Source organism: Pinus tabuliformis, chromosome 1_2 (assembly GCF_031772625.1).
Source record: "Pinus tabuliformis cultivar Carrire ecotype Pingquan chromosome 1_2, CPIR1, whole genome shotgun sequence".
Taxonomy (NCBI): Eukaryota; Viridiplantae; Streptophyta; class Pinopsida; order Pinales; family Pinaceae; genus Pinus; species Pinus tabuliformis.
In genome coordinates, this window is record NC_142298.1 from 716,104,109 (window position 1) to 716,248,287 (window position 144,179).

Consider the following 144,179-nt stretch of genomic DNA (forward strand, 5'->3'; position numbering starts at 1 on the left):
TTATCTCTGAGAAGAGATGTGAAGGCTACATGCCTCTGAACTGTTCTGAACTGTATTACAATGAGGCTCGAAGGCCTATTTATTGTTGAGAAACAATGGAAAACCCTTCACATACCGAAACCTAACCCTAGAAGATGCAACGCCAAATTGTGGGCCCCGTTTGGGTAAATTGGTACATCAATTTCCCGGGGTCGTAACTTTGGCATACGATCTTCGTTTGACGCGTATGATAGCTCGTTAGAAAGATCTATCCGAGTACTACCACTTTGGGAGGCAACGATAGGGCTCGATCGCCCCAGAATTCCAAAAAAACGTCGTTTAGGGCCTCAAAACGGCTCCGGAAGTTCAGGACCCGAAAAACTGCTAAAAATAGTAAACTGTGCTACAATTAAGGAAACTGAAAATGCTGAGAAAGACAATGGTGGGGGTCCAGGTGGACCTGGCAGGTGGCCACCAATATCCACCTGGATCATCCGGAAGACCACGAGTAAGGCTCTCAACCTGCTCCTGCACAGCTGCAAGTATCTCAGTATCACCAAGGTCGCGAATAACAACTCTCCTAGCAGGCTCTGCTGCTGGGGCAGCAACTGGCGATCGTGGACGAACTACTGGACGAACATGACCAACATCTGCATGCACCCAAGAGTTTGATCAGTTTTGAACAGTAACATCATGAATAAAAACAATAAACAGTGATATGGTCAGAGATTTTACCAATAGCGCCCCATTGCTCGCCATCCGGAAGCACCAAGTCCGGATCACCTCGGTAGTCCATACCCACATATGGATACTCAGAAAATGCCATCTCCTGACGCTCGAACCACCTAAAGAAGGACTCAGTGAAAGTGATATGAGGTTGACCAGCATGCCGGGACATATGGTCAACCCACCTCTGCATGCGTGGCTCGGTCGGAGAAGGCAAATCAAGCATGATGTACTGAGGTTGCATCAATGGGATTTTCTCCAAGATAAAGGCAGTCAGAATAGAACCAAATCCAAAGTTCTTCAGCCCCCCGTCCTTTACCTTGGTCAATTGACTTTTCATCTGAACAAGTACTGCATCACACCAGTTAAACACTTTCGGTTGGAGACACTCCAAGGCGTGCTGCATATAAGATCTGTTGGCAACATGTAAAGCTGCGCTAACGGCCATCCTACCAATGGTAAACAGAATGGACCTGAGAGACCTGTCAGTGATGTCACGGATATTGATCTTGCCGTCTTTGTTCGGCTGTGAACCTTCCCGGCAATACTGACGAATGTAGTCCCTGGTGGAATTAGTCCCTCGGACCGTACCTGACAAAGAAATGGGGGCACCCCGCCTTGACAGCCCAGTCAAGAAGTACATGTCCTCTATGGTCAAGGGGATGGTTTTCCCCCTAATCTGGAATACTTGGTTAACAGGATCCCAAGCATCAAGCATATACTGCAGTAAAGAAATCTGTGCTCTCATGCTAGAGATACGGAAGAACTTCAGCAGGCCACAGTTCCGAAGCGCGTTCACCGTGACTAGGTCATGGAGTGCAACCATGTCCTCTGCTTCATGTTCTCGTTCTCGCCATGTAAGGGACATTTTGTTCAAAGTTCCCTACAATCAAACAAGAGAAAGAGTAAGTTCCTGATTTTGATGAAAATCTGGCGAAAAATCATCAAAAAACTCATGCAAGGTCAGCTTTTCTAGGTCCAGCGCAGGCAGAGAGTATTCCCCTTGCGCTGAGAATCAGTCTGCCTGAAATACAGCGCAAGTTTCGAAAGGGGAACCTGCGTTGATGCCAGGGCGCCCTGATGAAACCCCTGGGGCCCAGAAACCCTGAAAAACATGCATGAAACTGAAAAAGGAAACCATGAAAGTGAAGGGCTAAGGTTTAGCTCCTACCTGGTCCAAACGGCGCCGAAAATCGTCCACAGAATCTCCCGGAATCAGCTGGTGAAAATCAAGGAAGAAGAGGCACCTCCAGAGCTCCAACAAGCAAAATGCAAATGAAATGGTAAATGAGAGGTAAAAACTCCTTTTTATGACTTTTTACACAGTTTAAAGTTAAATATTAGGGTTATAATCTCGTTTTCATGCAAATATTGTCCATTTCTAACAAAGTTTGTTGCAGCAATTGAAAATGAAGTACTACATTTGAAAAGAGAAAAGCTAGTAAAAGTAAAAAATTAATTTTGACCATGAATCGAGCAGTTTTACCTCGAATTTATGCTCGTTAAAAAATAGAAAAGTGTGAGCAAAGTTTCCAGCAGAGTCCAAGCTCATTAAAAAATGAACTTATCCCGGTAAACAACCATTACGATCGTAAAGTTATCAGCCTTAAAAACCTTGGTCGTGTTTTCATCTGTCACCTCCACTGTCATTTGGCCGATCGTTCACCCCCATATGTGTGTTTACCCATTTTGAGGAACATCTGCGAAGAGTGATTTTCACCTAGCCATCCTTGCGACACTACCGTGATTGGAAAATTCCAATTTGTACCTGGAATCTGCTGCTATCCCTGTTTATCACTCGTTCCTCAAAAGACGAGTCTTCTTTGAGCTCTTTTCACTGACTCGTAAAAAATGAAAAGTTTGTCGAGTTCTGGCCTTCCAGCTCGTTAAACGACCGGAACGCTATCCCTCCTCTAGATTTTAATCTTTTTGGACCTGAGGGATTATTGCACAAAAAGATCGAGCACTTGCCTTGTTCGGCTCGTAAAAGTACCGAACAGCCATCCCTTCTGTATTGTTTTATACTTTTTCGGACTTAAGGGATTAGATGACGAAAAAGGAATTATGGAGTTAACTTTCTGTACCTTTTCAGACTCTCTAAAAATGAAAAGGACTGAGTTTTCCTTGTCGTTAGACTCGTTAAAATGATTAAATAGCGACAAACTTGTCTTTAGACGAGAACGAGTTTCCCTATCGCTAAGCTCGTTAAATCATAGCGATGGGCTTGCCCGAAGGGCAGGTTATAGAACAAGCATATGTTATCCTCCTCAAGCTTGACAAAAATAAAGAGGTACTGGTCAGAAATGACTGGGGAAAAATTGGGAGAACATCAAATTTTAATGGTAGCAAGTCACTCTTGAACATGACACTTTTCCTCCGTACCACATCGGGTTGGGTTGTTTCATTCACCGGTCTCATCACCATGGTCCTCGCCAAACCATCCACATTTGGGGTAATGCTACCGATCCATCGCATCAGTGTCGTTATATGTTCAAGAGGGGTCATTCTGAAAGTGTCAACCGTGTCCCATCCACTACCATACATTATCCTTCATCCATTCATGATCGCCACCCTGAATCATATGTCACAGTTTGTTTTCACCTCCACTAAAATCATTAGCTCCGTTCCGTGTCATTGATGTGGGATTCATTAAGGCCCTCCTTTGACGGATCGCTTCTTGTCGACTTCAGCTCATTATCCAAGAAGTTGATCTCGGAACAACCCCATCAGTACTTTGAAGCTTGCATGCCTCAATGGCAAGTTTCTCACTTCCGGCGACAGGTATACATCAATGACCTTCGACTAGGAGATTTTGCGTGGCGTTCGACGCCAAGTCCTTTATTCACGCCACGTGAATTGTACTGCAGTACCTTGAGGGTCATTATCATTATCGGTGATTCCTCTCGCACTTGTTAACGGTTTTCATCATTGACCGGTAATCAAGCGATGTCTTTCCATGTTCGACTTCAGCGAAATTCACACATGGATCGACTTGTACTTAGAGTGAAGATCGAACGAGTTTGAAGACCCCGGATCTAGTTTCATCCATCCGGGCTGCGATACATATTTAGGAAATATAAAAGCATTTGTCATGTACATCATTGCAGCAGATGATCATCCTACTCAAAGGATGATAATTTCAGCAGAGAATTATCAGTCTACTATCAGACGATCGTCTGTTCTATGTACCAAAATGTATTTATAAAGCTGAGCATGGGAATGCCCGCCTCAGCTAGATCATGAAAACAGAATGAAAAATAATGTATTGTATTGTATTGTATTACAGGGCGCCTCCTCAGCACTGGAATGAACTTCGGACCCTCTAGATAAAGCATTTCACCCGATAAACGGCCTCATACTTTAGGGGGCAACTGTTATAGACATTTTTGTGCCTCGCAACATGGAGCATGAAATGTCAATAAATACAGGGATCCTCAGTCCCTAAACATGTTGTTCTTACCCCTAAAAGAACAAGGTCATCAAACAACAGCACTTCCAATCAGTTCTCCACCTGAAAACACTTCAAAACAGGCTAATTTTGGATCATGTCAGCTGCTCCACTGAGCATCTGCGCTGGAATGCAACTGCTCCTCCTTGTACCTGCGCTGGAAGTCAAATCTAATGAAGGCTACCTGCGCTGGGCGAGATTGGCCAAGTGGCACAGTCATTCTGCAAAGTGTCAACTGCCCAGGAAGCTTCCAAACTGACACTTGGTTCATGAGATTCGCCCTGTGATGAGTAAGAGGTACTTGATCACCATGTGTAAGCAAGGATCTCCAAGTGGACTCAAGAACTGAAGATTAACTGAAGAGGGAGAGGACACTAGTCAGCTCTATGCCAGCCTCAAGCTGACTCATCCTCTCTTCTTCTCTCCTATATATAGAGCTCTTCTATGAGGTCTAAGGAGGCTGGAATTTTGTGTAAAGCAAGGAGGTGTTGTTGGTTTACAGTTAGAGCTATTGGGTGATTGTTTTACTAGAGGTGAAGAGGAGAGTTCTTGCTGCTGGGGAGGTGCTGCTGGATTGGAGCCATCAATGGTTGTAACCTTCTCAGAACCCTGTTACTTCTATCAATAAAGTTTTGCATGTTCTCCTATATACTTGTATTGCATTGATGTATTGTATTTACTTGTATATTTGATTCACTCTAATCCATGCATCAGTTATGAGTACATGTATCTTGTAGTTTCCTCTCTTGTTTTGTGCAGGATCTGTGTGTAGCTGGATCAGCAAAGAGAGCAAGGAGCTGGGAACAAGAGACAAAGAGAGAGGATAAAGATCGACTAAGCGAAAGACACCAGGTTGGTTAATCTTTTCTTCCTTCTCTCTGTACTTTCATAAAGGAAAATATCAAAGCTTTACTTTCAGTTGTTGCTAAAGACTGTCACCTTTAGAGTAGGGATAGGGTCATCCGAGTCGGATACTTTTCCCCACAACACACCTACATCTTAGACAAGTCCCACAAACAAGTATCACTACACTTATTGGCCAAAGTATCACTACACTTATTGGCCAAATAGGTGGCTCTTCCCATGTCTCAGACTATGGGTCAGATGCATAGTGAGGCCTACTCTTGTGGCACGTACTACACAAGAGGTCCCTCATCCTTAGGATATTTTTGACATCATTCCCTAATGTTGTGAGCTATGATAGGGGGGAAAGGCATCTCAACGTTCTCGATCAGCTATGACCACCTCCTGGAAGGGTCACGTCCATAATTCCAAGTTGCCCTCTAAAAACCAAGAACTTCCCTTTTGGTAAAGGCTTGGTAAGAATGTCAGCTATTTGATCATTCTAGGAGATGTGATGGAGCCACATTTCTCCTCTTTGCACCATATCCAGGATATAGTGATACTTGATCTCAATATGCTTGGACTTATCATGAAACACAAGATTTTCTACAAGACAAATCCCGCTCTTATTGTCACAATATATAATTGATGTGTCTGGAACTTGCTCAAATAGTTCATAGAAAATCTTTCTCATCCAAATTGCCTCACAGCTAACCATGCTAGCAACAATTTACTCAATTTAAATTGTACTTAGTGCAACAGACTTATGCTTTCTACTCATCCAAGAGATCATGGCAGATTCCAAGCTAAAGCAGCACCCAAAAGTGCTCTTTCTATCAGCAAATTTACCTACCCAAACAACATCGGTATATCCATGAAGTCTTACACTTTTAGCAGTATATTTCAATCCTAAATTTATAGTTCCATGAAAGTATAAGAGTACATGTGTTGCATCAATCCAATGGGCATAAAAGGGATCAATCCTATGCTAACTTAAAGTGTTTACAACAAAGAATATACTAGGCCTAGTGTTTTCCAAAAACATAAAAGCACCAATGAGTTGTCTATACGCTATGGGATTTGCTAGACAAGGTCCTACAACTTTGCCACATAATTTCTTAAAGTTCATTTCCATTGGCATATGCATGGACTTACATTTTACCATAGCAAATCTTTCAAGAAACTTAAGAACATATTTTTCTTGAGAAAGATAAATTTCACCAGGTCTTTTCCAGACCTCTAGTACAAGAAAGTAATGCATCAAACCAAGGTCTTTCATTTCAAATTTAGAAGCTAACTCCTTCTTACACTAGATGATAATAGGTTCTCCTACTGTCAAGAATAAATCATCAACATACAATACCAAAATAAAAGGTATACCTTAGATTGTCTTGAAGTATAGGTTTGGGCATGTACTGCTTCTTGTGAAACCAAGCTTTATCAAGTAGCTATCAATGCAAGCATACCAATCTCTTGGAGCTTGCTTCAACCCATATAAGGCTTTCTTCTGCCTGCATACATTAATTTCCGTGTCATGCTCTTCAAATCCTTGTGGTTGTTCCACAAATACCTCTTCCTTGAGGAAGTCGTGCAAGAAAGCAGTTTCCATGTCCATTTGGTGAAGAGTCCATCCCTAGCTAGAAACTAAGGAAACAACATATCGAATACTAGTATATCGAGCTACATGTGCAAAAATATCATCATAATCTATTCCCTCTTTCTAAGTGAATCCTCTAGCTACAAATCTAGCCTTATATTTTTCAATACTACCATCTGCACCATGTTTAATCTTAAACAACCATTTGGGAGCGACAACATATTTACCTTGAGGTCTAGGAACCATTTCCCATACATCATTTTGGATGATGGAAGCGTATTCTTCAGCCATGAAATCTTTCGAGAATTGTTCTTTTGCAACTTCCTCAAAGGTGCATGGTTATGCCTGAATGATGTTGCTCATGGCAGCAACGTACCCTTGAAACCGATTTGGATTCTTACTTTCTCTTAATGTTCCTCTTGGGGTATCATGTTTTTCAGAATCTTGAAAGGTATCTCGTAGCCATAGTGGTCTCTTTCTGGTAAGAGGATCATGTGGTGGAGGATATAGAGGATCCATGGAACCCATTGGATTATCAACAAACTCATTCTTAGGTTTTGGTTCAAACTCAGATGCAAACTTTTTTTCATTAGCAGATTGTCTTTCAGCAATGGCAGGAGAAGGAGAGTCCCTTGCTTTTCTAAGAGTTGCATCTTCATCAAATGTTACATCTCTGCTAAACTCAATATTTCTTTGACCAGGTACATAGATTCTATAACCTTTTGAATTATCACAATAACCAACAAACGTACATTTCTTACCTGAAGCTTACAGTTTGTTCATTTTATCTTTCGGTACATGGAAGTACACATGACAACCAAATATTCTCAAGTGACTCACCTCGGGCCTTTTATCAGTGAAGACTTCTTCGGGAGTCTTATTGTCTAAGTCCCGATGAGGAGTTCTGTTTTTCACATAAACAACAGTAGTTGCATCTTCTCCCCATAAAAACTCTGGTAGCTTTTGATCATGCAACATGGCTCTATCTGCTTCCATAATGGTTCTATTTTTCCTCTCAGCCACACCATTTTGTTGTGGATTATATGATACACGGGTTTCTTTCTTTATTCCAGTGTCTCCATAAATATTATTAAACTCATTGGAAGTGAATTCTCCCCCAATATCATATCGAAAATCTTTGATCAGATTTCCCATTTGATTTTTAATCAAAACCTTGAAATATCTTAACATGTCAAATGCTTCCCATATATTTTTCAAAAATAATATCCATGTCTTGCGAGAAAATCATCAACAAAAATCATGAAATACAAGTAGCCACCAAGAGAAGTAACATACATAGGTCCACATAAATCAAAATGTATGAGCTGAAGTACCTGACTAGTTTTTGTTTTGCTTGAAGGTAATGGTCCCTTTATATGCTTTCCACTTGCACATCCTACTTGCACATCCTGGGAAAACTCCTTCATAATCCATTACGATCTTAGGAATTCTAGAAACCATCTTCCTCACATGAGGTAATGATTCGTAGTGTAGGTGAGAAAATATTCCGTGACATAGCTCACACTGAAGATCAATATCATGGATCAATGCATGAATGGGTTTACCATTGACTTTGTAAATCCCTTCACATCTTGATCCAAAAGTGAAGGATTCTTTCCTACTTGAGTTCAAAGGCCAAGTTAGAAATTTTTCATTAATAAAAGAAACTTTCATTTCTTTATCTTCTAGAGAAAATATGGATACAAGATTCTCTTTCAAACCAAGTACATACAAAACTTCTTGCAGAAAAATAGATTTTCCATCATCTAATTAAAATGAAACTGAACCATAACCTTTAACTTGGTGAGTATAATTATCTCAAAGAATACCATTTAAATTAGTCTCCCTCTCAACCATATTAGAGAGTGCCTCTTTGTAACCAGTAAAATGTTTGGAAGCACCACTATCAACTAACTAGCTATCAAATGAATCTGCATAAGAAGAACTGGGAGGAGCAAAAACAAGAAAATATTATGATTGAGTTTCTGTTGCATTATTTATATATCTTGGATTTCTTGTTTTCTTAGGATGCCCTTTTCTTTGATTTTCAGAAGAGTCTTTTCTATAATCAGTTTTGCTTTTCAATATAGGAGCTCTTCTTCTTTCTTTACAGACACGAGAAAAATGACCATGTTTTTGACAGTTAAAGCATCTAACTTTTGACATGCATATATTCCCTTTACTTGATTTGAAAATAGATTTCTTTTTATTACCTTTCTTTATCTTGTCATAGGCTGAAAATGCAGTGGATTCTCCTTCTTCATGATGTGAAATTCTTCCTTTGGAAATCATTCTAGCCTCCTCTTGGATAAACTTTCCCAAGAGTTCATCAAATGTGAGAATAATGTTGATGTTGTTGATGGTGGTGATAAAAGTTTCCCAAACAAGAGAAAGGCCTCCAAGCCCAATCAACAACATTTCTTTGTCGGGTACAACTTCACCAACTGTTGACAGTTGATTCCTACTTTTAGACATTCTCAAGAAGTATGCCTGAACCGTCTCTCCTCTATTCATCTTGATATCCTTCAATTGATTCTTCAAGGCCATAATCTAGTTCAAGTTACTAATTGTAAATATGCCAATTAATTTGTCATACATTTCTTTAGCTTTCTTCAAACTAGAAACATAAGTAATGAGATGATCACTAAGAGGACCCTTTTTATATTTGTATTTGACAACAACACTTGCATTCTCTGGTGGATCAGCTATTGTGTCTTCAACATACTCCAAAACTTCGTGTTCTTCAAGAGAGATATCTACCGTTGCTTTCCATAAACCAAAGTTTGAAGGATCATTCAACTTTTCCTCTATCTTGAAGTAGGACGAAGCCATTTCAAACAGAAAACTTTAGTAGCAAATCGGGTCTCCTCAGGTGATATCTGATCTCCTTGGACTTGTCTTCACCAAGGCTGTGATACCATATTAAATTCTGGAAGTTCTATGCAGAAATTTAAAAATTATTTGCAAAAACTTGAAAGTTAAATGCAAAAAACTGAAAGTACTTGCAGAAAATTGAATGTAGTTTGTAGAAAACAAAATAGAATTGAATGTATTTTAAGAAAGTTGAATGTACTTTGTAGAAAATTGAATGTACTTTGCAGAAACTTAAATGTACTTTGCAGAAAAATGAATGTACTATGTTGTTACAATAACTTAGAATGTAGATTTCTTCTTCACAACTTTTCAGAACAACAATTGTAGATAGAACATAACCTTAAGGATCATATGAAGACAACTAAGCACAAATTTCGGGCACTGAGAGTTAGGTCCAATGACTAGGGCAAAACCCACAATTGGAAAACTCAAATGATTCTTCTTCTATTAGATTGCTTCAATTATTCAGTAGAGTACAAAGAGATAGAGAGAGAGTGAGAGTGATAATGAGTAAAGTCACCAATATTTGATCAACTTGCAGTTGAAATGCTCTTGCTCTTTGCTAGAAAATCTCGTCCTTCTCTTGATTAGATCTTGTCCTACACACTTGCTTTAACTCTTCCCTTGCTCTTACTCTTCACTTTCTCTCACACTTCTCTTACACGCATTCAACTCTAGCTCTCCTTCTTCGCAATGAACATGTTACTCTCAACTCTCACTTTCTCTTGCTTAAATAGATGAAAAAAGAGAGTTACAAAATGAATTAATTCCTTGAGCCAATAATAGAATAATTGAATTCCATGAGGGAGGAGTTGCTTGAGGATAAGTGTAACTCATCCCAAGAATAGAGAGTGAGGTACTCTTGCGTTGAGGAGTTACAATTCGAATTAGGGAGAGAGAGAGTATTTGGTGAGAGTTACAAATCAAATTGAATGAGGGAGTTACAATTGCATTTAAGGAGGTGGAGTTACACTTTTGGCATACATTGAATTAGTGAGGGAGAGTTACATTCTCTTAAGTGTGGAGATACTATTTTTTTCCAAGAGAGAGGTTCAATTTGCCAAGTAAGATATTCTTAATTTAATTTACTCATTTCATGAGAGAATTAATTTTTCTTAATCCATTAAAGGTGAATGACTTTAGACTATTTTATAAATAATAGTATCATAATAATAAATATACTTGTAAGGGTAAAAATATTAATTCTTGACTTGTATAATCGTGGTATAATCATGATTGATTTGATTTTAAAGTGGATTCCATATGTCGATATCATCCTTGATAATTTATACATGACTCTCTATTTTTGGAAAGTCACTTCTAAATTGAGATGTGACTTACTATTTTTGGAAACTCATATTAAAATTGTTAGAAATGAAATTTTATCATAGGTGGTTCAAATGGAACTGACAGATATGATTTCTCCTAGGAGAAATCTATCTTTGAGCTATCAAATTTTAATACTCCCTCTCAGCTAGGGAGGAATTTCTTTCTGCATTAAAGATCTTTGCTTCCTCTGATCTCTTTCATTCATCTCAGTTCAACTCTGCTCAGTAACATCTGTAACAATGAAGTCACAATTTAAAGAAGAATTATCCACTTGACACAAATTTGTAGAGGAAATAACCATCACATGTCATATAAACAAGGACTATACTCAACCAATTTTCATCTAAAAAGGAAGTTTATAAAACACAAACATCACATAGACAAGGCTCAAATAGGTCACACAGACAAGAATCAAACAAAACCAAGTGTCATGGTGGAACACCTACATCTTAGACAAGTCCCATAGACAAGTATCATTACACATATTGGCCAGATAGGTGGCTCTTCCCACGTCCCAGACTGTGGGTCGGATGCATACTGAGGCCTACTCTTGTGGCACCTACTACACAAGAGGTCCCTCATCCTCAAGATATTTTCGGCATCATTCCCTAATCCTGTGAGCTTTGACAAGGGGAAAGGCATCTTAGTGTTCTCAATCAGCTATGACCACCTCTCGGAAGGGTCACGTCCATAATTCCAAGTTGCTCTCTAAAAACCAAGAACTTCCCTTTCGGTAAAGGCTTCGTAAGAATGTCAGCTATTTGATCATCCGTGGAGATGTGATGGAGCCTCACTGCTCCTCTTTGCACCATATCTCAGATATAGTGATACTTGATCTCCATATTCTTGGACTTATCATGAAACACATGATTTTCTGCAAGACGAATCTCACTCTTATTGTCACATTATATAATTGTTGTTTCTGGAACTTGCTCAAATAGTTCCCCAAAAGTCTTTCTCATCCAAACTGCCTCACAACTAGCCATGCTAGCAAAAATGTACTCAATTTCAACTGTACTTAGTGCAACAGACTTATGCTTTCTACTCATCCAATATATCATGGTAGATCCCAAGCTAAAACAGCACCCAGAAGTGTTCTTTGTATCAGCAAAGTTACCTACCCAAACAACATCAGTATATCCATGAAGTCTTACATTTTTAGCAGTATATTTCAATCCTAGATTTATAGTTCCATGCAAGTATTTGAGTACATGTTTTGTAGCAATCCAATGGGCATTAAATGGATCAATCATATGCTAACTTAAATTGTTTACAACAAAGAATGTATCAGGCCTAGTGTTTACCAAAAATATCAAAGCACCAATGAGCTCTCTATACTCTGTGGGATTTGTTAGACAAGGTCCTACAACTTTGCCACATAATTTCTTAAAGGTAACTTCCATAGGAATATAAATGGACTTACATTCTACCATAGCAAATATTTCAAGAACCTTAGAAACATATTTTCCTTGAGAAAGATAAATTTTTCCAGGTCTTTTCCAGACCTCTAGTACAAGAAAGTAATGCATCAAACCAAGTTCTTTCATTTCAAATTTAGAAGCTAACTCCCTCTTACACTAGATGATAAGACAATCTCCTCCTGTCAAGAATAAATCATCAACATACAATACCAAAATCAAAGGTATACCTTGGACTGTCTTGAAGTAGAGGTTTGGGTCTGTACTGGTACTTGTGAAACCAATCTTTATCAGGGGTCTATGAATGCAAGCATACCAATCTCTTGGAGCTTTCTTCAACCCATATAAGGCTTTCTTCCGTCTGCATACATGAATTTGCCTATCATGCTCTTCAAAGCCTTGTGGTTGTTCCACAAATACCTCTTCCTTGAGGAAGCCATGCAAGAAAGCAATTTCCACGTCCATTTGGTGAAGAGTCTATCCCTGGCTAGAGGATAAGGCAAAAACATCTCTAATATTAGTATATCGAGCTACAGGTGCAAAAATATCATCATAATCTATTCCCTCTTTCTAAATGAATCCTCTAGCTACAAATCTAGTCTTATATTTTTCAATACTACCATCTGCATCATGTTTAATCTTAAACAACCATTTGGAAATGACAACATATTTACCTTGAGGTCTAGGAACCATTTCCCATACATCGTTTTGGATGATGGAATCATATTCTTCAACCATGAAATATTTCCAGACTTGTTCTTTTGCAGCTTCTTCAAAGGTGCATGGCTATTCCTTAATGATGTTGCTCATGTTAGCAACGTACCCTTGAAACCGACTTGGCTTCTTACTTTCTCTTAATGTTCCTCTTGGGGCAGCATGTTGTTCAACATCTTGCAAGGTATCTCATAGCCATAGTGGTCACTTTCTGGTAGGAGGATCATGTGGTGGAGGATCTAGAGGATCCATGTAACCCATTGGATTATCAACAAACTCATTCTTAGGTTTCAGCTCGGACTCAGATGTAGGCTCTTTTTCATTAACAGCTTGTCTTTCAGCAATGGTAGGAGAAGGAGAGTCCCTTACTTTTATAAGAGTTGCATCTTCATCAAATGTTACGCCTATGCTAAACTCAATATTTCTTTGACCAAGTACATAAATTCTATAATATTTTGAAATATCACAATAACCAACAATCGTACATTTCTTACCTGAAGCTTCTAGTTTGTTCCTTTTATCTTTCAGCACATGGAAATACACTGGACAACCAAAGATCATCAAGTGACTCACCTCAGGCCTTTTACCAATGAAGACTTATTCAGGAGTCTTATTATCTAAGGCCTGATGAGGAGTTATGTTTTGCACATAAACAACAATAGTTGCAGCTTCTCCCCACAAAAACTTCGATAGCTTTTGATCATGCAACATGGCTCTAACTGCTTCCATAATGGTTCTCTTTTTCCTCTCAGCCACACCATTTTGTTGTGGATTATATGACAGAGTAGTTTCTTTCTTTATTCCAGTGTCTCCAAAAATATCATTAAACTCATTGGAAGTGAATTCTCTCCCCATTATCAGATCGAAAAACTTTGATCATATTTCCCGTTTGATTTTTAATCAAAGCCTTGAAATCTCTGAACATGTCAAATTCTTCCCATTTCTTTTTCAAAAAGAATATCCATGTCTTGCGAGGAAATCATCAACAAAAATCATGAAATACAAGTAGCCACCAAGAGAAGTAACATGCATAGGTCCACATAAATCAAAATGTATGAGTTGAAGTACCTGACTAGTTTTTCTTCTTCTTGAAGGTAATGGTCCCTTTATATGTTTTCCACTTGCACTTCCTCGGAAAACTCCTTCGTAATCCATTATGATCCTAGGCATTCCAGAAACCATCTTCCTCACATAAGGTAAGGATTTGTAGTGTAGGTGAGAAAATCTTTTGTGACATAGCTCACACTAAAGATCAATATCATGGACCAATGCATGAATGGGTTTACGATTGACTTTGTAAATCCCTTCACATCTTGATCCAAGAGTGAAGGATTCTCTCATACTTGAGTTCAAAGGCCAAGTTATAAATTTAACATTAATAAAAGAAACTTTCATTCTTTTATCTTCTAGAGAAAATATGGATACAAGATTCTTTTTCAAACCAGGTACATACAAAACTTCTTTCAGAAAAATAGATTTGCCATCATCTAATTAAAATGAAACTGAACCATAACCTTTAACTTGGTGAATAGAATTATCTCAAAGAATAGCATTTAAATTAGTCTCCCTCTCAACTAGATTAGAGAGTGCCTCTTTGTAACCAGTAAAATGTTTGGAAGCACCACTATCAACTAACCAGCTATCAAATGAATCTACAAAAGAAGAACTGGAAAGAGCAGAAACAAGAAAATATTCTGATTGAGTTTCTGCTGCATTATTTCTATATCTTGGATTTCTTGTTTTCTTAGGATGCCCTTTTCTTTGATTTTCAGAAGAGTCTTTTATATAATTAAGTTTGCTTTTGAATCTACGAGCTCTTCTTCTTTCTTTACAGAAACGAGAAAAATGACCATGTTTTTGACAGTTAAAGCATCTGACTTTTGACATGTCTATATTCTCTTTGCTTGATTTGAAAGAATATTTCTTTTTATTACCTTTCTTTACCTTGGAATAGACTGAAAATGAAGTAGATTCTCCTTCTTCATGATGTGAAATTCTTCCTTTGGAGATCATTCTAGCCTCCTCTTGGATACACTTTCCCAAAAGTTCATCAAATTTGGGAATAATGTTGATGTTGTTGATGGTGATGATAAAAGTTTCCCAAACAAGAGAAAGGCCTCCAAGTGCAATCAACAACATTTCTTTGTCAATAAAACTTCACCAATTGTTGACAGTTGATTCCTGATTTTAATCATTTTCAAGAAGTATGCTGAACCGTCTCTCCTCCATTCATCTTAATATCCTTCAACGGATTCTTCAAGGCCATAATCTGGTTCAAGTTACTAATTGCAGACATGCCAATTAATTGTCATACATTTCTTTAGATTTTTTTAGGTCCCTATACTACTAGCGTAACCCCTTATTGTTATTAGTGAAACCCCCTTATTACATTGGTGTGCCTATGTAGTCCCCATAATGTTATTATTGTGCCGCATAGAAGCCCGCTATTGCTATTATTGTGCCCTTATGTTGGCTCTGATTATATTATGACTCCTTAGACTCCTATATATAGAAAGGAGGTCTTGTCATTTGTATCATCCAAGAATTGTTCATTTATGTAATGTAAAGGAGGTTTCCCCCTCAAATAGGCTAAATTCTAAGGCATTAATCTTTCTTTTCAATCTTTTTGTGAGCTGGTTTCATAACATTTGGTATTAGAGCTTTGGATTCTAGGGTTTCACTGCTCCAAACAGGTCATTGTGGTATTTTCGCTATACCATTTTTGCTACAATGTTTCAAAAGCTAAAATAAAAACCCATTTGATCTGAGTGCTCACTGAACCTTGGGTCCAAATTTAAGATCTTGTCACGCTATATTTTTGGAGATATGATCTGAGGAAGTTAGGGTTTTGCAAGCTCCAGAATTCCATCTCAAACAGGTCATCGTGGAATTTTCGCTATAATTTGTTTTATACAAAGGTTTAGTTTCTGAAATTAAAACCCATTTGAGTCGAAATCTTGCTGAAGCTCGGGCCCGAATTTCAGATCTTTTTTTGCTACATGTTCGGAGATACGGTCCAATACATTTAAGGTTTTTGCAGACTCCAGAATTACATCCCAAACAGATTACCTTGGGAAAATCGTCATAACTTTCCAACTGAGTGTCAAATTGAATTTTCATAAGAAGTTATAGAAATACGACGACCTGTAGATTTATGTGTATCAGTTTCAGGTCTGAAGGTTAAAATAGTGACACATGGCACTTCGTACAATTTTGCTCTTCTGAAAAGGTATATAATCAGGTCATCTTGGGAGATTGTGCATAAATCTTTCATGGAGAATCCAATTTCGATCAAACAGGTGGCATTGGAAAGAGGACGCAGAGGGCTACCGCAGATCATAATTTCATAACTAGGAGATACAAAATTGCATAGTTACACTCGTTTCAAGATCGAGCTCCTAAAATCAAGAAAAGGCAATATGAGTAAGTTTGATGGAAAGGATCCAGTAATTTGGATACTACAGATGAAGCAATATTTTGATCTACATGAGGTGAAACTATTACAAAAGCTACATCTTTATATTTAGGACCGAATCAATTTTTATGGTATGAAAGGCTTTGTTCGCATAAACCACTTGTGGCGTGGTCAATTTTCATGGAGGAAATGATAGCACATTATGAAGATACAAAGAGAAACACCTTCTTTTGCCAATTGATAAATCTCAAACAAAAGGGTTCAATGGCAGAGCACATAGAGGACTTTCAAAAATTGAATATAAGGGTAAATGATATTCCAAAGAAGTAAAGGATTGATGTTTTCATAAGGACTTTAAAGGATAACATTCAACATGAGGTTCGTCTTTGGGAACATGATTCATTGGAGAAGGCATTCAGGTTGGCAAAAAAAATTGAAAGCAAAATTATGGAAACAAGGAATCCCGCCACTCACAACTATAAATATGGAAGTGTTTTTGCTCTTAGCCTTCCACAACAATTAGTAGAAAGAAGAGAAAAAGGGCTTTGTTACATTTTTGATAGCAAATACAACTAAGGTCATAAGTGTGCTAAGAAGAAGTTATTTTACATAGATTATGAAGATGAGAAAGAAAATGATCCAGAAACATCAAAAGAAGAGGATATTCACTAGGAACCAACCCCAGAGAAAGAAGAAATGAATCCGACCATATCTTGTAAAGCATTAGCAAGAATTGATACTCCTCAAACTCTCAAGATAGAAGGACATATCAAGAAGAAAAAGGTTCAATAAGTGAAAGATCACATCGAGAAAGAAGAAATGAATCTGGCCATATCTTGTAATGCATTGGCCGGAGTTACCACTCCTCAAACTATCAAGATAGAAGGACGTACCAAGAAGAAAAATGTAATAGTGTTGATTGATTCGGGCAGTAACCATAATTTTATTCATTGTAAGATAGCCAAGGAATTGAATTGCTTCCTATATCTAGCACCAGAGTGTCAAGTGATGGTTGCAAGTGGAAGAACCATAAATTTCTCTAGAAAGTGCCATAATATCAAGCTATCCATAGGAGAATATGTATTGAATAGCCCAGTGCTTTCCATTCCAATGGATAGTGTTAATCTTGTACTAGGAGTCCAATGGCTACAATCCTTGGGCACAATAGCTTTTAATTTTCAAGAACTTTTCATGAAATTTTCTTCGAAAGGAAAAGAAGTTGAATTAAGGGGTATCACAGGGAAACTAGGAAAGATAATCATCTCTAACATAATGAAAAAGCTTCTAAAGAAAGAAAAATGACACGTAACTGCAAAATTATGTTCGCTAGAGGTTCCCACATCGAAATCATCTATTTCTCCAAAACTCCAAAAAGTCTTAGACAATCATTCCAAGGTATTTGAGACTCCCAAAGGCCTCCCACCTATTCGTAATCATGATCATTCTATTCATTTGATTCCAGGAAGTGTTCCTCCAAACATCAAGCCTTACAGATATCCCTATACCCAAAAGAGTGAAATTGAATATATGGTTGCAGAAATGTTAAAGGCAAGTATAATTCAACCTAGTCAAAATTCTTTCTCTACTCCAATAGTATTGATGCACAAGAAGCATGGGTCATGGCGCATGTGTCCGGATTCTAGAGATCTCAACAAACTCACTATTAAAAATAAATTTCCCATTCCTGTCATTGATGAATTATTGGATGAATTGCATGGATTAATTTACTTCACCAAGTTGGATCTTCGTTCAGGATATCATCAAATGAGAATGAAGATTGAACACATTCCGAAAACAACATTATTGAAGAAATATTCATTTACATGGACTCTATAAGCAATGAAGGCCTTTGAACATCTTAAAGACGAAATGTGCCAAGCACTGGTATTATCTACGCCAGACTTCACAAAAACCTTTATTGTAGAATATGATGCATCACGAAATGGAATTGGTGATATTTTAACACAAGAAGAAAGACCCATCGCTTTCGAAAGTCATCCAATCAAAGGAAAGTATTTACAAAAAGCTATTTATGAGAAGGAAATGTTGGCAAGACTACATGCACTTAAGAAATGGCAACCTTACATAATGAAAAGATCCCAGTTCAAACAATATTTCCAGAACTTAACAAGGAAGGAAAAATCATATTGGAGCCTGGAGGAGTCACAGAAACAAGAACTCGACAGCTACGAAATTGATCAATTTCAGAGTATCTCATTAGGTGGAAAACTTACCAGCTGAAGATTCCATATGGGAGGAAAAGGATTTTATACAGAAGCATCAATAACTACTCAAGTGCTGAGGACAACACTTTTTGAAGGACAGGGGCATGTTAGGTCCCTACACTACTAGTGTAACCCCTTATTGTTATTAGTGCAACCCCCAATTATATTGTTGTGCCCATGTAGTCCCCATATTGTTATTATTGTGCCCCATAGAAGCCCATTATTTCTATTATTGTGCCCTTATGTTGGCTCTAATTATATTATGACCCTTTAGACTCCTATATATAGAAAGGAGGTCTTGTCATTTGTATCATCCAAGAATTGTTCATTTGTGTAATGTAAAGGAGGTTACCCCCTCGAAGAGACTGAATTCTAAGGCGTTGATCTTTCTTTTCTATCTTTTTGTGAGTTGGTTTCATATCAACTTTATTCAAACTAGAAACATAAGTAATGAGATGATCACTAAGAGAATCAAGGATAATTTTTCTAGCTTTGATTTAGCCCTTTTTATATTTGGATTTGACATCAACACTTGCATTCTCTGGTGGATCAGCTATTGTATCTTCAACATACTCCAAAAATTTGTGTTCTTCAAGAGTGATATCTACCCTTACTTTCCATGGACCAAAGTTTGAAGTATCATTCAACTTTCCCTCTATCTTGAAGTAGGATGAAGCCATCTCAATCAGAAAAAATTTAGCAGCAAGTGGGGTCTCCTCAAGTGATCTCTGATCTCCTTGGACTTGTCTTCACCAAGGTTGTGATACCATGTTAAATTCTGAAAGTTCTATGCAGAAATTTAAAAATTATTTGCAAAAAAATTGAAAGTTCTATGCAGAAAACTGAATGTACCTGCAAAAAAGTGAATGTAGTTTGTAGAAAACAGAATGGAATTGAAGATATTTTAAGAAAGTTAAATGTAATTTGCATAAAATTGAATGTACTTTGCAGAAAGATAAAAGTACTATGTTGTTACAATTACTTAGAATGCAGATTTATTCTTCACAACTTTTCAGAACATCAATTGTAGATAGAACATAACCTTATGGATCATATGAAGACAACCAAGCACAAATATGGGGCACTGAGAGTTAGCTCCAATGACTAGGGAAAAACCCACAATTGTAAAACCAAAATGATTCTGCTTCTATTAGATTTATTAAATTGTTCAGTAGAGTACAAAGAAAGAGAGAGAGAGAGAGAATGATAATGAATAAAGTCACCAATATTTGATCAACTTGCAGCTGAAGTTATCTTGCTCTTTGCTGGAAAATCCCCTCCTTCTCTTGATTAGATATTGTCCTACACACTTGCTTTAACTCTTCCTTTTCTCTTACTCTTCACTTTCTCTCACACTTCTCTTACACACACTCAACTCTAGCTCTCCTTCTTCATAATGAACATGTTACTCTCAACTCTCACTTGATCTTGCTTAAATAGATGAGAAAAGAGAGTTACAAAATGAATTCATTCCTTGAGCCAATAATAGGAGAATTGAATTCCATGAGGGAGGAGTTTCTTGTGGAGAAATGCAACTCATCCCAAGAATAGAGAGAGAGGTGCCCTTGCCTTGAGGAGTTACAATTCAAATTAGGGAGAGAGAGTATTTGGTGAGAGTTACAAATCAAATTGAATGAGGGAGTTACAAATGCATTTAATGAGGCAGAGGTACACTTTTATTATACATTGAATTAATGAGGGAGAGTTACATTCTCTTAAGTGTGGAGCTACTATTTTATTCCAAGAGAGACGTTCAATTTTCCAAGTAAGAGATTCTCAATTTAATTTACTCATTGCATTAGAGATTTCATTTTTCTAAATCCATTAAAGGTGAATGACTTTAGACTATTTTATAAACAATAGTATCATAATAATAATAATACTAGTAAGAATAAAAATATTAATCTTGACTTGTATAATTATGATTGATTTGATTTTAAAGTGGATTCCATATGTCGAGATCATCCTTGATAATTTATACATGACTTTCTATTTTTGGAAAGTCACTTCCAAATTGAGATGTGACTTATTATTTTTGGAAAGTCATATTAGAATTGTAAGAAATGAAATTTTATCATAGGTGGTTCAAATGGAACTAAAAGATATGATTTCTTCTAGGAGAAATCCATCTTTGAGTTGTCAAATTTTAACACTCCCTCTCAGTTAGGGAGGAATTTGTTTCTACATCAAAGATCTTTGCTTCCTTTGATCTCTTTCATTCATCTCAGTTCAACTCTGCTCAGTAACATTTGTAACAATGAAGTCACAATTTAAATAGGAATCATCCACTTGACAAAAATTTGTAGAGAAAATAACCATCACATGTCACATAAACAAGGACTATACTCAACCAATTTTCACCTAAAAAAAATGGTGATAAAACACAGACATCACATAGAAAAGACTCAAACAAGTCGCATAGACAAGAATCAAACAAAACCAAGTGTCAAGTGGTGGAACACCTGCATCTTATACAAGTACCACATACAAGTATCACTACACTTATTGGCTAGATAGGTGGCTCTTCCCACATCCCAGACTGTGGGTCAGATGCATACTGAGGCCTACTCTATTGGCACATACTACACAAGAGGTCCCTCATCCTCAAGATATTTTTGACATCATTCCCTAATCTTGTGAGCTCCGACAGGGGGGGAAGGCATCTTAGTGTTCTCGATCAGCTGTGACCACCTCTCGGAAGGGTCACGTCCATAATTCCAAGATGCTCTCTAAAAAACAAGAACTTCCCTTTCAGTAAAGGCTTGGTAAGAATGTCAGATATTTGGTCATCTTTGGAGATGTGATGGAGCTTCATTACTCCTCTTTACACCATATCCCGGATATAGTGATACTTGATCTCAATATGCTTGAACTTATCATGACACAAGATTTTCTGCAAGACGAATCCCGCTCTTATTGTCACAATATATAATTGTTGTGTCTGGAACTTGATCAAATAGTTCCCCAAAAATATTTCTCATCCAAACAACCTCACAGCTAGCCATGCTAGTAGCAATGTATTCAGTTTCAACTGTACTTAGTGCAATAGATTTATGCTTTCTACTCATCCAAGAGATCATGGAAAATCCCAAGCTAAAGCAGCACCCGGAAGTGCTCTTTCTATCAGCAAAGTTACCGACCCAAACATCATCAATATATCCATGAAGTCATACATTTTTAACAGTATATTTCAATCCTAGATTTATAGTTCCATGCAAGTATCTGAGTACATGTTTTGCAGCAATCCAATGGGCATGAAAGGGATCAATCCTCTGCTAACTTAAAGTGTTTACAACAAAGAATATATTAGGCCTGGTGTTTACCAAAAACATCAAAGCACCAATGAGCTGTCTATACTCTATGGGATTTCTAGACAAGGTCCTACAACTTTCCCATATAATTTCTTAAAGTTCATTTCCATAGGAATATGCATGCACTTACATTCTACCATAGCAAATATTTGAAGACCTTAACAACATATTTTCCTTGAGATAAAGTTCATGAGGGCTTTTCTAGACCTCTAATACAAGAAAGTAATGCATCAAACCAAGGTCTTTCATTTCAAATTTAGAAGCTAACTCCCTCTTACACTAGATGATAAGAGGTTCTCCTCCTGTCAAGAATAAATCATCAACATACAATACCAAAATCAAAGGTATACCTTGGACTGTCTTGAAGTAGAGGTTTGGGTCTGTACTGTTTATTGTGAAACCAAGCATTATCAAGTAGCTATCAATGCAAGCATACCAAGCTCTTAGAGCTTGCTTCAACCCATATAAGGCTTTTTTCTGCCTGCATACATGAATTTGCCTATCATGCTCTTCAAAGCCTTGTGGTTGTTCCACAAATACCTCTTCCTTGAGGAAACCATTCAATAAATCAATTTCTGCGTCCATTTGGTGAAGAGTCCATGCCTGGCTAGAAGGTAAGACAACAACAGATCGAATACTAGTATATCGAGCTACATGTGCAAAAATATCATCATAATCTATTCCCTCTTTCTAAGTGAATCCTCTAGCTACAAATCTAGCCTTATATTTTTTAATACTAGCATCTGCACCATGTTTATTCTTAAACAACCATTTGGAAGTGACAACATATTTACCTTGAGGTCTAGGAACCATTTCCCATACATCATTTTGGATGATAGAATCATATTCTTCAATCGTGAAATCTTTCCAAACTTGTTCTTTTGCAGCGTCTTCAAAGGTGCATGGTTATGCTTGAGTGATGTTGCTCATGGCAACAACATACCCTTGAAACTGACTTGGCTTCTTAATTTCTCTTAACATTCCTCTTGGGAAAGCATGTTGTTCAACATCTTGCAAGGTATCGCGTAGCCATAGTGGTCTCTTTCTGGTAGGAGGATCATGTGGTGGAGGATCTAGAGGATCCATGAAACCAATTGGATTATCAACAAACTCATTCTTAGGTTTCGATTCAGACTCAAATGCAGGCTCTTTTTCATTAACAGTTTGTCTTTCAGCAATGACAGGAGAAGGAGAGTCCCTTACTTTTCTAAAATTTGCATCTATCAATTGTTACGTTTCTGATAAACTTAATATTTCTTTGACTAGGTACATAAATTCTATAATATTTTGAATTATCACAATAACCAACAAACATACATTTCTTACCTGAAGCTTCCAGTCTGTTCCTTTTATCTTTCGGCACATGGAAGTACACATTTGATTCCTGATTTTAGTTATTCTCAGGAAGTATGCCTGAATATCTCTCCTATTTTCATCTTGATATATTTCAACTGATTCTTTAAGGCCATAATCTGGTTCAAGTTACTAATTGCAAATATGCCAATTAATTTGTCATACATTTTTTCAGCTTTCTTCAAACTAGAAACATAAGTAATGAGATGGTCACTAAGAGAATAAAGGATAATTTTTCTAGCTTTGATTTCACCCTTTTTATATTTGGATTTGACAATAAAACTTGCATTTTCTTGTGGATCAGCTACTATTTCTTCAACATACTCCAGAAATTCGTGTTCTTCAAGAGTGATATCTACCCTTTCTTTTCATTTACCAAAGTTTGGAGCATCATTCAACTTCTCCTCTATCTTGAAGTAGGACAAAACCATATCAATCAGAAAACTTTGGCAGCAAGTGGGATCTCCTATGGTGATCTCTGATCCCCTTCGACTTGTCTTCACCAAGGCTCTGATACCATGTTAAATTATGAAAGTTCTATGTAGAAATTGAAAATTTCTTTGCAAAAACTTTTAAGTTCTATGCAGAAAACTGAATGTACTTACAAAAAATTGAATGTCTTTGCAGAAAACAGAATGGAACTGAATGTACTTTGCAGAAAGTTGAATGTACTTTGTAGAAAATTGAATATACTTTATAAAAAGTTGAATGTATTTTGTAGAAAATTGAATTTATTTTGCAGAAAACTAAATGTACTTTGTAGAAAAATGAATGTACTACGTTGTTACAATTACTTAGAATGCAGATTTCTTCTACACAAATTTTTAGAACAACAATTGTAGATAGAACATAAACTTAAGGATCATATGAAGAAAACCAAGTACAAATATGAGACACTGAGAGTTAGATCCAATGACCAGGGCAAAATCCACAAGGGGAAAACCAAAATGATTCTTCTTCTATTAGATTTATTCAATTGTTCAGTAGAGTACAGAGAGAGAAAGAATGAAAATGAATAAAGTCACCAATGTTTGATCAACTTGCAACTGAAGTGCTCTTTCTCTTTGCTGGAAAATCTCCTCATTCTCTTGATTAGATCTTGTCCTACACACTTGCTCTAGCTCTTCCCTTGCTTTTACTCTTCACTTGCTCTCACACTTCTCTTACACACATTCAACTCTAGCTCTCCTTCTTCACAATGAACATGTTACTCTCAAATCTCACTTGATCTTGCTTAAATAGATGAGAAAGAAGAGTTACAAAATGAATTCATTCCTTGAGCCAATAATAGGAGAATTGAATTCCACGAGGGAGGAGTTACTTGAGGAGAAGTGTAACTCATCCCAAGAATAGAGAGAGAGGTACACTTGTCTTGAGGAGTTACAATTCGAATTAGGGACAGAAAGAGTATTTGGTGAGAGTTACAAATCGAATTGAATGAGGTAGTTACAAATGCATTTAATGAGGAGGAGTTACACTTTTGTCATACATTGAATTAGTGAGGGAGAATTACATTCTCTTAAGTGTGGAGTTACTATTTTATTCCAAAAGAGAGGTTCAATTTGCCAAGTAAGAGATTCTCAATTTAATTTACTTATTTCATGAGAAATTTTTTTTTTATTAATCCATTAAAGGTGAATGAATTTAGACTATTTTATATTCACTGAACGAGAGCTCTACAGGCATGGCGGCGCCTCTAGGTTAGGGTTTCTGAGCACTGTTACAGACACAGAGCTGGAAGCGAATAGATCGAGGCTAGCGGTTTTACTCAGAAGGGGACAAGAACTGACCCTCCAGATGGTCAACGAGGGGTCCATTGGGACCCCTTCTTTTAAACAAATAGTCATGCAGAAGCAGAAGCTAACAGCGCAGGAAGGAGTCAGAATTTCAGGATACGAAAGGCTCAAGCAGAACAGCGGGAAAAACAAGGAGAAAAAACAAGAAGAAGTCAGAGAGCCCAGCAGCAACCCACAAGTCAAAGAAAAAGGAAATGAGGGTTTGGAGAATAATGGAAAAAATGACACTACAGGACAAAAACTTACAGTTAATAATGAGAAGCAGTCAAAGGAGAAGGGGGAACATAAGGAAGGCCCCCAGGGGAAAGAAGAAACGGAATGTGAAACCAGCTCGAACCCCAGCAACTACCCAACAGCAAACGGAACCTACAAACCTAAAAAAGCAGAGACCCTTAGAGTTGTCATAGTAGATCTGGAGATTCAAGCTTATCGAGAGCACATGGCAGAGCATGCAGTCATTTGCAAGTTTATGGGCTTATGGCCAACTGAAAGAGCACTATGTCAATGGATACGACAACACTGGAAACCCAAGGGCGATGTGAAACTACACTTAGGAGCAAAAGGCTTCTTCACTGTAGTTTTCACCAACCTAGAAGACAAGGACAGAATTTTTGATGGAGGCCCGTATTTCTTAGCTTCAGCAGGTCTCTACATGCGGCCATGGAAACCAAATTTTGTTCCAGAAAGAGAAACTTTCACTCAGGTACCAGTATGGATCCGTCTGTTTTCTCTTCCCATAGACTATTGGGGTCTATCAGCTCTGAAACAAATTGGGGATCAGCTGGGTACTTTTATCAAAGCCTCAGAAGCGACCATACAAAGAAAATACACCTCGTGTGCAAGAATCTGCGTGGAAATGGATGTATCTGGTGCTCTACATGAGGGTTTATGGCTAGAGTACAGGGATGAGGATTACTTCCAAGCAATAGACTATGAACAAATTCCTTTTCGCTGTCGAAGATGTCATGAGCATGGACATCTAATGAGGGAATGCCCTCTGAAAAAACAAGAAGAAGGTATTAAAACAGAGCAAGCAGATAGAGGCAGAGATAACTTTGTAAAACCAAAGATAAGACAAAGAGCCAACCGAAGAAGAACAAACAGAATAGAAACAGAACGAGGGTACCATAGGAACACTTTTGAAATCTTAGAGTTAGACACAGACTCAGAGGATTTGAATAAAGCTCTTACCTCCAATGGAGGGCCAACAGATAAAACTGGGCAAACCACAAAAGAAACAGAAGAAACCATTATTAGCACAGAAGTCCAAATGAAGGAACAAACAGAAGAGCCAGAGGAGGATGCAGACATGCTTACCAGCGATGGAGGAAGCGATGATTTAGAGCTGGAGGAGGCTCTAGCAAAGGAAGGGATGAACCTACCAGTCATGGTAGAGAACTGGAAAGCTCGAGGCATAGAAAACGTGCCAGAAGAAGAAATCAGGAAAGTCAATGAGCTATTTATAGCAAGGCAGAAAGCAGAGTTAGAAAGGCAAAGTAGAAAGTTAGGTATAGCAAGAGGAGCTGGGAACCACCCAAAGAGTCTTCTCTGCAACTCAACAAGTTCAAAGCAAAAGAAGAAGAGAGGACGGAGAACAAGTGGTGAAGCTTTGCAGGAGCTTGGGATAATAATGATAAACTCAGGGAAGATGAAGGCTCTAAATGCCTTCCCATCTTACCAATAATTCTTCTAGTTAATCATGAAAATCATATCATGGAATGCAAGAGGGCTAAACAGCCAAGCAAAGCAGAGAGTTCTGAAAAGAAAATTTTAGAAAGAAAAACCGGATATCATTTTCATTCAGGAAACTAAAAGCAGCAATACAAGCATGGCTAACATCAGTAAGAAGCTTGGCAATCACATAAATTATATGGAAGTAGAAAGTCAGGGACGAGAAGGAGGTTTAGTCACAATGTGGGACTCAAGAATGTTTCAAGTCCTCTCAGCAGAAGCAACCAGAGCATTTATTGCTGTGGAAGCCCAACCCAGAGGTAACTTTGAATCCTTCTTATGCATAAATGTTTATGGACCGCAGAAGTTAGAGGATAAAATAACCTTTTTAAGCTCTCTGTTAAGTTTGATTTCTAGGCATCCATATTCCAAATGCATTATGGGGGGTGACTTTAACATGATAACCACCCTTCTGGAGAAGAAAGGGGGAATAAGAAAACTCAGTAAGGATGCGGAATTATTCACAAATTTCATTGATAATGCTAAACTGGTGGATATTCCACCTAAGAGTGGCACTTTTACATGGAATAACAGACGAGGGGGCGATAGGCTGATTGCCTCTCGTCTGGATAGATTCATCATCTCTGAGAGCATCATTATGGATGGTATTCTAGTTGAGTCAGATATCCTTCCAAGTGGAGGATCTGACCACTGGCCAATATCTTTAATAGCAGCTATCCATGGTACACCAAGGAATAAACCTTTCAGATTCGAAAAATTTTGGTTGGAACACCCCAACTTCCTCAATCTGGTGGAGAAATGGTGGTCTGAACCTGTGATTGAAAGGGGATCCAAAATGTTTAACCTTCAGAAGAAACTAAGATACACTAAAGCAAAAGTTAAAGAATGGAATATTACAGAGTTTGGAGATATTTTTAAGGAGGAAACCTTGATAGAAGATAAACTGGAACAGATTCACAAAGCTTGGGCTTAAGGGCACAACAGTGAGGAGTCTGTAGAGCAGGAAAAAGCTATAACTAATCAGTGGCATACACGCTGTCAGCAGGAAGAAACTCTTTGGAAGCAGAAATCCAGAATTCGGTGGCTAAAAGAGGGTGATTAGAATACCAATTTTTTTCACAGATCTACTCTAGATTACAGAAGTGCGAATAGAATACTAGAACTCAAGGATGAGAATGGTGAAACTTGTTGGCATTATGATTCTGGTATGGCTCTATGTTACAGGTATTGTACTTGATGGCAACTCACTCTAGTGGAAATGTTTTGTACAGGCTCTCAAAATGTTGGAAATTAAGAGGTTCGCAGGTGAATGGTTCAAAAGGTGCGGACCCGCAGGCACGCCGTGCAGGAAATGCAGTCATACCCGCAAGTTACCCGTTCAGAAGGTGCGGTCCCCCAGTTCACTCACTTCAAGGCAGAGAAGCACGCTCACGTGGGTTTTCTTATGTTTGGCCCGTGGTATTTGGCCTGTTGTTCATGATCCTATGGTTTTGGCCCGTGGTATAGGATCTAATTTAGCCCCGGTTTGGATCCCTTGTTTTGGTTATTTGATGGTTTTGCCCCATGGTGTGAATGAGGGCTTGACTATAAATAGGGAAGGAGATCACTTGGCCAAGGTATCTTTGCAAATTGAATATCTTAAGATCTGAAATATTGGGTTATCGGTTTAAAAAGCTTGATCTATATAAAAGTGAAGTTGAAAGTGAATCTATGAAGTGTGATCTCTCGGGCGCATGATCAGATCTGGGCATCTGACTGTCAGTGGCTCTTCGGAGGTTTGTTAATTCGGTTCAAATCAAAGGTTCGCAGGTATTTCACGGTTCAGGTGCGGAGGACCGCAGCTCGGTGAAAGGTCCAGTGCGGTGGTACGCGGTTAACAGAAAGGCACAGTGCGGGGGATCGCAGTGCGATCAAAGACGCAGTGCGTAGATACAGTAGAGGTACGCGGCGTAACAAAAGGGCACAGCGCGGACGCACGCAGCAAGACAGAAGAAGAAGTGCGGAACAAGATCAGAGGTACGCGGCGCGATAGAAGGAAAGCCTGCGGAGGTACATAGAAGTACGCGGCGCGATAGAAGGAACAGGTGCGTTGGCACAGTAAATGTACGCAGAAAGGCAGAAGGTGATTTGCGGTGATACGCAGTGAAGCAGAAGTCGCTCTGCGTGGATACGCAGGGAAACAGAAGGCGGGGTGCGGAGTCACGCAGTCCAGATAAGGAAAAACTGCGGATCTATCTTAAAACATTTGTTGGTTATCTTTTATCTATTGCTGCAGAGTTCTGGGTTTATATTTCTGGTACTATCTTTCTGTTTACAGCATTCTGAGAAGTTGGGTGATTGTATAAGAAGTTGGGTGATTGTATAAGGAGTTTGGGTGATTTGCATGTACTTGATGATTATTTGATATTCTTGGATCCAGTTTGAAAATTTATGAAAAGTGGTCCTTGAAAGAAAAGAAGTAGGGGGTTGTAGCTCCCTTCCAAGAGAGACTGGAGAGAGTTGTAGCTCTCTGCAGGTTGTAGCCTGCGTATTGGTAAAGGACTGCACCAGTACAAAATCATTGTAAAAGGAGTTTCTAATTGAAAGAAGATAGAGACATATTGCAGCAGGTGGTTTTCACCCACATTGGGTTTCCACCTTATATCTGGTGTTCTTTTGTGTGACTATTTGCTTTTCTTGTTCATGCTCATTATTTTATGATACTGACATACAAAGTAATGATCAATATTTGAAGAATTATTCAAAGTATAAATAAGGAAGATATATTGAAAATAATTTGATAATACTGATTCACCCCCCTCTCAGTATTATTTCCAACAATTGGTATCAGAGTAGGTCCTTCTGAAGAAGCTTGATCGCTTGAAGGAAGATCTAACATCATGAGCAACTACGAGAGGGAAGCATCAATCAGGCCACCGATTTTTGATGGGACAAACTTTGTATATTGGAAGGTAAGAGTTACTGCCTATCTTCAATCTTTGGGTACAGAAGTATGGGACATTATAGAAATAGGGTATACTTTTCCATCAGCTACTCCTACAGATCCAGCTGAGAAGAAGAAATATGAAACAAATGCAAAGGCGGTTAATACTCTTCTAGGATGTCTATCTCAATCTGAATTCGTGAAGGTTATGCAATATAAATCCGCAAAAGAAATATGGGACAATATTGTTTTGAGCTACGAAGGAGATGAACAGGTAAAACGTGCAAAACTTCAAACCCACAGGATTCAGTATGAGAATCTCAGAATGTATAATGATGAAAGTGTGGCTAACTATTTCCTTCGGGTAGATGAGATTGTTAATTGCATGAAAAACTTGGGTGAAGAAATAAAAGAGGCTGTTGTGGTTGAAAAAGTCCTAAGATCATTGTCCCCCAAGTTTGAATCTAAAGTGTCTGCAATAGAATAAAAAGAAAATCTACGAACTCTTACTATGTCTCAGCTACACGGAATTCTAACTGCTTATGAAATGAGAAAAGGAGGTCCATCAGACAGGAGAGAAGCTGCTTTTAAGGCTTCAGGCAAAGGAGACTACTATGAATCAAGTCATGTGCCAGAAGAAGAAGAAGAATCAAATTTTGTCAGAAATCTTCAACGGGGTACTGGAAGGTTCAGAGGTAAGCTACCTTTTAAATGTTTTGCTTGTGGAAGAGTAGGTCATTATGCTACCAAATGTCCTCATAAGGATAAGATTGACAAAGGAAAGGAACCTGCTAGATGGAACAAGAAACAGAATGCAAATAAGAAAAGCTACTACACTCATGAAGACAGTGATGGTCTATCAAATAGTGATGAAGATGAACGAGGTAATGACTATAAACTTTTAATGGCATTTGAAGATGATGATTACATGGATGCTATAGATGTGGATAGTTTTTATGAAGAGATTTCTAGACTCAAGACATGCATAGAAGAAAAGAATATGATCATTGATACTCTACAATTTCAAATTGATGAAAAAGAAAAATATCTTGAAAAGTTAGAAGGTGAAATTGTTGGCCTTAGAAAAGAAATTGAGAAAACAAAGGTTATTAATCTTAAGTTTGTCAAAGGATCTGAAACTCTGGATGAGATCATCAATGTACAGCGTTCTCCGCTAAACAAGACAGGTCTAGGGTATAATGGAGAAACATCTCAAGCATCCACCTCAAAGAGTTATCTTGATGCAGCAAGAAGGAATGAGCAAAAGCACAATGGAGATCACCAGGTAAAGTAGGGACGAATTACATCAAGAATGAACAAAGACTATCGGGTAAACCAGGGGCAATCTGTCTTAAGGGTGAACAAAAGCTACAACCAGCCACAGGTAAAATCTTCTCAATTTGCTTCAAGAATGGATGACAATAGAAATTACAATCATTTGGCTGGTAGATTTGATAATCGCAGAAGTTTCTTCAATGGGAAATGTTTCTCTTGCCATAACTTTGGTCACAAAGCAGCTCAATGTGTTGCATATAAAACAATCATGACTAGAGAAGCTCAAAAACAAAGAAGTATGATCGGGATTACAAAAAGGACCTATAACAACTTTTCGGCTCTTGAAAATGAAGTTGAATGTTCTATTTGCAATAACTTTGGTCATGAAGATTCTGAATGCAGGAGCAGGTTTCAGCAGACAAAGGAACAAGCCTCAAGCACCAGAACATGGAGAATAAAGGAACCACAAACAGAAAGATGTGGGATAGCATTTTATGCAGAGGGACAAGAAAATCTATGGTACATTGACAGTGGATGTTCGAAACATATGACAGGTGATAAAGAAAAACTTGAATCATATTCTGCTTTAGAAAAGGGAAAGAAATTTTCTTTTGGAAATGATACTCCTGCAGCTATAAAAGGAAAAGGCACTGCTCAGTTAAAAGAAAAGGTCAAAGCTGGAAATGTTTTGTATGCTGATGGATTGAAGCATAATCTTCTAAGTGTCAGCCAGATGTGTGATCAAGGAACCGAGGTGATATTTAGATCAAATGGATGTCGTGTTCGTGATCTTGATACAGGTGAAACAGTGATCAAAGGTAGAAGAACTCCAAATAATCTATACATATTTGAAGAAGGACAACAACAATACTATTTGAGCAAGGATGATGAACACTGGTTATGGCACCGGAGGTTGGGGCATCTAAGCTTTTCACAAATAAGGAAAGCATGCAAATATCAGGCAGTTCGTGGTCTTCCAGATATCAAAATTCCAGACAACACCATATGCAAATCATGTCAGTTTGGAAAGCAAACCAGAACTAACTTTCCGGAGAAGGATCAGCTAGCATGCCTCTTGAGCTAGTCCATACAGATGTATGTGGTCCATTTAGGAAAAGGACACCTCGAGGAGAAGAATACTTGATATTATTCATTGACGATTTCTCCAAGTTTGTTTGGTTAGGACTTATGAAGCACAAAGATGAAGCATTCGAGAAATTCAAATCCTTCAAAGCCTTGGTTGAAAATGAATCAGGTTACAAAATTAAGTGCCTCAGGTCTAACAGAGGTGGGGAGTTTACCTCAAATGAATTTTTCGATTTCTGTGAAGAACATGGGATAAGAAGAGAATTCTCTACAGCTAGAACTCCTCAGCAAAATGGAGTGGTGGAAAGGATGAACAGAACAGTCCAACAAATGGCTCGTGCTATGCTGGATGAGTCTGGAACTCCTGCAAATTTCTGGGGTGAAGCTGCATATGCTGCGGTTGTTATTCTCAACAAAACAAATGTCCGAGTGAACAGCACTCAAACTCCTCATGAGCTCTGGTATGGTGAGACTCCTTCGGTAAAGCACTTCAAAATCTTTGGGAGCAAATGCTATATTAAGAATACTGATGAGCAACTTGGCAAACTTGAACCTAGAGCAGATGAAGGCATTCTTCTTGGTTATTCTCCACACAGCAAAGCATATAAGTGCTACAATAAAAGACTTGGAAGAATTGTTGACAGCATTGATGTAGTGGTTGATGAAAAGGGATACATTCCTAGGCAAGTAAATCATGAAAATATCGAAGAAGATGAAGACTACCCTCAAAGACAGAATGATGAAGAAGAAGAACCTCAAGAAGCACCAGAGGAACAGATAAGGATAGAAGAGAAGACTCCATCCCGATACGTTCAGAAGAATCATCCAGAATCTCAGATTTTGGGGCAGAAAGAAGCAGGTGTACAAACAAGAAGAACAATTGCAGAAGCTTCAAGCTATTTGGCATTACTCTCCTCCACTGAACCACAAAATGTAAAAGAGGCATGCAAAGATGAATGTTGGGTCAAAGCAATGGATGAAGAACTTGAGCAGATGGAAAAGAACAACACTTGGGAGTTGGTTCCTAGACCAAAGGATAAGAATATTATAGGGACATAATGGGTCTTCAAAAATAAGTTGAATGAAAACGGGGAAGTAATTAGAAACAAGGCAAGACTTGTTTGTAAAGGGTATGCGCAGCAAGAAGGAATAGATTTTGAGGAAACTTTTGCTCCTATTGCAAGACTTGAGGCCATCCGAATGTTCCTTGCTCTCTCAAGCTTTCAAAAGTTCAAAGTATTTCAAATGGACGTGAAATCAGCCTTTTTGAATGGAGACTTAGAAGAAGAAGTATACATTGAGCAGCCAGATGGTTTCATTCTTGGAAACGATCCAAATCTTGTATGCAGACTGAAAAAGGCTCTCTATGGTCTTAAACAAGCTCCAAGGGCTTGGTACTATCGTTTGGACAAATATCTTCATCAACAAGGTTTTTCAAAAGGATCAGCAGATAGCAATCTTTATATAAAAATTGAAAATGACAAATTGCTAATACTTGTTGTGTATGTAGATGACATTATCTTTGGCAGCAATGAAGAATCTATGAGTCAAAGCTTTGCCTTGGTGATGCAGAAAGAATTCGAAATGTCCTTGCTTGGAGAAGTGACATATTTTCTTGGCCTGCAAATCCAACAAAAGGAAGGAGGGATCTTCTTGTCTCAAACCAAGTATCTCAAGCATATCTTGAAGAAATATGGCATGGAAGATGCAAAACCAGTATGTACACCCATGGTCACAGGATGTAGCCTCAGTGCAAATGATGAATCAGCAGCAGTACATCAACCAACCTACATATCTATGATTGGAAGTCTACTTTATTTGACAGGTACCCGACCATACATCATGCATGCAGTGGGAATAGTTGGAAGATTTTAGGCAAATCCAAAGGAAACTCATCTTCAGGCAGTAAAGAGAATCTTCAAATATCTTCAAGGGACTCAAAATTATGGCTTATGGTATCCTAGAGATACAGATCTCACACTTCATGCTTATACTGATGCAGATTGGGCCGGAAGCATCGATGACAGGAAGAGCACAAGTGGTGGTGCTTTATTTATGGGTTCTAGATTAGTATCATGTTTCAGCAAGAAACAGAGTTCGATTGCCTTGTCTACAGCTGAAGCAGAATATGTTGCTGTTGCATCTTGCTGCACTCAACTCCTTTGGATGATGCAGACCTTGCAGGATTTTCAAATCACTTGTACACCACCTATCTCCATCTTATGTGATAATACAAGTGCAATCAGCATTTCAAAGAACCCAGTCATGCATTCAAAAACCAAGCACATACCAATCAAGTATCACTTTCTCCGGGAACAAGTGCTTGAACAAAAGGTCAAGTTGGAGTATGTTCCTTCTAAGGAATAGGTTGCTGATATACTCACCAAACCATTGCCTACGGAGACCTTTGAATACCTCAGGCAAAAGCTGGGGGTTGTTGATGCATCATCTTGTTGTTGAATCTCTTCTGATTGTTGGTTGTACGCAAGGTTCATCTGGAGTATATGCGTACTTGTGCTGGGTTGCGGATTGGTCGAAGATCGAATGGCGCAGGTTCAGGGGGAGCATATCATGCATTGTTGGCATTATGGAGGAAAGTACATAAGGAGATCATGGATGCTGGTCTGAATATTGTTGCAATATGTCTCTATCTCTTTCATGGTCATTTATGGTGTTTGGTGGATTATGGTTCTTCTTTGCAGATCTGGTTTATAGTCAGGGGGAGCATGTTCTTAGGGGGAGCATAACCCTTTGCCCTTGATGTCAAAGGGGGAGAATGATGTTGAGGATCTTGAGGTTGCCATCAAGTCCAAAGGGGGAGATTGTTGGCATTATGATTCTGGTATGGCTCTATGTTACAGGTGTTGTACTTGATGGCAACTCACTCTAGTGGAAATGTTTTGTTCAGGCTCTCAAAATGTTGGAAATTAAGAGGTTCGCAGGTGAATGGTTCAAAAGGTGCGGACCCGCAGGCACGCCGTGCAGGAAATGCGGTCATACCCGCAGGTTACCCGTTCAGAAGGTGCGGTCCCCCAGTTCACTCACTTCAAGGCAGAGAAGCGCGCTCACGTGGGTTTTCTTATGTTTGGCCCGTGGTATTTGGCCCGTCGTTCATGATCCTATGGTTTTGGCCCATGGTATAGGATCTAATTTAGCCCCGGTTTGGATCCCTTGTTTTGGTTATTTGATGGTTTTGCCCCATGGTGTGAATGAGGGCTTGACTATAAATAGGGAAGGAGATCACTTGGCCAAGGTATCTTTGCAAATTGAATATCTTAAGATCTGAAATATTGGGTTATCGGTTTAAAAAGCTTGATCTATATAAAAGTGAAGTTGAAAGTGAATCTATGAAGTGTGATCTCTCGGGCGCATGATCAGATCTGGGCATCTGACTGTCAGTGGCTCTTCGGAGGTTTGTTAATTCGGTTCAAATCAAAGGTTCGCAGGTATTTCACGGTTTAGGTACGGAGGACCGCAGCTCGGTGAAAGGTCCAGTGTGGTGGTACGCGGTTAACAGAAAGGCACAGTGTGGGGGATCGCAGTGCGATCAAAGACGCAGTGCGTAGATACAGTAGAGGTATGCGGCATAACAAAAGGGCACAGCACGGACGCACGCAGCAAGACAGAAGAAGAAGTGCGGAACAAGATCAGAGGTACGCAGCGCGATAGAAGGAAAGCCTACGGAGGTACATAGAAGTACACAGCGCGATAGAAGGAACAGGTGCGTTGGCACAGTAAATGTACGCAGAAAGGCAGAAGGTGATTTGCGGTGATACGCAGTGAAGCAGAAGTCGCTCTGCGTGGATACGCAGGGAAATGGAAAGCGAGGTGCGGAGTCACACAGTCCAGATAAGGAAAAACTGCGGATTTATCTTAAAACATTTGTTGGTTATCTTTTATCTATTGCTGCAGAGTTATGGGTTTATATTTCTGGTACTATCTTTCTGTTTACAGCATTCTGAGAAGTTGGTTGATTTTATAAGAAGTTGGGTGATTGTATAAGGAGTTTGGGTGATTTGCATGTACTTGATGATATTCTTGGATCCAGTTTGAAAATTTATGAAAAGTGGTCCTTGAAAGAAAAGAAGTAGGGGGTTGTAGCTCCCTTCCAGGAGAGACTGGAAAACGAGAGAGAGTTGTAGCTCTCTGCAGGTTGTAGCCTGCGTACTCGTAAAGGACTGCACCAGTACAAAATCATTGTAAAAGGAGTTTCTAATTGAAAGAAGATAGAGACATATTTCAGCAGGTGGTTTTCACCCACATTGGGTTTCCACCTTATATCTGGTGTTCTTTTGTGTGACTATTTTCTTTTCTTGTTCATGCTCATTATTTTATGATACTGACATACAAAGTAATGATCAATATTTGAAGAATTATTCAAAGTATAAATAAGGAAGATATATTGAAAAGAATTTGATAATACTGATTCACCCCCCCTCTCAGTATTATTTCCAACAAAACTTTAAAGAATCACCAAGACATAGCGGCTTTACTAACTATGCATTTCAGCAGTATTGCCCATGAACCGCAAGAAAACAGAGAGAATGCCATAAAGGAGCTCATTACGGCCATCCCCAAAACTATTACCAACGAACAGAACTCAGCTCTAAGCAGAGAAATAACCCTAGAGGAAGTGGAGGAAGCAGTCAGAAGTATGCCTAGTGATAAGGCCCCTGGACCGGATGGTTTCACCATTAATTTTTACAAAGCCTGCTGGAACCTAGTGAAACATGAGATATGGGAAGTTGTTGAGGACTCTAGGCGATCTGGTTCCATCCTCAAATCTCTCAACTCCACCTTCATAGCGCTTATCCCAAAGATGGAAGAAGCAAACTCTCCTGAGAAGTTTAGACCAATTGCTCTGTGTAATGTCATTTATAAAATCATATCGAAAGTTATAGCTAATAGACTAAAGCCAATTCTTCCTGGTCTCATATCAGAAGAGCAGTCGGGGTATGTCGAAGGGAGACAGATCTTAGACAATATTCTTCTAGCTCAAGAAATGATTCACACCCTTCAAACTAGAAAATTAGCAGGGATGTTAATGCAGCTTGATCTATCGAAAGCTTATGATAAAGTTAGTTGGCAATATCTAGAAGCCATTCTAAAAGCCTTCAGTTTTTGCAAGCAATGGATCAATTGGATTCTAGCCCTTATTAAGTCCTCCAGATTCTCGATCCTTGTCAATGGATCCCCCTCTGAACCCTTTTCACCCACTCGTGGAATCAGACAAGGAGACCCTCTCTCCCCCTTCCTGTTCGTAATTCTCATGGAAGGACTCAGCAGACTCATAGCCAAAGCAAAAAGAGAAGGGAAGATCAAGGGCCTTCAGCCTCTCCAATCTATTCCAGCAACAACACACCAACAATTTGTGGATGATACGATGTTACATGGAACCCCCACAGTGAAAGAGGCTCTGGATTTTAAGAAAATCCTTGATCTTTTCAACAAGGCGTCGGGAATGGAAATTAATTTTTCCAAATCCACGATTTTTTTCTTTCACACCCATCCAGCTATTCAGAAGCACCTCTCTAACTTACTTGGATTCAGAAAAGGATGTCTACCTTCAAGATATTTGGGAGCACCTCTAACACTCAAACCCTGGCAAAAAGTGCATTGGGAGAAAATCTTGGCTAACCTGGAGAAAAGGTGTAAGCACTGGACGCACAGGGCACTTAATTTTGCGGGGAGATTAGTTCTCACAAAGGCAGTTCTGCAAGCTATCCCTCAGTACTTACTTTCCATGCTGCCGTCCCCCAAGGGCATCCTCCAACAAATTAGAACAATCCAAAGATCCTTTTTATGGAATGGTAATGGGGAAAAGAAAAAATGGGCGCTTGTGGCATGGCACAAACTCTGCAAACCAAAAATTTTGGGAGGCCTAAATCTGGTGGATCCTTCAATCATCAACATGACTTGTGGTGCTAAACTCTGGTGGCGATGGATAAAAGAGCCCCATCTCCCCTGGGCAAGACATTGGAAAGAGAAATATACCCCCGAATGCAATAATCAGGATCTTATTAGGCTTCAGGAGGTTCCTGAGGGATCACCCATATGGAATCTTGCCAGGAAAAATCGCAACTTGGTGCAGGAAAACAGTTTCTGGGAAATCCGGAATGGGCGTTCAGCTCTCTTTTGGGAAGATGCTTGGCAGCAACTCCCAAAACTGGAAAAGCCTGAACTCGATCTTCTCAAGCAGAAATGCCAACAAGAGGGCCGACACAAAGTCCATCATTACTGGAACTGGAACAGCAGGGATCCCATCTGGAGAGAATGGATAAACTTCGACTTTGACAACAGCAATGGGGAAAACGATAGCACAAAGCATCTAATTGACCAACTACTCAAAAGGAAGATAAGGAATACGGAAGAAAAGGACCAGCTTAGATGGGGAATGAAAGGCAGCGGAAATTTCTCACTCAAGGAAGCCAGGGAACTGATAGAAAATGCAGAGCAGAGGGAGGTCTTTCCTTGGAGTCATAACGTGTGGGACACCCTGTTTTGGCCAAAAATCAAAACATTCCTCTGGCTTTTAATGAGGAAAAAAACCTTGACATGGGAAAATCTACGCAATAAAGGCTTTCATGGGCCGTCCAGATGCCCAATGTGCCTGGTAGAGGAAGAAACAATAAATCATTTATTTAATTCCTGTGACTGGGCTTGTCATTTATGGAATTGGGCGGAGGGTATTATGCTAAACTCTAACAGGAATAGGGAGTCCATCCAGGATACTATACAAAATTGGCAAAAAAATTACTCAAAAAATCCCAGAGTCAACAGCATTTGGAAAGTTATGCCAGGTTTCTTAACATGGACCATATGGAAGGAGCGTAACAGGAGGATATTCCAAGATGAATACAGAAACACAGAGCATGCCATTGATACTCTTATGAGAAATATTAGACAGTTAATTCAAGTAAAAGTCAAAGCGGAAACTAATGAGAAGCCTTCGTCTGGTGACTTACGGATTTTAAAACTCTTCCAGCTGCACATCAACCAGAGCATGGCTACGTCGAGAGGCCAGCAAAACCCGCAGTCTGAGTCCAATAGTTGGAAATACCCGCCGGTTGGTTGGCTGAAGTTGAATTTTGATGGCGCGTCCAGAGGAAACCATGGGATGGCGGGTATCGGAGGCATCATAAGAGACCATAAAGGAGACATTCTTCATATTTACTGCAAAGCACTGGGAGAAGGGACGAACAATGAAATGGAGTTTGCAGCTTTAGAACAGGGACTACGGATTCTAAAAGACATGCAGAATTATACAGCGGTGGTGGAAGGTGACTCGGCCCTGGTAATTGCTGTGGCAAAGAGAATCTATGGCGGAACCAAAGCGAGCAAAGCAACGAAGCATTGGAGATTAGCAAAGGTGACGGAAAACATAGCCGAGTTAATCAGCGGCATGAGAGGGTTAGTCTTCCAGGCGGTGAGACGCAAGGCGAATGCGATAGCGGACCACCTAGCAAATCATGGCATCGACAACCAAAATAGGGAATGGGACAGCTGTTGGCAGCAGGTGAACTGCCCAGACCTAAAAAAGAAATGCATCCAGCTGGCCAAACAAGACAAGGATAATGCCAACCGGGCTTAACCGGAAGGCGTTCGGACTCCACGTTTTTCTATGATAAAGCACACAGGAGTGGATACGGGTATTAAAAGTTGGCAGAAGACAAAAGGACAGGTAATTCCGGTGCGTTTATGGCAACAGAAGGGGAATAAAGGAAACAAATCTAAAATGATGTGCCGCAACGATCACCGCCGTCACCACAGCAAGTTGGAGGACACTTGGCAATTTCTGATTAGAGAGGGAAGAGGCAACATTGATGTCAAAGGTTGGATACATCACTCGAAAAACACAGTTCAATGCTGTAACAATTATGTTAGTACATCCACGTCGTTTCGGGAGGATCGGTTAGTCATGAGCAATATCCTCCAGAACAACTATTTAACAGCGAGTAGAGGCATAGGCATGAACAGAATTTTGCAGTGCATCGTTCTGGTTCATTTTCTTTCGGCTCTCAGCGCCTGTTCTCACGTTGCAAGCGTTAAGCTAAGTATGGAAGGTGACGGCTATCGCAGTGCCACTGCGAATATGGAGCTCAAGACAGCGAGGGAAATGTATGAGACCAGAACCGCGTCGAAGAACAAACGCAAATTGTCTGAGCTGGAGGCCTCTGTGAAGGAAGAAGAGTGAAAGCGGTCGGAGGAGGATATAGCGCAGGAGGTTGATTGGCTTCAAGATCCTGGAACAGTAACTAAACGCGCAACTCAGTTTGTGCGCACTCAGGCGGAAAGCTGGAGAGTAAAAACCCTGCTGGCGCGTGCTCTGGATTCAAAGGAAGATAGTAAGAGGCTGGCTCAGAGTGACCAGGTCATCCCTGAGGCCCAGATGAAAAGTTTATATGACATTTATGAAGCTCTGGATTTCAAAGTCACTGCAGTGCATGAGGTAGTAGATTCTCTGTCCAAGAAGGTGACGGTGCTTATTAAGCTCCTCAGGCAGACGCTCAGTCCAGAAACACGGCAAACTGGAGGACCACAGCAAGAAAAGCAGGCGGAATGCCGCAGCTATCAATCCCTGCAAGCGAGAGCGGACAGCCATGTTCTGGAACAGGCCTTGGACACAGCGAGCAGGTTCGGGAAGTCCCCTTAGTATTTGTGTTCTGATGTTAATTCTCATCCATCTTGACCGGATGTTCATATGTCTTGACCGGTGTTTTCTTGGTCTCCCCAAGATCTGGGGTTTTGTCATTACCATAGTCTCTGCGGGTTGAAGGGCTACGGTCCTCGTTTTAATCTTTCTTTTTCTCAGGCGATGTTAGATAGTAGGATCAGCCACCCTGCGTGGTGTGCAGTTGACAGTTTTTTGGTTATTATGGATGGAAATCATGGTGTCTGGCTTGTTTTCTTCAGGCCTCGATCTGCTATGGCAGATTTTTTGTACTATATTTTTACTCTTTTAATATAATCCTCTGACTTACACAAAAAAAAAAAATTAGACTATTTTATAAATAATAGTATCATAATAATAATAATAATAATACTAGTAAGGATAAAAATATTAATTCTTGAATTGTATAATCATGATTGATTTGATTTTAAAGTGGATTCCATATGTCGAGATCATCCTTGATCATTTACACATGACTTCCAAATTGAGATGTGACTTCCTATTTTTGGAAAGTCTTATTAGATTTGTTAGAAATGAAATTTTATCATAGGTGGTTCAAACGGAATTGAAATATATGATTTCTTCTAGGATAAATTCATCCCTAAGATCTCAAATTTGAACAGCTTCTCATCTGACGCTCTCATTTTTCCTCTCTCCTTATTTTATATTTTGGTTTGCTTAACCACCTCTTGGTCCTTCTTTTCTGTGGGTTTTCCTCTCCACCTTCCTTTCCTTTCCTTTTCCCTCTCTTTCCTCATTTTTATCCAAACATTATCATCATGATTATTAATTAAACTTTTTATTTCTATCATCACTATCATTATTATCACCAATTTACCCATTCCTAAAAAAAAAAAAAAACTTTAAAACTAAATAATTAATTGAATATTAGTCATAAGTCAAATTTACATTATTAAGTGAATCTAGAATCCCTAGTCAAATTAGTTTTTCCCACATTCTCAATTTCTTTCTCATTTTATTAATTTTTAAAATTATAGTAAAAACCTTTAACATAAATTTATAATTAGTAAATAATTTCTGTTAATTTTAAAACTTTTAATAAATATAATTTTAATGAACATATTTTAATAAATCCAATGTTTTTCTTTTGTCAAAATCCTATTAATAAATAAGTATATTAATTTAATTTAATCTATTTTAAATTGTGGTCAAAACCTTGTTATTTATATGTTGTAATAATTATTTTTAATTCATTTTAAATAGTTGTTAAAATATTTTTAATAAGTATCTCTTATAATAACATGTATGTTTCTACAATCAGTAACATAATGTTGTTGAGAACTTCTCGAATCGTGTGTGTATTTTTTGAAGAGCCCAATAGCCCAACGTTTCGGGTGAACAATTCACCCATCTTCAAGGGTAGGAAGCTTAAATAATGATGGGAAGAGTGTTGGACCAGAATAAATAGAGAAGGGGGAAGAATTAAGCGTTAGGGATAGTGAGATTAAAGGAACGTTGCATAAATGATCATTTTTACTAAAACTATAGAGAGAGAGATATAATTGATTTAAAATTAAAATTAAATTATAATTTATTATAATCGAGAGATTTGTTAGTTAAATTAAAATCTTTGAAAAAGGAAATATATATAAATAAACAAATAGGATTAAAATGAATAAATTAAAGTTAATAGATTAAAAATTCTTAATTGGTCAAAATTAATCAAAATTCAAAAAAAGGGGTCAAACATTATAATTAAAAAGTATTATTATTTTATTAATTATATCAAAGGCATAGTTAATTAATTATATGATTTAAGGTTATATTACTATTAAAATAAAAAATATATATAGAAATAAATCAAATTGGAAAGAATTGGATTATAATATATATATGTTAAAATTATGATCGAAGATAGTAAAAGTCAAAAGATCAACATTTGGAATGAAATATTATTTAATCTATTAAATACCCTAATTTTATTAATTATATCAAATATGGTTAAATTGGAAGGGTAATTTAATAAGTATATTAAATTAATTAAATATTACACTGAGAAATATTAATCATAATCAGAAATCTATAATGAAGGGAAAGGGGAGGAGAAAACTTATACCAGAGAGAATCCGAGGGAAGAAGGGATTAGGAAGGGTCGGAATTTAAATTGGAGGGAAAGGGTTTAGATGATAAGAGATGGATTGTGGATTTCCAGGATTAGCTTAACTGGTATCCATCGTATCGGTTAAAATTATTAGGATGTTTTTCAATTTCAAGGGCTTTCCTAATGACCCGATTGGAATGATATGGGGCAAAAGCTAAGATTTTGGTTTTGTTAAAACAAATAAGGTGTTTGGTAGAATGAGAGTGCTCAACAATGGCAGATTTTGCAATGTGGTTGTGGAAGGTGTCATCCATGTGTTCTTTCAACCGAGCTTTGAAGGATATTCTGGTTTGTCCCATGTAAGACATTCCATAGGAACAGGGAATCTCATACACCCCAGGACCTAACATAGGGTCATTTTTATCCTTGGATGATCTGAAGAGTTGGATGAGGGTTTTTTGGGGCTTGAAGAAGGTTTTAATGTTATTTTAGAGAGGATCTTGGATAAATGATCGGTAACCCCTTGAATGTAAGGAAGGGTTACTTTGGCTAAGGGAGGGGTGTTGGGACGATTTTTAGGATGGGGATGGAAACCAAAGAGGAAGGCTTTGTTTATCTGGGAAGTTGAGTAACCATTGGAATTTAGAGCTTTAGATAGATGGGCTTTTTCTTTGGGAAAGGATTGGGAGGAGGAGATTTGAATGGCTTGGGTGACAAGGGTCTTGAGAATGACATATTTTTGAGTAGGATGGTGGTGGGATTTAGCATGAAGGTACCTATTAATTTGAGTCTTCTGCCCCATATCATTCCAACCGGGTCATTAGGGAGGCCCTTGAAATTGAAAAACATCCTAATAATTTTAACCGAGATGATGGATACCAGTTAAGCCAATCCTAGAAACCCACCATCCATCTCTTATCATCTAAACCCTTTCCCTCTAATTTAAATTCTCACCCTTCCTAACCCCTTCTTCCCTCTAATTCTCTCCTTTATAAGTTTTCTCCTCCCCTTTCCCTTCCTTATAGATTTCTTCTTATGATTAATATTTCTCATTGTAATATTTAATTAATTTAATTTGCTTATTAAATTACCTTTCCAATTTAACCATCTTTGATATAATTAATAAAATTAGGGTATTTAATAATTTAAATAATATTTCATTCCAAATGTTGACCTTTTGACTTTTGACTATCTCCAATCATAATTTTAACATTTATATATTGTAATCCAATTTCATTCCAATTTGATTTATTTCTATATTTTTTCATTTTAATAGTAATATAACCTTAAATCATATAATTAATTAAGTACGTCTTTGATATAATTAATAAAATAATAATACTTTTTAATTCTAATGTTTGCCCCTCTTTTTGAATTTTGATTAATTTTGACCAATTAAAAAATTTAAATCTCTTAAGTTTAATTTATTCATTTTAATCCTTTTTATTAATTTATATATATTTATTTTTTGAAGGATTTTAATTTAGCTAACAAATCTTTGGATTATAATAAATTATAATTTAATTACAATTTTGAATCAATTATTTCTCTCTCTATAGTTCTAGTCAAAATTATCATATATGCAGCTTTCTTTCAAGCACTCTTCCTATCATCAGTTAAGCTTCCTGCCCCTGAAGATGGGTGAAGTGTTCACCCGAAAAGTTTGACTCTTCAAAAAATACACACAGGATTCCAGAGGTTCTCAACAACGTTAAGTATATCTTATTTTATTGTATTGTAATCAAATTTTTTAAAGTATAATCAGATCTTTTTAATTAATTTAATTTGTTGTCAAAACATTATCATTTATTTATATTTTAATAATTTGTTTTAATTCATTTTAAAATGTGGTTAAAATCTTTTTAATAAATATACTTATTTTTTTGAAAATCTTTTGGTAAAAAATTACATTTAGACAATGAACTACGTTGGGTGGTTTCAAACGTGTCAACACAATAATTTTGAATATGATTTTTTATCAAAATATTTTCAAAGGAGTTGTCTTTAGTGCGAATTTTGAGGTGAAATCTTGATTTGTGTTATTTAAATTGGTTTTTGACTATATATATGGATTCAAAACCTGAATAACCCCTAGGGGACTTCAATTGTGCAAGGGTTACCCATCAAACTTGTGATTTCAATAAATTCCTTGTGGATTTTACAGAAATTAGACCAAAAAAACCCACCGGAAAAATTTCCAAAAAGAAGACAAGTTTTCAAAATACACAATCTTATTATTTTTTATATTTTAATAATACCTTTTAATTTATTTTAAACTGTGATCAAAATATTTCAAATATATTTTTAATAAATATATTTTATTTTATCTTTTTAATAAACATATTTTATTTCCTAAAATTATATTTTAAAGGTCATATTAATGATTATTGGTTGATTCTTTGTTTGCAAATACCTCAACACTATTTTTCTATCAAGTCCTTGATGACGAACATCAATTTACTCTCACACAACATATCCAAAAATATATATCAAAAAGAGTTTTTGATGTTTACTCGTCATTTAATTTATATGGTTACACTAATTTAATTTTATAACATATTATCTCTATTCTTTATTATTTAAAATTAAAACCACCTATAATTTTTATTATTTAAAATTAAATTCATATTATTTGAAACTTGATCAAACTATTTATATTGTATTTATGACCAAAATATTTTCTCATACTTTCTCATACTTAGTTTGTGTTTTAGAACACATGACCTCATTTCCTTCTTACCTGAGAATACCATACATCTAAATAAAGGATACCACTTGAAAATATGAACCTGTAACATCCCTACAAGAAAAGCTCTAGTAAATTCATAGATTCACAAAATAATTAAAGTATTAATGTAATATATGATTAACATTTAGTAAGGTGTACCTGGTTGTAACTATCGATAGGAATTTCCTTGTCAATTTAGTAACTTTCTTGGTCTATACAGTTCTTCTTGGGAGAGGAAAATAATTAGTTACAATTACATGTAGCGCTCATAAAACTGAATGATAGGGAGGTGATCAAAGTTAAAAATGGTGATGGGGTTCTTCTTGCGTGAGGAAAAGAATTAGTTACAATTTACATGTAATGCTCATAAAACTGAATGAATGGGAGGTGATCAAAGTTAAAAATGGTGATTGGGTTCTTTTGGGGCGAGGAAAAGAATTACTTACAATTTACATGTAACACTCATAAAACTGAATGAAAGGGAGGTGATCAAAGTTAAAAATGGTGACTAAGGCAACATGGGGTGCAAAAGTGAGTTTATGCATCTACATGCTATAATCTCTTCAACTTTGCAGTGAAACTATGTGTTAAGAAGCATTTAAACTCTCATGGGCCATGCAGAGAAAAGGGAAAAAAGGGAATGCTAGCCTTCCAAAGAGGAGCAACTGAAAATACGTGGAGTGCCAAACCCAAAGACCGGGCTTCTTTAAACCTCTGAAGCTTGAGATTTTGTTCTCCAAGATTAAACATTGGAAATAGATGATCACTGGGGAAAAGGGTAAAAGAGAAATGTTGGGCAAGGAAGGAACATGTAGATGTCAAAGGAGAAAGAATGTGCAATAAAAGATTAATTGTACCACTTCGCCATGCACAATCCATGCTATAATACAACAAAGAGATAAGTAGCTTTGCCATTTTTTTGAGAGAAATTACACTAATTTTTGCACATAAAAGATAAGTAAATCTGTAGTTTCTCTTAGAAAGATAACATGTGAATCTTGTGTGTTAAAAGCTAAGTAGTTTTGTCATTTTATTGAGAGAAATTATACTAATTCTTGCACATAAATGCTAAGTAAATATGTAGTTTATCTTAGAAAGATTACATGTGAACCTTGTGTGTTAAAAGCTAAGTAGCTTTGTCATTTTCTTGAGAGAAATTACACGAGATTCTTGTTAAGTAGCCAATATATCCTCTTGAGAGAATATGCATGAGACATGTAAAGTTCTTGAGGAGATAGTATGAAAAGTGACCAGGTTTTCTTTGAATAGAATATGTGTTTTTTTTTTAATAATAGTTTCTTGAAAAGGAATATATGCTTAAATTCATTGTGATAATAGTTATTTTTCGAAGTTTCTTGTGAAATAAATATGCTTTGCATGCACGATACAAATATCTAATGAGTCAGTTTCTTGAAGGGAACATGTGCTTTTATGCACATAAATAATCATTATTAACTTTCTTGAAGAAAATGTGTGTTTTATATACACAGAAACAATAGTCATTAATATAGTTTCTTTTTAGAAAAAGAGTTCATAGTTGCATGTATGAAAAGAATGGCTTTTATGATAGATTACCTGAAACAAAAATAGATTGTTTTCTTAGCATATAAATTGTGTTCATACAAGAACAATAATGCATGTTTGTTTCTCGAAAATATTATGTGCATTGAAGTAAAGATCATTGTGTTAGGAAAAACACATATTTCATGTACAAAAGGGTAGTCATTGCGATATAGAAAATATGTTTTTGCATGTAGATAGAGAAAGTTATTATGTTAATCTTCTTGAAAAGAATAACTTGTTGCTCAACTATGACTACATGAGACTGGGGGAAACTAGCCTTGTTGTAATAGCCTGAATCGTCGTAACTATACTATACACTCTTGCTTTAATTAGTAGCCATACTACTAAAAAAAAAATTGTATGTTTAGATGAATTGTGTTAATTTCTTGATTTAGGTGCATAAAATATTAAGTTAACCTTGTTATTGTTGTTTGGGTTTTATGCATAAAAGATGGTTATCTATGGTAATTTCTTGAAAGGGAAGCATGAGAAACTTACATGTAGAAAAATAGAGAAACGAGGTTATATTAACTTCTTTTTGAAAAAGAAGTATGTATTTATTTACATGAAAATAACAGTTGATGATGGTAAAAGTATGTATTTGTTTACATGAAAATAATAGCTGATGATGGTAGAATTTTAGAGAAGGGAATATGTGTTGTGTACATTAAAGAATGGCTATTATAATAAGCTCTTGCATTCACAAACAATAGTCATTATGTTATAGAGATATGTTTTTTGCATGGATAGAAGAATTATTGAGTTATATTTATTTAGAACAAATTATATGTGATTAATTTTATGCTATCATAACTATTATCTTAGTTTCATTTGGAATAAGATGTATATGCATGCAAAATTTGTGTTAGCTATCTTTTGGAAAGACCATACATTCACATGCAGGAAATGACAACATTCAACATGTTGTGTTAGCCTACATTGAAAAAGATCCTTTTGGGAAGTATATGCATTTGCATGCATAGGAAAAACATTCATTGTGTTAGATTTCTAACGGATTTGGATGCACCAAAAGAAATAGCTGAAGGGCTAGTTCTTTTGAGAACATCTGTGTAATCCACATGCACGAATATCATAATTGGTGTGTTGGTTTCCTTTAAAGGAATGTCGAGTAGTTGTAATGATTTGTCCACCAAGAACATGTGCTTGTGTAAAGGAAATATTAGTTAATGTGGTATTTATTTTATAAACATGCTTTGATGGTTACATGCTTATAACTAGTGCATATGCAGTGTTGTTAAAGGAAGCATGTCATGATATTTTGCTTGCATTTCATGGATGTACATGAATAGATGGTGAAACATCACTAGTATAGATTTATGAATTGGTTGATTAATACTTTATGTAATCATGATATCAATGTATACTGACAACAACAATGGCAGGAAATGATGGTGACTTGTGCAAATGATAAATTATGCTTAACATGGTGGCAGGAAAAAAAATTAATGGTCTATGTAGATGAGTGCAAGCTGCAGGATGGTCCACTGAAGGAACAAGTATGCCACAAAGATATAAAGATTGAAGATTTGTGGGTAAATTATATCATGATAATTGTAACAGCTATTAGCTAAATATCTTGCATTTAAATGACATTTCCTCATAAGATTTTATGGCAATTGCTAAGGGACGGACTTCCTTATAAGACATTGAATGAGGGGTGAACACCCTCACGAGCGTTTTATGATGTGGATTCCTTACATGAGTTGATGTTTATAATATCAAGTATGTGATTAACTAATCTAATTAAAAGAATATATTAACATAATAAAATGTTTCAAAATTTAAAATTTGTCATAATGTATAATTTTTTATTAAAATTTAAAATAAAAATGTTAATCACTAATATGATCATGAAGAAAATCAAGCATCAACTTTGCTGCAGAGTCTTTTGCCTCATTTGTGCGAGGCATTACATCACCAACATAATCTTTAGTCCATTCACTGTTTATACAAACACATACAGAGTAGACAAATTTCTTCAGATGTGATGGACCTCCTTCTTTTACCAATCTGCAAAAAAAAAATTATATTTAAAAAAACACCCATTAAATAAATTACATTGCTTACTTATATTTGTTTGTATCCATATGCAAGTTTAAATAAATAAATAAACCATACACAAAATTTATAATATTTTGTATAATGAGAAAATACAATATTATGTATGATTTTAAAAAAAAAATAGTTAACTTAATTTAATAAAATTTAATATTTCAATTAAATAAATTTTATATAAATATTTAAATAAAATAAATATTACATTAAATGTATCCATTATTATTACTATAAAACAATAATATTTTAATTATTGAATTTAGGTTTTTGTGATCTATATCAATTTTATTAAAAAAAATTCACCAATATAATTATAACTTAAAACTTTCTCGCTAATATTTTAAATTTATAATATAATATTTTAATTTTATAATATAATTGTAAATATATAGCAAACTAAATTAAGGTTATAGGAATTCATGATTTTACACTTTCTATTAAAATTGTTGTTTCTAAGGATTTTTTTTTAGTATTTTATTATTTTTTTCCTTTCCATTCCATCACACATGCATGCAATGCACACATGTTCCTGTACGGCTTATTTGTGACGTAATTGGAAAAAGATTGATGGGATGATATTTTTTTTATTTTTCTTCATATTATTAATATTTTGGATTTTGTTTAATTTGTTTTTAAGATCACAATTTAATATTATATTTTATTTATATTAGGTTGAATTTGTTATTGTAATTATAATTTAATATTTTTGAAATTTTTTTTATAGGTGTTTTTTTATTTATCTCATATTGTTTTGAATATTTTTGAAATTGAAGAAATAATTATATTTGAATATGAGCTTGGAAAAAAATAGGATTTAGATTTAGATTTTGAGATAATATTATATATATTTATAATTTAATATTGCATTTTGTAATCTTGAACTTTTAAATTTAAGAAATAATTGTATTTGAATATTAGTTATTTAGATTTAAATTTTGAGATAATATTATATGTATTTATAATTTAATGTTGTAATTTGTAAACTTGAAATTTTAGGTTATTTTATGGCATTAAATTTTAATTACAAATTATTAGATGAGTTGGTAATATAACATATTTAACATATCTACACTTTTCAAGTATAAATTCATATTCTGAATTTGATTTTCAAAAGGTTTGAATATTTAATTTACATATCCTTAGCATATAATTAACAAATTTACAAAGTGATTGACATATTTTTAATAATTCTCATGTAGATCTACAATTTTCAATTGCATATCAGCAATCCTAACTTTCAAATTTGTACAACAACAATATTTTTTTATTACATAGTTCATAGGTTGTCCTATGCCTATGTTCTATAATAAATTTCATACGTACAACAAAGTCCTAACTAAGGATTCCCGATATGGCTAGCATACAGTAGCATTAAATCAAGAAAAGGCTTATGTGCATTTGGTATCTTCCCCGGAAGGCAATTATGGTCATTTTTTTTATAGATCATACCATTCACCTTGATGATGAGTAAAGATGTGTTCTTTTGATTTTCTAGTTGTCTATAATTGTTAGTATTTGAAGGGGGGATTTTTTTCTGAATCGATGCCATTCTAAGATCTCACATAGAGACTCGCCAATTTTTGTTAAATTTTTCTTTTCTTTTTCTCAGCCCCATTGTTGGATGGAAGAACTATCTGCCCACATGTGGGACACTATCACCAAGACTATGTGAGGCTCTTGAGCTTTGACATCCCATGGCCCAATTTTTATCCCCTACATGTGGGTACCAACCCTCAATCCCTTCTCATGAAATTTGAGCCAATAACCTATCTTTTGTGATTTATTTATATGAAAGATTATAAATTTCCTTTGGAATTCCAATTTGAGGAATCAAAGTACGTAGGTTTATGAATCTCAGTAGAAGAGTATTCGTTGACTATGGGAAAAAGAGATATGATCTATAAATTTCAACGTCATAGATGCGGTATCCTCACTCGCTTCCCATTGAGAATGGATGGCATATTTATGTCTTGAAATATAAAGGTTTCAACGAAATGAAGTTGTTTGTGATCTCTACATTAGATAAGGCTTAGTCACAATTCAAGAGTAGGTTATGTCCAGGCTCTATTACAAGCTTATAAAAGTTACAAGTAAAGTTTAAATACTATCAATACAATTCTTATTTTAGATGCCATAATAGATAATGAGTTTTTTTAATGATGATGTTAATTGTATTGTTTTTTTTCTTTCTTTCTTTCTTTCTTTCATTCCTTCCTTCCTAGAAGAGTAATCAAATGACTCGATGGTGAAGGTGTTTTTGGCAGCCTTCCTTCCCTAGTTAAAGTTATTATAAGAATTACACCTATAGTTCAAATACTATCATGATTATTTTATTTTAAAGGCCATAATGAAGATGATTATTTTTTTAATGAAGATGTTAACTCTAATGTTTTCTATTTTTTCAAGATTCACATGGTAAAGGTGTTTTGAGTAACCTTACTTCTTCCCTTATTAAAATGATTAAACCCATTAAGGATGAAATGGTCATTGGCAATGTTATTTGGAATGGAAAGTGTCTCCTTCCTTTAAAGGGAACACTTTAAAGCTTCAAGAAATGATTCCTTGTAAAGATTGTACCAAGGAGTTGATTGACAAACTTTTGTTGGTTGTCTAGAAAACAAATCATTGAAACGTTTGATGGTCAAAATTTACAGAAGGAGAGCTTTGATCCATCTTGAGAATTATTTTTCCAGCAAAGAGAGGGTGACAATGGTAATTGGTGTTTCCAATCAATATGAATATCTTCTTGATATGACAATGATTTTGCAGATGTTATTGTACCTATACAATACCATAAAGAATTTTTCAAACATTTTCATTGTAAAAATCAGCGCTATAGTATACCTTTTCAACATTTAGCAACATCGGTTCCAACAGAATAACATTTGGTTAATAATGATATTTCTAACGAGGTGGTGACAATAGTTGTTAATATTTCCAAAAAAGAGAAGAAAATTGTTGATTTGGTAATGAATTCTCTATTCGATTTTTTTGCACTTAGTTTTGAGTATAAGCATTATTTGGATGAGGCGACTTACATTGATCCAATTGAGTAATGGAAATGGGCAATGAGGAGCCTAGAATGTTTTTATTTTGAAACAAGCATCAACTATGTGGTGATCCATAGCCAACAACACACTCATATGATCCAACCAGTGAGCAAATGGTAAGATCCTTGGAAAGTTGTTCGGTTACATAATTGTTTTCACATGATTTACCGAATTCTCAGCTGAATACACTAATGATTATCTGATTACAATGTACATTTTTTGATGATGAATCTCAATGATGAGTGATTTTCAATACATTTTAACAAGCTCTAGGTTTTGGTTGATTACATGAGTGAATAAAATTGATCCTAGGATTGGATATCCGCATCTTCTTTCATCGACTCTGGCATGTAGCAAGAGATTTATATGGAGGAAAGTACCTATATTACCCTTAGCCTCAATGGAAATTTAACTCGCATCTCATAATATTTCTCATCATTAGGTCTCCATTGAATTATCCTCAGCACTATTTGATTTGGTATTGTTTATTCATATTGTTAGGAATTTACTCATCCCTCAAAGCCCATTGTCATTATTGGGTTACCTCACATCCCATTTCGTTAATACCATAGGTGTTGCCCCAATGATATTCTACTTTTGTAGCCACATAACTTAAATGGTTGATAACATACAAGTATCTTCACCCAAGCCAAGTATTGTTTCTCATTATGACAAGGAGTCCTCTCCTGAGGTTGGCTTATTATGTTCTTAGCAACTTCTGTTTTGAAGGATTAGCCATCAATTACTACCAAAAAGCCCCATGCAAATCTCTTAAATATCAATGACAAAGCTCTTCTCTCGATCTAAATTTACCATTCGCAGATATTGAACTATACTTAATTTTTTTCTTATGTTTCATTCACAATAGAGTTTCTTAATGTTGTTGTAGGGCTCTAACTTTGGAAACTTTTAAGATGAGAGCCATGGTGAATCCTTAAGAAAAATGCATTTTTTCACTTAATCACAGTTATTTTACGTTAAGTATGAGATTTTGTGACACTCAGGCATAAAATTTAAAATGATGAACATAGAAAACAAATAACATCCATAAAATTTTGACTTGACATGCCAACATCCCATAATGAAATATTTCCAACATCAAATCACTCTTAACCTACATTTGACCCTTGTCAAATTAGGGTTAAGGTTATCTCTAATAGTTAATGATTTCACACTTTAGTTTATGGTTTAATTGATATATTTTCACACGGATTCAAATTAGAGTATGGTGCACAAATTATATTAGATGTTTCGAGACCATTGTGCGTGATGGGCACATTTTCTTGGTGTCCCAACCTTGGCTTCACTTTCCCTTTCTATAAAGACTTTTAACAATCTTGGGAAAATTTATGATATTTGAGGAGTTCATTTGGCATTAAATTTTTTTTCATTTGAGAGTTTTATTTTTAAAATATAATAATGATAATAAAATAATAAAATTTAATTTCCATCTACAATGAGTGTCAATTAATAGTGAATGACGCGTTCATTAAAATGTTTTACAATCAGGGGAGGTGGGGGAACAAGGATGCTCTTATCTAGAAATCATATAAAGGATATGGACATGGGGGCATGAGGAAATGTTTAATAGCGTGAGTGTTTGTATGGTGTTTGTGTTTGAAGATCCTTAACACCACAAACCATCATTCTACTTGAGGAATATTTGACTAAAACGAATTCAAGGCAAGGAAAGAGGTAGTTGTTTGGATGACAAATATTTTACGAAGGAATCTAGTAAGGAAATCAACCTTGATTTGGCATTATTGCACCTTCTCTATCTGACTCTTTTGGATTTTACATTTATGGTGGATTTTCTATGTTTGGTATCTGCTTTTTTTCCTAGTTGGAGGTGAGCCTACCATTGTTGTTAGTTTGTGGCACTATGTTTGGGTTAGTGGCTATGTTCTTCTTCTTAAGTTGGTTCCTGAGTTATTTGGTAGAACCCATATTGTGGAGGGTATGCCATACTTGAGAAGGAAGGAAAAAGATCATCCTTAGCTTCTAGAGTATGCTAACGAAACTTGGGTTGGTTCTAGTATTGTTTGGTGTGGACCTATATAGACAATTCAAACTTTGGTTTTAAAGTTATGTCTCTCTAACTTTGTATTCAAGTGTTCTCATATCAGTTTCCTGTCAGTGTCTTTATGGTTGTCGATTATCTATGCAAGATATTTGCATGGTCTATTCCAGTAATGAGTTAGGGGTGCCTCTCATCTCATATTGGTGGTCTCTTTCTCTGTTTCAATTGGGGAACATTTAATCTTCATTGTTGTTCTCTATTGTTGTCTTATTCTCGAAGTTTGGATATAAGTGTCTTTTACTAGGGATTTAGGGAGGTGGTTTCTTCTATCTCTTGGCTAGTCTCAGCCCCTTCCTAGGAAGTTATTAGATATTTATTTGTACGCTCTCGCTCCCCACTCCTTTTATCTTGGTTTCCTTACTCGTGGGTAGTCATGTTAGTGTGGGGATAGGGCAAAGGTTTAAGGGGGGTAGGAATATGCATGTACAGTAAAAGGCATGAGAGCGGGAGCCCTAGGCTCCCCATGAGGTCAAGGGCACAGTAGGAAATTGAGTGCTTTGTAACTACTTTTGTAAGGAATACCCCTCCAGTTATCAAAAGAGAAATACAAGATGTTAAGAGGGAAGCTATTGAATTGATAGAAGATTCATTTAAGATTCAGAGGTGGAAGAACAAGTAGGAAGTTGGGTTCTTGACATAGGGAGCACCAAAACTCATAAAAAGATATATGCAAACTACATATATATATATATTGGTAGCATGAAATGATAATGGGAAATTTTTTATAGTGTTCAGAAGCTCAAAAGAAAAAAATTTAAGTATTGATGAGGAGAAAGCATAGTCATGGAGGCTAAAAAGTAAGGTATTGGTGCTAGAAACAAAGTTACATGATCTAGAATTTACAAACTCTAAGGAGGAGATATGGCCAATGGAGACTATCTGGGTGGATTCACATACTACTTAAATTCTGTTTCTAGTCACAGTTGTCTTGTCTTGCAGTCATACTTTTACCGCTATTTTAGATTAAGAAGGAACCCAAGTCTTCAATATATGCAATAACTATTTTGTACTTTCATATTTGACATGGTATGTGATATTAGTTAGACTCTTTTCTCGGCCTAAAGCTTTTTTATTTTGTTACTAGTCCAATTTTCCAAGCACAAACCAATAGGCATAGATGGACCTCTATATGTATATTTTTCTATATGAATCAAATATATATAATCTATTCAACTTAAATAATAATAATAATAATAATCAAATTTAATTTTAAGGTCATGACCAAGCTAGGCATAAAATTAATGGATGAGATGCACTTTTTTGTGGGACAAGGGGCCCACCTTGGCACAATGATTTGACTACTAAAGGCATGAAGGTGTAAATACTCTAACCCCCTCTAGAATTAAAGTTATGACCTCGTAGGAGGAAACACATGTTCTTACATAGTTGTATACTTATATTCTACATATGGACCCCTCTCTAAAGTTATAGAAAGGAATGAAGACCATTGCCTCTTTAGGGAGGGGCTTTTCTTTTGAAGTATTAGATCCATTTCTTCATTGTATTTTATCACTTTTATAGGATTTTTTAGGAGAGGTTTTCCTCTTGAAGTCTTATATTACTTCTCATTTGTACTCTATCACGCTTATACCATTTTTATAGGTTTATTTGGAGAAACAATGTAGAAATAAAATCAACTATTCTCCTTGTTGCATTGTAAACATAGTTACCAATCAAATGAGAACTTTATCGATTACCCATTTTTTTGAGGTAGAAAAAAAATCGCCTGATTTTGAAAAGTGGTTATTCAAAATACACCTAATTTTTTTTAGCATCTTTTTTACACTTTAAATTTTTTTATGTATAAAGTATGAACATTTTTTTTAAATGTTAGTGATTTTCATACTGATTTTGAAAAGTGTTGATGCAACATCAACCCATTTTTTTAGAGGGCTTATTTTTGACACTTATTTTTTTTATGTATCAAGTATGAATATTTTTTTAAATGTTAGTGATTGTCACGCTGATTTTGAAAAGTATTGATGCAACATCAACCCTTTTTGTTTCAAGGTCTTATTTTTTACACTTTAAATTTTCTAATGTATTAAGTGTGGATAATTTTTTTTTAAATGTTGGTGACCTTTTTTTTAATGTTGCACAGCGCCACCCGGCTCAGGCCCGCGGTCCTAGGCGACCCAACTCATCTCAGCCTTGGCCGCCTAGGGCAGCGGGGCCTCGGGCCTGGGCAATAGGTCAATTCCCGGAATCGAAGAATCAAACTAGGCCGCCTCTAGGCCAATTTTTTTTATCTTTTATTTATTTATTTTTTAGTTGTGTGTTCTTTTTTTTTGTAATTGTGGTTTTAATATTAAATTTTTTATTTTTTTTTCAACTTGGAAAAAAATAGTGTTTTTCTTTTTGCTAATCAATATTTCTATTATGGTTAATTTCTTATTATCCTTGGAATTCAATACCTTCTTATCTCTTGGCCCTTTTACTTTGGTAAAAACCCCACTTGAAGAGGGTTTTCCCCTTTAACTCCATATTCGATTAGGACTTAGGCACTAGTCACATAATTTCCAACAATTTAAGATTTCAATTACATATTTCGGGTAATCGTTGAGCATAACCTTGACTTACAATTGCATCTCTATAAATTAGATCCATTTACAATTATAGAAAGAAAGGATTTAATTATAGATTTTTGGTTGATAATAAAGCATGTCTAGGATCTTTGAGCATGGATTTAAATTGTTGGGAATGGGGAATTACTTTGGGGGGCGGGAGGTGAATCAGTAATTATAAATTTTACACTTAATTAATCAATCATTCAATGATTTGAAATTTATAAACAAGAGAAAAGTAATTACATCATATTTGTACACAAATATTTTTAACGTGGAAACCCTTTTGAAAGAAAAACCACCAAATATTGTTTTATTATGATGTAAATCAAAAGCACTAACTCTTATTACATCAATCTTTTTTGAGCAACCACTCACATGAGGCCCCAACCCCCTCAAATCAAAAAGTGTTGGCTTGCTCAAGGCACTAACCTTAGATATGTGCAAGCACCAACTTGCTTCAGCGAGTCAGATCTATATTTCATACATTTTCGGACTCAAACCTTTGGTAGTGTTCTTTAGTTTGTCTTCTAATACCATTGCTCTCACACAACCACCTCTACTTTTGCAGCACCCCTAAACCTCATCGGCACTTTGTTCTTCTACTGGCACACATAGGCACAATTTGTAGCACCACACTTCTACAAATCACTCGTTATTGTGTTCAACTGCTCTCAATCTGCATTGTCTCAACTCAGTGCATGCACTCTAGTTGTGTCCTTCTCATACAAATTCTCGTTGTCGCCTTTTCTTTAAATTTAGATTACACACTGCTTGAGAACAAGTGATTTATGTACTTCATTTAATTCTTATTTGGTTCAAGGCAGTACTTAAATTCATTCCAACCACAGATAGTAGTTGTTCGCCTCTTACACTTTGTTCCTTAACTGTAGAATATCAAAAACCTCATTTAATCTCCTCCAACCACACTTTTCTTTTAAAGCTTCTCTATCCTCAATTACAATTGCGCCAACTCACATTCTCAATCTGGTGTTGCATTCTCTACGAGCATTCGTCAATCACTACTAATCAATAATTAGATTCTACGATCATGTAGTCCGCTATAATCTAGCTATTAAAACTAATCCTTTAGTTTTTCATAACTAGCTTCGATGCCAAATTCTAACTTTCTAAGATTTGGAGACTTCATCACATTCTTCATGTGACTACAAATATGACCAGAGTCATTACGTTCGACACACTTTATGCTTATTTCCAGGTGTGGCCCTTTTTTCTTGATGCGCTTAAGAAAATCACCCAAATGCCTGGACTCCCGAACTAACTCTCGTTTCGGTCCCACTATCTTGACTTTGATAGAATTTCAAAAACTATATAACACAATAAATCAACTACAAACAGGACCCATTGACACAAATCCCAACACTTGTGCCACATCATTTGCTGACAACACTTCTCATGTCATCGTGACATCATCATGCCACATGGTAACATCTTATTATCTTAATGATGCCATGTGTCAAATGTGTTTGGCCCACTTGATCAACTAAAAAATTTAAATCTTCCTGCCACTTGTCACTTGCACAAGGTGCCATGTCATCACACAGGTCTACTCAGTGCCACATGTACACCACTTCTCTGATTTTTTCATCCTGCCATGTCATCAACCTGTATAGGAGTGAAAGGCCAAGTTTGGGTGTTTCTCCTACTTTTTCTTTACATTGTACTCCAAGGTCGAATGCCCAAACTATACTAGAACCATATTGAAAAATGGAAATCTACTCACAAATCTAGGTCTAGGTCCTTTCTTTGTAGCACCCTCAAATGGTCCAATCAACCTGGATATTTGAACTAATATGGACTGGTGTAGGCTACGCCTCCTTTCTGACACATTTCCTACTAGGTCTTCTTGTTATCCTGGTCCACCTAATATCCTGGTCTAGGGTCCGACTTGTTTCGCCACATGCCTCCACTTGTCTCTCAAAAGGCCCAGACCTCTAGACTTTTGTTGTTGCATTGATAGCCCAACTTCAAGCTACAATATATCTTCAACCCTTATGAGATTTTCTAAGTGCCATATATCATTGGAAATATCTCCCAGAGAGCTATCCATCTATACACTTTACAGGGGTACCTGACTTGACCTTATGCACATAAAATTCCTTACTATGATTTCCTACCACTCTCTGAATACTTTTTCAATAAAGAAATAAAAAAGAACTATAAGGGTTCTTCAACAATGCCCTCAACACTTAACAATCATAGTTTTTAAGGATTCATCACTTATCTTACTACTATGATGGTTCTCAACTAAATATCACACATACTAGCTTAACACTTCCTTTGACATCAATGATTTCACAACAATTTACAGTTTCAATCAATGACAGCACAATTCTCAACAATGTACCCCTTTGGAATTAATAGCAACTATGCCAAACATTTCTAAGGCATTGTTGGCAACAACATGCAATAACACTTGCCCTAACACCAATTGGTCTCATTCTTCTCCTTTTAAATGGGTTTACTCTTCTCCCTCTAAATGTGATACTTTCCATGGTTGATTATGTGTTGCTTCCCTTTGAGTTGTTCTTCCTGTAACACTGGGTCATTCAACTTCTCCCTTTATTTGTCTAGAACAACAATGTTTGGACCACTCGTCTTCTTCTCCTTTTTCTTATGCTAAATATTCTTCTCCTTATTTTTATGTTGGATGCCCAAGATACCTTAGTTTGGCTTCTTCTTCCCCTTTGACATCAATGGTAAAGGGTGTATAGAACTGGAAATGCTACCCCTGAGACCGTGCTTTTTCAAAATGAAACAATGTCATCTACAACCATACATACCAATAAAAAGTATGTCATTTCGCTTTTCTTCTCATGCTCACCGTTCTACTCCTAGCCTACTCATGAGGTAATTCAAGAAAAATAGTAGTTTCCCATCCTCAAACATGTTGAGTCAATGTGTGGAGGGAAAAATCACTCCCAATTTGTGTATGAAGTACTCAAAAGGATCCCTAGAAAGTGGATTCATGAAAATGTTTGCAATCTTCTCATTAGTAGCCACATATTCCAATCTAACAACATGGTCAACAACTTTATCTCTCAGTAAATGATCTTTAATTGGAAGGTGTTTAGTGTTTGATTGCATAACAAGGTCCTTGGAGATACTAATGACACTTGTATTGTCACACATTGAGGATTGGATCATCAAACTCAACTTTGATACCCTTCAGTGTCTGCTTCATCCATGGAATTTGAGTGTAGCAAGTAGTTGCAACGATGTACTCAGCTTTAGCTATAGGTAAAGGTATGGAAATTTATTTCTTGCTTACCCAAGGCACTAGGAAATTCCCCAAAGGAATGTTGCTCCACTGGTGCTCTTCCTCTCATCAATGTTGCTAGCCCAATCAACATCAATATAAGATTTTAAAGTAAACTCCTTGCCTCTTTCATACCATAGACCATATTCTATTGTGTCTGTGAGGTATTTGAATATTCTTTTAACTGCATTGACATGACTTTCTTTTGGATTTGATTGAAATCTGCAATCAGTCCTATTGATTGTGTTATATCGGGTCTTGAAGTAGTTAAGTACAACAAACTTCCAATCATGGATCTATATGTTATTTGATTTATAGTGGGGGATTTATCTTCTTTGCTTAATTTACATCTAGTCACCATAGGTGTACATACAAGTTTGCAACCATCCAAACCAAACTTTTTTAAGGTTTCTTTCAAAAATTTAGATTGGGATATGAAGATACCTTTTGTTGTCTAAGTAATTTGTAGCACAAGAAAGAATGAGAGCTCTCCTAGCATGGACATTTCAAACTCCTTTTGCATTGTTTCAACAAATTTAGGTCCCATATGCTCTAAATCACTTCCAAAAATAATATCATCTACATACACAATAATGATCAATAGATTATCATTTTCAGATTTAATGTATAGATTGTTATTTGGTGTCCCTCTTTTAAATCATTGTTGTTGGAGACACCTATGTAGCCTAGCATACCAAGCTCTTGGAGCTTGCTTCAACCCATTTAGGGTTTTTCTCAATGCAAACATGATCTTCATCTTCGAAGACTTGAAAGCCTTTTGGCTGCTCAATGTACACTTCCTTTTCCAATTCATTGTTAAGTAATGTTGACTTCACATCCATCTGATAAACTTTAAAGTTCTTATAGCTAGAAAATGCCAAAAACATCCTAATTGCTTCTATTTTGGCTACAAGGGAAAAGGTTTCTTCAAAATATATACCTTCTACTTGAGCATAACCTTTATATACTAATCTAGCTTTGTTTCTCACCATTTGACCCTCTTCAAGGAACCAATTCCCATGTGCTAATGTTCTCTATTTGGTCCAATTCCTCATCATTTCCTTAATCCAACACTTGTCTTCACTTGCCTGGCTGAAATTTTGGGGCTCTATCTGGGACAACATTGCAAAGTTTGTTTGTTTGAGGTTGCCTGTAAATTTTCACCTTGTTTGAACACCAAGATATCTATCTCCAATGAGCTGGCTCTCAAGATGTTGCTTCTACACATATATAGATGAGTTTTTTTTGTTTCTAAGATCTTTGTAATTCCTCAACTTCTTCTTCTCTTTCTTCTTCTTCTATCTCTTCAAGTTTTACATATTTGAAGACATAATCATCACTCTCATTTGATTTTTGTTGAGGTTTTGCTTCATGAGGCATTGCTTCATCCACATTGACATCAATGCATTCTTCAATATTCTTGGTTTGTTTATTGTAGCATTTATATCCATTGTTTATGATTACATATCCAAGAAAAATTCCCTCATCTACACAAGAGTCAACCTTACCAAGTTTCTTTTCATTTCTCTTTATATAACACTCGCTGCCAAAAACCTTGAGGTGCTCCATTGAGGCTTGCCTCCATTTCCACAATTTGTATGGGCTATTATCAGTGTTTGGCCTAAGTTGTGTTTTGTTGACCAAATAAACAACAGTTTGGGTTTCTTCTCCCCATAAGGTATTTACAACATTTCCTTCATCCATCGTGGCTTTGGTCATTTCCTAAATGGTTCTACAACTCCATTCTACTGAGGGGTTCTTGCAACAGAATATTTGTTGAAAAATGTGTAACTAGGTTCGGTCTTCATAAATATGAAATGTACTTTTGATTTTTGTATATTGTCAAATGAAAGAAAAATTATTATTGTTATTTTTGTAGCACGGATTTCATGCTCAATGTCTTTTATCTTTAGAGGTCAAACACCCATTGAGTGCTTCTATGGTTTGTCCTAGGGTCAATAAGTCAAAAGGGTCATTGTCATATGAGGAAGACCCCATCGGGTACAATGTAACTTGTAAAAAGAATTATTTTTGTATTTTAAAGTGTCAAGATACCCTCCAAGACCAAGTCAATCGGGCAGCTAAGAAATTGTCCTAAACTAGGGCATTTTGTCCACCTTGGAAGCCTATATATAGGAGGGAACTCGACCTCCTTAGAACATCAATCATCCTATCATCATTCAAGTGAAGGAATAGTAGAAGGCCAACAAAGAAGGAAGAAGGATGAAGACAAGTGTTTGGATTACTTCTCTCTCCCTTTTCATACATGTGAAGGAAAGGAGGCTAGGGTTTTGATGTTGCAAGATCGAACTTGGAGAAATTGCAGAAAGAAGGTCAAAGGAAGGTACATTAGGTAACCCTCAAGCTCATATGTGTGGAGGCAACTGTTGTTGCAAGGGTCGAAAAATCTAGACCTGCAATTGTTGTAGGGGTCGAAGTTGTGCTACTGGAAGAGATTTGATTGGGTTTGACTTGGAAAAAGGAAGCACATCATCAATAAGGTTGGACTTAGTCTTGGAAGGGTATTGGTCTTGGTATAGAGGTCTTGGAATTCATCAATTGAAGAATATAAGAAGAAAAGAGATTTCTAGGTTTTCCTCTCAAGTGGAGAGGTTTTGGCCCTAGCTTGCAACCTATATCATGTGTTCTTGTGTACTATTGATCTTCTTTTTTTTGGTAGTTGTTTGATGATAAGAATAACATAATAATAAGAGAAGAATCTAATAAGTAAGAAAAAGTAAAAAGGAATCACAAGCAGTTATCAAGTTTAAGAGAAATCATACTAACTATAGCCCTTTAGATTTGTCAATAGTATTGCCTTCTAATACCATGTTCACAAAAATATTTAAACTCCCTTAAAGTGTTCCCTACTCCTTTGTCTGATCATAGACAGATGATCTTCAAATATTTATCATTTCAACTTGTGCATTGAATACTTTAAACTTGCTAAAAGCCTGTGATTTTCCTTTTAATAACATGATCCATGTGGCTCTAGTAAAATAAACTATGAACAAGATAAAATATTTGTATCCTCTTGGAATTTGTATCCTTGAAGGGCCAAATATGTTGATATGGACCATCTCAAAAGGTTTGGAAGTTGAATACTCTTTTGTTTTGAAATGCACTCTTGCATGTTTACCAAACTAACAAGACTTACATACAGAATTATCTAGTTTTGACAATTTTGGTAATCCTATGACCACCTCAGTCTTGTTGATTTTTACCAAGTTATCAAAATTTACATGACCCATCCTCTTGTGCCAAATCCATGTCTAATTTGTCTTGCTCAAGTAGCATTTTACTCTAGAGTCATCGAAGACATACATTGTTGGTGGTTCTAGTTGCTTTCCCTACCAGCTTCCTATTCTTTGCCCTTCTAATTCCACAATACTTTCATAAAAAAAATAACATCATAGATATTATTAGACATCTGGCTAATACTTGGAAGGTTGTTTTTAAGGTCGTTCGCATACAAGACATTTTGAGCCTTGGTATTCTCACCCAAGCTTATTGTTCCTTTCAATTTTATTTCAACTAGAGCATTGTTTGCAACTTTGACATTTCCTTTTACATTCTCTTTTAGAAATATGAACTTACTTTTATCTCCAGTCATATGCTTGGAACATCTGCTATCTACATACCACTTTTCCTCATGATCATGAACATATAGGACAACACTGCATTCCTTAGTCTCCTATGTCTTTTGTTTCCATTTCTTCACATTCTTTTGAGGGGTTGATTGTTTAGACTTATGCTGTCTAGTAGGGTTAGACAATCTACTTCAAATTCATTAGCTTTGTGCTCATAATTTTGACTCACATAATATTCAATCTCATTCATAAGAGGAGAGAATGAGTTTCTTTGAACAACAAAGTATTGTCTAGATCTATAATGTTGAAAGTGACTAGATCTAGCATTTTAATCTCTTTCAACTTTATTAACTTTACAATCAAAAACTTTATGAAAAAAGTTATGACAAGTATAGAAGTTAACATAGAACAACTTTGGATACCTAAAGTGGTGCATCTGTTGAGTTCAGGTAGATCTATTAAAATTCCATTATTTGGCTTGCTGATGGATAGATCTACACTAAGGTGTAGTTGTGGTCTTGACTGGGTTGGCACCTTCTAATTTCCCTTTGGTTTTTTCACCCTTTCATCCTTACCAGATTTTCCTTAAAGTGCTTTCACATAGCTTTAATAATCCTTGTTTCCTAGGGACCTGGTGCTTTATTCTCCTTTTGAGGTCTACTAAGGTTTTTTATATCCCAACCAAATTTACTTGTTGATGGTATTTGAGAAATAAGAAGATCATCCAATTCTTCTAAAACTTTAGTAAATCTAAGATTCAAATCTATCTTGGCCTCGGTTTTCACTAGATATGTTCTCAATGTTACAACTTTTGCATTTCCTTTCCCATTCAGCTACCTGATTCATAAGAAGCTCATGTTTTCTTCTAGCTTCTTCAAGTTGTGCTTTTTAGAGATATGATGTCTCCATTATATGCATATGAGCTTGTCTTTCCATGCTTCTTTGACAGTTATAACTTCAGAGCCTCATTTTAATCTTCTAGTTTATCATGACCCTTATGTTTTTGTTTTAGATGTTGCACTAGAACATCTTTGAGTTTAACTACTTCTTCCAATTTTACTTTCTAAAGGTTATAATCTTCATTATAAGAATTATACATACCTTCCTCATTTCGTATAAGTTATTCCTTCAATTGATTGTTCTTTTTTCTAGTCTTCTTTAGCTTATTTAGTGCATTGATTAACTCTGCTTCAAGTTCCACCACTCCCTCTTTCAGAGCCTGATTTGTTCTCAAACTTTGCCTCGGATTCTAATGCCATAAGAAGGAATTCATCATGCTCTCCTTCGAAGGATTCTACACTATTTGCCTCAGATGACTCATTGTCTTCCTTAGAGTGTAAGCTCTTCTTTCTCTAAGTATTCTTCTTTAGTTTTTTGAGCTTTGTCTTTATTCTTTTTCTCTTTCTCTTACTCTTACTTCTTAGCTTTAGTATATGGGAATTTTGAAGCAAAGTGTCCTACTCTTCTGCAGTCAAAACATTTAAAGGGTATATTACCTTTATACTTGCCTGAGCCTCTCTTAAGTTTCCTTACAAATTGGGTCATCCCCTGATCTGAGTCACAACTAGAGCAATCTTAATGTACCTTATTTTCTTTATGCTTCTTCAAGACTTTGAATGCTACTCCTTTTCGTTCTGATTTCTCTCCTCCAATTCTTCCCTCATAGGAAGTGAGAGTTCCATGGAGTTGCTCCATTGTGAGGTTTTTCAACTCTGGCATTTATTCTATAGCAGAGAACTTAGAATTAAATCTCATTGGAAGAGATTTCAAGACTTTCTTTGCAATTACTTCTTCTTCTTTCATATATTCATTTAAACCTATAATCATATTTGCAACTTCATCTACTCTTAGAAGGTATTTTGCAATGATTTCATCATCATTCATTCTCAGACTTTCAATCTCATTCTATAACTTTGAAGTTTCTCTTGCTTTACCTTTTCATCTCCTTCATAGCAGTTTCTTAGCTTATCCCAAGCTTATTTAGCCAATTCGTAGTGCATCACCTTTACTAGCTCAGATTAGTTAAGACTAACTAGAATCACATTCTTGGCCTTCACATTATTTATATAAGCTCTCCTTTCATCAAAATTTGGTGGAGGAGAGATTGGCACTATGTATCCAGCTTCTATCGAGGCCCATACATCCACACCAAGAGACATGATGTAGGATTTTATTTTAACTCTCTAGAAAACATAATTGACTCCATTAAAGACTAGTACTTTTCTTGAATAGATGTCTTCATTTGCTTGACTTGCCATGATCCCTGTAGATCTACCTTCCAATGGTTAAATTGTTATTGAAGAACCCTCTCTAATACCAAATGTTGGGAATCAAGAATTACTAAGAGGGGGGTGAATCACTAATTATAAATTTTACACTTAATTAACCAACCATTCAATCATTCGCAATTTATATGCAGTAGAAAAGCAAACACATCATATTTGTACACGGATATTTTTAACATGGAAACCCTTATGGGGGAAAACGACCAAAACTTATTTTATTATGATGTAATTCAAAAGCACCAACTATGATTACATCAATATTATGTGAGCACCCACTCATAGGAATCCCCAACCCCCTCAAATAAACAAGCACCAACTTGCTCGAGGCATCGACCTCAAATTTGTATAGGCACCAACCTACTTTAGCTAGTGAGATCTATATTTCATACATTTTCAAACTCAAACCTCTAGAAACATTCTTTAATTTGGTTTCAAATTAATACCACTACTCTCACACAACCACCTTTTCTTTTGTAACACACATAAGCCTTAGCAAGCTCTTCATTCTTTTGTTAGCACACATAGACACAGTCTGAAACACTGCACTTCTACGATTAACTTACTATTGGGTTCAGTTGCTCTCAATTTGCACTGTCTCAACTCAGTGCATACTGTGTCTGTCTCCTTCTCACACAAATGCTTCATTGTTGTCTTTTCTTTAAATTCAGATTACACACTGCTCAAGAACAAGTGCTTTATGTACTTCATTTTTTTCTTCTTCGGCTTGAGGTACTTCAATTCATTCTAGTCGTAGACCATTGTTGTTATCCTCTTGCAATCTATCCTTAACTTCATAATATCAAGAAACTATTTAATCTCCACCAACCACGCTTTTCTTTTAAAGCTTCTCTATCCTCAGTTACAATTACACCATCTCACATTCTCAATCTTACGTTGCATTCTCTACAGGTAGTTATCTGTCACTTCTCATCAATAATTGGATCCCACGATCATGTAGTCAGCAACAATCCAGCAATTAAAATTGACCACAACTATGACTGGAGTCTTTACACTCAACGCAATTTATGCTTATATTTGGGTCTAGCCCTTTTTTGTTGACGCACTCAAGCAAATCACCCAAACACCTAGACTCCCAAACTAGCTATTGTTTTGGGCCCACTGTCTTGAAATTAATAGAATTTAGAAATTATACAACACAAGAAATCAACTACAAACACGACATGTTGACACAAATCCGAAGGTTGTGCCACATCATCTACTGACAACACTTCTCATGTCATGGTGACATCATCATGCCACATGGAGACATCTAAATGATGCCACATGTCACATGGATTTGGCCCACTTGGCCATCCAAAAACTCTAAATATGCCTGCCAAATGTCACTTGCACTAGGTGCCACAACATCACATAGGTCTACTCAATGCCACGTGTATGCCACTTCACTAACTTTGTCATCCTTCCATGTCATAAACCTATATAGGACCACTTGTACACCACTTCACTAGTTTTTTCATCCTTCCATGTCATCAACCTATACGGGAGGGAAAGGCAAGTCTGGGTGCAATCGTGCTTTTACTTTATATTATACTGGAACCATATTGAAAAACAAAACTTTTCTCATAGGTCTGGGTCTAGGACTTTTCTTTGCAGTCACCCTCAAATGATCCAATTGACCCATATATCTGAACTAGTCAGGACTGGTGCAGGGTCCACCTCCTTTTAGACACATTACCTACCTAGTCTACCTCTTATCCTGGTATGCATGATATCCCAGTAGGGGTTCTGACTTGTTTTGTTGCATGCCTTCACTTATCTCTCAAAAGGTCTGGACCTTTACACTTCTACTACTACACTGATAAGCCAACTTGAAACTGCAATATCTCTTCAATCCTTGATATTTTTTTAAGTGTCATATACCATTGGAAAGATCTCTCAGAGATTTATCCATATATGTGCTTTGCAAGGACACCTAACTTGAAATTTTACACACAAAACTTCTTATTGTTATTGCTTGCCACTCTCTAAAGATTTGTTCAAGAAAGAAATAAAACAAAACAATGGGGGTTCTTTTATAATGACCTCGACACCCAATAGTCATAGTTTTTAAGGATTCATCACTTATCCTACTACTATGATGGTTCTCAACTAAAGACTGCACATACTAGCTTAACACTTCCTTTGACAGTAATGACTGCACAACAATCTCCAATGTCAATTAATGAAAACACAATGCTCAACATTTTGAATTATGGGTGACTGTATATTTATAATTTAGGTTCAATTTGCAATAAAAATAAGGGTTTTATTACAAAGTTTGTGTTGACAATCAGGAAATTCTAGGATCTTTAAATATGGATCCGAATTTTGAATTGAATTTTTAGTAGTTTCAAACAAAAATTGAGATATTTGACTAAGAATCGGTAGCTTTACAAGTTGGTTTGCATATTTTTAGTAAATATCATGCAGATATGCAATATTCAATTGCACATCTACAACCCAAAATTTGAATTTATACATCAAGGTTATGTTACAAGTGATATATATTGAAGATATCAAAGGTATATTAAATACCTCCCTAGGGATTTTTCCCAAGGTTATCATGCACTAGATTTAAAGGAAGAAAAGAGTTTGTGTGAGTTAACAATGTTTGAATCCCTAATATGGATATTAAATTCTTCCTAATAATAAATTGTGAGTTGATTTTAAGTGATAATATGTATTAAATGAGTAAAAAGAATATTCACAAAGGGGGTGATTAAGTAGGATGTAAGATTCCCAATATATATATATATATATATATATATATATATATATATAAATATAATATTACAAAAAAAAGTGATGCAATCAAGGTGGACTAAGATTTCAAAGCCTTATTTCTCTCTAGTTCGTATTGCATGTGATACTTTCTTGATTTTCTATATCTTGTATGTGGGGTTGGGGCATGGAAAAGGTGGATCTTCTTTTGGATTCTCCTTTTAGATTAGAAAGGATTCTTACGACATAGGTTAAGAATTTTGACAAGGTCATTTTAGTGACTTTTGTTGGCTTGTTTTTATTGGTTCTTTCTCCTTTTTGTGTTTCTTCTCTTTTTCATTTCCTTTTGTGATCATGATCTTGAAACCCTCGTATTTAAGGTGGGTATCTTGTGGAAGTTCCTCAAGGTGGTTGTCTAAGTATCATTGTTCTCTAGTTGGATTGGCCCTTTATTAGGTGTATCATGGTCTTCAGTGATCTCTATTTTGTCTTCTTCCGCCTTAATTTCCTCCACATGTTACTCCATGTGCTCTTAAGTTTGTACTTTGTTTTCAAGTAGAACTTTTATCTAATCATTTTATTTGTTAGGAAAGTAATTTATCTTTCTCTTTAGAAGAGTTTAGTGAAGAGAAAGGGCTAGGACTAAAATTATGTTTTGGGTGGGAGTTGACTTAGATTCCTTTATGGGAAGAGAAAAGTGTAGATGTTGATTATACTTCTTATGTGAAATTTTGAGATGTTTACAACTCTAATGTCCTCTCTTGAGTTTGGCAAGGAGAATTTAAGAGAAGATCTTGTTGAAATGGTCATAATGGTGGGAGTGATTGCACTTCTATGGGAGTTGATAGTAATCTAACTACCACACATAGCCAATTTTCAACATGAATCACTAAAGATTCCAAGAGGCTATCTTACAAGTCTCCGTCTGCATAGATAATTGTGCATGAAAACATACTTGGGCTAGGCTCAACTTTGTCTAGGAACCTCACCCAAATTGTTTCATATTGCTTCCATTTCACTATCCCAAAAGTAAGTGAGATCTTAGATACATATCTTAACATGGATCAAAATGGTTGAGGGAATGTTTTCTTTTCAAAGTCTAGAGACCAAATAATAAGATAAAAACCACTAGAGATAAGAAACTAAGGACCACTTAAACAAATAAAATTATGGTCGTCTTTAAACTAAAAATAAAAAGCAACCCTTGAAAAAAAAATATAATTGGATCCCTCCTTCGAATGAGGAATCCATATCATTCTGTTTTTTTAGGTTTTAAAATTCAGTTATGTCCCATTAATCATTGAATCAAAATTTACTTCGCAAAGAACAAATAATCTTTCTTAGGACCTTCAAAGGGGACGTTTAACATCAAAATATAGTCTAGCTCCTTAACAAAATTGGAAGGGAGGTTTCAGTTTGTTTTCTTTCTGGAAATGGCATGACCAATATTTGAAGTCTCCTAGGAGTGTCATAAGAGGAGGGAAGATGTAATGCATTCTCCATCAGAGAAAGGATTCAACGAGAGTAGATATTATGGCCAAACTATTACACATATGTGAGTATAAGCTTATGGATAAACTAAGGGAGTTACATCACTAGATTCAATAATTCATGACAGATAGGGAAATCCTATCCATTGATATAACATTCCTTCAAACATCCAATGAAGTTCTAAAAATTGAATTTCCATTACCCATAATCCCACATCATTTATCCAATTAATTTTACTTATGATTGCATTTCAATTTTTTAAATATCTTTCTTCACGGAAATGATGATAAATTAGATGAATGTGTAGTTTGGATCATAATATAATTATTTAAGGAGCCATTTGTTCCATGGATTAGCTTAATATTAGGCACGCTTGTGAAAATTTTTATGGAGGTAGTGAAATCAAATCCCATTGAGTCTATTGGGTTACCACATCATATATCCAATTTCAATTTTTTAAATATCTTTCTTCACGAAAATGATGATAAATTAGATGAATGTGTAGCTTGGGTCATAATAAAATTAGTTAAGGAGCCATTAGTTCCAAGGACAGCTCAATGTTAGGTGCGCTTGTGAGAAAAATTATGGAGCTAGTGAAATCAAATCCCATTGAGTCTATTGGGTTACTAAATGATATTTTAGTTGGAAGTTATTATTATCTTTTATTCAAAAAATTAGGGAGGAGGAGGGGAATTATATAAAGTTTGTAGCCTAAGTACAAACATTATTACATATACTGCAAGAATAGAAAATTTAAATAAAGTAGACAACTCATAACATACTTAATACAATATTTACATGTCTTTGGACAAAATTTTCTAATACTCCCTACTACTATATATACTATAAAAGACCCCTAGTGAACAAATGTATATTAAGTGCATGGGCATGCAAATGGTATCACAAGTGGAGGCTTTCATGCAAATTAAATAATATTTTCCTCTGTTTGAACTGTGTCTTGAAAGTGGTTTTAAAGAGAGGGGGTGAGGGCTAGTTTGGGTTCCATTGGTTCTTATTCGATGTTCTTGAGGTGTGAGAGTTTGTTGGTCTGTAAGTATGGAATTTACTGTGAATGGTTTTGGAGGAGAAATGTTATATAGATTTAGAAGTGCGACAGGAATTGATAGCAAAACCCTCATATAGCCTTAACGATTGAGAGCTCCAGTGATTTCAATATTTGATTGAAGTAATTATTTGGGTGAAGATTTTTTGTCACCAAATAGTTTCTTACCCAAACCTTCTAGAGAAGTATATTGGCACAAACAAGTGTTGAGACTCTTGGCCCTCCTAGTAGCATCATTGGATGACACATGTCCCATAGCACCTCTAGCACATGGGATGTTGGTTGACTTTATCCTGGACTTAATGACTCTCCAGGATGACACAATTGGACCCAGCATGCCCCTGGGCTAACCTTGACACAACCTGATGGGAAGCAACTGACTTTGTGGTGCCCCAGCGGGATCTTGGGACCTTGTAGGAGGCATTGAGATGAATTTGAGGGCCAACCCTCAAATGATGGACTCGACATGATTGTACACCATCGTGGACACCTCATCACCGTTGGACATGGCATATGGAGCACTTACACTAGATGACATCAACCCTAGAGAGCTTACGTCTCACACGTGTGGGCTAATTAGGGAATATTATGATAAAGCTAATGGGTTGGCTTGTAACCCAAGTATGTTTTAGCATCAAACGTGTTTTAGGGACTTTTGTAGGTTAATTGTTAGTCCCAATATTCAAATAAATAGAGGATAGGCTCATTGTATTGGATCATCATCATTTGTGACTATTTTGATGCTCTTGGAGAATTTCGACCTTCTTGAATTCTTGTGGAGATATGACTCTATGGTGTACTCTGATATTTGGACTTATTTATTTTGTCTTGGAGATATTAGTTTGGAGAAAAAAAGGATTGTACATGCATTCTATCTTGTAAGTGTGCCTTGAATTTGAAAAAAAAAAAAAATTGTGTCTAATGTATGGAAGGATTTGTTATCTAAAGTTTCTATTTTGCTAGTTATTATTGAAAATCAATGTATGGAATTTAGATGATAACATTGTACGCATTACTCAGTAGTAAAATGTGAATGGAAATCCCCTTTGTCTATCTTTAAACTAGTTCCCTCAAGTGACTTTGTTCCCTCACAAAAGTAATATTTAGGGTTTTTAAAGTTGGGCTTCAGTATTCCATTACTCCTTACCAAGACTTAGCATGTTTTTCACTCCCATAGAATCATCCAAAGGACTAGGCACCGGCCTTGTCACTTTGTTGATCATCCATCAAATTCACCATAAATCTGATTTTCTCTCCCCTAATAACATAGTTACCGACCAAACGAGAACTCTAGCAAAAAAAAACCCCAAAAAAACATGTGAAAACAAGCTAAAAACGAAAAAAGTATTGATGTTGGAATAACAATTTTTTTCCAGGGTACATTTTCAACATTTTTTAAAAATGGTAGTAAAAACCAATTTTTTTTGTGCAAAAAACACCCTGAAAACGAAAATTATTGATGCTGGAATAATGTCTTTTTTTAGGGTAAATTTTCAACATTTTTTAATAATGACGTTAAAAATAAATATCATGACTCCAAAAAACTTTAACTTTCCAATGATTTTCAAACATGACATTAAAGATAAAATATCACGTCTTTGAAAAGCCTTAAAATTCCAACGATTTTTAAGCATGACATTAAATTTAAAATATCACGTCTTTGAAAAACCTTAAAATTCCAACAATTTTTAAGCATGGTGCTAAAGAAAAAGTACTTATAACTATTTTCAACCATAGCATTAAAAATAAAATATCATGACTTAGAAAAATATTAAAATCTTGATAATTTTTCAACTATATAATTAAAATCAAAGATTATGACTACAAAAAAATCTTAAGTAAAAATAAATGATCATTTGTTTCTTCCTCCCGGCGACATTGAAAAAAGGCCTAACAATCTCAATAGAGATGACAGTTGGTAGATCAATAGTTGTTGGATCCATGCCCTTTCTTCTTAGTCCTTCCTTTTTTTTTCTTTTTCTTTTTTTTGTAATGCCCTTTCCATCCTCTTGAGGTTTCTCCTTTGTTTAGTTTTCTCTTATTATCCTGTCCTTGTCCTTCTAGTATTTAAAATATGTCGCTCGTTCTATTTTTATTACTTTTCCTTTTCATAAGTTTTCTTGATATTATTTGTTATTAAACTTTTTCCTTGACCGATGAATAAATTTTAAATAAATTAAGAATTAGAAATTAATTCTAACCAATACTCAATAATAAATTATTCCCTAGTAGTTTAAATGATTAAGTTTATCAATATAGAATAGAATGACTTTTTGATTTATAAAAACCCCTTCTTCTTTTTCTCTTTGAATTAAGTGATTCAATATTTAAATGAAATTAGTATTATAACATATAAATATAAACAATTTATTTATTTTATTTTTTTTTATTTTTTTATTTTTTTTCAAATGAAATTAATATTATAACATAATAATATAAATAGAACTTTTATTTATTGATTGATTGATTGATTTATTTATTTATTTATTTTCATTGGATTAAATAAAGTTTGTATTAAGTAATTCAATACTTAATAAAATTAATATTATAACACTCTAATATATAGTTAGAATTAAAATAAAAATCCCCTTCACACTTCTATATGATAATATATATTAAAAATTAAAAAGCAATTAAATAATTTAATAATTATAACATTCTAATATATAATATATTTTGATGGGTTATTATTCTCTAAATTAGAATATTATTCTATTATTAGAAATAATTACTTGACTTTTTAACATTATATAATCTAGTCGTTTTATAGCCGTTGTTGGTAAACCTAGCCGTCTGAAGATCTGCTCTCCCTATTTATTTTGCTGTCATGATCTGACTCCTCAACTTGTCCTGACGATGAACCACACTAGTTGGTTCGAAACGCGTCGACAAAGGTTTTCTTCATGTGATTTTCGCCGAAACTCTTCTTATAATTGATATGGATCATAGAAGCCTCAATTCAATAATTGACATATAAAACACCAAGATGGACCCTAAAAATATCTTTTCATGAGATTAGTGTCTGTGGGTGTCTTATTCATGATCATGTTTCACATGAAGAGGCATGTATAGGGTGGTGCCTTGAGTTTCCAGATCATGCCCACCAACTTTCCAGAACAATGGGCTTATGAGCAGCATGGATGATGGGATATCCTTCTTTAGGTGTGTATGCTCCATGTGTTGTCCAAACCCAAATCCTCGTCGTCCCTTATTCACACATGTGATTCTGATAATGCATTTGTATATTGCCTCCACCCCTGAGTCCACAGTTCAGGGATGCCAAGAATTGTTGTAGACTTCCATGCTTGTTGAAAAATAGTTGAATTCAGCTGATCCACAATATGAGCTATTGTGACGATGCCTCTGTTGTTAAGAAATGCAATCAGATCTGGGGGGAGTTGGTACAGATTGCTGCATCCAATCCATGGGTCGACCCCAATGCGAACTGTTGTACCATTGCAGATTCGCCATGTTAGTCCTCTCCTGATGGTGGGGAGAGTTTGTAAGACAGCTTTCCAGATAACAGATATTCCATGTTTGTTCCAAGATGGTAATTGAACCCAATCCATGATATTCTGAGGCCAAATATATTTATAAGTGACGACTTATGTCCATAAGTTTTTGGTCTTTAGGAGGAGCCAACCCAATTTGGTCATCAATGCATGTGAAAAGGCTGGGAGGTCTTTGAGGCCCCATCCCCCCCATTTTTTTGGCACAACAATACGGCTCCATTTGACCCAGGCAAAGGGTTTACCTTCCTTATACCCCTTCCATAGGAAATTGCAACAAATCCTTTGTATTCTAGATAGAATGCCTTGAGGTATCCAGGCAAGTGACATCCAATAAACTGGGGTGGCTTCAAGAACAGATTTAATAAGCACCAGACGCACTACCCTGGACAAGAAATGATGACTCCATTAAACATTTGTTCATCCTTTTTTCCACGTTAACCACCACCCAGGTCTAGTCAACAATTTTGTATCCATGTGATTTTATGCGGAAGCCCAAGTATTTCAATCCTTCCTCCAATTGTAGACTCTGGAAGGGAAACTTTTGATATGCATGACGATGTTCTTGTGGAGAGCATGTTGAAAAGGTAATGGTGGATTTTGGTCGATTGATTTCCATCCCCATTGTTGTACAAAATAATCGCAGAACATCAGATAGAGTGTTGTAGTCATGTATGCCTCCATTGAGGAATATAAGCACATCATCCACGAACAAGAGGTGAGTAAGGATGCATTGTTCCATGATCTTGAGACCCTGTAGTCTCCCAACCCTTTTTTCTAAGAAATAAGCCTGCTTAATCCTTCCATGACTATCAGGAAGAGAAGAGGGGAGAGTGGACATCCCTGTCTGAGTCCCCTCTCTGCATGGAAGAAGTAGGAAGCAGAGCCATTAATGAGGGCACTGAAAGAGACAGATGTTATACAACACATAATCCATCGAATGAAGGGAATAGGGAAACCAAGGTGAGTTAATATCATCCTGATGTAGAGCCAACTGACATGGTCAAAAGCCTTTGAGAGATCAATTTTGAGTATGGCTCCTTTCAGATTCTTCAGCTTGATGGAGTGGAGGGCTTCCTGGGCAGTACCAATGGCTTCGTGGATCTGTCGATTGTGGAGAAAGGCAAATTGTTCAGAGGATATGTTATCAAAGAGGATCGGCTTGATACGATTTGCAATGATCTTAGCAATAATCTTGTATAGACAGTTGCAAAGGGAGATGGGTCAGAAATCACTAAAGGATTGAGGGGAGTCCACCTTAGGTATAAGGGCAATGAAAGTAGTGTTGATGGCTTCATACAATCTCCCTGTAGATCTGCATTCCTCGATAACATTAAGAAGATCTGGACCAATGGTTTCGAAGAAGGATAGGTAGAATTCCACCGACCAACCATCTGGCCCCAGACTTTTATCCTTCTTGAACCATTTCAATGTGCTCTCCAATTCTCCCATAGATACAGGTTTGATAAGATCCTCAACTGAGTCTGGATCCACAAATCTAGGGAAATGTCCAGCAATTCGAATAATTTCTGCAAGTGATGCTCCAAGGGGAGCTTTGAAGAGCTGTCGAAAGTGAGTATTCCCCAAATGTGCCAGCTGATGAAAAGTATGAGTTGGTTGCCCGTGTTCAGTCGACATCTACCATATAGTGTTGTTGGCCCTCCTCCCCTTAGCAAAGTTATGAAAGAATTATGTGTTGTCATCCCATGCTTGAAGCCAAATAGCCCTACTTCTTGGTCTCCATGTCTCTTCCTGATCCAGCAGAATCTTGGATTTCTGTGCTTCCAACTCCGTCAATGTGGCCTTTTCTTCAATAGAAGTGTATCCCCTGCCTTGGTCATCAGTTATATCATCAATCTGGCAGTCAATATCATAGAGGTTATGTTCATCCCTGGCTTCTTTGGCTTTAGCCCAGTTTATGGAGAGTCTTTTAAGATTCACTAGGTTTCGACAAAATCCCTCTGCCACACAATGATCATTTGATGGTGGGTGGTCTCTCTAATACTCAGTAATTAATATGTGATAATCAGGGTCCTATAACCAGGTAGTGTTGAATTTGAAAGGAGACCTGGGCTTTTGTGATGGACCAGCCAGTTCTAGATAGATGGGAGAGTGATCCGAGATCCCACCAAACCCCACCCATTGTTTGTAATTTGTGAAGGAAGCTAACAGATCTTCTTTAATGAGAAAACGGTTCAATCTTCTTCCTAATGCCGCATCTCCAATCCTTTTGTTATGCCACGTAAGCATATTCTGTTCATAGGGATAACAATAAGGTGATGTTGCTCCAATAATAGATCTAGTTGATCAGAGAGGGGATCCAACTGTGGGTGATGGCCCCAAGATTCTTCACAGCGAATGGTGAAATTAAGATCTCCTCCCAAAATGGTAATGTTGTTGATCAAAGAGAGCCCTAATAGTTTATTCCAGTATTCCAACCTATTATGATTAGAAGCCTATATATTGACAATGTAGAGATTCCTGCCGAGCTTTGAGGAGAAGATGTCCATTCCAATGAACCCATGGCCACCCCAAGCAAAGATAGGGTTAATGGTACGAGAATTAATAGCCAATGTGATACCCTCGATCGCCCAATGACATCTAATGTATGCAAGCACCAACCATGCATCAAAGAGTGTAGAATGCAGGTAATCTACCCTGCCATACCTAGGGTCTCTTGTAGAAAATAATGTCACACGGCTCAGAGTCCAAAAGCCTCTTAAGGGCTAGTTTTTTTAGGGAACTGAAGCTAGGGTTTCCTTTGCTCTAAGTACCATGTCAATGGTGTTCTGTCTGCCAAGGGCCACATCGACCCCTACAAGCATAATGGCTTTAGAAACCTTAGAAGGGTGCCCCCGAGTGGGTTTGGTATACACAGTCGAAGATGAGATACCTAATCCAATCGACTCAGGAAGAGCAGGGGTTCGGGATCGGAGGTTATATGAATGTGATCGAGAGGAAGTGGAAGGCTCAGATGGATTGGACGGGCCCGAATTATAGACAACTAGGGGGTGGTGGAATAGATAGCCAGCAGAGGATCGAGCGAGCAATTGATAGGGGAGGGGATCATACAAGGGATGGATGCAAATGGAGACAGTGAATGCAAAATATTACCAATATGCGAAACATAGGAACAAAGAGGAGGAAATGTACCCGTGGAGGGAACAGCCACCGCAACGGTTCGGGATCTCGTCATGGGCGGGGAGATAGGCGAATCTTGGACAGTACAAGTTGGCCGAGTTGTGTCCCCATCCACATCCGTCAGACTAGCAGAGCGTGAAGGCTAATCTTCCACTTGTGGTTCATCTGGCTACAGATGCTTTTTTCCCTTTGCTAATGGAGGAGATGATGGCGAAACAAGAGGACATTCCTTATACAGGTGCCCTACCTTGTGACATCTTCGGCACCTAAAGGGGACCCCTTTGTAATCAAGGATTTGCTTGCGAGAAAAATGTCTCTAGTGAAGGGTGATCTTCTCCTCCAATCCTTCCCTTGTATCTAGATGGACCAGGATTCACACCATGGACTTGTTGCCTGAAGATTCGTATGTCTTGTCATGATCCAGATAAGTGCCCAAAAAATTGCCAATGTGAATGAACACATCCTCTGACCAGAAGTGCAGTGGTAGCCCTAGAAGACATACCCAAATCGGCCCTGCACCAAGCTATTCCCTTTCTGGATTGAAAAGGGGGCTCCATTGTTTAAGCAGCACTGGCGCAAGTTCTATATGCCAATATCGCGAGAGGATCCAATCTGTATATTCCTCCCTGTGGAAGTTGAGGACAAACCACCCGCGAGTGAGAGCAGTAATCGAGGGCAGTTCTTTAAGAAGAGAACCCCATATTTCCATAGTCCATAGTTGAAGACGCTACGCAGTGTAGGTTCGCCCTCTGACTTGACCCACCAAAACCCTGTTGGTCGTATCCACCACCTCTCCCATCGTGAGATCTTCCCCCAGCGTGAGGTTGATGTCCTTGTCTGTCGCCTTGACGCACTTCCCTTTCTTTACTTTGTTGGACCGAGGAGTCGTCGGGTGGTCCCAGAAGGGACCCCTGTTGCCCTGATATGGCGCCTGCGGAGATTGAGAAGAGCTCTTGGGGTTAGGGACATGTATATTAAAGCAACCCGAGGGTATGGGGAAGTTAAGTGGTGGACAGTTATGGTTAGGGTTAGGGTTTGGAGTGCTAGCCGGAGTAGTGAAGTGGGGGGAGGAAAGCCTTGACTGAGTGATTCTGATAGATGAGGTGGTGTCGGAAGGAGCGAATCGGTGAGGGAGATCAGGGAGAGCGGAATCAAAAGAGGGAGAGGGAGGGATGCAGGTCACGATGAGATTGAGAGTTGCAGGGGAAAACGGGGGGGCAATCCAAACCAGAAGATGCATCCAAAGCGACTGATTCCGGCAGGTAGGGCACAGATGGCCCAGGGAGGTTCATGACAGGTATCTATGTAGACTGCGAGAAAGGCGGCGCACAAAATGAGCCAGAACCTAACAAGGTGTGTGGACGCATCCAAATCTCATTATAGGGGTTTGGGTTGACTGAATAGTCGATAGCTTCCCAGTCCATTTCGGCATCGGCGAACGGAGTCAATGGAGCAATAATGATCGATCGAAGGGGTAGAAGCCTATCCGCACATCGTAACAGTGAGAAATTCTACAGGTAAGTAATGGACGAGGGATAGCGATTGTAGAATGTCCCATGAGGGCTTACCCTAGACCCTAAGGCCATGCAGCACAGAGTATCAATGCCATCTTTCCCTTAAATTATATGGGTTTTGAAATATTTTCCTTTTTTAATTTATTTTTTGATATTTTTTATTTTTTATTTTTTTTATTTTATTTTTACAAGTTAATTTTGCTTTTTTTTACATTTTTATGGTTTTTTATATTTTTTTTATATTTGATTTTTTTGTCATGTTTTTTATTATTTTTTATGTTTTATTACCAACATGAAAATCACAAACATTTAAAAAAAATATCCATACTTCATACATTAGAAAATTTAAAATGTAAAAAATAAGTCCTCTAAACAAAATGGGTTGATGTTGCATCAGCGCTTTTCAAAATCAAGATGAAAATCACTAACAAAAAAAAGTTCATACTTGATAAATAAAAAAATCTAAAGTGTCAAAAATATGCTCCAAAAAAAAGTTGTATTCTGAATCACCACTTTTCAAAATTGGGTGATTTTTTGCTCCCTCAAAAAACGGGTACTAGGTAATTTTCTCGTTTGATCGGTAACTATGTTTATTCTAATTTTTGGCCCCTCAAAGATAAGTTGCAAGCTAATGCTAAGGCACAAGTTGGGATAGGGTTGAAGCTCTGGGCTTGTGGAAGGATTCAACATTGAAAGGAGTGTTGGTTTCCTTAAAATCACCCCATTAGTGGCTAATCCACCCATTTAAAAGCTAAATTCAGTTTCCATAGATAGATCTTGCCCTAGAAAAGCCCTAGTTTTCCCTAAGCTTCAACTTGGGGCTTGTTGAATACTTTTTGTTCCATTGATTGCAAATATTCAATGGTTGGAAGCCTCTTTTCAGCCTCTTGATTTTAGGTTAATCCATTTGGATTTCTCAAGCCCTAGATCATTTGTGCCCTAACTAGGCCTTATTAGAGGATGAAAATTGCCCTACACTTTTTGAGCCATGTTCTTAGGGAAATTTTCCCTCTATAAACTCTTCTTGTCACCTTGATCCTTGAACTTGATATATCCTTAGGTGACCTATTTAAAGGGAAGCCTCCCTAATGGTGAAAGTCCACAAAAGAGTAGGAGGTAGTGGCAATTGTGGTGACATTGGGCCACACCTTATTATTGTCCCTTGGTCTTGTTAGCACAAAATCTAACAAGCCTTGGAGAGGGAAACTCTATAAGACAAAGAGCTAGACTAAGTGTTAACAATGGGACAATGGCCCTTTGTCACCACAACCAAGGTCCCTTACTCTTTACGAACTTTCACCTATGGGAGGAGTCTCAGTAGGATAATAATAGCCTTTAATAGATATTCTAGGCTTCAAGGTGTGAGGTGATGTATTAGGACGTCTCAAGGAAAGCTTGGGCTTTTGGTATAATGCCTGAAAAGGTGATTTTGTCCATATAAGAGACCTAGAGATGAATTGTGCAAGACCTAGGGTTTCGTGAATTATCGTGGATGAAGGTACTTTCGAGATCAAGGGAATAAGGAGAAAGGGCTTCTTGTGATATACTTCACCAAGTTCTAAGTTCATACAACCCTCAAAGAAGTCCCCAAGTTGCGGAAAAACTAGCTAGGTTTTCCCTCTTAGGGAAGTGCCTAGGGAAAGACATTTTATGGACGAAATTCAAGTGGATGCCCACCAAACATTGAAGTCAAGTAGTCCAAAATCTAGGCTTGATGTTTAGGTTCCAGGACTCCCACTAAACCTACCCCTAATAAATTCGTTGTAAGTCGTAGATAGTTGTCCTACCTTAAGAGACCTAAATTTAGAGAGGTGAATTTATGGAGGAAAATAAAGTTTGAACATGAAGGACTTGGATTAGTTCCTTGTTTTCAGGGCATATGGAGTCTTAGGAAGCTTAAGATGAGCTAAAACATATTCAAGAGGCCTAGAATTGATGCCCTAGGTATCAATTCTAAACATTTACCCACTTCAAGAGATAATGGAGTTTCAAGGAGATTTTAAAGAAGTTCTTCAACTAGAAACATTCATTACATGTCATACATTGAATGACATATGCAATTCTCAACTAGAAAGCCTTTTCAAGAATTAATTTTCAATAATTAGGCCACAATTAGCATATTCTAGAAGCATAAATTCCATACATTAGACAAATCCAAGAGAAAATTTCCATAAACATAAAGCAGTTACAAGATGACATGCAATATATCCATCTATCATCCAAGAAATAGATCTAAAGACAAAATTGAACTAGCTCCAAATGTCAAAATGCATCCAAAAGATTTTCCAATAGCCAAAGAAATAAGTGTGAGTTCTTCTCAAGAAACCGAATCCAAGTGTGATGATAATGAGAAGCTCAAATGAGATCTCATCTATTTATACAAAATCTATAAAGTCTAATTTTAGCTTAGAATCTCCCCTTAGTTGTCAAATGGAGGGAAAAACTAATTGTGGTTACAAGAAAACCACAGCGAATGAAAAATCATAGAGATAAACCCACAAAAGGGTCGAAATGTTGATGTCATCGTTGCATGGGCCTCTTTAAGGCTTGCGTTGAGCTCTCTTTGTGCCAAGATGAGTTAAGAGGGCTCTATAAAACATCTACCAGGGGTTGGTGTTGAAATTTCTAAGTCTAACCCATTAGAAATTCTTCCTGTACTATCTGGTTTATTTCACCTACTTGTCTAATTTCTTAAAAAGTTATTTAACCATATAAATACTGAAAATAAACACAAATGCAGTCTCAACCATCTACAGATCATCAACTGAAAGAAATAGACAAACACACAAGGGACACCTTTATTTTTGGACAATCGTCCCCGAAAAAACCCACTTGGGAAAACCGGTGCAATAGTTTTGAGGGTTTTATTATTAAGCATTTTTCTTGAGCACAACTGGGTGCCAAACTGGCTCACTCGACAGAGAAATCAATCTGGCAATAATACCTCTCTTCGGAAGCAGATATTCGGCAAGTCTGCTCCACGAAAAACTTTCCAACGCCTTTCTAAAGCTCTGTGTCAGCCTTCTGATGCTCTGCGTTGGCCTTCTGTGTCAGCCACGCAAGCCCTCTAGTCCTCTCTACAATCACTCTGGCCCTCTGCGTGGCTCCTGCTGGCTCTGCGTAGCCTCCTTTGCCTCTGCGCTAGTCCTTCGGCACTATCTTTGCCTCTCTACTATGCACTCACTGCCCCTCGTTGCAACTCAGATCACTTGTTCGAATTTTCTCAGCAAACCCCGCTCCAGAAAATCGAACTAACTGATCAATCTTGGTGTATCTCCAACTGACCCTCAAGCCTCCTCTTATACTTTTTCTATTGAGTCTTCAACGACCGAGATTAAATCTCTAATCAACGGCTAAGATTATATTTGGCTTGATCCATGTCATTTAGAACCTTCTAACCCAGTTTTATATTAATACCCATTAATATTTTTATTTTTCTAAGTTTAGACTTAGGAACCCATTAAAAATATTAATTATTTTAATATCTCTCTAACCAGGTGGAATTTCCCCAAACCATTTCTGGGTCTTGGAGATCTCATGTGCTTTAGCCTCTCCACCAATTTTCATGGCTAGAGCACATCCGATGCTACCCCAAATCAACACTCCCTATTAGCGAGGAATGTGCTCTAGTAATGCTCCACTATTGAACATCACCCTGATAATCCACCACCGGTACCTGTGTTGATGCTTGGCCTGCTGCCCAACATTCTTTGCACTGCTGCCTCCTGTACTATTGCCCATGGCTCTGCCACTTCCACTGCTACATCTGTACGACAGCTCCCTCTGTATTGGTGCTGCTATTGGTCCTTTCTCCCAACACTGCATCTGCATTGTAGCCCTCTCTCATCATGCTACTGCCCATAGCACTACCACTGCTACTGCTGCACTGCAACTCAGTTACTGAGACGTTGGTAACTATCTACCCAACTACTAACATCCTTGTCAAGCTAGAAACCCTCCTGATGTTGAAACTCCCTCTGCTAATATCCTATGCTCCCTTTGTTGCCTCTGCACTGCAACAACAACTTTGTGCCTCTCGCACTATTGCAAACACCTTTGTGCCTTCCTCCACTGCTACAACCTCCTCTGTGCCTCTCGCACTGCTCCAACCCCTACTACGCCGTTACAAATCCCTGCACTCTAACACTGTTCTGCTGCTCCATCCACATCTTGCTTCTACTGACATCCGTCATCCTGCTACTGTCACTTGGGGCTCCTGTAGCCGGATATGATCCAAGAGTTTGGGTACTTCAAGGATCCTGTCCCGCATCTCCTGTAGTCTTCCTGGCCACAGCTCAATGTCACCCCACCTCTTCTCTAGAGGTGTATGAGCGCTCATGGGATAGTTTTCATTAGTCTCCACTTCCTTCTTCGCCTTAGTCGGCATTGCCTTGGAGTCAGAAGCCTCTCCCTTATTCTTCTTCCTAGGACACTGGGTTGCATAATGGCCCAGCTCCCCACAATGGAAGCACTTTATCTTAGAGATGTCCTTCTTCTCCCTCTTCCCTTGTTGTCCCGCAGATGCCAGAGCCGCATCCTCTTCCTCCTCTTTCTTGATTCGACCTCCTTTACTACTACTTCCCGTCTTGGTCAGTTGTCTAATCTCTTCTTGGCAAAGAGCTGCCCACATCTCTTCCCAACCTGGAAGATTTGCTCTACCCAAAATGCTTTGGACGAATGTCTCCCACTCCTCGGAGACTGTGTTCAGGGCGGTCCTCACCATGAACTCCTAATCCAACGTGGCCCCTATGGAAGTGAGTTGGTCTCAAATCTCCTGCAACCTATTAAGGAATAGATCTATCTGCTCCCCCTTCTGCATCTGATACGACCGCAGTTGATTCTCCAGTAGCATCCTCCTCTGCACAAAAGTGCCTTGATACAATGTCGTCAAGGTATCCCACATCTCCTTTGTCGTATTCTTCTCGGCAATATGCTGAACTACATGATCCTTGACCCCATCAAGGATTATGCACTTTGCCTTGGCCATTGCATCCTCATACCTTTCGTTATCAGCTGGGTCGACTAGGATAGCCACGGTTCTCAAGGCGAAGGCCTTGATGCGATGTTTATCTAGAACAAATAGGATCATGGCCTTCCAGATGACAAAGTTGGATGCCCCATCCAACCTGTCTTGATCCCTCAGTTCGTTCATTGCCATCTGCGCTCTTCTTTTCGACTCCCTCTGAGTCTCTACTTCCCTCCTAGAAGTTCTCTTCTAGACTCCCTCTAAGTCTTGATTTCCCTCCTTGAAATCCTTCTACCAACAGTCGAATCACTCCTCTCCAATCCTCTTTGCTCCTATAATACTGATCTGGATTTCTTGGCTAGAAATCTGCTTAGGTAGCGACTCCCTCTACCTTGGTTTTGTCCCATTAGGTATTGTTCTGCTTCGACAGCAACAACACCCCACCAGCTTCACAACACACAATCTTCCCACAGCTCCCTAGGCCCTAGTAGCTGAAGAAACTGAGCCTTTTAGCTCTGTGCAATCTCGACAAGGTTGAATTGCTCTTCTAGCCAACTGCGTCACTCCTACCTGGCTGAGCAGGATGACGTGGCTCTTCATGAGCCTCTTCTGCCTCTCACTGCTTCTGCGCTGGCCCTTTCTCTGACTCGCACTGATGACGCGGGCCCTTTGTGTCACTCCTCTGCTACTTTCTGCTTAGGAGCAACTTCTGTCACTCGAGACAGGCATTTCTGTTGCAAATTTTCTGATTTAGTTGGTGCCTTCAGCTCTCCTATGATCTGCAATCCTCTGATACCATGTTGAAATTTCTAAGTCTAACCCATTAGAAATTCTTCCTATACTATCTGGTTTATTCCACCTACTCGTTTAATTTCTTAGAAATTTATTTAACCATATAAATACTGAAAATAAACACAAATGCAGTCTCAACCATCTACAGATCATCAACTGAAAGAAATAGATAAACACACAAGGGACATCGTGCAAAACCCAACTTGGGAAAACCGGTGTAGCAGTTCTGAGGGTTTTATTATTAAGCATTTTTCTTGAGTACAACTAGGTGCCAAACTGGCTCACCCATACAGAGAAATCAATCTGGCAGTAATACCTCTCTTCGGAAGCAGATATTCGGCAAGTCTGCCCCACAAAAAACTTTCCAATGCCTTTCTGAAGCTCTGCGTCAGCCTTCTGATGCTTTGCGCTGGCTCTCTGGCCTTCTGTGTCACCGACGCAAGCTCTCTGGTCCTCTGCGCAGTCACTCTGGCCCTCTATGTGGCTCCTGCTAGCTCTGCATAGCCTCCTTTGCCTCTGTGCTGGTCCTTCGGCACTATCTTTGCCTCTCTACTATGCACTCACTGCTCATCGTTGCAATTCAGATCACTTGCTCGAATTTTCTCAGCAAACCCAACTCCAGAAAATCAAACTGACTCATCAATCTTGGTGTACCTCCAACTGACCCTCAAGCCTCCTCTTATACTTTTTCTATTGAGTCTTCAACAGCCGAGATTAAATCTCTAATAAATGGCTAAGATTAGATTTGGCTTGACCCATGTCATTTAGAACCTTCTAACCCAGTTTTATATTAATACCCATTAATATTTTTATTTTTCTAAGTTTAGACTTAAGAACCCATTAAAAATATTAACTATTTTAATATCTCTCTAACCAGGTGGAATTTCTCCAAACCATTTCTGGGTCTTGGAGATCTCATGTACTTTAGCCTCTCCACCAATTTTCATGGCTAGAGCACATCCAATGCTACCCCAAATGAATAGTTGGCCCCTAGCCATCAATGCAAATCATCTAGTGGACCCCAGTTTTATGTTTGGGCACAAAATGGGTCTCATGGGTCTCCTGGTGGTAGAATAGTCTGAATTGTCTCCACCATTGAAGGCTCAAAGAATGGTACTAGCCCTCCCACATCTCAAATGGTGAGACAAACCTCATCTAGGCCTCGGATCAACTTTCAAACCATTTGTACACTGCTAAGTTAGTTGGGACACGTTGCTCCAAGTGCATCCTCTTGGGAATAATATGGGGCAAGATGTAGACTATTGTGGTGTTGTAGGTGCCCATGGAGTGAAGTAATGATGCTCTACAAGTATAGGAGTCTCATGGCTCTCAACGCTCCACCAGAAGGTTTCATATGCTCCTTTATTAGACTTAAGCCTCAGTTAAGTTGCCCAACCCATGATGAAACCACCTGCCAATCATATATAATGTCTAGTGTTGCATCCTCAACATCACGTACAATAATTCATTAATGCATCTAAGTGAAACAAGCTTGTTAATCAAGGGCGCATTAAGACTTCGTATGGGACTTCTCTTCCAAATTTGGGGTTTTAATCTCGTAATATTGTTACCTCCCTAAGTAGGAGTGGTTAATAAACGACCCTATTAGGTGTTCCTAGCCCCTAAGGGGAAAGATAGGTCCTTGCTACATCCTTCCATTAATAAGTGGCACGAGAATGATGATGAATGGATGGGGAAACACAAGTCTCAAGGCTAGATGCCATGGGTACAAGGATAGTAATGATGAGGGATGTTCACATATTGGGCATATAGATGTAATAGGGAGAAATCTTGGATACATGAGCTACCCCAACCTTTGTTTTTCCACCCCTCTATAATTTCTTTTTGACTTTTCTTGATTTTCTTTGTATTACTGCTCAAGGTTCCAAGAAATGAGTGTGTTCTGAATCATGTAAAGTAGTTATTACCCCCTTAAGGTGGGGCAGTTCATTGCCCACTAGGGGTTGGCATGTGTATGGGTTCTTTAATGATGTGAGGGGCCCTCATGGACCCTAGGAACCGAGGTGATGGCCATGATAAAGGGTGGAGCTCATGTTTGGATTTTTCCCACGTGCTATATTAAATGTCTCAACCATAAGTTTGTATTTTATAATATTCTTTTGTTTTGTTTCTTGCTTGTGGCCATGATATGATTTTAACCTTTTTTTAGTTGCACCAACCTCCAAGGTATTGTTTCCAAGCCCGACCCAGGTATGTGGACCAGGGGAGGGTGTGTGTCAGTGCCTTGTGGACCTAGAGAAGGAAAATGATGAAATAGGGCTCGTAATGTGCGAAGTGGAGTGAAAAACATGGAATGGGAAAACAGAACCACGCTACCAAAATCGAGGTTTCCCAAGTAGTGTCCTTCCTAAAGCTGTAGGTCAATAGGGAAGATCCCATGGAACTAGGATTGAAGATTAACCCCCCATTTAAGGTGAGGGAAAAAAACCATGGTCAAAGCCCTTCCTTCTTCCAAGTCATTCAATAATCCATGCCCAAAATTCCCAAATGAAAACCAAGCATAAGCACTTGATTGCACAATGAAAAACATACCTTTTGGTTTGGATTTCCCACCTTCTGGCATATGCTCTCGACAAATGGGTAAGGAAACATATCGCTAATGCGGGAAGCAGAGATAAAGTGGCACATCACATCCACTATGGGTGGCTCTCAAGGGTTGTTGGTTGTCGGCTGGAAGAAGATAGCCAGAAGAAGTGCTCCCCTAGGGGTACCCACTTTTGGTGGGCAACAAGTCTAGTTTTTACCATGTAGATTATCCCCTTACAATACCTACTATATTTTGAGGTAATAGGACCTAGTTAGGAGAATTGGGGTCTGAAACCTTCCAAGGCTAGTTTGAGGCCTTAAATGATATTTTTGGGAGTAAAACTTTCCAACTAAAGAATTGGACCTTATGATGTTGTTCTACACTAAAAGAGTACTCCAATGATGTAAGAATCGCATCAATCACAGTTCAAATGCAAAATTTATTCCTCCCAAAAGTTGACCTATCATGATTAACCACCAAAATTCAAGAGGATCCCACATTAGCCCCCATTACTCATTGAAATGGGGCTATCCACATGGAGACTGTGAATAATAATTGAGAAGGTTGAGTTCTAACTCATGTTTAGGGTTGAATGGGTCAAATTTAACCCTTAGTTTGTTATTAGGCTTTGGTATAACTAGGCCACTAGGCAAAAAAGGGTGTTCCATTCAATTTACTTGCATGTTATTCCATAGTAGAGAAAGGTAGCTAAGTGTGGATAGAGAATGACAGAGAGAGCATAATAGAGGGGGTTTGTGTTATGTAGCAGCCCATAAGCCACAAGTCTTAGCAAACTACATTAAGAATGCCTTCTCCTTTGTACTCGCATCATTTCCATTCTAGATAAAGGAGAGCAAAGTAGCTCACCTTCTAGGTGGGTTTTCTCCTAAAATGGTTTCCCAAAGCCTATTTTATTGTTCATTGTCGTTTTTGAGTGATTGTATTTACTTGTTATTTATTTTCCACACATTATCTATTCCAACCATAACACCAAAACAATAATAACAAATTTAGAATCTAAAAGGACTTAACACTTCATAGTATAGATTTTATTTTATTTTCACATATCTATCGCAACAAATTATCAAAGGGAATATCCATTGTAATTTATAGATCATATGGGTATCATACTAGGTTTCTTTAGGTATTGTATGGGAAGTTGCCAGGGATTAGATCACTTTAAGAAAAATGCCATAAAACCCTCACCATGGCCAATTAATTAATTTATCATAACCCTCAAGATCCCGCAGATGAGAGGCTTGCACAACTATAAGTGTAATTCATACATATAAACCTAAGTTGCGCGATACGGGGAAATGGGTGTGAGTTTCATAAACGGGCACATGTACAAAACATGACCCCCCCCCCAATTTTGGAAATATCAAAATACTTCCAAAATCAACCTATTTTCACATAATGAAAATAGAAATATCGGAATATCCAAAAATCAACCTTCATTATATATCCAAATCTCAAAATCAGCGTTTATTATATATATGAGGTTGCAAGTACAATAAAGACAATGAGGTTGCAAGTACTATAAAGACAAAGGACTGATCCTCACATAATGAAAATAGAAATATCGGAACATCCAAAATCAACCTTTATTATATATCCAAATCTCAAAATCAACCTTTATTATATATATGAGGTTTCAAGTACAATAAAAACTATGAGGTTGCAAGTACTATAAAGACAAAAGACTAATCCTCATCAAAAATAGAAGCAGAAACATGCTCAACAGTGGATGGTGGTGCTAAAGAAGATGATTGGCCAATTCCACTTCTAGGCTCCTAGACCTCAATATTTAGGGCAGCAAGAGAGAGCTCCAAATCAAGACTTTCTGGATCTACATCCCATTCTTTAGAAGGACCACTACTATATTTTGGACCCCTATGAGATGTGAGGCGAAGGTTGGTATGCACATAAACAGGATCCTCTGCCTTTTGTGAGCCCAACCTATTGCGCTTCACAGAATGAATAAAACCATAGGTGCTCCAATTCCTTTTTGTTGATGAAGAGCTTGCCACTTGTGAAAGAACATGAATGGAAAGGTTTTGCAAATGTCCACCATTTGCTCCATGACAAATCCACCACCTAACTGGATTCATGGTGCTTCTCTCCTCCAAAGCCAATATATCTGAATAATCATCTAATCATGCATCCGAAATAGCAAATTCTTCCTTCACCTCCCTATGTAGATGAGCTGGGACCATTCTCATAAGGGCTTTTTTCACCCCATTAGCCACCTCTCTATCCTTATGGGTTGCCTTCCTCTTCCCATTGCTTTGAGCAATAAGCTCCTCATCATAAAATTTGGGGTTCAAGTCATGTGCTAAAGTGTGCAATGGAGTGTTGAAATTTTTCCACCTATCAACAATGATTTTCTTGACTAAATCAGTAAAATGATCATCAACAAACAAAAGTTGTGGAGACTCTTGTGAAATGATTTCCATAATTTTTTCATCCATGGAATGCATGTCATCGTATACCTCTCCTAAGAAAGGTTGGTCAGTGTCAACATTCTGAAGAGGCTCAAATGCAGGGGTTGTGAACTTTAGCAAGAAACCTATCTTGCTCCACCAGTCCTCATCAAGACACAATCTACGCACCATATATCTCCGCTCTGAATCTGCTTGTCTCCACTCAGCCCAAAGTTGACTCACCACCATAGAAACTAATGCTTTCTTAACCTCAACAAGGTGGCCCAACATTAGGAAGTTTGAGGCATATTTTGTCTCAACAACTTTTAACAACTCCAATTTGGAGTACTCTCAAAATATTGCTTGAGATTTGTGGTGGTTGGTGATGAATTTAACAATCTCCCTTGCTTCCCCTGTGATTTCCTTTATCCATGGAATTTTATTGTCGATCTCCTCTAAGATTAGATTCAAGTTATGGACAATTCAGGGTGTCCAAAAGATGTGGTCATACCTCCCCTCAATAATTAAACCTGCAGCTTTGCAAACTAGTGCATTATCCATGATAAATTGCACCACCCTGTTAGCTCCTATTTGTCAATAGATTTTATAATAACATCAGCAATGAACTACGCATATTTTACCTCTCCTGAGCAGTCTTTCATCTTTAAAAACATTGCTCCTTTGGGTGAAGTGGCAATGATATTTATCAATGGTATGTGCCTTGTATCTGTCCATCCATCTTAGACTATGGTAACCCCAAAGCTACTCCAGGAAGAACGAATTGGTGATAACACATCCTCCACAATCTCCTTCTCATTTTTGAGAAGCTGAGTTCTGACTTTCTCATAGTTGGGCCCCTTGTACCCTTGAGGAGCTTTTTTAATTGCCCTTATCATATCTTCCAGTAAGGAGATTGAACAACATTGAATGGGATACTGCATACATAGATGCAGCTAGCCACTCTGGAATCAGTTTCTTCTCTGGCTTGCACAATCACCAATTTAGTAACTATGTTATCTTGAACTGAAGCAGATAGCCCTCTAGTATTTTTGGATGGTGGTTGTTCATGTTGTTGAGTGGCTCTCCTCTTCCTTGCTTCAACTACAGTCGTTGGCTCAATGTTTGGTGAAGCTTGAGGAGTAGCTTGACTAAGCTCTTCATGCCTTCTTTTAATTCCATCTGCCTCATCTTGCTCTCTTTGATATGCCTCCTCCCTAATGGGTCTGTTGTTTTTGTGCAACCTGCAATCCCTTGTCCTCCTCCATGCAAAATATGTACCTTCACTCTTGGGTAGGATCCCTTATACGAATTACTGCAAAGATTACATCGCCACTCCCATGAGCAACCACCTCCACATTTTTTAAGCTTCTGAACATGCCTCCAAAGAGGATAATATTCATCCCTTGGGTTGCACTTGGGGCTTCAACTTGCACCTTGGTTGGAAGCCATTACTGCAAAAAAAATTCAAAATATGTAAAGAAAAAACGTTTTTCATATATTTGGAAGCATAAACCCTCGAAAAATAGAAGAAATAGTGGGCAAAAACTAAGAAAATGAATGCTTCTTACCCAAATTAATTTTTTGTAATTGAAGCTACCCCAAAATGGCAAAATAATCAAAAGAAATATGGTTATAGCTAAGCAAAAACCAAGAATATTGTAGCTAGAAGCACAATCCAAATATGCTTGTGAAATCTCTTTCTCTTGCTACTGAAATCTCCTTTGCTCACTGTTGAAAACTCCCCAGCTGAAACCACTGATCTCTTCCTCTTTTCTCCTTTGCTAAAATCGTTTATCTCTGAGTGAAACAACTTGCTCAATTTGTGTGATGAGAGAATGAGGTGAGAGTGTTTTTATAACTTGTGAGAGCTATCTAAAAGCATCCAAAGATATTTTATTCACGCAATAAAATAATAAAAACAAAAAACAAAAAAAGCAGAAAAATCACAATTTAAAGGTGGAAATGCAATTGTACGACCTAGAAATGTGTTTGAAGCCATACTGGGCCATGTTTACCCCACATGAAATGTGCTAGTATGACCTGAAACGTGTTTCCAGACCGTACCAAACGCATTTCCGTGTTTCAGTTTTGTTTCAGCCCAGAAACGCCGTTCGGACCCGTGTTTCCCAGAACATATATATAAACCATCATGTGGAGCTCCTCATGGAAGCTATAACCAATAAAATTAGGCTATTTGAAGAAGATGTTAGTTCTAACTTAGAGGTTAGATCATAAAGGAAATTAGGTGTTTAAGAAGAACTAGAGAAGGAATCTAGGAAAGTTAGAAAGTAGTAGTCGAGTTCAAGCACCATGAACCATGCATAGTCTTTCTTCAATATGGAAGAAAAAATGGAAATCAAGTTGTATCAAGGTGATATATATGCTTTAAAATTAAAACATCGATTGCAACAATTAGAGGTTTATTTTAATGTTCACCATATAGAGGAAGAACACAAAATTTCATTTGATCATTTGAAATTAGAAGGCCACACCTTGATTTGGTGCGAAAGCCACACAAAAACCCTTAAGCTAGAGGGATATCCTCTAGAACTAGGTGGGAGGATTTCAAAACTCTCATCAACTCCCAACGCTACCCTATTAGGTATGTAGAGGACCAATGGATCTAGTAATGTTGCTTTGGGAAGAGATAGGGGTAGAGTGCATAGGAGTACACCACAGAATTTAAGAAGATGATAATAATGTTCAATATGTCTTCCAAGAAACTTGACTTACTCCTCAATTATCTCGAGGGTCTACACATCCATCTATGAAAACAAGTCATGTTGTTTAAACCCAAAATGGTGGATGAGGCTTATGTACAGACATAGTACCTAGAAAACATAGGCTAGAAGAATGGGTAATCAAGTGTTTCAAAGAAAAAGTAACGCCGAGAAGCTTCCGAGGAAGGGAAGGAGAAGTGGCAAGGGGGGAAGGACAAGAGGACAACAACCATAGCACCCCAGTACAAATATCTTAGCTACCATTGCAATATTAATGGTCACATAGAGGATAAGTAATGGAAATTACATCTAGAGCTCAACACAAAGAACCAAAAGGATGCAAAGAAGCAAAATATCAAAGCCACATATTCGAGTAATTAGGTGGAAAGCAACTCAAGTGTGGATGAGAAGATTGTCTACATATTATTTCAAAAGGGGGTGGATCTGCGTAGCCTTCAACAATAGAAAAAAAAAAGAGATGACTAAACTCTTCCATATAAAGGAATAGGTCAAGAAAACAAAAATTAATGCTTTGTTCAACATAGGATTGCATGAAAATATCATAGTGGTAGGCCCGGTCTGCAAACTTAGACAAGATGTTCATGACCACCCTATCCTATATCCATTGGCATGGGTCAATAAGGAGGAAAAGATAAAGGTAACCAAAAAGTGTAAAATTAAATTTTCTACTAGTGTTGAATTTATTAATGAAGTTGAATTGGATGTAGTTTCACTTGATGTGTGGAGGAGTTGTGTTTGGGAGTACTTATATGTACATGCAGGATGTAATCTTCATGTGAAGAGCCAACCAATATCACCTCATCTAGGACAAAAAATCATTCATCGTCAATACGCACAAGGGCAAGTCTAAAATTTTAATGGAAAGTGTCAACCAACGGCCCAATAAATTGATTAGTTCTAGCAAGAAGTATGTATTACCATTTTCGTAGGGCATAAATTTTACCAATAACATGACAATCAAAATTTAACCTATTAACCAACTTAATTGCAAATACATACCTGCATATCCCGTTTGAAGTCAATCCCAGGATGATGTTGCTATGAATCTGCTCCTGCTACTAAACTCACTGAATCCTCCCTGCCTATCTCGAAGCAACCTATCTGGTTCCCAGATCCAGAAGGCTTCAATATTTTTATACACTCAAATTCCTTTCCAACAATGTAAAAATCACATCAATCGAACTTTAGATGCAAAAGTTATCCCTCTTGGAAGTTGACCTATTGTGATTGACCGCCATAACTCAAGAGGATACCATGTTGACCCTCATTATTGTTAAGCCCTATATAAGCTCCATGTTAACCCTAAAACACCTTATTAAGCCCTAGATATTGAGTCATTACATTTATATTGTCATATTGTTATGTAGGATAGAACACCTCGTGGTCCCATTTTATTATAATTTATTTGTCTCCTATATATACACTAAGGATACCTAGTCTTAGAATCATCAAATATTGTCTTTTACATTGTAAAAGGAGGTTTCCCCCTCAAATAGGACTATAATAATTGGTTTCTTATCATTTTTAAGGTGTGAGGTTGATACCATTTGGTACCAAATCTCATGATCTTAGGGTTTTTCTAATTCAAATAGGTCATTGTGGCATTTTTTCTAACCTTTTTTTTGGGAGTTTTAGAATAGTGAAACTTGGAAAATATTTGAGGAGAAATATTGATATATTTGGTTCAAGTTTCAGAGCTTGGTTTGATATAGTTTTGGAGATACGCTCCAAGGAAGTTAGGGTTCCTGAACGCTCCTAAAATAAGTGTCAAACAGGGCAATTCGGCATTTTTGTTATAACCTTTCTTTTGGGAGGTTTCAAATTATGAAACTTGGTCCACATTGAGGAAAAATCGTGGTGAGCATATGGTTCAAATTCCGAACCTTGGTTCACTATAATTTTAGATATATACTCTTAGGAAGTTTGGGTTCCTAAATTCTCCTGAGATCAGTTTCAAACCTATCAGATTGGAATTTTCACAGTAACTTTTTTCTTGTGAGGTTTCAGAAAATGAAAATTGGATCATATTAAGGAGAAATCTCAAGGAACAACCAGTGTAAATTTTATAGTTTGGTTCACTATATGTTTTGAGTTATACGTTGTGGAAGTTATGGTTCATGAACAATCCTGAAATAAATTTTAAACGGGTCAGTTTGGTATTTTTGCTATATCTTTTTTGTGAATTTTCATATTGTTAAATTTTTAGGGGTTTTAGGAGACACATAGAGGTACCTCAAGTACAAATTTCAATATTATATTTGAAGTACTGGACTCATGGAACACTATACAAGTTTACTTATGGGAAGTGACCAAAAATTAGCAAGTTTTGGTAATGTTTCTATAACTTTCACTGAAAAAACTAAATTATGGTCACACTTGTGGAATTGTAGAAGATTCATATTAGAGTATTACAGATCAAAGTTTCAACCCTCGGAGGACTCAAATCTCAGAGATATATCAAGAAAAACTTCAACCATTCAAATATTCACCGAGATTTAAATGTAAGTAAGTTACAAGTGACTTAATTGTTGATTAGAAGATCCATCTTTTTTGGAGACTAAAAGTTGTGATAAAGAGGAGTACCATTATCATTTTCCAACACAGCTCCAAATAATGCTACTACACTAATTAAATATACTAAGGGCTCATCCTTGACACATGAAGAAAGTGAAGACTTAGAATTTAGGTTATCTCAATTAGAGAATAAAGTTAATGAAATGGATGGCAATATGTTGAAAATGTGTATTTATCATGTTCTCAAGAAAAAATTAAAAAGAAATGAAAAGGAAGATGAATGAAAATAAGGAAGAAATAGAAAATAAGATGAATGAAAATAAGTAATAGAAAAGAAGATTAATGAAAATGAAGAATAAATAGAACAGAGGATGAATGAAAATAAGGAAGGAATAGAAAATAAGGAAGTAATAGAAAAGAAGATTAATGAAAATGAGGAATAAATAGAAAAGAGAATGAATGAAAATAAGGAAGGAATAGAAAATAAGATGAATGAAAATAAGGAAGAAATAGAAAAGAAGATGAATGAAAATAAAGAATCAATACAAAAATACATGATGTGATGTTAGTCACAAGGTTCATAATAACCCTTCTCTTTAGCTCATCAAAATGTTAATGCAATATATGCAAAGTATGGGATACTTTGTGCTCATAACAAACATATTGTCCGATACATTCTTAAGTAAATCCATAGGCAGCTTGAACTATTTTTTGTTTCCTTATCACAAATATATACCAAATTATTATTATTAACCCTTGCTTGTGTCAATAATCACCATTACTAAGAGTCACCCATATTGTAGTTATCATTAGTTCCATCAAATTGCTACATCCTTAAATTTTCTCACCTGTTATGTCATATACTTTCTTTATCTTACCATAACTTTTATGTTACGCTTTCCCTCCACTACCACACTTGAAGTTCTCACTAATTTCCCATTAAATATCTATTATTTTTTCCTTACTTTCCTTTTTTCTAACTTATCACAAATAACACCTTCCAATACTTCTAATTGCAAATCCATTAATGAAAATAAACATCATCATCTCACCCTTTTGCATCTATGTTTTATTCCAATACTTCTAATTGCAAATCCATTAATGAAAATAAACATCATCATCTCACCCTTTTGCATCTATGTTTTATTAAAATATTTAGGATTATATTTTCACTCTTTTTGTTTTTTTTAAATTCCTACATTAGGTTATCAACCCTCAATGTCCTCATTATTCTTTGGAGTGGCCTCTGTGTATCCTCCAAAGTCTTTTGTCACTGCCCAATTAGGATTTACATGGGATGCTCTATCCTTCACGAAAATTGATATGCTTGTCCATCTCTCACCCCATGTTCGATGCCTACACGTTATGTACTCCCGTTAACCTACAAGGGTAGGGGCTCTGAGTCAATTATCCAACAAACCAGTAAGTAGTCCGAGTACAATTTTCGTTATTTACATCACAATTCGAATGATCTGCATCTGTTGGGATTTTTCATGAACCCCTTTAGTCACAGTTTGAAGATGGTGAATTGCAGATACCCTTCGTTCACATTTGAGTACTACAAACCTTACCAGAAAGGCCATCGAAAGAGGGGTGGGTTGAGTGTCCATTATCCCACAATCTGAAGAAAGCTTGATACACAACATTCAAATTGCCCCATTTGCAGTGACGTTCATCGGTATTTCGCCAACTAAGAAATGCTCGAATTGCTATTTCTGTTGCTCAGATTTCAATTTGAACGATCTGGGTCGAATCATATTGCTCATAAACCTCATAACTCCCCATCTTCAAATCCCAATTTGAAAATGGCGAGACTGCAGATCTGCATTGTTAACATTAGAGCTGCGAGATGCAGAGCAAAAGCCTCCCAGAAAAACCGGATGTGCGAGGAAAGATAGTGTGGTTATCATGAAACATCTGGAAACCATTGTTGATGGGAATAACTTCCCAGTTGACCCTAGTTCATGATTTTGTTCGAGAAATATCACTCCATTTATGATTTTGTTCAAGAAATATCACTCCATTTATCAGAATAGCAAAGAATTTACTAGGGATCTTCGATAGAGTATAATGTATCCTCAGCTATGTAGAACTGACCAAAAAAACAAAATCTACCATTGAAGCCCGGCTACCTAATAATTTAGACTTCAAAGTTCATACTCTGAAACCATCGCGGCTTCAGATTGTAGGTATCTTTAAAGTCATCCAAATAGATAAGGTATGTTCGCAGGGTTATTCGTCATTCTAGCGTTTTGTAAAACAGTTTTCGGGCAGCTTTACTTTGGCATTTTATCAAACATATGGTTTGTGCCCTCAATTTTTTATGTGAGGCAATTGGTAAAATTCAAGGAAAAAGTACGTACACTGAAACTCTTCAGTGATTACATAAACTACTCGAATTAATTAGAGTTAGATGCATCTAACATAGATAAGTGAAGTTTTTATCTTGCATACGCACGGTTCCTTGTGGCCATGGACTAACAGTAATGAAACCTGGAGGTGAACTCCATTTTAATGGGGACAAAGAGATTCGATTCTTACACTTTTTCATGCAAGAAGACTTTGTCAATTGGACGGGGTTTATCTTCATTATTATGCAGTATTATGTTTTAAACTCCATGAGTTACATTTTTTTTTACCTGAAGAAATCGTGCATGGAGCAGTTCTCAGGTATATATAGTCTTGTCATGCATGGAACCGCTCTCAGGCATACATAGTCTTGCTCGGGATTGGACCACAATCCATGTGGAGACCAAACTTCCCCACATAACCGTTGGACCACACATCCTCGGGACTCATGTGCGTCAGTTACTTTGTAAGTAAAATAATAATATTTTGGGTACAGTTTAATTATTCTACGTTTTTTTTCTGTTTTTTTGTCCGGAATCTGGGAATATAATTATCAGTTAGTTGTATTGTACTGATAATTGTATTGCCCTAACTGATAATGGTATTGCCAGATTCAAGCAAGAAAAAAACACAAAAACGTAGAATAACAATGATGAGTAACTGATGCACATGGAGTTCAGCCTAGAGTATGCCTTAAAACTACTTCTGCGTGGTTAAGATTCGTCTTCTTCAGACATAAGGAAACAGGGTAACAGCCCAAGACGCATAGGCCTCTGGGAGGAGTTAAAGTCTGCCCCTTTAGATAACACCAGCGGGTAATTCCAGGTGGTGTGGCTTTCCTTGAATAATGGTGATGAGTCAGCTTGCATTCGTAGATAGCAGTCAGTGAAAGCTGTCGGTTTGACAACTGAGTTATGATAGTTTTTCTCATTGTTAGTCAAAAAAAAAAATATCAGCGAGGTTGTAACTTTTAGTTGTTTAAATTATATTAATAGATTCAGCGCCTTGAGAAATCCCATCCCTGGAGCACTCCAATTGTGCAACCTACAAATATCAAACCTACCATTCTAACAAATTCCTACCAAATTTTGAACAAAATTGACTAAAAATATTCTTAAAAAAAAACCAAAAAAATAATTAGAACAATTAGAGAAGGCATAATATTTTATATGTGTTTTTTAAGGATTTAGAGAGATTTGGTTTTTTAGAAAGGGGTTTTTCTCTTAATTTTTACTTTTGTTTATTTTTTTGGTAATTAGTAATGAATCTATTCAAAACCTGCCGTTAAAAAAGTTCAAAAATCTTTTATACAACAATTAAAAATAAATCATGAACAAAATGTCCAACTGCAAAAGCCTTCATACTTTAAAAACTTTCTTTAATAATTTGAATTTGTATTTGGTTGAGGAAAACGTCCGTGACTGTGGATGTAACCCCATTACCTTGGTGCTTTTGATCTGTATTTTGTTATTTGAGTTTCACACCTATCATAGCTCCTATCAACTTTAGTTAATAAATTCTATAATTATAATATCAGATATAAGCGCATTGTACCCTTTGAGAGTTTGGTACTTGGCTTGGAGGTACTTGTCTTGATTGAGTTTCTAGTCACCATCTGTTCGGATAAACTCTATAAATAGTGATTTTGGTAACCATTCTATCAGATAAACCATATAAATTGAAATTACCTAAATTTATAAGTTCTATTTATGTTTGAAGGAGACCTAGGTAGTGAGAATAATCATATAATAGTCAACTTTTTAGGTAAGATGAGCCAAAGTCATTTTAAGAGCTTTCTTATTTTAAGCAATGGATGTATTGATGTTCACAAGTTGGTAAAATTTAGAAATTTGTAGATATTGCTCATTTCCTAAGTCTGTTGCAGAGACGGTCTAGTTTGTGTATTGTGGCAATTGAAAAAAACAAATCAAACAATCCATGTAACACTTGAAATGGTATAAGACGGGAGAAACTTCACAGAATAGTATTTGGCTTCGACAGTTGTCTCAATTGAATTTCCAGTAAATATTCTGTCAGATAAACCATATAAGTAGTAAGTACTTGAATTTACAAGTTTTATTCATGTTTTTAGGAGATAGAAGAAATGAGAATAATCTTTGAAGTCAAATTTTAGGCAAGATAAGGAACGAAAGCCATTCTAGGAGCGTTGTTGTTTTAATCAATGGATGTATTGATGTTTCAGAAGTTAGGTAAATTTTAGAAAATTGTGGATGAAATTCCTCAGGTCTGTTGCAGACACAGTCCAGTTTATGTATTTTAGCAATTGATAAAAAACAGATCAAACAATCCATGTGGCAATTGAAATCGTATAAGATGGGAGAAACTTCACAGAACATAAATTTTAGAAAATTGTGGATGAAATTCCTCAGGTCTGTTGCAGACCCAGTCCAGTTTATGTATTTTAGCAATTGATAAAAAACAGATCAAACAATCCATGTGGCAATTGAAATCGTATAAGATAGGAGAAACTTCACAAAACATAAATGAAGAAAGGTGGTGTGTAACACAAACTCACATTAACATAATATTAGGGGAGAGATTTAAACCCTGCACACCTTCTAAGCAAGTCCGATAACTTTTACCAATTCATGGGTAACAGGGATGCCAAATCTTACGATAGAGCTCAGCAATTGCAGAATTTGGAGAAAGTGAATTAGTCGATTGGAGTGGAGAAAGACAAGATTTTGCAATCAAGATATGAGGAAAGAGAGATTTTAACACTGCACCCTTTCTGAGCAAGTCCAACGCTTTTACCAATTACCTGGTAGGGATACCAAATCTCATGATGGAGCACAGCGATGGCAGAATTTGGAGAAAGTGAATAAGTAGACTGGAGTGGAGAAGGAGAAGCTTTTGCAATAAGACCAATTGAGAAACCCTAGAATTTGAAGTGGATGCTTAAATTTGCTCCAGTACTGTTAAAACATGGACAAGTGGCTATGGTGTTTGTGGCACTTTTTATAATTTTGTAACTCCCCAACACATCTAGAAATTTTCGACAGTCAAATTTTGAAACACTAGTTGCAATATTTGTAATGAAAATTAATTTGACTCATTACTAATGGAAATACCCTAGAGTAAGGCGGGGGAAATCCTTACTTGTAAAGGGGAGGAGGCCAATGTTTCTTCATGCACAAGTTGTTCAATTTCTGCTGTGCAACTAGGGGTTGCTCATGATTTCTAGTCTGCTTCTCGTCTTTGCTTGACTTATCTACTTCATCTTCCTTCTTTAATTTGTCCAAAGCATCCTTAGCCGCCACTCTTTCTGCCAATTCCTTTTGGTAGTGTTCACCATTTCCAACCACTTCGCCATTGATCAGTACCTGGGATCTTACCATATTGCCAACCCAAGAGTTTTTGTACTCGATGTCTTTCCCTTGCTTTTGGCATAGCTCTTGAATCTCAGTCACAGGATGCAGTTCAAGTGTTTCTGGACTCACTAGTGGTTCTAACAGCGGCTTGAATACCTGCAGCTCCGAAACAAATCTGTCATGAATCTAACTTGTAATGCACCCATGGTTGCAAGGGGAAATCAAAGGAATCAAGTACCTCCCACACTCGATCTGAGGAATACCCAGAGTCAACAAACACTGCACCAGCTATGGATTCCACTATGTCAGCCAGAACTTTGGGGGGCTTGAAATCTCCACAACGGAAGGATTTGGATTCGTCTTCAATATCTTTCACAAAGTCCTCGATCTGCACAACAAAGGGTTATCTCATTCAACTCATTATCAGATAAAATCAAATGGGGAATCGCTAGATTGAAGTGGCACAGTAACTTACGATCCGTTGCAGAGCCGGTGCATTGAGCAGGAGGTATTGATGAAATCCGTGCTTTACACACACTCGTGCAAACTTCTCAGTGTCAACATTTCGAGAACGCAAGAGAGTTAAAATACCCTGATGCAGATGAGGGTAAGCGCTGTAGAGATGCTTTGTTATGAGGTAACCCAAAACCGAATCCCCCACAAACTCCAGCCTCTCATAGGATTCAGTATTATTAATCGATGAATGTGTTGTCGCTTCTTTCAGGAGGCATTTGTTTCTGAACTCGTAGTTCAAAATGCCTTCTAATGTAGACATGCCGTCTTCTTCTAATCTAGACGTGCTGTCTTCAGTATCAATACCAAGAGACTGCAACGGCCGAACAACTTGATCCATGGAGATGCGATCCGCAGTCTCAAAACCCACAAGCAAGAACACATCCCCAGCCAGAGTGTCGATTCACAGAACGCAGGAGATGCCAAGAAATAGCCGACGGGAAGATAAACAATTTCGTGAAAAATTAAAATTATCATTGACAAATTAGGTGATTTTTTGCGCGTATTACATCATTAGAAAAGTCGTTGGCCTAAACTACTTTACTTAACAGAGTTAAACTGAATCACTGTTTATTTAGAGAACATAAATCGGATGACTGTTACAGTCAAATCTTGAACAACAGTATCGACAACTAATTGACCTAAAACCTTAAACTAAACTCCATATCGATGTAAAGCTATCTAAAATCAAAACAATTCCAGTGGAGTTTAGAAAGAAAATCATTTTTCTGGGTTTGCTAGGTAATGTGAATGATTGGTAACCCTAACTTATAAATTGAATAAGGTAATGTGAATGATTGGTAACCCTAACTTATAAATTGAATATCTAAACGGTCAAAATCACGCAGCATAGCATTCCACCTTAACCACACCGGCACATGACTAAACTTTTACTTACCGTTTCAAACGGGTGACTACTGAGTGCCACATATCACCTCTACACCCAGGCATCTCTTTTATTACTGAACAGACCAGAAAGAATATTTCAAACGTTTTCATGATTGCTAAAAATTGAAGTGGAATGTAGAATATCTTTTACTGGGCACGCGGCCCACTACTTTAATAATATCATACTCATGGCCACAGTGGCATTGAAACTCCTGGCTTCAACAGTCCCAAGGGAGGTTCTTATGTTGTATTAACAACATCTTAAATTCCCGTATAGGAATTTCTTAGTATTTTGATTGATAATGAATTTTCTAAGGTGCATATCGATATGGAACTGTCTGAAACCTGAAATGGCAATTGAAAACCATGAGTAAATCATGTTTTCCCACTAGAATGGATTGTCGACAGACCAGAAATGCCCAAACCTCTGCAGGCAGTTCACAACCGCAAATAAATTGCAGTTCCCAACTAAAACGAGCCACCAATTTCTATGAAATTGCAAGATAAAGAGTATATTTTCAGAATCAACTGAGATACACCATGAAGATTAGGTGTACAATCAACTTTAACTCAAAAAAAATGCACCATAAAAAAAATATATTTTCTGAATCAACTGAGATGCACCATAAAGTTTAGGTTTATAATCAACTTTAACTCAACAAAATGGTACAAATATTGAGAATTGAACTCAGATCAATCAGGTTGTTATAAACTCAGTCACCCTCCCCCTTATTATTATTATACTATATTATTACTTTTAGTATAGATCTTTTCTGTTTTTTTTAAACCCAAATAGCTTGTTCAATGCTGGCCTGATTTGATTAGTGCTATACTTGTTGAATTTCTGGCCTATGTTGATTGGCACTTTTCATTTATCCAATTGCTTGTTGAGTGCTGGCCTAACTTGATTCGTGCTTTAAAGACAGTTCCTATTTCCAACCCTATTGAAATATAAATGCGTCTGACATGCGAGGGGAATAGGAGTTGCCTTGCTGCTAACATGCCAAAGTCAGCTTTGAGGGAAATATAAATGCAAGGCAACTCCTATTCCCCCTACATGTCAGACCGCATTTATATTTCAATAGGGTTGGAAATAGGAACTGCCTGCTTTAAATTGGTAGGGTTGTAATATTTTAGTTTGGAAACATGTGTGTCACTTTATCTTCCATTAGGGATTGGGTCCACATGGATGTGGAATCCTAATAAGTGCAATCAAGCCAATAGAATGGGGAGGGAAGGGGACTGTTTAATTAGATTTCACTTAATTGGATTGCTTAATATGTAATTTTATTTTCTAAAATTTATTGAAAAAGCAATGTAATATATTTAGGGTATATTAGATTTATAATTATAATATATTGATAATGATTATGCGTTAATAATTGAAAGATATTGTTTTGTAGTTAAATATTTTTCTAAGAAAATTTTGGATCTGCAACTCGCTTTTTTAGTTTATGGTTAAATTTATTTTCTAGTATTTTTAAAACACATATTAATAGTATTAAGTCAAATATTCTTTTGATAAAATGGAAAAAATAAAATGAGTTTTCAAGTATTTTTAAAGCACAAAGAAGTATTAAGCCAAACAAAGATTGTGTAGTTGGTATATAGGTAAAATTAGTTATGGGCTTAAGCTTGTAGATGGATTGTCAAAGGCCACCATCTCATTCTTTGAGGCTCCAAGAGGCCACATGATCCAGGTGGATATTGGTGGTCACCCACCTATTCCACTTGGACCCCACTATTGTTTTTTTTAGTTTCCTTAATTATAGCACAGTTATTTTTTTGGCAGTTTTTCGGGTCCTAAACTTTCAAAGCCGTTTTGAGGCCCTAAACGAATTTTATTTTTTTTAAATAAGCAAACCCATATCCAACGGCACAAGTTTGCAGTCAAAAGTTGTAGTCCTTGGATAGATCTTTCTAACAAGGTATTGTATGCGTCAAGCAGAGATCGTATGCCAAAGTTACAATTCCCGGAAGTTGACATACGAACTTACCCCAACGGTGCCCACAAACTTTTGGTGCTTCCTCTCCTAGGGTTAAGTTTTTGGATGTTTAGGGTTTTCCATTGTTTCTCAATAATAAATAGGCCTTTGAGCCTCATTGTAACACACTTCAAAAGGCATGTAACCGCCACATCTCTTCTCAGAGATAAGATATCATCGTTTGTGCTAGTTTATTCCCATTTTCAATGTAAACAATTTTCAGTATTTTATTATCAATTAATTGAAGTTCATTTTTCGTTGTAGCTATGTGTTTCTCTTTAAATATGCGTTTCATTTCGTTTATGCATAAGTTTGGATCAGTGGCATTAGAATGGTCTTCTCTTTCTCTCTTTTTTGTGCATGTCCCCAACAAGGTTGGGGTATAAGGAGTTATGGATTGAACTGGTTGAACCTTTACGAGACCGACCTCTCCGACCCCAACAGCCTCCCATTGCGAAAGAAAAGAAAGACAAGGGAGCAAGAGATCCTTTCAAAATATTGTTTGAAGAAGCTCTCGAGTGACAAAGGAACGTGATGATGGACAACTTTTCCCAAATCCTTCAACGGATACCCATAGGCAACGCATCTTCATCTAGTAGCCATTCTAGAGGCGCCACTCCCTTTAATGTATAAGTCAACTTTGACATTCCCATATTTGAGTCCAGATAGATGCAGAAGTCATCAATGATTGATTAAATTTGTTGGAAGGATATTTTTTTATTCATGAATTTTCAAATAGGGAAAAGATTACTTTGCACTTCTCAAAGTCGCCCCCCACGTCAAGGACTAGTGGGAAACCTACTGTGATCAAAGTGACAAGAGGGAACCCTCATTGTTTTCAGTTGCACCCACTTGGAATTCTTTCCGAGATGCCATCAAGGAACAGTATTACCCTGTCGGGAGCTATGAAGATAAGTACATAAAGTGGACCACACGGTGGCAAGGAAGGGACTGCGATGTGTCGGAGTTCACGAATGTTTTTCATACCCTTTTGCACGAAGTTGGGTATCAAGGATTTTGAGCGACGTCTGGTACTCAACTACCATGGTTGTCTACACAAATACATCTAGGACGAGATGGAGTTCCTAGACATCTCGTCGCGCCTATCGATATGTTTTCAAGATTGAGCAAAAATGTAAATAGAAGAAGCAAGACTTTGGATTTGTGAATCTGAAGCAAGGGAAAGGCAACCCCAAACCACAGAACAAAGGACAAAGCCAAGGTGGGGTGACTAGAACAATTCCCTGAAGCTGCAAGCAAAGAACAACACCACGAAGACAAAGAAGGACACAGGAAAGTGGTGTGAGTTCCAGAAGAGCCCCACTCATAATACAAGTGAGTGTTGAGCCAAGAAGTCATTGGTGGCTGAGTTGAAGGCTTCAGAGTCAAATGCATGTTATGACTTTAAGTCAAAACCCGATGAGGGGAATGACAAAGGGAAGCAAATTAGTGATGTGGAGCCTAGCATCATTGTTGCCACCACCAAGGTCCAGACGATTGAGCCCAAAGATCCAGAGGAGGGGGAGCGTCTCTTCCACTCACAGATTTTGGTGAAGGGTTCTCCTTTGCAGTTCATTGTCGATAGCGGGTGATCCAGGTGGATATTGGTGGCCACCTGCCTATTCCACCTAGACACTCCAATCAGTTTCATTTGTTTCCTTGTTTATTTCATCATTTACTATTTTTAGCAGTTTCTTGGGTCCTGAACTTTCGGAGCAATTTTGACCCCCTAAATGACGTTTTTTTAGGTCCACTACAGGCCCATACCCATAGGTAGGGGCCTGCAGCAAAACCTATAGTACTCAAAGAGACCTTTCCAACAAGGTATCGTACGCACCAAACGAAGATAATATGACCAAGTTACGACCTCAGTAATTTGGCTGCCCAAATAACCCCAACGAGGCCCACAAAATCTTGGCGTTACATCCCTTGGGGTTAGGGTTTTCTCATGTTTTTCAATAATAAATAGACCCCTGGGCCTCATTGTAACACAACTCAGTGGGCATGTATCCATCACATCTCTTCTTAGAGATAAGCTACCATCGCCCGAGCTATCTTACTTCCATTCTATTTCTAAACATAGTTTAGTATTTTTCAATTAATGAAATGAAGTGTTTTTTACTGCATCTCTGTATTTATGATTATATATGTAATTTGTTGTGTTCATGTTTAAGTTCGGATTCGTGTTATCAAAGTGATTTGCGCTTTCTCTTTTTTTCTTTGCATTTCCCCCACGAGGTTAGGCTATAAGGAGTTAGGGATCAATCTGATTGAATCATTGCAAGATCAGCCTCGCAAACCCCGACAACCTCCCATGGTAAAAGAAAAGAAAAACGAGGAGGCGGGAGATCCTTTTAAAATGTTGCTCGAGGAAGCCCTCCAGCAACATAGGAACGCAATGATGGATAGCTTTGCCCAGATCCTTTGACGGCTACCCATAGGTGACACATCTTCATCCAGCAGCCACTCTGGAAGCGCCACTCCTTTTAAGGTACAAGTTAACTTCAATATTCCCATATTTGAGGGCCTGATAGATGCATGCGTCGTAGATAAATTGTTAAATATGTTTGAAGGATATTTTCAGTTCATGACTTTTCCAATTGGGAAAAGATTACTTTTGCACTTCTCAAATCCGCCCCACGTGTCAAGGACTCATGGGAAACCTATTGTGAACAAAAGGACGAGTGTGAACCCTCGTTTTCAACCGCACCCACTTAGGATTCTTTCCGAGATGCCATCAAGGGACAATATTACCCTGTCGGGAGTTATGAAGATAAATACATAAAGTGGACCACACTACGGCAGGGAAGGCACCAAGATGTGCTGGAGTTCACAAATATTTTCCATACCCTTTGCATGAAGCTGGGTATCAAGGATACTGAGCAGTATTTGGTACTCAAGTACTAAAGCCATCTACACAAGTACATCCAAGACGAGATGGAGTTCCTGGACATTTCCTCGCTCAGCATGACATATTGATACGTTGCCAAGATTGAGTAGAAGTTTAAACAGAAGAAGTGGGACTTTGGATCTGCGAATCCAAAGCAAGGAAAAGGCACCCCCAAACCACAGAACAAAGGACAGAGCTAAGGCAAGGCTACCTAGGACAGCTTGTCGAATCCGCAAGAAAATAAAAACACCACGAAGACAAAGAAGGACACGGAAAAATGGTGTGAGTTCCATAAGAGCTCCACTCATAACACAAGTGAGCGTCAGGCCAAGCAGTCACTAGTGGCTGAGCTGAAGGACTTTGAATCAGACGCATGTTCCAACTCTGAATTAGAACCTGATAAGGGGAATGACAAAGGGAAGAAGATCATTTATGCAGAGCCCAGTGCCACTGTGGCCACCACCAAGATCTAGAAGATTGAGCCTGAAGATCCAGAGGAGGGGGAACGCCTCTTCCACTCACAAATGTGGGTGAAAGGTTCTCCATTGTAGTTCATTGTCAACAGCGGGAGCCAAAAGAACCTCATTTCAGTAGAGGTCGTGAAGTGGTTGGGCCTAAAGACTACAACACATCCACAGTCGTACACCATCGGGTGGCTTCACCAAGGATGAGATCTCTGCATCAGCCAGCAGTGTCGCCTTCCCTACAACATCAAGCCCTTCACGGATGAGGTATTGTGTGATGTTTCTCCTCTTGAAGTTTGTGATGTATTGTTAGGACAACCATACTTGTGGAAGTGACATGTTGTATATGATTCTAGACCTTGCTCTGTGATTATTACTTTGGCCAATAAGTTGTACAGGATACTAAAGGTAGCCTCGCCTACCGCCATCTCTTTAATCACTGCAAAGCAATGTAGTAAGATCATTTCCCAGACCAAGAAATTTGTTTTCCTTATGATTCGCCCTCGGGGAAAGAAGAAGGTTGTGGCCACGACTTCTAGGCAGGGCTCCTCTGCACAGCAACAACAGATGGATAAGGTCGTGGAGGAGTACAGGGATATTTTTGCCTCACCTACAGGGGTACCTCTGCCCAATGGACCGATCTATTGATGCTCTGTTCTGGAGAACGATGAGATCAAGAGAAAGATTTAGGAACTATTGCAGAAAGGGTACATCAAGTCAAGCTCGTCACCCTGTGGGAGCCCGATTGTATTGGTACAGAAGAAGGATGGGACCTGGAGACTTTGTATTGACTATCGAGCGTTGAACAAGATCATTGTGTGGAATAGGTATCTAATCCCATGGATTGATGACCTTCTAGACTAGCTCAAGGGGGACAAATATTTCAGCAAGATTGACTTGAATTCAGGTTATCACCAAGTGCCTATCGAACCCTCCGATGTGTGGAAGACTACTTTCAAATCCAAGGAGGGCCTTTTCAAATGGTTGTTCATGCCGTTCAGATTAATGAATGCCCCCGCAACCTTCATGAGACTGATGGACGACATCTTGCAACTCTTCGCCAATGCATTCGTGGTGGTGTATTTTAATGGCATCTTGATCTTTAGCCAGAGTTGGGAAGAGCACCTCCACCATATTCGGCAGGTCCTTCAAACCCTATGAAAACACAAGCTATGTGCTAACTTGGACAAATGCACTTTTGGTCTAACCCAAGTTCAATATCTGGGATACGTCATTGATGAGCAGGGTGTACATGTGGACCCAGCCAAGTCACAAGTCATTCAGGATTGGCCAGCCCCAACCACCCTAACAGAGCTTCGCAAATTTTTGGGTCTTGCTACCGCAGGTTCGTGTTGGGGTTCTCTCATATCACTTGGCCTTTAAGTCAAGTCACAAAGGGCGGAGCGAAAGTAAATTTTTTTTGGTATGAAACCCAACAATAGTCATTTTCCGAGTTGAAGCATTGCCTCTCCTTTGCACCAATGCTCACATTACCAAACCTACAACAACCATTTGAGATTGAGACAGATGCCTCCGACTATGTTATTAGTGTGATTCTTACTCAACATGGGCATCCAGTGGCTTACCACAGTGAGACACTTTCAGACACAATCCGAAAGTATCCCACTTACGACAAAGAAATGTATTCCATTGTGCAGTTTTGTCATCAATGGAAGCATTACATTCTGGGGAAGGAAATGGTCATCCACACAGACCATTGACCCCTGCAATTCATATAGACACAAGGGAAGTTGCAGAATGATCGCCATCAGAAATGGTCCACCTACTTGCAACAGTTCCATTTGAACATTAAGTATAAGAAGGGAAGCACCAATAATGTCGTTGATTGCCTTAGTCGACCATCGTTCATGGCATTAATCATTGTGATCGAATCCTGTGGGCAAGAGAATTTGGGGTGGCTGCATTTTTACAAGAGCGATCAAGAATTCGACACAACATACTAGACACTCTTGGAAGGGAAGCAAGTTCCAAATTTTCACCTTTAGGATGCATTGTTATGCCACCTGGGACACATCTATGTTCCTTCGTGCAAGCGTGCCAAAATGATTTGGAAGGCGCACTACAGTCGGGTCGTTGGAGATTTCGGAGTAGAGAAAACAATGGCAGTATTGTAGAAGTATTTTTATTGGCCAAAACTTTGTCAGGATGTTGGGAAGTACATTAGATCTTGCACTGCCTGCGACATTGCCAAACCAACCATCAAGAAGCAAGGCATGTATACTCCTCTACCTACTCTTAGTCGGCCTTGGGAATCTGTCTCCATGGATTACATGTCGGGCCTTCCTTCTACTAAGCACAGAAACGATTTTGTTTTCGTGGTCATCGACAGATTCTCTAAGATGGCCATCATGGCAGCCTGCAAGAAGAGTATCACAGCAGAGGCCACTGCTAAGCTCTTCTTTGATCGAGTGTGAGTACACTTTGGGATCCCACAATCCATTGTCTCAGATCGGGATAGCAGATTCCTGAATTCATTTTGGTCTAGTCTCTAGTCAATGTTGGATACAAAACTTACTAAGTCCACGGATTTCCATCCCCAAACTAATGGCCAAACAGAGGTTGTCAACAATATGGTTGTACACATTTTGCACATGTACAACTCAAAGCATCCACACATGTGGGATGAAATTCTCCCTTATGTCCAACACAACTACAACAAAGCTCTCCACAAATCAACAAGCCACAACCGCTTTCAGGTAGGGTTGGGATTTCAGCCATTATGTCCCATTGATGTGGCCATACCATTTGCAGCCACTCAGGTGGATTCGGTTCACATCCAGTCCAAAGTCGAAAGGGCTAATAGCTTCATTGAGCTCATTCAACACATCCGCTAGCAAGTCCATGCTATATTGGATAGAGCCAATGCTAAGTACAAGCAGTGCCATGATCAACATCGAGTGTCACGCGAGTTCCAGGTGAGTGACAAAGTTTTGCTACATTTGCAAAAGGAGCGCTTGTTATGAAACCAGCTCAAAAAAAGAAAGAAAAGATAGATCAACGCCTTAGAATTCAGCCTCTTTGAGGGGGAAACCTCCTTTACATTACATAAATGAACAATTCTTGGATGATACAAATGAAAAGACCTCATTTCTATATATAGGAGTCTAAGGGGTCATAATATAATCAGAGCCGACATAACAATAATAATGTAAGGGCACAATAATAACAATAGTGGGCTTCTATGGGGCACAATAATAAAAATATGGGGACTACATGGGTACAACAATGTAATAAGGGGTTGTACTAATAACAATAAGGGGTTACACTAGTAGTATAGGGGCCTAACATGCCCCTCTCCTTAAAAAAGTGTTGTCCTCAACGCTTGAGTAGTTCTTGATGCTTCTATATAAAATTCCTGTCCTCCCATGTGGAATCTTCAGCGGGTAAGTTCTTCCACTTGATGAGATACTGTGAAATTGATCGATTTCGTAGTTGTCGGGTTCTTGTTTCTGCGACTGCTCGAGGTTCCAATATGATTTTTCCTTCCTCTTCAATTTCTGGCAATATTGTTTGAATTGGGATCTTTTGCAACTTTTGAATAAGTGGTCATACTTCTTCGTCCTTCTTCCATTCATCCCTTGCTTCGTTTATCCAATCTGGTTGGATAATAGAATATCACAAGACAATGCTTTCACATCCTCATCCTTTCTTGAGAGTGTATCTGCAACAAAATTTTGCTTCCATTTTCTATAGATGATGTCAAAGTCATAACCCAACATATTTGTGACACATTTTTTCTATTCTTCTAAGGATAATAGTTGTTCTAAAAAGTATTTAAGACTATCATGATCCATTTTTACCTTGAAGTGTCTTCCCATTCGGTAAGGTCGCCATTTCTCAAGTGCATGTAGTATTGCCAACATTTCCTTCTCATAAATAGCTTGCTTGAGACGTAGAAGTAAAAATACCCAATCACCTACATCAAAACATTTTTCACTACGATGTTGATCTACCTGTTGTTTCATTCGATTTTGCACCAAAGTGGTGTTATCCTTTAAAAGTTGGAGAACTTGTTGTTGATGCTCGATGTGATATTTCACTGCTTGAACCTTTTTCTTCTTGATATTTCCTTCTATCTTTAGAGTTTGAGGAGTGGTAATTTCTTCCAATGCTTTACAAGATATGGTCAGATTCATTTCTTGATGCTCGATGTGATCTTTCACTTCTTGAACATTTTTCTTCTTGGTATGCCCTTCTATCTTGATAGTTTGAGGAGTGGTAATTCCGACCAATGAATTACAAGATATGGTTGGATTCATTTCTTCTTTCTCGATGTGATCTTTCACTTCTTGCACCTTTTTCTTCTTGATATGTCCTTCTATCTTGAGAGTTTGAAGAGTGGTAATTCTTGATATGGTCAGATTCATTTCTTCTTTCTCTGGGGTTTGGTCCTGGCGCATATCCTCTTATTTTGATGTTTCTTGATCCCTTTCTTCCTCCTCTTCATACTCTATGTAGAATAATTTCTTCTCAGCACACTTATGACCTTTAGTGCATTTGCTATCACAATTGTAACAAAGCCCTTTTTTTCTTTTCTCTTCCAATTGTTGTGGTGTAACCCTTGTAGGTTGTGGAAAGCTAGGAGAAACAACACTTCCATTATTATAGTTGTGAGGGGTAGATTTCCTTGTTGCCATAATTTTACTTTCCACTATGTAACAAAGCCCTTTTACTCTTTCCAATTGTTGTGGTGTTGCTCTAAAGAAGGTGTTGCTCTTTGTATCCTCATAATGTGCTATCATTTCCTCTGTGAAAATTGACCATGTAACAAGTTGTTTACGAGAACAAAGCCCTTTATACCATAAAAATTGATCTGGTTCTAAATATGAAGATGCAATACATACCTTTTGTAATAGTGGTACACCATGTAGATCAAAATATTGCTCTATCTGAAGTATCCAATTTACTGGATCCTTGCCATCAAACTTCCTCATCTCGCTTTTTCTTGATTTTAGGAGCTCGATCTTGAAATGACTGTAACTCTGTACTTTCGGATCTTTAAGTTCTGAAATTGCAACTTGCAGTAGCCCTCTGCGTCCTCTTTCCAATGCCACCAGTCTGATCAAATTTAGATTCTCCAAGAAAGAGTTATGCACAATCTCCCAAGATGACCTGATTATATACCTTTTCAGAAGAGCGAACTTGTATGAAGTGTCACGTTTCACTGTTTTGACCTTAGGATCTAAAAAATATATACATGAAACTACAGTCCGTCATCTTTGTGTAACTTCTTATGAAATTTCAATCTGATGCTCAAAACAAAAGTTATGAATATTTTCCCCAGGTCACCTGTTTGGAACGTAATTCATGAGTCTACAAAAAGACCGAATTCCTCAGATCATATCTCCGCAAATATTGCGCGAAAAGCTCTGAAATTTGGACCCAAGGTTTAGCATGATTTCTTCTCAAATGGGTTTTTTTTGTAGAATCTGAGACGTCACAGAAAGAAAGTTATAGCGCAAATGCCATGATGACCTGTTTGGAGCAGCGAAACCCTAGAATTCAAAGCTTTGATACCAAATGTTATGAAACCAGCTCACAAAAAGATAGAAAAGATAGATCAATGCCTTAGAATTCAGCCTCTTCGAGGGGGCAACCTCCTTTACATTACATAAATGAACAATTCTTGGATGATACAAATGAAAAGACCTCCTTTCTATATATAGGAGTCTAAGGGGTCATAATATAATCAGAGCTGACATAACAATAATAATGTAAGGGCACAATAATAACAATAGTGAGCTTTCATGGGGCACAATAATAACAATATGGGGGACTACATGGGTACAAAAATATAATAAAGGGGTTGTACTAATAACAATAAGGGGTTACACTAGTAGTATAGGGGCCTAACAGCGCCTCGTTGGACCCCACCGCAAGCTTCGCCTTCTACGATATGGACCATACACCATCACCAAGGTTGTCAGTGACAATTCCTTTGAGCTCAGCATCCCACCGTTGATTGGTCTGCACCCAGTGTTCAATCTAGATCATCTTCAACCATGCTTTCCACCATTATTGGACACATCTGACATTGCAAACAACTCACACCAATAGAGCTCAACCCTGACTGCATGGAACATGCCACAACTAATCAGATCATGGACACACAGATCAAGAACACTCACCAACAGAGGATACATCTATATCGAGTTGTGAAAGCAGGCCAACTCCTTCACCACGGCAAGTGATTCACTAGGGACCAGGTTCAACAGAAATTTTCTCACCTCATGGAGGCTCTGCACGCAATGGGGACCATTGCTTCCTAAGGCGAGGGGGGAATGATCCAAGTGGATATTGGTGGCCACCTGCCTATTCCACCTAGACCCTCCAATCATTTTCATATGATTCATTGTTTATTTTAGCATTTACTATTTTTAGTAGTTTTTCAGGTCTTGAACTTCTCGAGCAGTTTTGACCCCCTAAACAGAGTTTTTTTTAGGTCTATTGCAAGCCCATAGCCATAGGTAAGGGCCTAAGACAAAACCTGTACTACTCATAGAGACCTTTCCAACAAGGTATCGTATGCGCCGAATGGAGATAATATGACCAAGTTACGACCCCGGGAAGTTGGCTGCCCAACTAACCCCAACGAGGCCCACAAAATCTTGTTGTTACATCTCCTAGGGTTATGGTTTTGGTTGTTTAGGGTTTTCTCATGTTTTTCAATAATAAATAGGCCCTAAAGGCTCATTGTAACACAGTCCAGTTGGCATGTAGATGCTACATCTCTTCTCAGAGATAAGCTACCACCGTCCAAGTTATCTTATTTGCATTATGTTTGTAAGCATATTTCAATATTTTTCTATTAATGAAATGAAGTGTTTTTCTGCTGCATCTTTGTATTTATGATTATATCTATAATTTGTTGCGTTCCTATTTAAGTTCAGATCAATGGGAGCCAAAATAATCTCATTTTAGCAGAAGTCATGAAGAATTTGGGCCTACCGACCACACCACACCGGCATTTGTACACCATCAAGTGGCTTTACCAAGGATGAGATCTCCTTGTTAGCCAACAGTGTCGTATTCGCTACAGCATCAAGCCCTTTGCGGATGAGGTATTGTGTGATGTTGCTCCTCTTGAAGTTTGTGATGTGTTATTAGGCCAACCATACTTGTGGAAGCGTCATGTTATGTATGAGTCTAGGCCTCACACTGTTATTATTACTTTGGGCAATAAGTTATACAGGATATCGGCGGTATAACCGCCTACTACCATCTTTGTGATCTCTACTAAGAAATGCAACAAGATCATCTCCCAGATTGGAAAATTTGTTTTCTTTTTTATTCTCTCTCAAAGTAAGGGGAAGTTCATGGCCATCGGGAAGGGTTCTTCCATGCAACAGAAGCAGGTGGATAAGGTCGTGGAAGAATACAAGGACATCTTCTCCTCACCCCTAGTAATACCCTTACACTATCAAGCCAAGCATTCGATCGATATAACCCTCGGAGCACCTCTACCAACGGGCCGATATATCGCTGCTCCATTCTGGGAAATGAAGAGATCAAGCAGTAGATCCAAGAGTTGTTGCAAAAAAGTCACATTTGACCAAGTTCCTCACCCTGTGGGAGCCTGATTTTACTTGTACATAAGAAGGATGGGACCTGGAGGCTCTGCATTGATTATCAGGCACTAAACAAAAATCATTGTCAGGAATAGGTATTCAATCCCACAGATTGATTACCTTTTGGACTAGCTCAAGGGGTCCAAGTATTTTAGCAAGAATGATCTGAAGTCTGGCTATCACCAGTTTCCAATAGAGCCCACAGATGTATGGAAGACCACCTTCAAATCCAAGGAAGGCCTTTTTGAATGGCTGGCCATGCCCTTCGGGTTAACAAATGCCCCTGTTACTTTTATGAGGTTGATGAATGACATCTTACAGCCCTTGACCAACTTGTCTGTGGTTGTTTATCTGGATGAAATCCTTGTCTTCAGCAAGAGTTGGGAGGAACACTTTCAACACATTTGGTAGGTCATCCAAACCTTGTGGTAGCACAAATTGTGTGTCAACTTGGAGAAATACACCTTTGGCATGAGCCAGGTATAGTATCTAGGTTACTTCATAGATGAGAAAGGTGTGCATGTGGATCCGGCTAAGATCCAAGTCATTCGAGATTGGTCAGCCCCAACCACTCTAACAGATCTTCGTAGCTTTTTGGGCCTTGCAAATTTTTATCAAAGGCTCATGTCGGGATTCTCCCATATTACTTGGCCTTTGAGTTAGATTACGAAGGGCGAAACGAAAGCAAAATTTTTCCTGGTCTGATTTTCAACAGAAGGCATACGTTGAACTAAAGCACCGCCTCTGCTTTACACTTGTACTCACATTTCTAGACCTGCATCAGCCATTTAAAATTGAGACAAACGCCTTCAACTATGTTATTGGTGCAATGCTCACCCGGCACAAGCATCCAATGGTCTATCATAGTGAGACACTTTTTGATACAATTTTGAAGTATCCCACCAATGATAAAGAGATTTACTCTATCGTGTAGGCTTTCCAGCAATGGTGTTTGGTATATATATATATATATATATATATATATATATCCACGGTTTTGTGCACGGTTTTCGCGCATGGTTTTGGGTATGATGGTTTTCTACCCATGGTATTTTGTAGATCCGGTCAAGAGAACTATGATTATGTTATAATCCAGGGTTAGTGGATTGCGGTTTATGAATGCTTCAGCATGTATATATGTGTTTATAACATTGAAAGGAATATAATAAAAAATCATTCTGGTAGTCTCGATTTTCGGATCCAGGGGAAAATATTTGTTTATGTTTTTTTTTATATTCTCACCATTATTTTTCTATTTAAAGAATTCATTTGCAAGGAATTTATGTACACGGTTAAAACCTACATTTGGTATCAGAACAGTTTTGGCTTCAAGGGGACACCTTTGCTGCTAAGGGGTTTTTCTCAGGCCTGTGGTAGACCTTGTTTAGTGGTAGATTTGAGGGATCGATTCCTGCGGTGAAAGAAGATGGCAAACGGTGGAAAGATAGAGATCAGAAAATTTAATGGTCAGAGTTTTGAGTTGTGGAAGCTCAAGATGAAGGATCTATTGGTGGACCGAGATCAGTGGATTGTTGTAGATCCAAGCACAACACCAACAGGAATATCGACAGAAGACTGGGAAAAGTTATATCGAAAGTCGAAGAGCACAATATGATTGTGTCCCTCAAATTCAGTATTGTTGAATGTATCAGGGGAAGCTACAGTGAAGGCTTTGTGGGACAAGTTAGGTACTTTATACCAATCTAAGTCTTTGGTGAACAAAATATTCCTACGGAAAAAATTGTATAACCTAAGGATGAAGGATGGAGACTCGGTGATAGGGAATCTAAACGCATTTAATATTGTGATAATTCAGTTGTTATCTGTTGGTATAAAAAATTTAGATGAATAAAGGTGCATCATTTTGTTGTATTCTCTACCAGATTCATGGGATATTCTGGTTGTTTATATAGGTAGTGATACAATTACTTTGAATTTTGATGAAATAGTCTCATCCTTTTTGTCAGAGGAGATGAGATAGAAAAATATGGAGATCCAGAATGGAGATGCCTTGTCTGTAAGAGGACAGTCCCAAAACAAAAATAGAAATAAGTCCTCAAGTGGGAGATTTAAATCTAGAGGGAGATATAAATATCCAAGAAAACCTATGAAGGTATGTTGGAAATGTGGAAAATAAGGGCACTATAAAAAGGATTGTAAATCTAAAACTCTTTAGAAAGGAAAGGGATCTGATGATGCTCCTTCTGTAGAGGAAAAAACCACCTCAAGTGAAGGTGGTGATGTGTACTCGGATTCTTATTCAAACACACATGTAGATCATGAGGCATGGTAGACTAACACAAGTGCATCCTTTCACTTCACTCCCCATAGGGAGTGATTTTGCGAGTATGATAAATATGATGGTGGTGATGTCTTCTTAGGGGATGATAGGAAGGCCAGAATCATCATAAGGGGAAAATTCAAGCTGAAGTTTCAATGTGGAAGGATTAGAACACTTGTTGGTGTTCTACATATTCCTACATTGGCTAGAATAAAAAAAATAAAAAATAAAAACAATATTGGGCGGTCTTGTGCATGGTTTTGGGCATGATGGTTTTCTACCAATAATATTTTGTAGATTCGATCAAGGGAACTATGGTTATGTTATAATCTAGGGTTAGTGGATTGGGATTTATGAATGCTTCAGCATGTATATACATGTATTATAACATTGAAAGGAATATAATAAAAAATCAATCTGGTGTCTCGGTTTTGGATCCAGGGGAAAATATTTGTGTATGTTTTTTTTTATGTTCTCACCATTATTTTTCTATTTAAAGAATTCATTTGTAGGTAATTTATGTACAGGATTAAAACCTACATTTGTTATCAAATCAGTTTCAGCTTCAAGGGGATGCCACTGTTGCTAAGGGGTTTTGCTCAGGTCTGTGGTAGACCTTGTTCAATGGGAGATCTACGAGATCGATTCTTGCGGTGAAAGAAGATGATGAATAGTGGAAAGATGGAGATTGAGAAATTTAATGGTCAGAGTTTTGAATTTTGGAAACTCAATATGAAGGATCCATTGGTGGACTGAGATCAGTGGATTGTTGTAGATCCGAGCACAACACCAACAAGAATATCAGCAGAAGACTGGGAAAATTTATATCAGAAGGCAAAGAGCACAATATGAATGTCTCTCTCAGATTTGGTATTGTTCAATATATCAACAGAAGCTATAATGAAGGCTTTGTGGGACAAGTTAGGGACTTTATACCAATTTAAGTCTTTAGTGAACAAATTGTTCCTACGGAAAAAGCTGTATAACCTAAGGATGAAGGAGGGAGACTCAGTGACAAAGAATCTAAACACATTTAATATTGTGGTAAGTCAGTTGTTATTTGTTGATATAAAAATTTTAGATGAAGATAAGTGCGTCGTTTTATTGTGTCTCTACCAGATTCATGGGATAGTTTGGTTGTTTCTATAGGTAGTAATACAATTACTTTGAAGTTTGATGAAATAGTCTCATCCTTGTTGTCAGACGAGATGAGACAAAAAAATATGGAGATCCAGAATGGAGATGCCCTCTCTCTAAGAGGACGATCCCAGAACAAAAATAGAAATAAGTCCTCAAGTGGGATATTTAAATCTAGAGGGAGATCTAAATATCCAAGAAAACCTACGAAGGTATGTTGGAAATGTGGAAAAGAAGGGCAATATTAAAAAGGATTGTAAATCTAAAACTCTTGAGAAAGGAAAGGGGTTTGATGATGCTCCTTGTGCAGAGAAGAAAACCACCTCAAATGAAGGCGGGAATGTGTACTTGGATTCTTCTTCAAGTACACATGTAGATCATGAGGCATGGTAGAATAACACAAGTGCATCCTATGGGGAGTGGTTTTGCGAGTATGAAAAATACGATGGTGGTGATGTCTTCTTAGGGGATGATAGGAAGGCCAGAATCATCAGACGGGGGAAATTCAAGCTGAAGTTGCAAGGTAGAAGGATTAGAACACTTGTTGGTGTTCTGCATATTCCTGCATTGGCTAGAATTTTGTTTATGTAAGCAAGATGGATGATGTGCTGAGAAATCTATAGGGAAATGATTAGAGTGGTTTCTCTTTTCTTGATAACTGCTTGTGTTGTCTTTTTACTTTTTCTTACTTATTATATTCTTCACTTATTATTATGTTTTTGAATCATCAAGCAGCTACCAAAACAAGAACAACAATAGTACACAAGAACATAGAATGTAGGTTGCAAGTCAGGGCCAAAACCTCTCCACTTGAGAGGAAAACATGTAAATCTCTTCTCTTCTTATAGATTTTAATTGACAAATTCCATGACCTTTAGACCAAGACCAATACCAACTCCAACCCTTTTGGATGATGTGCTTCCTTATAGCAAGTCAAGCTCAGTCAAATCTCTTCCAGCAGCACAACTTCGACCTCTAGCTTCAGAATTTCGACCTCTACTACAGGTCTGAAAATTGGGCCCCCCAAGAGACAGTTGTTGCCACACATGTGAGCTTTTTCTTGCCTCCCAAGTGCTTTTCTCCTTCTTCTAGCACTTGAGGATGACTCGATGTGACCTTTGTTGACCTTCTTTCTCTTCATTCTTCAAGATCGAACCTGCTAAGGAAAAACCCTAGTCCAGCAGTAGAAACCCTAGCTTTCCTTCGCATGCGTGAGAGAGAAACCCCAAAACAAGATTTATTCATCCTCTTCCTTCTTCGTTGAATTTTTTTGTTCTTCTTATTCACTTGGATGAGTGAGTGAATGAAAGTCTTCCAAGGAGGTCAAGTTCCCCCTGTATGTAGGCTTCTTAAGGTGGACGTGGCTCCTGAATTTAGGCCAACTTTCCAGCTGCCAGGACAACGTGGTCATGATCCAATCTGTAAGAAGCTCTTCTTTGGTTTGATACGCAAGTACGCCTGTTCCCCAACCTAAAACTCCTTGAACAACTTGTTCTGATCTGCATTGCTCTCATGCCTATCTTGTGTTGCTTTCAAATTATTCTTGATTACCTACATTTCCTGTTCCATTTTTGCCAACATGTTTGATCCAATCAACACATTGTTAACCGGATCAATCCAACTAATGGGAGTATTGCAACATCCGCCCATACAATGCCTCAAATAGACTCATCTTCAAAGATTCATGATACCCATTTTTATAAGTGAACTCTACTAATGGAAGATACTCTTCCCACTTTCATTGTTGATGCATCACGTACATCCTCAACATGTCCTCCAATATCCTGTTGACCCTCTTAGTCTATCCATCTCTCTACATATGAAGTTGTGCTAAAGGCCAACTCTGTACCCAAACCTGCAAATAACTCCTTCCAAAACTCTGAAGTGAACTTTGCATCCATGTCTGACATAATCTTCTTTGGAACTCCATGCAATCTAACCACATCTTTAAAGAATACCTTTGCTACATCGTTAGATGAGAATGTAGACTTCACTAGAATGAAGTGCGCAACCTTTGTCAACCTATCCACAACAACCATGATGGAATCATGTTGTCTCACTATCCTCGGAAAACCTGTGATAAATTCCATGGAAATGACCTCCCATTTCCATTATGGAATCGCAATCGGTTGTAGCAGTCCACCTGGTTGCTTACACTCTTCTTTCACATGCTGACAATCCAAGTACCTCGCCACAAACTTTGTTATGTCCCTCTTCAAATTCGTCCAATAATAGAATTTCTTCATTGTTGTCAGTGTCTTCTAACAACCTGAGTGACCTTAATATTGTTTCGCATGAAACTCCCTCAAGATCACCTTTTCTAGCTAACCATTATCTATCACATATATTGTGTCTCTAAACCTGATCAATCCATCTGTCGTGAGACAATAGCCCACATCATGTGCACTTGCACCTATACCTGTACATGTTCTTGTACTTGTACCTGTACTCTGTTGTAACCTACACACAATCTCCATATACCTAACATCTTGTTGACCTACCTACAAGATCCTATCATGTAGATCCGTCCCATAGGAACTCATAGTTGCTATATGATTTACATGTATCCATCTGCTAAGAGCATTAGTGACCTTGTTCTCCTTTCCTATGATGTATCTGATCTCAAATCGAACTCACTGATCGTGGCCATCCTGCTTGGCATTCAGATTCGGTTGGTCAAACAAGTATCTCAACCCACTGTGATCACTCATCAATACAAACCTCTTGCCATGAAGATAATGCCTCCACATCTTCAACGCATGTATGATCACTACCAACTCAAGATCATGTGTCGGATAGTTCTGATCATGTTCATTTAGTTTTCATAACTCATAGCACACTACTTATCCTTTTGTTGTAGCGGCTACAACCACCCTCCAAAATTTTGCCTCAACTTTGTTTTGGAGCCTCCCTACCAACTTTTCACAACACCTTCTCTTGCTTTCTCAAGTACACAAGATTTAGTGTTTTCCTTGCACAAAGGCAACCTATCGATCACAGCTCGATGCATTCCCCTCATAGGCTGATCACCCGGACTTGGTCCAGCTACGAGCTAAGAAGCTCCCCCAAGAAATTGCGCAATTCTGGAGGGCAACTAGCCTTCCCTCCAGAAATTGCGCAATCTTGACTGGCAGCCTGGTAGGCTCTAGAATTGCGCAATTTTGGCAGTCAACACTCACAGTGAAAATTGCGTAATTTTCCCCAGCAAGGCTACTCAACCTAGAATTTGCACAAATCTGGGCCGAAATTAGCTACTCTGCCCAGAAATTGTGCAAATCTCCTAGGCAGCCAGCCCAACTCCCAGCCGGAAGTGTGCATTTTCTCTGAGCAGTCAAGCATTTTCTTACATGTGGAGTTGAGCTGATCGGTTCCCCCTAGGACCGAGCAAAACTGACTCGCACACTTCTCCCAAGGCAACATGCAAAGGCATCCCTTGTTTCAGGGATCTATTTTTAGCAGTTGGAGGTTACATGCAAGGATCATTTCAGAAACCTCCCACCAAGTGTCGCTTTCCCTAGATTTGTGGCATGCATGTCACAACCTTGATGTTATCAAAACTCATCAACGAGATGTCGTAGAGCTCATTCCTCACACCAACTTTGCAGCTCTAACATCCCACATCACATCTAGGAACTGTCAGCACACTCAACTCAGCTGTTTTGGGGTAAGCCCTCTTTCCATGACTTGTGTTGCATTTTTGGCGCTTTTTGTATTTTACTTTGTATGAATGTTGTTTGCTTGATTCCAGTGAGCGCTTGTTATCATTTTGATACATTCTAGCTTGTACTAGCATCGTTTCATTTTTCCTCAATATTTCACTATTATCGCATGCATGAAACTGTTTTTCATGAACGGTCGCCGATTTGGCGACTAACCTCACCCACATGCATGTTGCTCTATTTTCTGAATCTATCATTCATTGTTTGCATGCATGATCATTCACTTATGATTACACTAAATATCACCATGCATTCGCACTCACATTCGCATTCAGTTGCCTGTCGGCAAGTCTAGGCAACCTTGGCCCGGACTCTACCTTTACTTTGACAGCAATGCACAATTTGGGGAAGGCAGGCTCTCTCTTCACCTCTAGAAATGCACATTTATGCCCAGCCACTATCCTCCAAGACGGTTTTGCGCATTTTTGAGGGATAGTGACTGCTGGCCTAGAAAATTGCGCAACACAGTCACTGCCAGTTGAGATTGTGCATTGCACAATTCCAATAGTCAACAGCCAAACTGGATTGTGCATTGTGTAGTTCCAGTAGTCAGCCAGCCTCCCAACAGCCTAGACTGTGCCTTGCACAGTCTTGGCAGTCAGTCTCCTGACCTCCCGGCCGAAATTGCGCAACCTTCATGATCAATCACACAGGTATGTTGCAAGTCAATTCTCAAGTTCATTTCGGTTTTCGACTGACAGATTGCTTGCCATGAGTGTTGCCATGTCTCCAGGTATCACAGGTGTTCATCTGCCTCTCAGCAGTATAGGTGCAATGGTTTCCAAGAGAGTAGATTCGAAGACACCGTTCATAACACACTTGGGGATGCAATCGGTCAAGTGTCTATGGACTTGCCTACCCACGAAGACATCAAGTTGTTCGTAGACAAGGACATCAAGATATCACAGCAGTAGCATCACAGCGAGCAGCATCATGAACAGCAGCTGAAGGCAGCATACCGAATGCAACAAATGCAAGAGGAAGGTTGTTGACAACACAGAGGCGAAATAAGGTTGAGAGCTCAAGCAGATCCACTGATGATGAAAGCAACCTTGGAGACTCAGGCTATGAGGTGATGGCGCGACCTGAAGATCGCGTGAAGACAGATAATGGAACAAGGAAGGAGTTGCATGTGCCAAAGCATCAACTCAAGCAAGAACATGAAGTTGCACATACAGACGAATGAGTTGCACCAGGAACAGGAACAACAGTGGGAGTAACATGCACTCACAGATGAAACTGCAGCCGTACATGTTAAATATCCATCCCAGCAGCTGGCACTGAGCAAACATGGTGAGTATTGTTGTTGATCGCATGCAAGGGATTCAGTAGCATGCATGTCATTGTGTGCATGAATGCGGTCCAACCCATTCAGCACACTCACCAAGGCGAAGACAAGAAGCAAGTCCAATTGAAGTTGAACATGTACCTAGGCAAGTTGATGCACATGACCACCAGCACACACTTGAAGATCAACACGAACACCATGCATTAGTGTGTTCTCGGTTTAGCTGCACCCAAGAAGACCATGTGCATGTTAGCAGATGAGTTGGATGTAGGAACCATACCAATGCACCCGGATGCAACAAAGGCAAGAGTTCGCTTCAGCAAGAGGTCACAATGGAGTGCATGCACACCATCACAGACGACCAAGCTTGGTATCATCTCACCATCTTCACCATCATAAGCATGTCAAAGAGTTGGTATCATCACAATGGACCGAGTGTCAGTGATGTCTTGCTTGGTTTGCTCAAGACATGTTGTCTCACATGAGTACATGTGCATTATAATGTATGTCTTGTCAAGTGTAAGTCAAGTGTCGATAGTTGGATGTAACAGTCATAGAGTAGATGAAGAGTCATGAGGGTAGTTGAACTGTCACAAAGGGGAATGTCAAGGGTCACACCACCCTTTGCTATAGATAGTGCCTCATAAGTAATTGTATAGGGTTTTGGTCAGCCAAGCTTTCGATAAGACTATCTTGGAGAGAGCTTGGACAGTGTTTAACGCACCTTGGCTTCTCCACTGCACGGAGCTAGTACATCTCTTTGGAGGAGCAGGCGAATGCAGCTGTAACGTTCCACTATTGGAGCTAGTGGTTGGACATGGATGTATTGTATGACTAGAACTTGCACTTCTTTATATAATAAGAGCCAACACGTTTCATGCATATGTTGTATTGTATTCCATTTCTCTTGTTTACTCTAAATGGCATATGTATTTGCTTTCTTACACATGCATGTATGGACTATTTTGTATGAGTATGTATGAATCTATTTGAAATGTGTTGTTGGTTTAACCATCACTTTGGATTGCTAGCTAACTTTCTTTCCATCTTGTGATGCATCTTCGCTTGTGTGTTCCCTTCCCATTCAAGTACTATTACAAGTTGCCAAGGGGTGCACACATCTCAACCCCCATGTGTTAGAACCTCTCATGCACCTTCCCTGAATCACTGCAGCTGTCACACTCTTGCTACCGACAGAGTCATCTTACTTGCCTCTGTGCGAAATCGCGGTCAAGGCATTACCATACGACCCACTGCTGGGACTCCTACACCAAACGGTCTGAGGTCTAATTGGGACTTCTTACTGGGGAGATCCCCTTACATGTTGGTGGGTTCAACACCATCAACATTTTGGCACTAGAAGGAGGGCCAGATGATAAGTTGAGTCCTCATATCTGTTTTGAATCTCTACACATCTATCATGACTAACTACCCAGTTGCTCTTCCAGAATGTATGTCTTATGAAAACGATTTCATCATCTCGGAAAAGCTCTTGGATAACTTGTCTCATAAAACATTTGATGGTGGAGGCAACGTAAGTCGGCACTGTAGGCTCATGTGAAAGACATGGATTCTTTGAAGAATACATGAGTTGCACATTGTTCATCTACACGCTTCGAGGGTACTCAATGCACTGGTGTGCCACGCCGCCCGAAAAATCTATTCATTCTCTTGCTCATCTAGTCGCAAAGATAGACCATGCTTTCAATCACTTTAACTATAAAACACTCAACAAAGAAATTCTGGAATTACGAAAAGCACCTGATGAATCCGTTGAACAGTTTTACACACGCTTTTGTAATCTTGTATACCGATTCCCTGAAGATGTTATTGATTGGGAATTTTTCGATGGGAGATTTGAGTATCTTCTTCACATATCTGAAAATCTGCAATTCTTGAAATCGCTCGAGTCTCGCTCATACTCCGGTGATGGAACTACGCAATCACAGGTAGACAAAGTTGTTGTCACAAGTGATTGTTCGCCTTTATCTCATCAAGCGGCTCCACCACCGCAGAGTGATATGGGAGATCATGCACACACCTCTGTTGAACAGTCACGTCCTCCCACCCCACCTACTCTTGAAATTTGCGTATATTTGGCTTGCAAGCCTGTTGGTTGTCATGTGGATTCGTTCCCTCGACCTCCGTCCTCGCGTTCTGTTGATACTCCAGATTGTACTGTCTTGTCGTCTTCCATTCCAGACTCCTCACCTATTGTGCACAAGGATCAAGTTGTCAACGGAGTTGGTGTTATGCAGCCAACCTGCACCATCATTCATGATGAGTGCGTGCAGGAATCTAAAGAAGAACCCGTGGTGAAGGATGACTCCCTTCCATCCGTGCCTCATCTGCTTCATCCTAACATCCCTTGTGATTCTGCCATTTTTTATTCCCCTTGTGAAAACTCATTTCGGGATGCTTCTACTTCCGATCATTCACTGGTCACATCAGATGTTAGTCTGTCATCACAATGCGGAGAGGACACATCTTCCTTCGGAAATCCATCCTATCTGTCATCTATCTTTCCTGAAAACACAGAGGGTGAACATCTTTGCTTCCCATCTACCCCTCTGCCCGATTCATCAAATCATGAGAATGTCGATGAACATCTCGAATTTTCTGATCCTGGTTGTCGTGATCTATTCACTTCCTCATCCGATCACGATGTTGATTCAATCATTGTTAATGTGTCCAAGACACTGGTCTACGATGATCTATCTATCAACAAAGTCGAAACCCCCTAGACTGTCGAGGCACTTCAACCCAAGCTGATGGTTATGTGAGGCCCTCGCTGTCCTGAGGTTAGTTTCACTTCCGGTCATGAAACACTCAAGGCTCCTCATCACTCTCTACTTTGCATAAACGATCAACCAAACATCCATATTTCACTTCCTTCACTCGAACTACATGATCCCATCTCTCATGCGTTGGAGGAATCTTACAGAGCAAGCACACATGCACAACACAAGTGGTCTACCTTTCTCACATTTTCTTGCACGTCACAGTCAAGATAATGCATACACTCAACAACTTCATGCAGTGTAGCACAATATCATGGCAACTCCACAAAATGCATGTCATATACTTTTGCTCATCTTTGTTCTGTGGTCGCTTGTAAGCTCGGAGTGTGTTTGTCTTCACTGTTACATCTTTCTTGTTTGATGTTTCGCACAACTGAGTTGCTCGAGGACCGAGCCTTCACCAACATGGGTCAACCAATGCGTCAGTGGCTACATTGGAAGTATCACTTCACGTGAGATGACCCATGCACTGTTAGCTTAGGAGTAGGAGTAGTGTTTGCTTTTGAGTTGTTTTCTTGCATGCTTGTTTGCTTACTTGCTTGGTTTGTTTGTTTGTCTACTTGCTTGTTCGCTTACTTGTTTTGCTTTCACTTTTGCTTCTTCTCTTGTTTTGCTTTCTTGTTTGATAGTTTTCTTGTTTCGTTCGTAGGATAGTTTCACATGAAACCATGTATAACTCTTAAAGCAAGCTGAGTAAAGTACAAGAGACCTTGTGTTGCTATCACTACTTGGTTATCTGTCATCCTGCCCCTGTATGAAGAACTTGTTACTCTTAGTCTATGATACGTTGAAGGAAAATACGTATTGTTCGAAGTGAACCATGGTAAAAACACAACGCTTGCGTGCTAACTAGTGTCACCTACTCTAGTCAGTTGTTTTTGGGTTAACCCTTCTCATCTCAGTCAAGTAGAGTAAGGTGAGGGGGAAAACCTTAACAGGCACGTCAATGGTATAATAAACTACTTTTCTGCTGGAACAACCTCTTATGCCTTCAATAAGTCGGGATCCCTATTTCGCCTCTGAAATGAATAAGTGCTATGCACAGTGACAAAAATAAAATAGAAAAAAGTAAAAGAAAAGTTTGAAAAAATTAAAAATGAATAAGGCAAAAGAAGAGAAAGGCTTCCTGCGCAGCAAGGTGATGCAAGTAACTTCACCGAGGTATTGACCAGGCTCGTTGGCAACGGAGCCACGCTTGTGTCCCTATGTGACTTCGTCGGGGTACTTTCCAGGCCTGCTAGCAGCGGAGCAACACCAGAGATGAAATTAAGACTCTAATGACTATAATGCTTGTGAATCAATATACCCCTCAACCCTAATCGAAACAATTGTGTTTCCTTGCCTTGGAATGTGTGTCAATCAACCAAGAGCTTGGCAGGTACTACATCTTAGAATCAAGGTAGTGCGAAACCAAGATGAGCTAAGAACTGAACAATACTTCTGAATGTGTTAGACTTGTTTTTCACGAACAAGGTCCATTCAGAGAGCTAGAGTTCTACCAGTGTGTCGCCAAGTGTTGTAGCGGCTACAACGACCCTCCAAAATTTTGCCTCAGCTTCGTTTTGGAGCCTCCCTACCAACTTTTCACAACACCTTGTCTTGCTTCATCAAGTACACAAACTTCGGTGTTTTCCTTGCACAAAGGCAGCATGTCGACCACATCTCAATGCATTCCCCTCATAGGCTGATCACCCGGACTTGGTCCAGCTGTAGGCTGAGAAGCTCCCCCAAGAAATTGCAGAATTCTGGAGGGCAACCAGCCTTCCTTCCAGAAATTGCACAATCCTAACTGGCAGCTTGCTAGGCTTCATAATTGCGCAATTCTAGCAGTCAACACTCACAGTGAAAATTGCGCAATTTTCCCCAGCAGGGATGCTCAGCCCAAAATTTGTGCAAATCTGGGTAGCATTCAGCTGTTCTGCCCATAAATTGCACAAATCTCTTGGGCAGCCAGCCCAACTCCTAGCCAAAAGTGTGCATTTTCTCCGAGCAGTCGAACAGTCTCTTGCATGTGCATCTGAGTTGATCGATTCCCTCCGGGACTGAGAAAAACTAATTTGCATGCATGGGATGATTCTCCCAAGGTAGCATGCAAAGGCATCCCTTGTTTCAGGGATCTATTTTTAGCAGTTGGAGGTTACATGCAAGGATCATTTCAGAAACCTCCCACCAAGTGTCTCTTTCCCTAGATTTATGGCATGCGCGTCACAACCTCAATGTTATCAAAACTCATCAACCGGACGCCGCAGAGCTCATTCCTCACATCAACCTTGCAGCTCTGACATCCCACATCACATCTAGGAGCTGTCGGCACACTCAGCTCAACTGTTTTGGGGTAAGCCCGCTTTCCATGACTTGTGTTGCATTTCTAGCGCTTTTTGTATTTTGCTTCGTATGAACGTTGTCTGCTTGATTTCAGTGAGCGCTTGCTGTCGTTTTGATACATTCTAGCTTGTACTAGCATCGTTTCATTTTTCGTCAACATCTCATTATTGTCGCATGCATGAAACTGTTTTTCACGAACAGTCGTCGATTCAGCAACTCGCCTCACCCACATGCATGTTGTTCCATTTTCTAAATCTTTCATTCACCGTTTGAATGCATGATCATTCACTTATGCTTACACTCATTATCACCATGCATGCTCATTCACATTCGCATTTAGTTGCCCATCAACAACGAGTCTGGGCAACGTCGACCCAAACTCTGCCTTAACTAAGACAACAATGCACAATTTGGGGAAGGAAGACTCTATCTTCCCCTCCAGAAATGCACATTTTTGCCCAGCCATTGTCCTTTAGGACTGTTGTGCGCATTTCTGAGGGACAGTGATAGCTGGCCCAAAAAATTGTGCAATGCAGTCCTTGAGCTTACAGTCACTGCCAGCTCAGATTGTGCATTGTGCAATTCCAGCAATCAGCAGCCAGACTGGATTGTGCATTGTGCAGTTCCAGTAGTCAGTCAACAACCAGACTGGACAATGCATTATGCAGTTCCAGCAATCAGTCAGCCTACCAGCAGCCCAGACTATGCCTTGCGCAGTCTTGCTAGCCAGTGTCCCAACCTCCCGACCAAAATTACACAACCTTCATGATCAGTCACACAGGTATGTTGCAAGTCAGTTCTCAAGTTCATTTCAGTTTTTGACTGACATATTGCTTGCCATGAGTGTTGTCATGTCTCCAGGTATCGTAGGTGTTCATCTTCCTCTCAGTAGTACAGATATATGGTTTCCAAGAGAGCAAAGCCGAAGACACTGTTTAGAGCACACTTAGGGATGCAGTCGGTCAAGTGTCTATGGACTTGCCTACCCATGAAGACATCAATTTTTTCGTAGATAAGGACATCAATATATCACATCAACATCATCAAAGTGAGTAGCATCATGAACAGCAGCTGAAGGTAGCATACCGAATGCAATGAATGCAAGGGGAAGGTTGTTGACAACACATAAGTGGAATAAAGTTGCAAGCTCAAGTAGATCCACTGATGATGAAAGAAACTTTGGAGACTCAGGCTATGACATGACGAGTGACATGAAGATCGCACAAAGACAGAGAATGGAACAAGGAAGGAGTTGCATGTGTTGAAACAGCAACTCAAGCAAGAACATGAAGTTGCACAGACAGATGAATGAGTTGTAATAGAAACAGGAACAACAGTGGGCGCAACATGCACTCACGGATGAAACTACACCCATACATGTTAAAGATCCATCCCAGTAGCTGGCATGGAGCAGACATGGTGAGCAGTGTTGTTGATCGCATGCAAGGGATTCAACAACATGCATGTCATTGTGCGCACGCATGCAATCCAACCCATTCAGGACACTCACCAAGGGAAAGACAAGAAGCAAGTCCAATTGAAGTTGAACATCTACCTCGGTAAGTTGATGCACATGACCACCAACACACACTTGAAGATTAGCACGAACACCTTGCATCAATGTGTTGTTGGTTCAGCCACACCCAAGAAGACCATGTGCATGTTAGCAAGCGAGTTGGATGGAGGAACCATACAAATGCACCCGGATGCAATGAAGGCAAGAGTTCGCTTCAGCAAGAGGTCACAATGGAGTGCATGCACACAATCACAAATGACCAAGCTTGGCATCAGCTCATCATCTTCACCATCACAAGCATGCCAAAGAGTTGGTATCATCACAACGGACCTGTTGAAAAGTGTGCAACAAGAAATGCTTGTTGAGAATGCAACAAGATGATGGAGCTTAGTGGAAAGGAGTCGCCTTCACTAGTGGGCCCGCAAGCAAATTATGGCGCAAAGTCTATTTTTGGATCACAGCAGGAGTGATCATAGCAGGAGCGATCACAGTAGGAGCGATCACAGCAGGAGTGATCATAGCAGGAGTTATCACAGCAGGAGTGATCATAGCAGGAGTGATCACAGCATGAGTGATCAGAGTCTATTTTTAGACTGCTAGTCAAAAATAGAAAAGTCAAATATTATTGTCTCATAATAATATTTAGACTATAAACTTTATCTTATCCTCTTGGAGCACTTCAGTTTGAGCTACATATGTGGCACATGCAGCTGCCAGAAGGAAATACGCTTTCTTTATGAGTCAGTTGAGCTATTGCATGCAGGACATCAGTTAGAACTCATGTGGTTGAGTTCTGTGGAGTTGGATGAGCAGTTAATGGAGTTGTGTTCAGTTTGACTTAGTTGAACTAGTTGTATTTAGTATAATTGATCAATAGACTAAGTGATGAGTTGTGTGAATTAGTTATTAATTAATTCACTAATTATTAACTCATAATGCAACTGAAGAATACATCAGTTAACTCAGTGCATGTGCAGTTTAGTGGAGACAAGTGTTAGAGGTTGAGATTGCTATCAGTTGTGCATGAGATTGTGCACATGCATGGGATTGAGTTATGCCAATGATCTCTGTGTAGTGTGGGCCAATACCAAGTGAAATATAGCTTGTGCTCACGTGATTTATAGTGTGGGTGACTTTCACAAGGTAAAAACGAGTTTGGATAAGCCATTCTCATTCATTCTCTTGTAGGTATTGTGCAGTGGAGGCAGGCAAAGCAGCGGGGGAGATTTGGAGATCAGATCTGAGCTGTATTGTGTGTAACAGGTGGAGATAGTGCTGGATACTTGTGAGGAGTATTGTACTATGTATTGTTACATGTTCTCAATCAATATAATATACATATAGTTGGGGTTTTTAGCGAGATGCTTTCCCCGGGAAAATACTGTGTTGATATGTGTGATTGATGCTTCTATGTGAGCATGTTATTGTTTCTGCTTCTGTAAATTGATGATCAACGTAGAGGAGGTTATGTATTATGCATGTATTTTGCAATAGTGTATAATCGGGATAATCTCTGTGAATATGTGTCATATTATTCAAAATTTCTACATGGTATCGGAGCTAGCTGATTTGTAGAAGAAGTTCTACATGATATCAGTGTTGTATTGATCATCAGATCTATTATTCAGAAAGTGTTTACATTTTATTTCTTCAGGAAGAGTCTGTGATCGGGCCAGGTAGCCTCTGGATTCATCCTTCTTTTGGAAGGTGAGATATCCGGTGAATGCCCATACAGTCGATCTCTGTACAAGAAATATTTTGTTCTCACGAATTTTAGATCAGAAGTGGTTGAGTTTTGAGCTGGTGGAATGGCGCTCAAGGATAAACTCAGAAACATTAAGTGTGAGAATGGAGACAGTATGCCCCAGTACCTCACGAAGTTCACCCAATGTCGGGATGAGCTGGGAAGTGTGGGGGTGACTGTCGATGATGAGGAGTTGGTGAGCTTGGCTCTCCTTGGTCTTTCGAAGATTTGGCATTCCTATAAGGACTCTGTCAATGGTCGGGAGAGACTTTGGTCGGATCTTGTGAAAGAGGAGATCAGGCGGAATACCGGGGACAGATCTTCATCAAAGGCATCTGATGAAGAAAATTGCGCTTTGGCTACCAAAGTGAAGAAGGGGAAGGAGAAGGGTTCTCTTTTCGAATCCAGTTCTTCCAATGATGGGAAGAAGGTTGACAAGTCAAAGGTGAGATGCTTTCGTTGTCATGAGTTGGGCCATTATGCTACTAATTGCCCAAAGAAGAAATCCAAGAAGGGATCTGGGGAAGGATCTAAAGGTGAGGCACTTGCTTCACAATTTGAGTTGGATTTCACACTCTTCGCATGCATGTTTCATCCATGATGGGAAGTGGTCGGTTTCTTGACAGTGGAGCTTCTTTCCACATGACCAGTGACAAAAGTTTGTTCAGTACTTTGGAGGAGAAAGATCTCCAGATACTCATAGGGATGGGTAATGATGAGGAGTATAGTGTCTCAGGTGTAGGCACAGTTATTTTTCAGAGGGAGCATGGAGCTCGCCTTACCTTGACCGATGTCAAGTATGTACCAGGATTGAAGAGAAACTTGGTGTCGATCGCGGTGCTAGAAGATAGAGGCTATGATGTAGTCTTCAGTAAGGGAAAGGTTTTCCTTAGACACATCATCACTAGTCAAGAACCTATATGCTCTTGAGGTTCAAGATGCATGCAAAGCCTTGAGCAGCGAGGCAACTGATGGAGACTTGGTGGTTGAGAGGGAGCATATATTACCTCTCAACATGCAGAGCCAGAAGAAATCTCAGACAATTGTGGAGGAGCCACGATTGGTGCAACAACTTCAGGAGGTTGTGGAGCAGCCACAACAAGGGAAGCTGAGAGGAGATCGAGTAGAGACATCTACTCATTCAAAGACCTCCAGTAGGGGGAAAATTCGAGCCAGGTGGGCTGAGGGATCGCATGCAGCCATACCTCCAGGTAGGAGGTGGGGTGATGTGGATTGATCGTCCCAAGGAGGAGGGGCAGGATCCCTTAGGTACCCAACCTCTTGGATGAGACCTTGCTACGGGAGCCTCGATGTGTAGTAGCAGGAACTGACTGATTGGGTAGAGACAGATGCAGATGGAGCGGCAGAGAGAGCGACAGTGTAGGGAATCCCAGGACAGCGCATAGCATGCAGGTTGCAACAATGCGAGAGGCACAAGTGTTTTGCACAGTGCTAGGTGGCACAGAGAGGTGTGCAATGGTGCGAGATGCATGGAGATGTTGCAGTAGCACAGATGTCAGAGAGGGAGAACTTGTCAGCAACAAGTAGAGCTTCAGCATCAGAGTATGTTCCTAGCCCAACAGAGTGGTCAGTTGGGAATGATTTTGTTCCAAGTGTTGTTGGAGCAAAGTGGACCGGGCAGATGTGTTGCACACAGAACATTCTAGAGTTACAGGGTCGGGTTTAAGAGGAAGCCTTTCTTGTTGAGAGGGAGTGTTGAAAAGTGTGTAACAAGAAATGATTGTTGAGAATGCAACAAGATGATGGAGCTTAGTGGAAAGGAGTTGCCTTCACTAAGTGGGCCCGCAGGAAAAATATGGCGCAAATTCTATTTTTGGATCACAGCAGGAGTGATCACAACATGAATGATCATAGCAGGAGTGATCACAGCAGGAGTGATCCTCTTGGAGCACTTCAGTTTGAGCTACAGATGTGGCACATGCAGCTGTCAGAAGGAAATATGCTTTCTTTATGAGTCAGTTTAGCTATTGCATGCAGGACATCAGTTAGAACTCATGTGGTTGAGTTCTGTGGAGTTGGATGAGCAGTTAATGGAGTTGTGTTCAGTTTGACTTAGTTGAACTAGTTGTATTTAGTATAACTGATCAATAGACTAAGTGATGAGTTGTGTGAATTAGTTATTAATTAATTTACTAATTATTAACTCATAATGCAACTGAAGAATACATTAGTTAACTCAGTGCATGTACAGTTCAGTGGAGACAGGTGTTAGAGGTTGAGATTGCTATCAGTTGTGCATGAGATTGTGCACATGCATGGGATTGAGTTATGCCAATGATCTCTGCATAGTGTGGGCCAATACCAAGTGAAATATAGCTTGTGCTCACGTGATTTACAGTGTGGGTTACTTTCACAAGGTAAAAACGAGTTTGGATCAGCCATTCTCATTCATTCTCTTGCAGGTATTGTGCAGTGGAGGCAAGCAAAGCAGCGGGGGAGATTTGGAGATCAGATCTGAGCTGTATTGTGTGTAACAGGTGGAGATAGTGCTGGATACTTGTGAGGAGTATTGTACTATGTATTGTTACATGTTCTCAATCAATATAATATACAGATAGTTGGGGTTTTTAGCGAGATGCTTTCCCCGAGAAAATACTGTGTTGATATGTGTGATTGATGCTTCTATGTGCGCATGTTATTGTTTCTGCTTCTGTAAATTGATGATCAACGTAGAGGAGGTTATGTATTATGCATGTATTCCGCAATAGTGTATAATCGGGATAATCTCTGTGAATATGTGTCATATTATTCAAAATTTCTACAGGACTGAGTGTCAGTGATGTCTTGCTTAGTTTGCTCAAGCCATGTTGTCTGACATGAGTACATGTGCATTGTAATGTATGTCTTGTCAAGTGTAAGTCAAGTGTCGATAGTTGGATGTAACAGTCATAGAGTAGATGAAGAGTCATGAGGGTAGTTGAACTATCACAAAGGGGAATGTCAAGGGTCATCCCACCCTTTGTTATAAATAGTCCATCATAACTCATTGTATATGCTTTTGGTCAGCCAAGCTTCTGATATGACTATATTGGAGAGAGCTTGGATAGTATTGTAATGCGCCTTGGCTTCTCCACTGCATAGAGCTAGTACATCTCTTTGGAGGAGCAGGCGGATGTGGCCGTAACATTCCACTATTGCAGCTAGTGGTTGGACATGGATGTATTGTATGACTGGAACTTACACTTCTTGATATAATAAGAGCCAACACATTTCATGCATATGTTGTATTGTATTCCAACTATCTTGTTTACTCTAAATGGCATATGTATTTGCTTTCTTACGCGTTCATGTATGGACTATTTTGTATGAGTATGTATGAATCTTTCTGAAATGTGTTGTTGGTTTAACCATCACTTTGGATTGCCAACAAACTTGATTTCCATCTTGTGATGCATCTTCACTCGTGTGTTCCCTTCCCATCAGAGTACTATTACAAGTTTCCAAGGGGCACACTCATCTCAACCCCCATGTTTTAGAACCTCTCATGCACCTTCCTTGACTCATTGCAGCTGTCACGCCCTTGCTACCAACAGAGTCATCTTACTTGCCTCTGTGCGAAATCGCGATCAAGGTATTACCATACGACCCATTGCTGGGACTCCTACACCGAACGGTCTGAGTTCTAATTTGGACTTCTTACCGGGGAGATCCCCTTACATGTTGGCAGGTCCAGCACCATCAACACCTTCCTGCATAAGGACTCCATCAAGTCTTGTCTTGCAAGCATCTGTACATACTACAAACTATTTATTCAGATCTGCAATCTTTAACATTGGTGCATGTGTCAGAAACTGCTTAAACTGCTCAAAATATTTGCATCCTCAACTTCCTTACCTTTTTCACTAGAGATATGCACAACAAATAACACACACCCTTTCCTATGATTGTGCTTGACTTGCATAGTTGTCACCATCCTAACTGTTGTGCATTTCTTTTTTCCCTATAAGATTATTGGTTCCCCATTATCATCCAAGCACTCAATAGATTTGTCATAAAAATCCACCTTGGTCCTATGAATGTACAACCAATCCATGCCCAACAACATATTGTATGATCCCAACGGTAATACATTCAAATGTGTTGGTAATACATTCAAATGTGTTGCGGTAGGCATATCTTTCAAATCAAAAGCACAAGCTCTTACTCAGTGATGAACTTGCTTCTTTGTACCTGTAGCCAACTACGCTAACCATGATTCTGCGTGCACTTCTTTATTCAAACCACACTTATCCACCAAGTCAGGACTAAAATAACTATAATTAAATCTTGGTTCAATCAAAATAGAAACAGCTTGATCACAAAGCTCACTTTCCATCTCAATGATAGATTCTTGATGGTTTACTTATCTATTAACCAGTGTTGCATAGATACGAGGAACACTCTGACCAACATCCCTAACAATTTATGCCCCACGTGAACTATATATCTGAGGGCTACCACCCTGATTCTGCGGATGATCTCTCTTAATGTGTTCCTTACCACATGTCCAACACTCCAACCATCTAGTACCATCACCTCTATGTTGTTGTTGTGATCCATGTCCTTGTCTAGCTGCATTGAACTTCTTTTGTGGTGCCACATTCTCTTTCTCTTTTGTATTTTGAGGCCTTCCCCTTTTCGGCTGCCATTTACCCTTACCTTTATATTTATCCTTCCCTTTCCATCCTTGTTGAGATTCATTCTTACTCTTTGACTGTTCATAGAAATGCTTCAATTTCCCAATAACTTCCTCAAGTGACTTAGGCTCATCATACTTAATTCGATCTCTAAATGCTAATGACAAGCCACTGACAAATCACTAAATTTTAGCCTTCTCGTCTTTAAGATACGGTACATACCACAATAGTTCCAGAACTTAGCCATGTGCTCTTCATCTGTCATTGATCCCATATTTAACTCATAGAATTCTTTGGCCTTACTATCGTAGTACCTTTTTAACAAGTACTTATTCCTGAAAAACCACTTGAACTCATGCCAACTCAATTTCTCCGTCCTAATGTCTCTAACCTACTTCACATCTTCCCACCAGATGTATGCTTGACCTCTCAGGCTGAATATAGCTACTATGGCCTTCATATTATCTGTGTAATTATGCAACTCAAAGAACTTCTTCATCCCAAGTATCCAGGGTTCTGTATCTTCCAAATTTTTCACATCTACATCAAAAGTAGGTGGATTTTCTTTCTTAAATTCATCTAGAAAGTATCCCCTATCACTCCTACTATAAGGATGATAACGATGACGATCATGATGCCCATCAAAACTAGAACTAGAATAATACATGTATCCATCGCCTCTCCTATCCAGAGTATCTAACAATATGCCATCTCTAACCGTGTCATCTCTATTTGAATTGTGACCACCATGAGACATACTTCCATATGCCCCATTAGTTTTGTCCTCTTGTCCATGGTTGATCTAAAGTGGCCCCTGTCGCTGCAATTCTGACAAAAATCGGAAGAAGTATTGTATTAACCTCTGCTTGTTTCTCTTGTTCCTACATGATTTTGTCATTGTTTGCCTTACAACTCCTTGTTTCTTCCTTAAAAATTCTCAATGTGTCTGCTAAATCAAAAGAGTGCCCAGCACGATGTTTCTCATTCAATTCATAGGAGAATATTTGTAATCTACCATCTTGCTAGCCATTTTTATCTCTTTCCTGCAAGGCATACTATGTCAGCTAAACCAAATCACAATAAACCAACGTACCTTAGCAAAGTTCGAGGAGGATATTTCATCTGCAAGATCAACCAAATCAGCGTAATACATGTACAAACATAATCATAACAACATATAGACATATAACAAATAAGTGTATCAACACATAAACATCATTCTAGCTAGAGTCCAGTCATCAATGCATGACCATATGAACTACACATACCATGACCTCATGCATGACAACAACAACCATACCAATGCACACTGGCAATACACAAGCATAACAATATGTAACCAATCATACCCTCATGAAGACACATTTCACAACAACAACATCATGTTTCACATGGCGACATCTTACAACCATGACCGACACCATGCATATGCAACAAGCACATAGACCACAAGGATGATTAACACACGTGTAACTAACATGAATGCATGACCAATACACTGTTATAGCATCATTTATTACCCTTGTATACTTGATGCTCTGAGTCATGGCCTTTGGCATCCCTTTCCCTTCAGACTTGGTCTATTTACTAAAAAACATTATTTTAAATTCCATAAGTGACTATGCTCTTCAAAAAGCACATGCACACGCGGGTCCAGCTATAGGTTTACAGGTTACATCGGAAGCCCACCTACAAGAGCCCATGGCCTAACTGTATCCCAACTGAAAAAACTATATTGGGGTGATATAAATACACCTCATGGGAAGGCCTAAGGGGGGAGAAGGATAGGATATTGATATTATATCCAATTTGTCCCTAATCAAGTCTAATTTATCCCTATGCCTCTTGCACTCCCAGCTATAGGAAACCCTTGTTTCCTCACAGATATGTCCATCTCCTTTATATGGCATCTATGTGTATACATTTGAAAGAGGATTGTTGAGGCTTGGGCTGGATGAATCTGGAGGAAGGTTTTGCTTGGAGTTGTGGTCGAATTAGGTTGTATTCTTCCACATTCTTTGCAGACATCAATAAAGAAGCTCTGTCTTGTTCCTGATGTGATGATATTTATGCTTTAACTCATGTTATGATCTAATTATGTATGATCTCATGTTTTATATCTATATTCTTATATGATCTAACATTCATATCTTGAACATGCTTTGAACTACTGCTAGTATATATGCTTTTCTGGAATGAGTTGCAGGTTTTGAAGCATTGGAGGAAGCAGAGGGTTTGGACCCTATAGGAACATCTCAAACGTAGGACCTACGGGTACTATCTCTTCATCCTACTTTAGTAGTTTAAGCATTAGGACTACTTGTTTGCTTGCTTCTTGTTGGTGTATGCCCTTCGATTTGTTGGGGTTCTCAACCTAGACCCTAGGATGTTTTATCCCGTAACAGAATTGGTGACTCTACTGGGGAATAAAATATTGTATTTCCTAGTTTGGGTTGTTTCTCTTTTGATCTGGGCCTTCTTGTTTGGTTTCTTTGTTTTTCCAGTATCTTTGACTCGTTTGAAATCTGGGAAAAAAGTCTAATCTTCTGGATCATGCCTGCATTTTTATTTTTTCTTTGTTGGCTTTTGTATACATGGTTTTTAATTCACACAGTAGCGTACACACGCGTTTTTTCCAAAGAAACACGTGTATACGCGTGTTTCCTTGAGTACAGTCATGTATACATGCAGGTATGTCACTACACAATCGCCTATGCTTGGTTTTGAATGAATATTTCAAATTATGAGTCCAGTAAAGGGTTTTCCCTGATTTTTATTGCTTTTGTTTTCTCATTGATTGTCTGGGAGAGTCTTGATTCTTGTAGATTTTTAATTTCCCATCTCTCTTTGTGGAAACACCTAGTCAACCTAAGGTTTGCTTTTTGGTGAAGTGTCAGTTTCTGTGTTTGGGTTCAAGGCTTCTTAGTGAAGTTCTTGGTTGTTTTGAGATTTTGGAACAGGGAATTGGTCTCAATTCACTTATAACCTAGCTTTTACATTGCTTTGCCTTGCTTTCTTGAAAGTTGATATCTTTGGTTTTTTCTTGGTTTTTGAGAAGGTCCTTCTTGCAATCTTGAAATTTTTTTCTTGGTCTTCTTGAAATCTTTCTTGTTTGTTGGAGTTTTTATGTTGTTGTTCAGATCAGTTTGTTTGAGTTTGCAACCTCTTTTCACTTTAAGTCTTATCATGTTAATGATTCCTATGGCTTGTGAAATTTGAGGTTCTTTATGCTTGAATATTGATCTTGAAGTCTTTAGTAGTTTTTGTTTTCTCAAGAACTCTTTGTGCCCTTAAAAAGAAAAAAGATAAAAACATCTTTTTGTTGCCTTTATTTTTCTTTTTGGTTTTGTTTTTGGTCTTCTTATCATTTTAGAGAAAGTGTGAAGTCTTTTCATTAGGTTGAATTTGCTTGATTTTGGGAAAAAGTTTGTGATTGAATTTGTTCCTCCTTTTTGTCAAGTTTTGGCCTCTTGATCTCTTTGAGAAACACATTTGCTTACTTTAAGAGTAATCCTTATAATCTTGCACTAAGCATTTTTAGTTTGCATTAGGATAGTTGCATTGTAAGCATTTTTAGTATTTTTGTAGATTTTGAGTGTGTGAACTTGTGTTTTGAAAAAGAAAAGAAATTTCCGCTTTCTTAGTTTGTCCTTAGAACCTTTTGTAGAAATCTCTTTCATTGAAGAAAAAGAGTTGCATATGCATGTAGGCAAGTTTTCTATTGGTTTCTTCTTACATCAAATAACATCATAAGTTGCATTTCCATTTTTCCTTGACTTAAGAACATCCATTAAAATCAAGCGCTAAAACTATAATGAACTAGAATTTTTTTATGTGTCATAGTTACATCAACTAGTCTAGGTCATTTAAGGCATTGGAATAGGTGTGTGGAGAGTTAACTCTCCAAGGGCACTCTGAATTTAAACATAGAAGTTGATTAAAAGAGTGAAATCCAGTTTCGTTAAGTTTTCCGGGAAAGCTCTTCTCTTCTGGGAGTTAAACATGAGGGTGAGTGAAGGCAGGGAAGAGAGATACCCCCTCTCCTACTTGTTGGATCCTGACAAAAGACTATTTTGTCCGACTTATGATATGAAATAGTGACCTTAGTTTCCATTCCTAGGGACCACATAGGTGACTGCAGGGGGGAATAACTATGGTACCTAAGGCAGACGTTTTATCACTCTCATTAGTACTTCTGGAGGGTTCCCTTGCAAAGCTCGAGTACTTCCACCACAAAGGATTTTGTCTAGGGATCAGTGTAGTTGTTTATGTTACCTTTACTGGTAAGCTTGGGTCGTAATATCCCAAACTATCTTCAGAAAGTCCTTGTCTTCACTTTCTTCTATTTTGGTGTCCAGTCCTAATCACCCAGAGCGGAAATACCTTAAAGTAGCTTGATTGGTTGTATCTTTAGGGACATTTCAATGTATGCTCTTTTCTCCTAGATTTCCATAGCTTTATAATTTTTTGAGTCTTTCCAAGTTCTCTTAATAATTAAAAGTGGTTGATCGACTAGTTCGTTGGTCCACGGGGGCTTCATGGGCTCTCACCTATGAGTGTCGAGCCTTCTTATAAAAGGCATAGGAGCAATTATGTTGGTGATTTTTAATCAGTAGCAGCGAATGCATCGGAGATTGATCTTCCGCTTCAAGCTATAGTTTCACAAGGTGGACCTAGTGTAATTCATGATTTGGAGAGGAATGCTCCAATCCTTTCTAGGGTTCTCTTCCAGTTGGAAGACGAAGTTGAGGTTGAAGAGATTCCTAAGTCCCCTGTGACTCCTTCTTCACCTCTTCCTCCCAATTATCCAAATGTTCTATTATACGTTGGGACCCTGACTCACAAGTCGACAAACCCTGGTCTTTATCATCCTTTTCCTTCAATGGCCACTACTGGGAGCACGAATCCAGCTATAAGTGCTACTAGTGTGCATACTCCTCTTTCAGTTCAAGGAGGAGGTATGATCACTCCTAGTACTGCAATATTTGGCTTTACCTCCATTCCATCTTCGAGTGGGGGCACCCAAGATTTTGCTTCCCACATTGGTTCCTTCCCCTTTGGGATGCCTTCTAGTGCAATTCCCTCGGTTCCTCTAACCGTCTCATCCGTTGTTTCCACAACTATGACTTCTATGGCTAGTGGTTCAACCTATTTCTAGGGTTTTCCTTTTAGAAGTGGTCATATACCTCATTCTAACCCTTCTTTAGGATCACTCCCTTTCTCTGCTCAAGGTCAAGGTTATAATCCTTTTCAAGGATAAACTAACCCTACTTTTAGTGGTTTAGGAGCTGAAAATCAGTTTTCTTTTGGTCAACAGGGGAACATGCCTTACTCCTCCGTAAGTACCTTTCAAGGTTATTCTCCCTTCGCCAATGCATGGAACCCTTACCAAGGGCTCTCCTCTCCTTTTAATACTTCACTTGGGGGAAATTTTCCTGGTTATGGTAACCTTTTGGCAGGAGGTGGTCAAACTCTGAATTTTTCTAGACCACAAGGTTTTCCTTACGGTTCAATTTCTTCTACAAACAATCCTCGACAACCTTGTGCCTCTACAAATCCAGGATATTCTTTTCAAAATGTTGGGAATTCTCAAGATCCTTCGCGCTTACCATTCCCGACAACCCTAAAATTTCTAGATCTCTCAAAATTGAAAAATGATCTGATATGATATAATACGACTTGGCCTCCAGTTCCCACCAAACTTCCATCGGATATTCCAAAATTTGAAGGAAAGTCTGGGGAGGATCTAGATGACCATATAACAACATTCCATTTATGGTGTTCATCTAACTCTGTAATTGACGATTCAATCAAGTTGATATTGTTCCAACACACCTGAATTGGAAATGTGCTAAATGGTGTATAGAGCTTAGTGGGGGTACCTTTGCTTCATTTGGTGAATTGGCTACTATATTTTTGAACCATTTTCAGTTTCATGTTTGATATGATGTTAGAACTGAGTTATCGGCTAGTTTCCAACAAGATAAGGCAACTCACATTTTTGACCATATCCAGGAATGGTGAAGAAGGAAGAGGCTCATCAAAGCCTATATTCGTGATGAATTCCTTCTTGAGTGGTTTTTAAAATCTCTATAGCTAGAAATTTCTAAGGATGTATCACTCTTCGGGGTATTCACCGAAGAACGGGCTATCTTTAGAGCCTAGTAGTTAGAACTTATATATATTCTCAGTCTGGGATTATTGAAAATTTTTGACTAATTCTCCTCGATCCAAGATCGATTTAGCCAAACCAAAGCTAGGTCTCCATGCCAATGGGATAGTTAGATCGATCGATAACAACACGGCTAACTTGTTAAGTCAATTACATCAGTTTTCTTTACAAACTGCTTCTTTGATTCAGGCATCATTTTTAGTGCCTATGCCTTCTTAACCATCAACTATTAATGTTTTCCAAACTTCTAACCCCAAAGGAAATCAACAATACGATGGGAAGAAAAAGGGACGCGGTAAGAAGAAAGATAAGGATGGGAAGGGTAATGCGAACAAACTGAGTAATAATACCGAGGAGGGTAAAAAGGAGTCCAAAAAGAAAGTTAAGTTTCCTTGCAAATTGTGCAATGGATACCATTTAATTCATATTTGCCCTAAGGTTCAGGATGCTCAGTGCTTATTAGTGCAGCAAGGTTCTTCTAGCTCCTAAGCTATTCTAACTAACCCTTTTCCCCAAGGGAAGCAAATGTTTATTGGCGCGAATGCTAATACTGAAACCCCCATAGGGGGAAACTAGAAAGGGGAAAATCCATCGAATGTAGACATGATGAGTTCTCATGTTGATGTTGCTACAAGATCACATGATTGTGGTGAACCGGAGTCCTCTAAGGCTAAGGCCGCTCCCAATGTTCCATAGTCGCTCCATATTGAGAGGCATGTAGTTGAGCCTATAACTTGGATGCAGAAAGGCTCTGTAAAACGTTCAATGATTAACCCTAATGCCAGGGCTACCTAGAACTACTCCATTATTGAAGATCTAGCTCAAAGTCCTTGTGCAATGTTTGCATTAGAGGTACTCTAGTTGTGTCCATCACAAAGGAGTGTGTTACTCACTACAATCGGGGCAATAGATCTGAAAACTCTTTATTGTTACAATTAACATGTCAAATATTAAGAAGAGACTACCTCATCACATGGATTTCTAGATTAAATCTACATATCGAAATACCAATATATTTTGACCTGTAGTTGATGAGGGAGCTTCCACATGTGTCATGTCGATTACATTTTGGAAAGCTATCGGATCTCCTCAAGTTGTTCCTTCACCTACTCTCTTGACTATATTTGATGGTCATTCTCATAGGCTGCATGGAATTATTCCAGCCTTTCCCGT

At 38.1% G+C, this 144,179-nt stretch overlaps 2 protein-coding genes across 2 annotated transcripts; one reads left to right on the forward strand and one right to left on the reverse strand.

Annotated features, from left to right (window-relative positions):
- The first annotated feature begins 26,856 nt into the window (after positions 1–26,856).
- Positions 26,857–27,693, forward strand: LOC149207744 (uncharacterized). Its single transcript, XM_089398133.1, has one exon. It carries the CDS (start codon positions 26,857–26,859, stop codon positions 27,691–27,693), a length of 837 nt encoding a protein of 278 aa, XP_089254259.1.
- A 21,126-nt stretch (positions 27,694–48,819) lies between these two features.
- LOC149207745 (endoribonuclease Dicer homolog 1-like) lies at positions 48,820–102,069 on the reverse strand. The gene is made up of 4 exons (XM_089395853.1): positions 101,533–102,069; positions 101,296–101,445; positions 100,846–101,213; positions 48,820–49,059 (listed from the first exon to the last, which is right to left on the reverse strand). The coding sequence occupies exons 1-4, from the start codon at positions 101,908–101,910 to the stop codon at positions 48,882–48,884; spliced, it is 1,074 nt and encodes a 357-aa protein (XP_089251979.1). The 5' UTR covers positions 101,911–102,069; the 3' UTR covers positions 48,820–48,881.
- Positions 102,070–144,179: the final 42,110 nt, after the last annotated feature.

What these genes read in the sequence shown, in the direction of transcription:
- LOC149207745 (XM_089395853.1), bottom strand. Translation starts at nt 101,910, where the DNA reads ATGGATCAAGTTGTTCGGCCGTTGCAGTCTCTTGGTATTGATACTGAA. An exon ending in CCTCAGATCGAGTGTGGGAG is followed by an intron (nt 101,214 to 101,295) that starts GTACTTGATTCC and finishes TCGGAGCTGCAG; the next exon opens with GTATTCAAGCCGCTGTTAGA. An exon ending in TGGCCTCCTCCCCTTTACAA is followed by an intron (nt 49,060 to 100,845) that starts GTAAGGATTTCC and finishes TTTTTTTTGCAG; the next exon opens with ATTGGTAAAAGAAGGAGGTC.
- LOC149207744 (XM_089398133.1), top strand. Translation starts at nt 26,857, where the DNA reads ATGGCTAACATCAGTAAGAAGCTTGGCAATCACATAAATTATATGGAA.